We start from the raw sequence: 143203 nt of genomic DNA, 5'->3' as shown, positions 1-143203 counted from the left end.
TTTTTGTAGATGCTCATTATGTCCTTGGATTAAAAACTATATTCTTTCACTTTGTGGATTTGCAAATTCCTCCTTATAATTTGGTTAATTTTGGTTTGTGCTTGGAGATTATGTGATTAGGCTCGACATGCGTTTACAACTTCTGTACATGAGAAAATGTTCCTTGAGATCCTCTTACTCCAACATCACTTTCTGTCTTTTCATTTTCTCTCAGAATGAAATAGTGCTAGCATCTTCCTCTTGGTAACACCTGTTTGGTGAACTCTTCTTTTAGTCTCAGGCATTAGGTTTTCCTCTTGTTGCTGTCATCAAATACTCGACAAAGCATCTCTAGAGGGTGTCTTAGTTAGGGTTTCTACTGCTGTGAAGAGACGCCATGACCACGGCCACTCTTATAAAGGAAAACATTTAATTGGGGCTGGCTTACAGTTCAGAGGTTTAGTTCATTATCATCACGGCAGGGGGCATAGCAGTGTGCAGGCAGACATGGTACTGGAGAAGGAGCTGCTACATGTTGATATGCCGGCAACAGGAAGTAGACTGAGTGTCACACTGAATGAAGCTTGAGCATAAGAGACCTCAAATCCCGCCCCCCCACAGTGACACATGTCCTTCAACAAGGTCACACCTTCTCCAACAAGGCCACACCTCCTGCTAGTGTCTCTCCCTATGGGGGCCACTTTCTTTCAAACCACCACAGAGGGAAAGAGGTTATTTTGGCTTACTGTTTGAGTGGATACAGATCACCCTGTCAGGAGTGTCAGGCAGCCCAGCCACATCGCATCTGCAGTGAGGAAATAGAAGAGGTGAATGCTGGAGCTCTGCTTGCTTCTCCTGTTTATTTCTTCTGGGATCCCAGCCAGTGGAAAGATGATGTGCTGGTTTGAGTATGAATGTCCCCCATAGGTATTTGGGCACTAGATCCCCACTTGTTGGGATTTGGGGAGGTTTAAGATGTGTGGCCTTGCTGAATGAAGTATGACACTTGGGGTAGGCTCTGATAGTTTATAGCCTCATCCTACTTCTGGTGCATTCTCTCTGCTTATGGTTGAGTGTGCTCTCTCAGCAGAGCCTGCTACCATGCTTCCAACTGTCAGGCCTCCGTGTCATGATGGATTCTATTCCTCTGGGGCAATAAACCCACATAAGCTCTTCTTTAAAAAAATAAAGTAAAATTATGTGTATGTGTGTGCCTGAGTTGTATGCATGTGCACAACATATGGACTTTAGCTGAAGAGTGTTGGGTCCTCTGGGACTGGAATTACAGACAGTTTTGAGCCACCATATGGGTGCTGGGAATTGACCTCTGGTCTTCTGCAAGAGCAATAAAAACTCTTAAATGCTAAGCCATTTCTCCAGCTTCTAGAAGTTGCTTTTGTCCAGGGTGTTTTATCACAGAGACAGAAAAGTAACTAATACAGGCTGCCCTCATTAGAGTGGATCTTCTCACCTTAACCTAATCTAGAAATTTCTTTACAGATATGCCCAGAGGTTTGTCATGTTGACAAGATTAACCATCACAAGTATGTTTCTTTCTTTCTCTCTCTCTCTCTCTCTCTCTCTCTCTCTCTCTCTCTCTCTCTCTCTCGGTTTTTTGAGATAGGGTTTCTCTGTGTAGCTTTGCGCCTTTCCTGGAACTCACTCTGTAGACCAGGCTGACCTCGAACTCACAGAGATCCGCCTGGCTCTGCCTCCTGAGTGCTGGGATTAAAGGAGTGCACCACCACCCCCCCTGGCTCTTTTACTCTCTATGGATAAAATTTCCTTGCCCATGTCTAGTCAGTTTTTGCTACCAACCTCATCTGAAAAACACATTATGGGTCTATGAGCACACTTGACACATAAGAACAGAGCACAGTACACATTTCCTAGTTCAAGTATTGGCTTGTCCTGATCCCATTTTTTTAAAACCATACTTCCTTGCGCTTGATAGCCCTGGTGATCTATTAATCAAAACTTTCTATTCCTTGTAAACATGATTTAAATATTGTTTAGTATCTTTACATGAAGTAACCCTTGATTTAAAAAAATGGGCACTGGAGACACTGGCATCCTTAGACATCTCACCTGCTCACTGGGTCTGTGGTGGCAGCTTAAGTATGTTTGCAGTATTCTGTGGTTGTAGATGTTGTACACTACATGGAAGAAAAGGGACCTGGCATCCTCTAATCTCTTCGACAGCTTTGCTTCCATGCTCCCAGCTGCGTCACAGTGGCGGTAAGGTAGAGTCTACCTGGAGTGCAGCAGATCCTTCAGGACATCTCTGTGTTCCATGTCCCATGATTAAAGTCAATGAGAAACTACAACAACCCAACCTGAGCAGGATAATAAATGGTCCAGATCCTGCAGGAATGAAGATATGGGCCTCACTAACCCCGGGTAAAGAACCAAGACCCACTATTGTACTTGTTGAGGATGGAGGAAATATAGAATGGATAATAGAGAAAGGTAGTTATAAATATCAGCCAAAGCCAAATCACCTCAGTAACCACAGAAAAGAGGTTTGTAACTGACACGAACATTTTGTCCTGTTTTGTTGGGAACATGTTTGTGCATCTATTAAGCAGACATTATGTTTTCTTTCTTCCATTTTTTAAAAAAAATCATGAAATATAGTATCTATTGAGATAATATCCGTGGTTATGTCTCATAAATCTATATTATCATATTTAAGTTATGGGACATTAAGTGACTAATCATTCCTCTAGAGACTTTGCTACCTCAGCACTTGGGAGACTGGAAGCTTACATTCTAGGCTGTAGATGTGGGTCATTAGAACTACAATATTTTGTGTTTTGTCAGCTGGATTTTGATTTTTTTTTTTTTTTTGCTTTTGTGTGATTGTGTATCTGCTATGGCCCTGAGTATAGCACTTGGTTTTGATTTGATAGGATCTCACTTTTAAAGAGACTTTGGACTTACAAATTGGGTTTTGGAAAGACTCTGGGGGCTTTAAGAAATACTTATGTTATGTGTGTGTCTGAGCACATGTCTGTGCACCACATGTATGCAGTGCTCTGAAAAGCCAGACAAGTGTGTCAGAGCCCCTGAACTCAAGTCAATAGACTGTCGTGAGTCACGATGTGGGTGTTAGGAGTTAAACCTGGGTCCTCTGGAAGATCAGTCAGTGATCTGAACTACGGATCCATCTCTCTACTCCAATGTTATTATTTTAAAAACACTTTTTTTTTACGTATGGATATGTTTTTGTTTTTGTTTTGTCTGCATGTATGTCTATATCTCTACCACATATATGCCTGGTACCGTTGGAAGCCAGAAGCAGCTGTCAGATCCTGTAGTTGCTGTTTTTTCTTTACTCTTTTGGCTCTTTGCTCTTTGGGAGCCTGCCCCTCCGCTCCCAAATAAATACACATGGAGCCTATTATTTCATATGAATGCCCAGCCTTAGCTTGGCTTGTTTCTAGCCAGATTTTCTTAACTTACCCATCTACCTTTTGCCTCTGGGCTTTCTCCTTTTCTTACTTCTGTAATCTTGCTTTCACTCTTACTCCATGGCTGGCTGTGTGGCTGTGTGGCTGTGTGGCTGTGTGGCTGGCTGGCTGGCTGGCTGGCTGGCCGGCCCCTTCTATTCACGCTCCTTGATCTCTCTTGCTCCTCCTCCCTGGTTTCTCCTTCTATTTATTCTGTCTGCCAGTCCTGCCTATCTGTTCTCCTGCCTCGCTATTGGCTGTTCAGCTCTTTATTAGACCATCAGGTGTTTTAGGCAGGCAAAGTAACACAGCTTCACAGAGTTAAACAAATGCAACATAACAGAATGCAACACATCTTTGCATCATTACACAAATGTTCCACTGCATAAATGAATTTAACACATCTTAAACTAATATTCTACAAGATCCCATGGAACTGGAGTTACAGATGGTTGTAAGTGGCCACGTGGGTGCTGGGAACTGAACCTGGGTTTTCTGAAAGAGTAACCAATGCTTTCAATCATTGAGCGTCATTCTAGTTCAACTTTGGGGACTTTAAAAAAGCTGAACTACTTTATGAAATAAGCACAAGACTTCAGAGACTAAAGGTGAAAGTTATGGTTAAAGTGGTGTGTTTGTGAACTTGACACAACCTAGGATCCCCTGAAGAGAAAACTTCAATGAAGGCTTGTCTGCATCTCGTGCATCTGTTAGCACATCTGTTGGGGGTTGTCTTGATTGTCTTAATTGATGTGGGAAGACCTGCTCTAAATAAGGGAGGGACATGGAAGAATGAAAGCTTTGCTCTTTTGCCTGCTTGGTTTTCACTCTTGCAGCCAAGCTCATCTACTCTGCTGCTGCTGATTCTTTCATTGGTTTTAGGACCAGCTTCTTCAGGCTTCCAGTGTGGATGGATGGCCAGCAGCTCTCCAAGACCTTCAGCACCAAAGCAGGACTGCTAAGGTAGGTATCTATACTTTCAGACTGAGCAGCTGCCAGGTTCTGGGCTTCTGCAGTGTGAGACAGCTGTTGTTGGACTACTCAGACTAGGTGGTGTAAGGCATCCCAACAAGTCTCAGTTCTTTGTCTAGAGCAGAGGTTCTCAACCTTCCTAATGCTGTGACCCTTTAATATAGTTCCTCATGTTGTTATGACCCAACCATAAAATTATTTTTTGCTACTTAATAACTGTAATTTTGCTACTGTTATGAATTGTAATGTAAATATCTGTTTTCCGATGGTCTTAGCTGACCCCTGTGAAAGGGTTGGTCAATACAGAGGGGTCATGACCCACAGATTGAGAACCTCTTGTCTAGAGAGCCCTAAGATGCACACCTGTCCAAGGGTCAGCTCCTACACCCTTCGTTTTTTGTAGTGCTTGGCTCTGGGGCACACACTCAGGTCCTAACGAGTAGACAAACCTAACAAAGGAGTCTTCCCCTACTTGCCTAGACTGAGTCTCCTATTTATATAATTCCCTCCTTAAATGGAGAGAATTAACATCCCCAGCCCATGGAGGTACTATGAACTTCTGAGTCATGTCTTTTGTCCCAGAATACATGAGTTTGGGGTGTGAACTTTGTAGATGACAGTGTGTCACAATGTCAGAAGATTGGACACTCCTGAAAGGAGAGGTTGGACATGAAAGCGAGACACCAAAGGTCAGTGCTTTAGGCAGGAAGGATTGAAAACCAAGGCCCGTGCTGAGGCAGAGGCATTCCCATAGGAGAGAGGGTGGGAGAAGCTCAGGTGCCCCAGGAACAAAAGTGCCACCACATTTCTTTCCTTAATAACACTGTGCGTCCTCTGCTCATTTCAACTTGGCTCATGCTAGTTCTTCCTCGGGCCAGACAACTGCTACGAGACTTGAGAATGAGTCTTGAGACGCTCACGAAGTTGGAGGGGAATGACGGAGCCAGCCATGACCAGAGATGGCGTATGCAGGGTGGACCCCGGGCTAAACCATAGCATTCAGTTCTCACAGATCAGGAAGCAGGGGGCAGCGGGATTCTGTTTTCACAGAGGAGGGAACAGAGATGCAGAGGAGTAGAGTGACTCACCCCACTTTAAATGAGACAGTGGGGCAGCGGTGGTGGCGCTCACCTTTAATCCCAGCACTCAGGAGTCAGAGGCAGGTGGATTTCTGTGATTTCCAGGCCTGCGTGGTCTACAGAGCAAGTTCCAGGACAGCTAAGACTGTTACACAGAAAAACCCTGTCTCAGAAAAAAAGGAAAAAAAAAAAATAGAAAAAGGACTCTGGAGGCTGTTCATGGTGGCATCATAGGCTTGTTCCTGTTCATAAACCAGACCGAAAACAGCTGGCCAATGTAGTTGATATATTGTGCACCCCAATAAACTTATCTGGGGGTCAGAGAACAGAACAGCCATAACATTAAACAGAGCATTCTAGAGCCAGAGATCTGTCTGGATCTCTGTGAGTTCAAAGCCACACTGGAAACAGCCAGGCATGGTGACTCATGCCTTTAATCCCAGGAAGTGACGGCAGGAAGCAGAAAGGTATATAAGGAGTGAGGACCAGGAACTAGAGCTGGTTAAGCTTTCAGGCTTTGGAGCAGCAGTTCAGCTGAGATCCATTTGGATGAGAACACAGAGGCTTCCAGTCTGAGGAAACAGGATCAGCTGAGGAATGGGCGAGACCATTTAAGATTCATGCTACAGGCCAAAGTAGCACATGTGTGGGTCCCACCAGTGTTCCAGACAGCCTGACTCAGCGCCGTTTTCATCTTACCATTCTAAACCGCTCAGCTTTCCTGAGCAGTGTCCTTCATCACCCAGCGTGTGCGCACCTACCGCCTCGGGTGCAGAGTTTGTCTCCCTCCACGTTAATCTACCTCAGCGTCTCATGGCTATTTTGGTACATCCCAAAGTGGGGTGTGGGGCGTTTACCCACCAACCCCACAGCTCCCCAGAGTTTTCTTGAGTGTGAGCAGCAGGAAATATTAGATAGAAGGTTTTAGAATGTGGAGATAAACAGACAGAAAATACAGGATAGCCTCGAGAGAGCCTGGAACCTTTTCCAATGGGCCCGACTGTCTCTGCCCCAGGGTGTTTATAGAGACGCCAAGGGGTGGAGCAAAAGACCTCCCCCCCCAGCAGAGCCAAGTGCAGACCATCTCAGACACCTTCACTCAGGCCCGTGGCCTAATCATCCTCTATGCGGACCTGCTGGGTAAAGCCACGAGGAACCCAAAAACGGGCTCCCACAGTAGGGCAGGAAGGATTTACCCTAACTTAGGAATTAGTGAGATTCTTACCAAAGACCCACAGAAAAGATAGACCTTCCTCTACAGCTTGAGCCTGCCTCCCACCCAACCCCTCAGCTCCAGACTGGTACCCGGATTCTTATATGGGGTCTTATGGTTGGAATTTTAAGAGGCTCAAAATTGAAAGCCTTTGTCCTCATCCCCACCTGTGACTGCTGCCACAGGCTTCCCATCTTGAGTAAAGACATCTCCAAACTTCCTGATGCTTGGGGACAAAACTATCCTCTCAGATCCCTACGCATAAACCGTGTCAATGCATCCATTCACTCTTCCTCCAAGGTATACATGTCCACAATCCAGCCACATGCCAATTAATGTTATGCATTAACTCGGCTAATGATACCTAGGCAGTTTTGCTAAAATATTAGTCTAGATATTGCTGTGGTGGTGTTTCTTAAGTGATATCTAACATCTAAACCAATAGACTCAGAAAAACTGACAAGTGTCATCCAATCAGTTGAAGCCCCCCAACCCCCCAAACAACAATAAACACCTGACCTCCAAAGTAGGAATTCTGCCAGCTGACCACCTCCATACCCCGTCTACAATGTCAGCTCCTCCCTGTCTCCAGCCTGCTCTCCGACCCTGTAGACTTGACTTCCAGTTTCCCAACCTCATGAGTCAGTGCCTTGAAATAATCTCGCTAAAGGAAAGCAATGCTCCCAACAGCTACCGTCTTTGGTTCTAGAATGATGTACAGCCAACACTACTTGTTACACCTGCCTTCTCCCGCTGCCTGTCCCAGCTTGGGTGTGGGTCTTTGCCTGATGGGGTGACCTGGACCTTCAACTCCTAAAGGGTCTAGGCCTCATTGTTCTGCCTCAGGCGGATTGTTTTTGGTTCACCACCAAAGCTAGTCACAAGACATGGTGATCCTGGGGAGTGGGTGCCTGTATCCAGACGCTCCTCCTCACCTCCACTTTCCCTTTGGTAAAGGGCATCTGGCTGGTGCCCAGAAGCACATGAATTCCCTTCTACACCTTTCATTTGGCATGTGGGGCCTACAGTGGCTGAGCACTCTTAGCTGCTGCTTCGGTGGAATTGTTGTGTGCCTTAGTAGAAGCATCTAAGTGTCTCCCTTTGGAACAAAGACCCCTAGGCCAGTAGTAACAGGAAGCAAAAAGTCACCAGTGTTAACAGATAATAGTGCCACCCTCATTTCCACCCCTCGATTTCTGGACCCCTGCCTACTAGACCACACACGGCTGCTAGCACCCATGTTCCCATGTTGGTTCTGTCTCCATCACCCCTGGCTAACACAATAGCGGTGCTTTCTCATCACGTCAGCTGTCACGCTCCCCCCATGCCATATTCTCTGTCTAAATCATTGCCAAGCCTGCCTAAGCGATGAATAAATCAGTGAGTGAATATGTAGGATGAACTTTGAGGCCTTTGTGAGTTTGTTTGGTTGGAACATGGGGGCCAGAATGGCGTTTTAGGCTAAGGAAATAACAAAACTCAGTGCAGAGAGTTCTAGCAGGGTAGGTTGTAGGCATCACCATAGGTCAGCTTGCTGGATGCGGGGAGTGGGGAGAAAGAGCAGCTTGGGGTATAGCGTGAGGTCTCCTGTAAGTTTTCTTAATATGCTTTATTACTAGTTCAGAAAGCTCTGTCTGGATACTCAGAAATGACATTAATTTTATTTAGATAAAAGCATCTTACACTGCTAGGTAGCTTTCATAGTAGCAGAAGGTGCTACCCAGGCTTTGGTGGATAGGTTGGGGGGGTAGAAAAAGCATCAGTCGCTTTACTCAGAGGTGAGCCCTAGAAACCACAGTACCAAGTCCAGGCAAGATGTCCCACTGGTGCCATAGTGGGTGACTGTTATGGAGGTAACGCCACTCTTAATTTTGAGGCCCACTCCTCAAGAAGGAATTCATGCCTCATGTTGCCAAACCCCATAGCCGAGGAGGTCTTAGGCCCCAGGGGCGGGCAGGGGGGGGGGGGGGAAGCATGTAACCGTTGTCTAGCTAAACTGCCATGTGTCAAGCTGCCTTCTAGATGCTTATGGTTATACCACAGACAAACGCTATTCGCAGGCTAAGAGAAGCTTCTTTTTGCAATGGACGATGGTGATTGCAGAGACACATGATGACTGCTCAAGCTGCTGAGGAGTAACGGTTGAGTGCTCAGCCTTAAACAGGACATTTATACCCCCCCTCTAAGACTCAAGGGTCGCCAGGCGGCGGCGGTGGCGCACGCCTTTAATCCCAGCACTCGGGAGGCAGAGGCAGGCAGATCACTGTGAGTTCGAGGACAGTCTGGTCTACAGAGCGAGATCCAGGACAGGCACCAAAACTACACAGAGAAACCCTGTCTCGAAAAACAAAACAAAAACAAAAACAAGACTCAAGGGTCGTTGTGGGAGAGGAAAGGGAAAGAATGTAAAAGCTGGAGAATAAGAAGAGGGCAGTGAAATGCTGTCTGCTGAGCATCACTGCACAGGAGCTGTGGCTGCCTACAGTGGGCTTGCGCAGGACCGAGCCTGTCAACAGTCAGTTATGGATTGGGGTGGGACTCATGGGTCTCCCTGATGAACTATTGGCTGCTGATAGATTCTGGGGGTGGGGCAGTTCTTGTCTTTAGCTGTGTACTCACTGAGGTGCCCACCCAGCTGTAAGTACATAGTGTCCGGGTTAAGTAGATCATAAAAGACATGCCTATGGGTAGGATTATGATGGGAAAGAGTGAACGATTGGGGTGCACTTTATACCCACACGACATGGTTAAAGAGCAAATCCAGGAAAAGAGTTCTTGGGAGTATCTAAGCAGGCCAGGGAGATAGCTCAGTCAGTAGAGTGCTTGCCCCACAAGCGTGAGGACCTGAGTTCTAATTCCCATCCCTCACATAAAAGCTGGGCATGTCTGTAACCCTAGTGCTAGTGAAAGGCAGGTGGGTTCCTGCAGCTTGCTGATCAGCCCTGTCTAGGCAAGCAAGCCCCAGGTTCAATGAGCGGCCCTGTCTCAAGAACTGACTGTGTAGGGATGGGACAGTGAGATGGCCCACTTGCTGCCAAGGCTGATGGCTTGAGTTCAATCTCATACGGTAGGAGGATAGAACTGACTCCAGTGGCTTGTCTTTTGACCTCCATAGGTTCATGGCAGCACATGTGCACACATACAGAGGGTGGGGGGTTCATTTTAAAAATTATAAAAGAGCAAGCAATTGGAGTAGGGTATGAGTGAGGGAGGCAGTGGCAACTGCACGCTGTTAGCCTCATGTCTGCTTACTCTCAGGAACAGTTTCCTTGCCTTGGTCTGTACAAGAAGGGATGCTGTTGGTGTGGAAGGTGACCCAGGAGCTGCTGGCATCCACCTGCATCTTTCTGTTGGAAAAGGCAGGAAACGTTCACCTAGCACCTTCCTTCTGCATCAAGGGCACTCACTTGAATGAGGAAAGGTTTATTTAATTTAATTTAATTTATTTATTTATTTGGAGCTGAGGATCGAACCCAGGGCCTTGGGCTTGCTAGGCAAGCGCTCTTCCACTGAGCTAAATCCCCAACCCTATTTATTTATTTTTTTTAATGTGTGGTGTGCAGAACACAGTGAAGATGAAGGAATCCAGGGGTCCCACAAACAATGGGGCACAGGATCATGGAGGGAAGGAAGAGATGAGGTCAGTGTCTCCAGGTGCTTTCACACCATCCTCATTAAGGTATGAACGACAGCTGAGGAGTTGCAAAGCTGGGCTGGGGCTGTAGCTCAGTTGGTAGAGAGCTTGTTGCCAGGCACAAAGTCCCGAGTTCGTAACCTCCAGTATCACGTAAAGCAGACTGGTGGTACATGCCTGTAATAAAACCACCACTTAGGAAGTAGGAGCAGGAGGAGGAGAAATCCAAGGTCATCTTTTGAGCCACATAGTGAGTCTGTGGCCAGTCTGGGATACATAAAACCTTTTCTCAAAAAGAAAGAAAAAGTTCAAAGCCAAAGTGCAAAATACTACCACAAGCAAAATAAAGGAGTGTGGTTCCATAGCCCTTTCATTTGGGGGGTCATTTGCTGCTGCACATCACCTTTGCAGGACCCAAGATTTTAAGAAAGAGGTATGCACCGGGCGGTGGTGGTGCAAGCCTTTAAGTACTCAGGAGGCAGAGGCAGGTGGATCTTTGTGAGTTCAAGGCCAGCCTGGTCTACAGAGTGAGTTCCAGGGCAGGCTCCAAGCTACACAGAGAAACCCTATTTAAAAAAAAAAAAAGAAAAAGAAAAGAAAAGAAAAAAAAAGGATCCTTGATTGCCAAGTGTGCCAGGATATTTAAAAACAGGTTCTTATACACTGTCTCTTATGGGTCCCTGGAATTATGATGCCGTCCTATCTTTTTGTTCCAGTCCAGGACCGTGAAGACCTTCATACACAGAGCAGTTTCCACATCAGCAGAACCAGTGGTATGGGTCAAATTGGCAAGGCTATTCTCTTCTGCAGATCCAATGATGGTCTTCTCTAAAGCTGCTTCTTGGCTGTGCTTCCAATCCCCAGCTGTCAGTCTGTCTGCCCGCTCTGGTGTCTGCATGTTGAAGTCACCAGATGCATAGCATTCAAGCTAATTAATATGCCCTCTGGCTCCCAGCAAGCGCCATGGCCTATGGCAGGTGGCAACAGTGACACAGAGCGGAGTCCAATTTTAAGCAATTAAATGTTAGGAGGGCAGAAGACACCCCACGTCTGGACTTTACCTTTGAAGGTAGGTCCCATGGCTAGGCTTCCTTGACCTCTCCTGTTCTTCATGCCTATTAATAGAAAGCATCTCCTGGCTTGAAGAAGCCTCTGCACATCACTGCATTTTTCTATTCCTCCCTTTCTCAGGGGAGCAATGAAGGCTGTGTGGGTGGCATGGCCCAAGCAGTTCTTTCTGTATTGAGAAAACCATACAGGGATATCATTTGACGTAGACATATTAAAAAAAAAAAAAATCTTAGGTGTCGGGGAGGGTATTTTCAGAGGCACCTTGTATCAGACCCACCTTCTTAGAACAGTCACAAAAGTTGATGGGACAGAAAAAAAACACCTGTTTGGAGGCACTGCAGGCTGAGCAGGCATCCAAAGTGTTGCCTGTGTTCCCTGTTCAGGTAGGAACTGATCTGCACTGGGCCTGGAGGCAGAGGAAGGAGCTGTCCAGAGCCTACACAGTCTCAAGATACTAGAGGACCTTGGAGTGTACTGCCACACAAAGCCATCCCAGCGTGATGAAAGAGTGAGTGAGAATATGTTTGTGAATGCATTATTCGTTAACAGTGAACAAGAAACAGACTGTTCGGTGAACTGTTGGTTCACAGCGCCTGGCTTCTCTCCCCTGGACATCAGTGACTCTTCAAGAGGAAGCAAGTTCTAATCAGCAAGAGGACTGATGAGCAGGGACTTCAACTGTACCGATAGGGTTCGTTTCTTATGCAGCCACCACAGTGCATGGGCTTTGACTCTGAGAGGTACAGCCTGTGTCCCCAGGTAGGGGCACCCTCTCCCTGGACAGTTACCCAGACAGGCACTGCCAGTTCAGCCCTTTCCTCTTCCCTCTTCTGTTTTCTGTGGCCGCCATTCCTTTAGTCTGCTCAGCAGTCCTTCCCCTAGGACAAAAGGTGATTAATTTGATTTAAGCTTGTATGATTACAAGTCACCCCTAGTTCCAATCCCCCTAAGACTAGAGTGTGCTCTCACGAGAAAACTGGCTGTGCCCCTCTCTCTTCTGCTCCTCACCTAATGGCATCAAGTGGTTTGAACTGGTAATCCTGGGAGTGCTTACACCACAGTCATTGGCAAACCTGGTGAACTGAGACTTCATTGAGAGAGTCACTTGTTAAACAGTTACCGGCACAGCGCTGCTGGATGTCTCGACTGGATTTTGCAGTGTGGTGGATTGAATGAGATATCCCTCAGAGACTCGGGCACACTTAAGTCTCCTGTTAGTGGAACTGTTTGGACAGACTTAGGAGGCGTGTGGCCTTGCTAGAAGAAGCGTGTCACTGGCTTTGGGGTTTTAAAAGCGACAGGCCATTTCCAGTTGTTTCTGCCTCCCGCTCACAGTTTAAGATGTGAGCTCTTAGCTGGACACTCCAGTTTGCCCTCCTTCCCTACCATGATGCTGATGGACTCTAACCCTCTGGAACTGTAAGTCCAAATAAACTCTTCCTTCTATAAGTTGCCTTGGTCGCCATGTTTTGCCACAGCAATAGAAAAATGCCTAACACAGAATGACACCAAAATTTTGGATCTCACATTTATAGAAATCCCTTGATTTTTCCCTGCAAGCCGTAAATATATCATTATTGCAGATTTCTAGAGTACATCTTGAGTAGCTTAGTGTCCTTTATCTTGAAGGTCAGGGGGCAGCTTAGCTTTGTCCCATGGACCAGGCATAGGACAGACCTCAAGAAGTCAAAACCAGCGATGAGGGAAGCAGAGCTAGGAGGCCATCTTGTCATCGACCTAAAAGGTGACACATGCTGAATCTGGGACGTGCGTCTGCCATCTGCGCCATTACCTCTTCTGAGAGCAGTACTCCATTGTGCCACAAGGAAACATCTCCACAGAGAAATGAAGCGCTTCTGCCCCTGAATGTCACACATATCAGGATAGGATCTTTCAGTTCATCGACATTTCTAGGGTTCTTCCAGGAGGTGGGTATGTTCAGAATTTATACCAAGACTAAATTGTGTCAATCGTTATGAGGTCAGGGAGGTCAGCTGTTAGAGAGAGTTCATGGCTTTGTTAAACCCATTTATACACAAGCATTTCATGACTATTCTCATTAGCGTATGTTGAAAACCTAATAATGTGGGACTGAGAGATGGCTTAGAGGTTAAGAGAGCTGGCTGCTCTTCCTGAGGACCTGGCTTCAGTTCTCAGCATCCACAGGAGGGCTCAAAACCAGTTGTAACCTCAGTTCCTGGGGGATCCAATGTCCTTTTCTGGCCTCATCAGGCATTGCATGTGTGTGGTGAGCGTGCATATTTACAGACATACACATAAATAAAAACAAGTCTTTTTTTAAGTACTTACCATGAATATGACCTGAGATTTTAACCTGTGAAAGCCCTGTAATGGTGGTGTTCTAAGCAAGGAAGTTTATCGTTCTGTGGCCCAAAGGTAGAGGAGTTCCATCAGAACTTAGAATGTTCCTGAAGTAATCCCCAGTGGGCTGTGGTTTATCAGAAAATATCTCCTGTGAGAGATGAGTCCCACTGAGTCCCACCTGAAAGCCAGTCCAGGTGAAGCTAATGCTTATTCACTGTCCCACGGAGACTGGATACAGGAGAGGGAGTTTGAGAAAACAAACATCCTGGAGCACAGACCTTTGTGATTCATCTGATGAGTGCTTATTTGTGTATCCAAAGCAGTACAGAAGTGCCCAAATGAGCATCCTCCTAGAAGTCCAGATTTCCCAAGGGTTTAATGAAGAAGGGCAGAGACAGCATTTCATGCACTTGTCTTAAGGTGACACCTACCTGTGCTGTGGTCTTGCGTCCCCCATCCTTTATAGGTGCAGTACAGTCAATTCTGATTTCAAAACATATTTCCTATCCATGGCTGGTGGACTCTGGAAATGAAGATGTATCAGGCTTTTTCTTTTAGGCTACCAACCAGCTCCCAAATCGTGACAGGGAGACTTATTATTATGAATGCTTGACCTAGCTTAGGCTTGTTTCTGGATAGCTCTTTTCTTAATAATGTATTTATTTTTATTTTATGTGCATTGGTGTTTTGCCTGCATATGTTTGTGTGAGGGTGTTGGGTCCCTAGGAACTGGAATTATAGTTGTGAGCTGCCACGTGGGTGCTGGGAATTGAATCATGGGGCCTCTGGAAGAATACTCTGTGGTTGATATATTGTGCACCTCAATAAACTTATCTGGAGGTCAGAGGACAGAACAGCCATAATACTAAACATAGAGGTTAGGCAGTGGTAGCACACGCCTTTAAATCCTAGCATTCCAGAGGCAGAGATTTGTCTGGATCTCTGTGAGTTCAAGGCCACACTGGAGACAGCCAAGCGAGGTAAAAAGAGCCTTTAATCCCAGGAAGTAATGACAGGAGGCAGAAAGGTATATAAGGTGTGAAGACCAGGAGCTAGGCCTGGTTAAGCTTTCAGGCTTTCAAGAAGCAGTTCAGCTGAGATCCATTTGGATGAGGACTCAGAGGCTTCCAGTCTGAGAAAACAGGACCAGCTGAGGAACTGGCAAGGTGAGGTGTCTGTGGCTTGTTCTGCTTCTCTGATCTTCCAGCATTCACCCCAGCACCTGGCTCCAGGTTTGTTTTTCATTAATAAGACTTTTCTTTTCTTTTCTTTTTTTTTATTTGAGCTGAGGATTGAACCCAGGGCCTTGCGCTTGCTAGGCGAGCACTCTACCACTGAGCTAAATCCCCAACCCAATAAGACTCTTTAAGATTCATGCTACAATACTCAGTGCTCTTAACTGCTGAGACATCTCGCCAGCCCCTCTGGCTAGCTCTTTTAACCTGTTTCTCTTTATCTGCCTTTTGCCTCGGGGCTTTTCACTTTTCTTACTTTCACTGTTTCTCTCGTCTGCTGGCTGCCTGGCTTTTTGCCCCAGGCAGCTCCCTTGGTCTCACCTTTCTTCTTCTGCTTCTGCTTCTTCTTCTTCTTCTTCTTCTTCTTCTTCTTCTTCTTCTTCTTCTTCTTCTTCCCCAAGCCTAGATTTCTCCTCCTATTTATTCTCTCTGCCCACCAGCCTCACCTATCCTTTCTCCTGCCTAGCTATTGGCCGTTCAGCTCTTTACTAGACCAATCAGGTGCCTTAGGCAGGTATGGTGAAACAAATGTAACACAACTTTACATAATTAAACACACATCCTTACATCATTAAACAAATGTAACACACCTTTACTCGGTTAAAGTCATATTCCACAGCATAGACAAATGTAACCCATCTTTACATAGTTAAAATATTATTCCACAACATGAAGGCTAATAAAATAGAAGGCCGACTAAGGGGGCCATCCAAGGAGTTTAGTTCCCCACGGGGACCAAGGGACACCTGTATTACTGTCTTCTCTTGTGGCCCAGTGACAGAGCCAATACAAGTACCCAAGGTTGATGATGCCTGACCTGGGAGCTGGGGAGATGGTGCATCACTTGGGAATGCTTGCCGTTCTTCCAGAGGACCCATGTTTGGTTTCCAGCACCCACATGAAACAGCTCACCACAAACATGTAACTGATGGTATTAAACACCCTCTTCTGGCTTCTGAGGGTGGCTGAACCCACGGGGTATTCCCCCAGACATGTACACATACTCATAAATAAAAGTTTTTAAAAGCTACCTGACCGGGCACTTCTTGTGCCAAGCAAGAGGTTCTTAAAACTTTTTTAAACATTTATTTGTGTGTATGTATATACATGGGTGTGCCATGAAAAGCCAGTGATGTCAGAGGACAACCAGAAAGATCCACTCTTTCCTCCCACCATTTGGGTCCTGGGGATTGAATTCATGTTGGGGTGTGTGTGTGTGTGTGTGTGTGTGTGTGTGTGTGTGTGTGTGATGCATGCACATATGTAAGCTTTACATGTACTTAGAAGGCCAAAGCAAGATGCCGTGTGTCTTTCTCTATATCTCCACCTTATTGTTTTGAGACAGAGTTCCTGACTGAGCCAGAAGCTTGCCATTTTTTTGACAAGGCCAGTTGTCCAGCAAGCTCTTGGAATCTTCCTGTCTCTACTCTATATACATAATACACACACACATATCAATAAAATGATACCTAATGACATTCTGCTATATTCCAGGATCAGTGCCTTGCTCAGCTATCAATGGAAAAGCTTCCTCCTGTAGCACATGGGAACAAATATAGAGACCCGGTGTTCAGCAAGCTCTTGGAATCTGTCTCCAATCTCCATTGCTGGCGCTATATGATTACACAGGGAATGAGAGACCTTGGAACACTCGGCCCTAATTGGAATGTCTTCATCAAATCCCTCCCTCAGGGCCCAGAGAACCCCACAGAAGAGGAGGCAGGAAGAACAGACGAGCCAGAGAGCATGATGAATATCAATAAGACAAGGAAGGTCTTCTAAGTCAACATGATCAAAGTTCATATGAACCCACAGAGACGGAGGCAGCATGCACAGGGCTCACACGGGTCTGCACCGGGTTTTGTGTATATATTATGGCTTCCAGTTGAATGTTTTTATGGGATTCCTAAGTGTGTAAATGACAGGTCTCTGATTCTTGTGCCTTCTCTTGGGCTCTTTTCCTTCTCTTTGTCTTGTCTAGCTCCCATGTGATAGTTTTTATTTCTTTTTTTTTTTTTAATGTGGGGAAAGGTTTATGATAGACACAAATATTTGCTTTTAAAAAGCATGACATAGGGCCGGGCAGTGGTGGTACACATCTTTAATTCTAGCACTTGGGAGGTAGAGGCAGGCGGATCTCTGTGAGTTCAAGGCCAGCCTGGGCTACAGAGCAAGATCCAGGACATGCTCCAAAACTACACAGAAAATCCCTGTCTCAGAAAACCAAAAAAAAAAAAAAAAAAACCAAACCAAACCAAAAAACCAAAAGAGCATGAAAATATTTGCATATATGACTTCAATTAGATAAAAATAAATAGAAAAGGGAAATCAGGAGATTCATGAATGAGCCCAAGGCCAGCCTGAACCACAAAGCAAGAGAGCCTGCCTAAAAATAATTAGTATAAGGGTTGGAGATTTAGCTCAGTGGTAGAGCGCTTGCCTAGCAAGCGCAAGGCCCTGGGTTTGATCCTCAGCTCCACACACAGACAAAAAAAATTAGTATAAAAAATGTACCACATTAAAATAGTTGTCTCTCTGTGAGGGACAATGGGAAACTGTTTTTAATACATTGTCCCCACTGTATATAATTATATAGTATGCACTATATAATCAGAAAAAAATATTTTAAAACAGATAGCCAGATTAGTATTTTACACATAAAGATTGTAGTTTATGAAACATTAAGTATACTACATATAAAATTAATCAGATAATTCTGTTAGTGCTGTCATGGATCTTTAGATAGGGCACAGTACCTTTATTACAGAGCTGACCTATATATTCTGTGACCAGATAAACAAGCCTCATAGGTTCTTAAGACAGCTCCATTCACTTTAAAGTTCAGCAAGGCGACAGCAGTAGCAGCCTGCCTCGCAGACTCACAGGAGAAGCCAACCACTCCAGTTCTCTTCCACTCCGTGCCGACTGACCACTGTTTCCTTACGGCCTCTCTGGAGCTTGAAGAGAGAAAGACCCTGTGAACCCAGCTGGAGCCGAACCAAGTCAAGTCTGAGACAGACAGGAAGATGCCAAGAAGGATGAGGAGATGGACCAGCTGAAGGGAAACCACATTAGAGTTGTGGAGACACATGAGCATGCTGGACACGGAGACCAGGAGCAGAAATGATGTTCTGAGAGTCAGGAAGAAGATGGAGGGAGATCTGGATCGTGTGTGTGTGTGTGTGTGTGTGTGTGTGTGTGTGTGTGTGTGTGTGTATTTGGTTTTTCGAGACAGGGTTTCTCTGTGTAGTTTTGGTGCCTGTCCTAGATCTCTCTTTTGTAGACCAGGCTGGCCTGGAACTCACAGAGATCTGCCTGGCTCTGCCTCCTGAGTGCTGGGATTAAAGGCGTGTCCACTGCCTAGCTGGATCTTATATTTTATTATTCCTTAGAAATCTGTTTTTCTTCCTTCCTCCTTTCCTCCCCCACCCCCTCTTTCTCTCTCTTTTGCTTTGTGTTTGTTTGTTTTTTGAGACAGGGTTTCTTTGGGTAGCCCTGACTGTCCTGGAACTAGCTCTGTAGACCAGGCTGGCCTTAAATTTACACAGATCCACCTGCCTCTGCCTCCCAAGTGCTGGGATTAAAGGCATGTGCTGCCACCACCAGCTGAAACCTGTTTGTTTTCTAATGAGAGACAGATAGTGAGTGGATCCACATGGGAGGGAGCTGGGAGGAGTAGAGGGAGGGGAAACCATACCAGGATATATTAGGTGAGAAAAATTATTTTCAATAAGAGGGGGACAGAGAAGATAGACTCTTGCTGTTGTACACCCTCATGTTCCTCTTGCCTTATCCTCCAAAGTAGCTGGGGTTACACACAAGTACTTGTATGTGCAGTTGACTATTTTGTGGGGGAGATGTGTTTGACTGTGTGTGTGTGTGTGTGTGTGTGTGTGTGTGTGTGTGTGTGTGTGTGTACATATATGTTTCTGTGCTTTGGAGAAACCCTGCCCTGCCCTGCAAGAGGTCTAGCTACCCTGACAGAGAGACCATGTGGCTAGAGTCTATTATTCCGTCATAAAGGGGAGAGTGGGGGTCGGGGGAGGGAGAAGAACAGACGAGAGGAGTGTGAACACACACTCATCAATCCCAACAGTCCTGACCCAGGCGTCGGGCACATGAGTAAAGCCACTGTGGGAGAGAGCTCTCCAGTGGGGACAAGAAGGGGGACCATTCAGTGGAACTCTAGACACCCTAAATCGCGGGTAATAATGCAGCAGCCATTCACTAATCATCTGCCCCACTCCCAGCAACCCTCTGTTCCTGCTGCTGCCACCTTCTGTTATTCCTGCCCTGACAGCTTTGTCTCTGGCCTGGGGCTCTCTTTCCCCAGCAGACCCACTGTTGATCTTGGTGGCTTCAGAATCCACACGGATGATGTTAGGACTTGGTGGCTCCTCTCGTTCCGCCCTTCCTTTGTTGTCTGCCCTAGACCCTCTCTGATCTGGGGACATCGACTTGCTGTACCATGCCCCCTTCTTCAGCACCCTTCCCTCTTCTTATTTTGCTCTCCGACTCTGACCCTTGCACTCCAGCAACTCTGCACATTATGGAGTTTCCCATTGTCTTGACCCTGCATCCACCTCGTTCTGATTTTTAAATTTGTCATTCTGAAGCCGGGTGTGGTGGCGCACGCCTTTAATCCCAGTACTTGGGAGGCAGAGGCAGGTGGATCTCTGTGAGTTCGAGGCCAGCCTGGTCTACAGAGTGAGTTTCAGGACAGTCAGGGCTATACAGAGAGACCTTGTCTCAATGAATGAATGAATGAATAAATCAGCCAGCCAATCAATCAAACAATCATTGTCCTTTTGTGGAGAGGAATGTATATACACAAACGAGTCTGTATGGTTGTGTACATGTGTGTGTGTAGAGGACAGAAGTTGACATCAAGTTGACATTTTCCACAATCATTCTCTACCTTAGTTTTTAAGGTAGAGTCTTTCACTGAACCTGGGGCTCACTCACTAATTAAATAGGCAAGCCTGTGAGCCCCAGAGTTCCACCATTGTACCTTCTCAGCATTGGGTGTACCACCACTCCTGGCTTTCTGGGTGGGTGTTAGGGATCCACACTCAGGCCCTCCTGCTTTTCAGGCAGCACCTTATAGACTGAGCCATCTCCTCAGTCCCATTCATTTTTGTTGTCTTTGAATATCCAGTCCCAATATCAACTGTTAGAACGACTCTTCCCACCTTGTGTACTTAGCAAAATCACCGGCCATGAATGTGAAGCTGCAGTTCTTGGCAATCAATTCTGTTCTGTTGATGTTTATTCTTAGATGAGTACCACACCGTCTTGGTCACTATAGTTTGTAGTACAATTTGGAATCAGGAAGTTAGGTCTTCCAAGTCTGTTCTTTTTCATGTTTTCTTGCAAATTTTAGGATCAACTTGTTAATTTCAACAAAAAGACCAGAAAAAAGTGACTAGGGGTTTGGGATTTAGCTCAGTGGTAGAGACCGCTTGCCTAGCAAGTGCAAGGCCCTGGGTTTAATCCTCAGCTCCAAGAGAGAGAGAGAGAGAGACAGACAGACAGACAGACAGACAGACTAGGAATTATTGTCATCCAAGCAATAAAATTTCCATCATGGATGTGTTTGGGTTTTTTTGTTTGTTTGTTTTTTGTTCTTCTCTTTTTCCTTTCCTTTCCTTTCCTTTCCTTTCCTTTCCTTTCCTTTCCTTTCCTTTCCTTTCCTTTCCTTTCCTTTCCTTTCCTTCTTCCTTCCTTCCTCCCTCCCTCCCTCCCTCCCTCCCTCCCTCTCTCTCTCTCTCTCTCTCTCTCTCTCTCTCTCTCTCCTTTCTCTCTTTCTTCAGGTCTTTAATTTTTATGAAAAACTTGGGTAGTTTTCAGTGTACAGTTCCTTACTTCTGTTGACTGCCATCCTAAACATCGCATCCTTACTGAAGCTGTCTTCACCAGAATCCTTCCCTTTAAACCAGTCTCACAGCCTCACTGGAGAAATGCCATTGAACTTGACCCTGACCTCAAAGCCCAGAACTCTACTGAATCTGCTCACTGCTTCCCGTATCTGTCAGTCTCTTACCATGTTCTGTATGTGGTCCCAGGTCCTCTGTGTCATCCAGGTGCCCTGTGTCTCTTATCACTGTCTCATCCCTGTGGCTGGATCCTCCAGTGACATGCTTCGTGTAAGTGGTACAGGCAGACACTTGTGTCTTGTTCCTGACCTGAGAGGGAGGGGTTCAGGTCCTGTTCTCAAGTGCGGTGTAACCAGCTTTTCACGGATCACTTCTCTCCAGTTGAAGACATTCCCTTCCATTTCCGGTTTGCCTGAGTGTTTTTGTGAAAGGCTTTTAGTTGCCAAGTGCCTTTTCTTGCTGTGATGATCTTGTGGGGTTTGTCCTTTATCCTATTACTGTGGTGTATCATAATTGATTTGTGGATGCTAAGCCAAATTTCCATTCCTGGGATAAGAATCCTTGTGGATTCCAGGACAAATCCACTTGGTCACGGTGTGAATGCCTCCCTATGGGTTTCTGGGCAGTCTGCTAGCATTTTGCTGAGGCATTCAGAAGAGATGTGGAGTGGTAGTTTTCTTGCATTGCCTTTGTCTGGTTTTGGTTTCAGAGTGACTCCGGTCTTGTGGAATGAGCTGGTAGCCCTGTCCTGACACATATTTAAGTGCTCGAGGCTAAGCGACAACCCAGGGGCGTTAAATACATTCGTGGTGTCATGCTACCTGCACCACTGTCCATTCACAGAACTTTCTAGCAGAAATCATTACCTATTAGACAATAGCTCACAGCTCCTCTTTTCCTGGGGCCTTGGAAACCTCCAGTTTCTGGCTTTTTTAAAAAAAATTATTTATTTTTACTTTATGTGCATTGGTGTTTTGCCATGGGTGTCAGGTCCCCTGGAGCTGGAATTACAGACAGTTGTGAGCTGCCATGTGGTTGCTAAGAATTAAACCCGGGTCCTCTGGAAGAGCAGTCAGTGCTCCTAACCACTGAGCCGTCTCTCCAGCCCTCTAGTTTCTGACTTTTATGAATTTTTGCACTGCCTTTCTATGTGTAGCCACACAGTTTTTGTCCTCATGTGTGTGCAACTTGCATGTATGTGTGTAGCAGAAATCTTAACAGGTTTTATTAATAAAATCAAACCTAGGCCAGTTATTGGGGGTGAACGCTGGAAGATCAGAGAGACAGAACAAGCCACAGCTTCCTCGCCTCTCCAGTTGCTCAGCTGATCCTGTTTCCTCAGACTGGATGCCTCTCAGCTGAACTGCTGCTCCAAAGTCTAAAAGCTTAACCAGCCAAATGCTTCTAGTTTCTGGTCTTCGAACCTTATATATCTTTCTCTTTCTGCCATCACTCCCTGGGATTAAAGACTTGCTGCCTGGGATTAAAGGCAAGAGTCACCATGCTTGGCTATTTCCAATGTGGCCTTGAACTCACAGAGATACAGAGGGATTTCTGCCTCTGGAATGCTAGGATTAAAGGCGTGAATGCGTGAATTTTCTAGCCTCTGTATCTAGTGGCTTTTCTGTTCTCTGACCCCAGATGAGTTTATTAGGGTACACAATATTTTGGGGAACACAATACCACCACAGTATGTGTTTGTATGTGTTATGTGCATGTGTGTACATGTGGTCAGAAGTCAACATTAAGTGTCTCATTCTGTCACTCTTCACCTTATTTTAAAACAAAGCATCCCCAGGTGACCGGAAGCTTGCCTTTTTGGCTAGACTGACTGGCCAGCGAGCATCCGGACTCCACCTGCCTCTGCCTTTCTTCCCCTAGTTCCTCATTGTACTGTAATTACTTGTTAGCTAAAGCTCTTGCCATCCTACCCCAAGCTTCAGTCAGCAAGGTCTGACCTCTATTCTTCTGACTGTCTAGGCTGCTTTCCACCCTTCAGCCCCACCCCCACCCCACCCCGTACGCACACACCAGACACACACACACACACACACACACACACACACACACACACAGGCGCTGGCTCCATGTCTTGTACACGGTAGAGGCTCAGTGCATACTGAAGACTGGCATCTCTCCCCAAACTGACCCCATGTGATCCCTGGCTCAAACTGATTGTGAAGAACTTGCTGAGCACCAGGAGGCCAAACAGTAAGTTTCAGGAGAGTCCAAGTAGATCAACGTAGAACCAGACACCCAAGACAGTTCCATCACCTCCATCACACTCGCAGAGCCACTGAGGGGTTCCAGAGCCCCAGCGTCTTGAGGTTGTCTCCAAGGCAGACTGTCCATCCTCTGGTTCCCCTTTATCCTACAGTCTCCTTCTGATCTCAAACTCACCACACACCGTTCCCCACTCACTGGACAGGAAGTGTATGTCTCTCAAAACACGAAAGATGCTTCAGTAAGTATTGAAATAAGAGTTCAGAGCCTGGTAGTGGGGGTGCATGCTTTTAATCCCAGCACTTGAGAGGCAGAGGCAGGTGGATCTCTGAGTTGGAAGCCAGCCTGGTCTACAGAGGGGGTTCTAGGACAGCCAGGGCTACACAGAGAAACCCCGACTCCAAAAAAAAAAAAAAAAAAAAAAAAAAAAAAAAAAAAAAAAAAGGAAAAGAAAAGACAGGGAAAAAAGAAGAGAAAAAAATCAGTTTTGGCCTTGGTTGGGGTGGCTGTGGCTTTCACCCTAAAGTTTATATTCTGACCAAGAATATTGCTTAGGTCTGGAGAAATGGCTTTGGTCGATAAAGGTGCTTGCAGCCAAGCCTGATGTCTCTCTCTCTGTTTCTGTCTGTCTGTCTCTCTCAACAAATACAATACATTTTTCAAGAGAAGTTGAAATGACAAGTTAAATCTCTGTATGCATTTAACAATGATAGAAAGAAGCAGTCCGAGATTGGACCTGGACAGGACAGGGTGTCCCCCTGAATAACAACAGCTCTCACATCTTGTAGCCAAACTGGCAACTCTGTAACTCGGGAGGCTGATCCTTCACTATCCTGCGACCAGAATGTCTTACTGTCACCGGGCCTGAGAGGAGAGCAGACTGACTTCCCCTCAAGTACAGTACAGCCACCAGACCCATCACCCTGGGGTGGGAGGCGACTTGGAATAATCTGTATCTTTCACTCCCAAATCAATTTCTTCCTGTTCCTTATTGCTTGATGAATCTGCATACTAATTAATAGCTGTTACTTCTCTCTCGGCAGCTTAACCTGCCGAGGAAAATTATGACAGAGTTAAAAAGGAGCGATTGCCAAGATAGACTAATTACATCTCCAGGGACGAGCCTGGGATACATCAGTCTGTCTTTTCCCTCCTCATCACCTTCCCCCAGAGAGTAAGTTCGCTCTAATCACTTCTGAGGTAAGCAAGGTGTGTTTCCAGTTCAGTTCCTTGGGGCTGGTAGGGGGTAAAAGCCAGAAGGAAGGGGGTTGTCAGTGGAGAGCCTGATGGCCTTTGAAGGGAAGGGGGCCAAAGCTTCATTGTTCTCTCCTTCCATGACACACCAACCCAGCACCTGCCTGAGGGTACCAAGGCCGGAGCAGACCATGCTGTCAAAGCTTGGCTGCACTATCTTGGGTTCATGGTTGGCCAGCCCCCACTATTCTGGGATCTGTGGACTGCCAGTGGGTACATTTTAACACCCGTTCACAGTGAAGGAGTCCTAAGTGACTGTCTCCATGAGAGACTGATAAAAGGGCTGCAGGGAGACTGGCTGGGGGCAGCCTCCTCGGTTTGTACCTTTAGAGATTCTCTGCAAGTCAGTGCCCTCCCCAGGGCAGCTGGCTCTGTAGTAGGACGTGAAGAACTGTAGATCAGAGTGGTGGGAAAACTTAGCCATTGAATGATGCAGTCATCGAATTTTAGAGATCTTTATGGGGGGAAAAAGCTTTAAAAATTTATTAAAATCCATGCCAGGTGGTGGCGGTGCACACCTTTAATCCTAGCACTCAGAGGCAGAGCCAGGCAGATCTCTGAGTTTGAGGCCAGCCTGGTCTACAGAGAGAGTTTCAGGATAGCCAGGGCTGTGCAGAGACACTCTCTTTTTGTTGTTGTTGTTGTTTAAAACCCATAGCTCAGATTCATAAGAGGCCTTCAGATAAAACTAAGAAGGGTAGGTATATGTGTGTGTATATTTGTATGTATAAATGTGTCTTGTATGTATATGTATGCATGTACATGTGTATATGTTTGTGTGTATGTAGGCATGTGTATATGTGTGTCTGGGTACATGTGCCTGGGTGTATATATACATCTGTGCATGTTTGTGTCTCTGTGTGTATGTGTGTAGGAACATGTATGTGTCTGTGAATGTGAATGTGTGTGTGCCTATGAATGTGTGTGTGTGTGTGTGTGTGTGTGTGTGTGTGTGTGTGTATATATACATGAGTGTTATGGTGTGTGTTGCTATGGTGTGTGTGTGTGTGTGTGTGTGTGTGTGTGTGTGTGTGTGTGTGTTGTTATGGTGTGGATGTGCCCCCAAATTCGTGTACTGCAGCTTGAGCCCCAGTGCAATGGTGTTGGGAGGTATAACTCAGTGAAGAGGAGATTGGTGAGGAGAGCATATCCCCTACGAAGGCAAGGATGTAATTCTTGTCTGCAGAGCATGGCCTCTAAAGCAGAAGCTGCTCTCACGTCTTCATCTTAGCACAGGGCTGCAAACCTCTTCTCCGTAAACTACACAGTGTTACAGAAGCTGGCCTGAGACGTCAAGTTGAATGCCAGCCAACAGTCACAGGTGTCAGCACACCTAGCCTCAGTGGGGAGAGAAATGGGGAGTTAGGGGGACCGTTTCCTTACAGGTCCCTGACTGAACTAGATTGTCTGTATTGTTCCCATGGGAACTGTTTTCGATGAAACCCAGATTTTAAAGTATTGACTCAAATATTCAGTCCCATGTGGAGCCTGGGATTGCAAGCCAAAGGCCTTTGCTTATGGCTCCCCATGTTTCAGGCAGAAAAGGCGGTCTGAAAGGCTTGCCAAGGGTCAGCCAGGATGAGCCCAGGGCTCAGGCTCTGGTGACAGCCACAGGATGGCCTCCTCTCCATCTCTCTGCTCAGTTTTCACCTGCTGGCTTCATCCTCAGACAAGCTCTCCCTAGGTAGCCACAAAAATAGCAGCCCCCGTATCCCATAATCCTTAGGGCTACCCCTTCTAGGCCTTTTGTGCCTGCTTTAGCTTAGCTGCTCCTGAACCCACCTAGACCTGGGAGACATAAGGACATTCATACAGAATTGCACAGAGTGGGAGATGGGGCAAGAGGCAGTGACCAATGGAAAGAGAAGAGGCCCAGGCAGGGAGGAAATGGAAGGTGTGGATTTCGGAGGCTGGGCCAGCCGTTGCTTGCAGGTAAGGATTTATGAGATTCAGGGTCAGCAAGTGGCTTTAGCCCCCAACTCATGGGGCAGGAACCCAAAGACTCTCTGATCCTCAACTGTGCCCTTTCTCCCATACATTTTTGTGTGTGCATGTTTGTGCGTGGGGTGCAAGTATGTGTGAGGGTTCACGTGCGTGTATGCACATCCATGTGGAGGTCAGAGAGCATCCCCGTGTGGACTTTTGCTAACAGTGGACGGTGTCTTGCTGACATAGAATTCACCAAGTAGGTGAGGTTGGCTGGCCACAGAGTCCCAGGGATTTATCTGACTCTACCTCCTGACACTGGGATAAAAAAACCACTACACCCGACTCTTTTTTAAAGGTCGTTTTCTTCTGCTTCTTCTACATTGGGGTGTTCAGGTCTTGCTGTTGTAGAACCACTAGTTTCTGGTAGTGTCATACTGCTCTTTATCTTGTTCAATGTATTCTTACACTGTGTGGTCTACCCATCTCTTCCTCCAATCAGTGCTGGTGGGGTCTGTGCCTTAGGTGATCGCTGATGTGTCAGGGAATGTTTGGGGGTGTGAGGAGGGTGCTGCCAGGTCTCTGGGGCTTTGGTGGGAGAAGGAAAGGCTCAAGATGTGTCCCTGGGGGTTAGGGCCTAGTGAGCAGGGCTCTCCAGTTGGGAGCCCAGACGCTCACCTCCTCCTGCAGGTGTGGGCAGTTCCTGTGGTAGCTCACATGGCAGGGGATGGTTGAGGGGTGAGGAGAGGCTGCTGCATGGGATGTGCCACTGGAGGCTAGGACCTAGAGAGCAGGGCTGTTCAGCCTGGTTGTTGTTTCTTCTTCTTCTTCTTCTTCTTCTTCTTCTTCTTCTTCTTCTTCTTCTTCTTCTTCTTCTTCTCCTCCTCCTCCTCCTCCTCCTCCTCCTCCTCCTCTTCCTCCTCCTCTTCCTCCTCCTTCTCCTCCTCCTCCCACCCTCCTCCTCCCCCTCCTCCTTCCCCTCCTCCTACCCCTCCTCCTCCCCCTCCTCCTTCCCCTCCTCCTACCCCTCCTCCTCCCCCTCCTCCTCCCCCTCCTCCTCCCCCTCCTCCTTCCCCTCCTCCTCCCCCTCCTCCTCCCCCTCCTCCTCCCCCTCCTCCTCCCCCTCCTCCTCCCCCTCCTCCTTCCCCTCCTCCTACCCCTCCGCCCCCCACTCCTTCTCTTTCTTTTTTAACGAATTCCTAGGATAAAACTCACGTTTGTAAGGCAAGCATTGTACTGATTGGACTCTTCCCCTCCCTCCTCCCGCTGATACTCTGATCCCTGCACTTTTTAATAAAATGCCTGGGGTTTGGTGCTTGTAGTCAATGACCTGAGTTTGATTCTTGGGACAAACATGGTGGAAAGAGAGAACCAACTACTAGAAATTATCACTAAATAATTTTTTTTTTAAAAAGATAAAACCCCTGGACTCTGTTATGTCCCCATGTAGCCCCAGCTGTCCTGGAACTCGCTCTGTAAACCAGGCTGGCCTCAAACTCAGAGACCTGCCTGCTTCTGCCTCTGAAGTACTGGGATTAAAGGTGTGCACCACCATGCTCATCATATGTCTCCATCTTTGATATGAGTAGCTTACAACATGCCTGGACCTGAGTCTTCTTACTGGAATAGGAAGTTGGTGCAGCCTCAGAATTTGCTTCTTAAGACTGGTAGGGTTTTTTGTTTGTTTGTTTGTTTATTCACGTGCATGTGTGTATTTTGTTTGTTTTTTGGTTTTGCATGCTCATTGCAGAAAACCTGAGAAATGCACACACACAAACAAAAAAATTAGGAGAGTCTCTGCTGATGCTCTTTAGCAGGGTACACCCTGCCTCTCACCAGCCACACCAGCCCTGGTGTCTTTCATCCTTCATACCTGCCTTGGCTCACACCGTCTGCATAGCTTTATAACTGCCTGGGCCGATGTCCCAGTGATCATGATTGGGAAACTGGTGCGGGGCCCCACTAAAGTGCCTGAATCAAGGCAGACCTCTGGAGCTGGGGGCAGCTCTGTGCTGATGGATCTGGGGACTCCCACACAGGGGATAGGGAGATGACAGGGCAAGGAGCCAGGTGGACCCTAAAATACTGTCAGACAGTCTGCCCACTGTAACCCCAAGCACTGTTCTAGAAGACCATAACCCTATGGCTGTACAAACAGCATTGAGGGCCAAGATTGGCTTCTCTAATGCCAGGCTTTATTGGCCACATCTGTGCGTATGATCCAGGAGGAGGGGCAGAGTGCACACCTCCTGGTCTGGCTACCCTTTTGTGTCTCCTTTTCTGAGTTGTCACAGAATGAGGGAGGATGGTGTCTGAGTCCCACATCTCCCAGACAGAAATTGGTGTCTGCTCCGCTATGTATTCAGCCTAGTTTGAAAAGCGCTCAGGATTTACTTCACGGAGCAGAGTGGTCCATCTGCAATCATGTAAATCCATGCTTAGAGAAGTTAAACACACACGGTGACCGAAATGATTCTTGCCGATACCACCTTCGGTAGTGAAAATCACACACACACACACACACACACACACACACACACACACACACACACACCACTTTGTAAGGAAAATCATCTTCTTCACCCGGTAGCTCGTAATAGCTCTTCAGAATCATTAAGACCTCTACAGTCTGTCCAGGGCTTGGGAAGGGAGGGGGTGGAAGTGAGAAGAGGGCTCAGCCTTGCACAAAACCCAGCAGGATGAAAATTGGCAGGCAGTTTACTGGAACTCCAGCCCTTAACCACTTCTGCACTTAATGGGCTTGTAAATATCACCGAGTCTTCTTCCACATCTCCACCTATAGCCTTCTGTGTGGCTGGCATCCAGACCCTGCTCTCAGCAAATGCCCCGAGGAACAGCAGGCCGGGTCAGTGTGCACTGCACTGTGAATGCCATCCAGCACACAGGCAGAGGTTAACTCCACTGTGCTGCTTGGTGAACGATAACTCTCTGTCCCTCTTCCTTACCGGTGACAGGGGCAACTGTTGTCATCACTGACAACTTTGTTGTCAATAGTGATGACCGCCAACGTGTGCTACAGGCTGTGGGTCTTGGACCACCTGCCACAAAACCCCTTCTAAATCCTTTGTGTCGACCAGTGGAGTTCAAGAGCATGCCAAGGGAAGCCAGCTAATGTCAGCTCCATTCTGCAAATGAGCAAACAGAGGCAGGCGATGTTTAATGATCCACCCTGTCTATGTGCCTAGGCAGAAGCAGAACAAGGGTCTAGGCCCAGATCACAGGCCTTGAGAGTCCAGCCACTTACCCAGCAGGCCAGGGGGCTGACTCTTCAAGGATCATAGCAACTGGCTTTGAACTTGTATCCCCACTGGGAATCTCAGCTCCCAATTCTACTGGTAACTTTCCCATGTCTCGAAGCTAAGAGTCATCCCTTATCCCCCACACATTTAGAATAAGTACTCTAAATTCACACTGGACACCTGGCACTGACCCCACCAAGCAGGTTGTGAAATGGTTTTATTTCGCAGTGACAAGCCCTTCCTTGGTTCTCATCTGCTTTATGGGAACATTGTGGCCTCATCCAAGACTCTGGTGGAAATATATGCCAGAAATATAGAGCTACCTGGTCAGAAGGAATATCTGCAAGGCAGGAGGATGTCTAGATGGGTGTGTTGAAGGTCAGACTGGGAGCTTTGGATTGGGAAGTTGCAAGGGCTGGTCCCTCTCCCCGCCTACCCCTACCCCAGAGCCTGGAGTGGGAGCTGAGGGGCCAGCAGGACTAAGGCAGAGCCTGGTCTTGGGTGGCCTGGCTGGGGCTATTTGCCAGACTTCTTGAAGGATATCAGAAACTTGGTTCAGGTAGACTGGCTTGGACCAGGGTCCGGGCTACCCCAGTTGGTGGTGCTGTTTGGCTAAGTTTAATAGGTGTGGTTTAGCCGGAGGAAGGCTGTCACTGAGGGTGGGCTTTGAGGTTTCAAAAGCTACATGCTGTTCCCAATTCTCTCTCTCTCTCTCTCTCTCTCTCTCTCTCTCTCTCTCTCTCTCTCTCTCTGCTTCCTGCTTGCAGTTTACCATGTGAGCCCTCGGCATCAGCCGCCGCGTTTGCTGTTGCCGCCATGCTTTGCCACCATGATGGACTGGAACCCTCTGGACTCAGAAGCCAAAGGAACCCTTCCGTAAGTGGCCTTGGTCATGGTGTTTGATCACAGTGATGGAACATTACCTGATACAGAACACAGGACATCCAACAGGATATAGCGTGCTCTGAAGTGTCTGACCAGGAGCAGGACCCTGGTCACTAATTCTGCATGCCACAGGCCTCAGGAAGGGAGAGGTGAGGCCTTGACCTCTGTCTTCTGTTGGGCTGCAGGGGACAGTTCATGTACACACAGAGCCTGGCACACAGTGGGTTCTTGAACCTTGGTGAGAGGCTCGTACTGCTCTGGCATCCCCATCCTAGTACAGGGACAGGCAAGAGTTTCCTAAGCGAGTAACAGATCTCTTGACCTCAGCACACTGGGCAATTGCCTACAACAGACCAGGGAGTCTAGATGGGCCCATGAACCACCTGTGTCTGAACTGTCCAAGGCTAGATGAACCCTGAGCATACTTCCTGGTTTATCTTGATTATCAACTTGATTAGCTTGAGAGATGTCTGGGACATTAGACACACCCTGGTGTGTTGGGGTGGGGGTTCAAGAGACAGTTGAATCGTGGGAGCTCTGGCCTACTGCATGGCTTAACATACGGATAGAATCAAATGTTGAATAGACTGGAGCAATGGCTCAGCAGTTAATAGTGCATACTGATCTTGCAAAGGACCTGAGTTCAGTTCCCAGCACCCGTGGCAGGTGGCTTATAGCTACCTGAAACTCCAGCTCCAGGGGAATCCAATGCCATCTTCTGACCTCTGTAGGTATGTATCCACACTCACATGCACATACTCACACACAGGCATCCACATAGACACACAATGAAAAATAAAATTAAGGCCAGGTGGGGTGAGGCATTTCTGTAATCCTAATGACTCAAGAGGCTGGGGGCAGGATTGTTGTGTGTGAGTTCAAGGCCAACCTCTTAGGGTTTCAGGCAACCCTGTGTGAGTGTGGTCACTGTGAGACTCAGATTTTGCTTCAGTAAAAAAAGAAATAGAAATTCTAAACATTTTTGAATAGACCATTGGAAGGTAGTGGGACTGGTTAAAGAAGGTGGATCATGGGGCTGTGTGTGTATGGGTACTGTATCTGGCTCTGGCCCCTTCCTATTGCTTCTCTGTTCTACTTCCTGTCTGCCATGAGGTAAACAGTCTTCTCTACGTGTTCCTCCCACCAGCATACTCTGCCCAAGTGCATGGGACCAAGGGACCAGGGACCAGGGACCAAACCCTTTGAATATGTGAGACAAGAGAGGTCTTCTTTCCCTTCCCGTGTTCTCTCAGGTGTTGGGGTCACAGTTGCATAGAAGTAACCAGTGAGGCCCATTTATTTCAAAAAGGGTGGAAAGTAGACTTGAACTTTTTAAATCATCTTATCACCATGACAAGCAAGGACATACAGTTAACGCTTGCCGAGATAGAAAGGACATTTTAATCTACAAGTTTCCTTTCTATTTTTCTGGGGGCTGGGGCCACTAGCCTATCTGGGACTTGTAGCTGTATCTCTCAAGAGCTCTTTTGTACATCCTATCTGCTGTTCCCTGGGAGTCTTCACCACTGCTCCGAGTTCCTTCCGGCACCTCTGACAGGACTCTTGGCACGAAACCATTTTGCATTTTTTTTTGAAAGATGGAACCCTTTAAAAATGTATTACATTTTATTTTATTAATTTGTGTGTATGTCGGGGAAGGTGTGTCACACAGGACATGTGTGGAGGTCAGAAGACAACTCGTGGAAGTTGGTTCTCTCCTTCCACCATGTGGGTCCTGGGGTTTGAACTCAGGTCACCAGGGTTGGTAGCAAGTGCCTTAACCAGCTGAGTCATCTCACTTGCTTATGAGATAGAAGCTTTCTGTGTAGCCCAGGTATTCCTGGGACACGTGATTTCCTTGCCTCAATTGTTCCAGTGCTGGGATTACAAGAGTTAGCCACCACACTTACTATTGTTGGAGAGGTCATGCTGTGTTTCCATTGGAGGGTTCATAAAGTCTGGGTCTCTTTTCGTGATAGTGGCAGGTACTGGCCAAGATCTGTGAGTCACTGGGCGTTACAATATGGCCATATTTGATCATTCTTTTGGTGAGTACCATCCTTCTATTAAGAGATGGAGCCCTTGGAGCTGGGGACATGGCTCAGTGGCTAAGAGCGTATACCACTCTTGCAGAGGGACAGAATTCAGTTCCCAGCATACACACCACATAGTTTCCAACCACCTGTAACTCCCAGCTCCAGGGGATTCAATACCCTCTTCTAGCACCTACACTCGTGTGCCCATAACATAATTCAACACAAAAATTAAACTATTTAAACAAAGAGATTCCTCCCTTCATCCTGTTTAGCTACCTGGTAGGAGAGTCTGTGTAGGAAATGCTCCATTCTTTTCCTCAGTTACGTTTTCTCAAGGTAGCAAATGAGTCCCCGTTCATGTGTCCCAGAGGTGCTCTCACACTTTAATTATCACTGTGAGCTCATGGGCTTAAGCATATTCCGTAGTCTCAATCCACTGCTACAATTACCTTTTGTTAAAGTCCAAATCAGACACTCCTAGGCAGAGAGGAAACTGTTATCTCCCGAGTTCTTTTGGTATGATCTTAGCAGCCGTTCAGCAGATTCTGGCTGTCTCCTATGACAAAACATTTCACACTTCTCTTGCACAGGATATTTTTTTTTCTTCATCAGCTATTTACCCAAGAATCCTTTTTTTTTTTTTTAAAGTGGAAAATGAACTTCTTTAAAGACTTTTTTTTTTTTTTTTGAGCTGAGGATCGAACCCAGGGCCTTGCGCTTGCTAGGTGAGTGCTCTACCACTGAACTAAATCCCCAACCTGGAAAATGAACTTCAAGACCACAGTTCAGACACTCTGTTTGGTGCTGTCTGGGTCAGTTTGTCAGGGCTTATAACCTTCTCAGTAGGCGGGCTGGGCTCCTTGTATTTCCATCCAGAGGAGACTCATGGCTTCGTGACTGTTCTTGGCCTCTGGATTACATGTGGGGTCAGTCAGTTAACGAAACACCTGAGGCAGGCTCACTTACGACGAAGAGGGATTTGTTTATCCTATGGTTACCGGGACTGTGAGTGGAAAATGTGTGTGGCGGGGCTCTGGTGAGGCCTGCCCTCAGGCTACATCGTCTTTTGGTGGGGTGCAGTGGGAAGGCTGTGCTCTAGATGCAGGGCTCAGCTTGGGGGTTCTCAGCAGCCTCTGTGAGAGCTGACTAGGGTCCCTGATGCTCAGGGTCTCATGCCAGACGTCACTCTGCCAGAAAGTCCCTCTCCTTATTTAAATAATAGCCCTTGCCCCTGGCTCCACCTCTTCTTCCTCTTGCTGGAATCACCATTTCCTGTTTCTTTCTTCCTGGCAAACTTCAGTGCTACTTTATGCGATTATCAGTTTAAACAACAACAACAACAACAACAACCTTTTTATTTTTTTATTTATTTTTATTTTTATTTTTATTTATTTATTTTTTTTTTAGTGCTAGGGATGGAACCTAGGGCCTCACCATACTAGGCAAATGTTCTATGACCAAGCCATGTCCCCAGATCTGCGTATTTTATACAAGTGAAATTACTGTATGTGTTAGAATTCCTAGCCACTCCCTTGGGTACATGACCTGTCCAGTAGCCAGGCAAGATGCTTATTCATCCCAGAGCCTTACGTCCTAGGTAATCTGCACGCAGTGTGATCATGCAATCTATGCACATTGAGTGCCGTAGCCACATAAGCCCATGTGCGCGTGTGCGCAGGTGGGGGTGGGTGGTGGGTGGTGGGACCTATAAAAGCAGGCTCCACCTATCCCTTCCCTCTCTTCTCGCACAGTCGTTTTATAGGCCTATGCACACCCCTTCTGTTCCCTTCCCTTAATAAACTCTTTTTTTTTCTTTTTTGGAGCTGAGGATCGAACCCAGGGCCTTGTGCTTGCTAGGCAAGTGCTCTACTAGTGAGCTAAATCCCCAACCCCCCCCCCCCTTAATAAACTCTTACAGTGGGTTTTGTTGTGCCTCGTGGTTTCCCTCAGATGGTAAACATTGCACTGCTTAATAAATAACAGTGTGACTGAACTCAAGGTCAGGATGTGTCAGAATCCCCTTGTATTGACCGCCACAGATGTTCAACCAGGGTTTGTCTAAGCGAGATTCTACCTTTTGGCTGTTGGGACTGCTGCTGCTATGCACACAGGCTTACTTTTTCCTTTCTCAGTGAGACACTCAATATTCATGTAAATTCCTGCTGTTCCCAAGCCCCATCTCCATGGGGACAACCCTACAGCCAGTCCCTGTCTGTGGAGACTCTTGTTTGAGGACTTTCTCCCTGCTACCTCCAGACCATTGCCAAGCCCAAAGCCCCGAACTGCATGCCTCCAGGTCACTAGATGGCGCTGGAGAGCAGTTTGGATTTGGCCTCCTAGAGGAAGCTCTCCTCTCTTCTGGGCTAGGGAAGGATGCTCAGGCCAGGTGGGGTGGGGTGCCTTCTCAGTGTCCCTGTCTTGGGTCATGTGACCTTCCAACTTGGCAATGGTTTTGGATTTCAAATGCCTTTATTAGGCAAACCTCTTCAGTCTGGGTAAGAGCAGAAATGGTTCTGGGCATGTCAACATTGGGGAGGTTGCAGCAAAACCCTGCGTTTAAATCCCAGGTCCATCAACAAGCCATTTGGGTCCTCTCCACTTCCATTTCCCTCCTTGTAAAATCAAAGGTCACGTGTCACAGGGTCGGCTCCTGGGAGGAGACTGCAACCTTCTGTCCTCACAAGTACTCCAGATTTCTTTCAAGGACACTAATCCTACTTTACGAGTGTTCTATCCTTATGATCTCATTCAATCGCGAATGTCCCTGGAAGGACCCTACCTCCAAGTGTGGTTACATTGGGGATTGTAGTCTCAACAAGAATTTTAGGGGGGACACATTCAGTCGCTAACTTCTCACAGTACAGGGGTGCAAGATACAGATCTTCCAAGAGGCAGCCCCCCACCCTTCTAACAGAGCAAGCCACCCTCATGTAAAACACTGAGTCTCCTACAGACTCTCCTATCCCCCACTTTTGAAAAGACCCCTTGCCTGCCATCTGTCAGGCCCATCCCCAGGGAATTCTTTCTTCGTAAAAACATCCAATTAGAGATACTAAATATGCAGTTTTAAAATATATTATTTGCACCTCAATTAAGTTGTTGTTGCTGCTGTTGTTGTTTTAAAACCATTGCTTTGGACTGAGCAGATGGCCCGGTGGGTAGAAATACCTGCCAGGCAAGCATGAGAACGCAAGTTCACGTCCCCAGAACTCACACAAATGCTGGGCAGGTGGGCTGGGCCACCTGGAATCCCAGCACTGGGGAGGTGGAGACAGCATGCCTGGCTAGACTAGCTGCATCAGCAAGCTCTTGCTTCACAAGAGAGGCCCCAACTCAATACATAGGCTGGAGAGTGATCGGGCAAGACACCTAGCATGTAACTCCGGCCTCTATGTACAGGAACATGTGCACATGTACCCGTTTGAACACACACACACACACACACACACACACACACACACACACACACACACACTCTCTCTCTCTCTCTCTCTCTCTCTCTCTCTCTCTCTCTCACACACACACACCCACACACACAGACACACACCCACACACACACACACCACCTGAAAAAATCCTATTCTTTTCCTTCCTTTTCTCCTTCCATTTTACATTTCTATCTGTGTGCCTGAGACGGCATCTTGCAGAGGCTCTCCTCAAGCTCCGGGCCTCTCTGCCTTAACTCCATGCTGGAATTAGAAGTGTGTGCCGCTGCCTCTGGCTCACGTGGTTTTAGGATTCCTTTACTGAGGTGTGACAGGCGTAGCACATGGCACCCGCTCACGTTATCCAACCTGGTGAGCTTTGACAGGTGCCTCAGCTTGTGAACCTACCCCATACTGCAACAGAACACCTCAACTTCCTGGCTTCCGAAGTCCCTTTGTGGTCCCCCCCTTTCCCCTCCTCTCAGCCCCTCATCTCCTGGCTGCTTTCTGCCAGCCCCCATTTGCTGGTGTTTTCTAGAGCTGCAGATGCACTAACTCACACCAGCTGGGCTCTGAGTGTGGCTTATTTCCCTCAGCATCGTGACCTTGTGTGTCAGTCATTCCATCCATTCATCTCTTAGTCCAGTGGACAGACGCCATCCCTTCCTTACTCATTTGCCTGTTGATGGACTCTGGAGTCATTTTCAGTCTGGGACTGGTAGGAATAACACTGTAGTAACATGTGTGTCAGTATTTGCGGGGGAGAGGGGCGTCCTTACCTCACACACAGGTATCTAGATGTGAACCAGTCCCCTGTGTTAGAGAGAGTGGTACATGTAACTCTCAGCCAGACTTCTTGTTGTGACAAATGCCTGAGAAAAGCAATTTAAAAGGAGAAAGGGCTTATTGTGGCCCCCGCTTCTAAGCTTTCAGTTACTGGCCCCTTGGCCCTGTTGCTCTGTCTGTGAGGTGAGGCAGAATCTGTGGAGGTGGGAATGTGTGGAGGAGCAGCAGGACAAGGCTAGAGTTGAGGTATGCTCTTCACAGGCACCCCTCACACTCTCCAGAGACCCACTTCCTCCACTTTCCACAGTTCCATCACCTCCCCACCGTCCATTCAGATTTTGAACCCGCTGATAGATGAAACCAGACACAGCCAGAGCTCCGCTTTACTAATCTAGATGTCTTTCAATCTGGTCAAGTTGAGAATCAAGATTAACCATCACAGGGCAGTGTCTAAAGTAGAGAATACTGTCACCAGTGACTGTGAGTCATCCATTCTGGCCTCACCTTCAATAGTTGTGGAATTCACTTTTACATTTTTTCTTATACTTTAAATTTCTTAGAAAAACATTTATGTGTGTGTGTGTGTGTGTGTGTGTGTGTGTGTGTGTGTGTGTGTGTGTGTTATGTTCTCTTGTGGACACCTGACTTCCTCATAGCTGGGTGCATCTCCCTCCTTACTGTCTCCATGATGGGCAAACAAGGCATCCTTCCAAGTTGAAGTCTTTACCCCTGAGCTGTCTCCATCACCAGACTTGGGGTTTCTGAGAGGCAGGGACAGATTCTCTTTCTCTGTGTCCACCCAGCATGGCCTGGTGAGAGCCCAGTGGAGGGCGCTGTTTTAGCTCTGCATGAGTTTCCTCATGCATGTACCTTTACCTGGTACAGTGGGGCTGCCTTAGCCAAATGTCTGGGAGAAGCATGCCCACCACTCTAGACGACAAATAGAAAAATTAGAAGTCTGTCTTTCCACGGAGGCATGCAGGTAGACCTCGCAGGATGGTAAAGTACTTGGAAGAAAGTGTGTGGAAGATCTAACGGGAAAATCTCAGGCTATTTGTTCCTCTTAGTGTTACAGAATCTAATAGGCACTGATTATATTAACATATGAGAATTCCATACCCATGAGACTGCAGTGCCCTGGGTACAAATAGATTTCTATGATTAATTTTTTAAAACACTTTTAATGGAGCTAATCCAGTTACAGGGAGAGGAGATAATGTTGGCTGTCGTCCAGCAGCGAGCAAACATGCTGCGTTCGTCACAGTGGGCTGATGGTGCCTTCCCAGGCAAGCCCATTTCTCAATGAAACTTCCTAGATGAGGACTTAAGAAAGCAGACAATGTGCTTTCCGTGGGTTTTGTTTGTCTTTATTTTTACTTTATGTGCCTGGGTGTTTTGCCTGCATAATATGTATACACCGCATGTCTGCCCGGTGCCTGTGGAGACAAGAAGAAGGTGTCTAATCCCCTGGAACCGAAGCTGGAGATGGTTGTGAGCCAGTGTAAGTTCTGGGACCCCAACCTTGGTCCTTCGGAAGAGCAGCAAGCACTCTTAACCACCGAGCCGTCACTCCAGCCCCACTGTCTGTTTCTGAGATAGGATTTTGCTTTGCAGCCCTGGCTGGGCTGGAACTCAATATATAACTCCAATAGACCTTGAACTCAAGGCAATTTTCCTGCTCCAGTCTCCCAAGTGAAGGGATTATAGGTACAAGCCACCACGCCCAGCTACTTTCTTTCATTTTTTTTTTAAATTATAGCAACATATATATTACACAAAGTATTACCATTTTTACATGTTTTTGATGGAGTTGTGTCCCTCCAAAATGCATGTTGACAGGGCTGGAGAGATGGCCCAGCAGTTACGAGCACTGGTTGCTCTTGCAGAAGAAGGAACCAAGGTCTGTTCCCAGCACCCACATCAAGTGACTCACCGACTCCTGTAACTCCACCTCCAGGGGTTCTGAAGTTGATGCCCTTTTCTGACCATCTTGGGTACCTGCATACGCATGCACGTACACACAAAGATGTATGCACAGACAAAAAATAAAATAAACCTTTTTAAAAATGCACATGAAGCTCTGACCTCCAGTGTGACTGTATCTAGAGATGGGAGCGCTCAGGAGGCCATGTCAGGTGCTATTCATTATGGCTGGTGTACTCTTTAGGAAGGACCCAGGGAGGACTGGGAAGAGGGCCCAGTTGGTAAAGTGCTTGCCTTACAAGCATGAGGGTGTGAGTTCAGTCTTCACAACCCATGTGGAAAAGCCAGGTGTGGTGGCTCAGCACCAGGGAGGCAGAGACAGGAGGAGCCTCGGGGCTTGCTGCTCTAGCTACATCAGTGAGCTCCAGGCTAGGGAGAAGCCTAGTTTCAAAGGCCAAGATGGATGCCATCATGAGGAATGGACACCTGACGTTGTCCTCTGGCATCTAAATGCACATATGCAGATGTATGTGTATTGCACACACATGTACCCCTGACTACACACACACACACACACACACACACACACACACACACACACACACACACACAGAGAGAGAGAGAGAGAGAGAGAGAGAGAGAGAGAGAGAGAGAGACTTAGGATATTTAGTTACATTTACATTTCTTACACACAGTGATTTTTTTTTTTTTTTTTTTTTTGCAATAGTGTATCCCATGGGCTACTTGAGCCATACACAGACCAACCCAATTGTTGTTTCCCTGTGATTGGAGTTTGCTGAACATTCTGTACAATGCCTGTGGTCCCATGCATGAGCACGGAGACTTTAGACCCTCCATACACTTAGCTTCAGTTTCACAGATGTGGACACCGGGGCTCTGGGAATGAGCCTCACTGTCCTGAGGTCTCTCCAGCCTTTGCCTCAGCTCTGTCTCACTCTGTAACTCCCTACCCAATGCTCTCTCTCCAGCCATCCCTGCTGCCTCCATAGCGGCAGGCCTAGAGCATCAGGCTGTCTGTCTATCTTTCAGTGCCTCCCCTCTCTGGAAGAGAGCTTTGCTGCTGCAGAAGGACCCTGTGGACAGTCTTCTGTGAGGTGCACTGTCTGACTCTGTGGCCAGCTCTTGATTCAGCTCTGCAAACAGCCGTCTCTCCCTAGGAGGACCACACCACACAAGGGTTAGGGGTACAGCCAGTTCCGTTAGGTGAAGAGTCCACAGCAGCCACCAGCAGCCTCAAGCGGCCTGCCTGCTGCTCCTCTGAGGTCTGTGGACAGTCCAGCATCTCAGAACCCTCAGTCCCAGGAAGCTCGTATGACATCCGGAGCCCTGGAAGATTTCTCTACAGTGGCCTTTCTCCCAGATGCCTTTAATCCCAGCACTCAGGAGGCAGAGGCCAGCAGATCTTTGAGTTCAAAGCCACCTTGGTCTACACATCGAGTTCCAGGACAGCCAGGGCTGTCCAGAGAAACCCTGTGTAGCAAGCAAACAACAACAACAAAAGAAAGAAAATATGGGGGGCTGGAGAGATGGTGGCTCAGTGGTGAAGAGCGCAGACTATTCTAGAAAGCCCGGGTTCAATTCTCAGCACCCACATAGCAGCTCACAGCCATCTGTAACTCCAGTTCCAGGGGGACTGTCGCCCTCACCTGGCCTCCATAGGTACTGCATGCACAGGATGCACAGACATACATACAGACACTCATACACATAAAACAATTCCTTAAAAAAAAAGAAAGTGTAGGAGTATTTTTTAAGTAGACAATATACTGGTCCACAAAATGAATCTCAGTGAGTTTCTCATTTATTTCTAAAACAAAGCTCTATAGAATGTGATATCATATTGAATGTATTTTTTGACTCCAGAAACCAGAAGTCTAAAACAGAAACTGGTAGTATAAAGAGAATGAGGGTGTCCCACTCAGACCCCATGTGCAAACGTCAAAGAAGAAATCGGTGAAGGGCAAGATGGCTATGCAGGTAACTTTAAATTGTGTGGTAGCAGCATTAACAAAGGAAAATAATCTTAAGGTTAGGCTTATTTAATTCTTTATGTACAAAATATTATCTACTCAACATGCCACCCAGACTGGAATCAATGGGGTCTGCAGAGATAGCTCAGTACACTTGCTTGCTACATGGGGGAGGGGGCTGGGATTGACCCCAGGTACCTTTGCTTCATGTATGTTCCTAAGGAGAATGGGTTTACTTGACTCACAGTTCCAGGTTACAGTCCATCATTGTACAGCCCACCCACAATGCTTTGGGTCTTCTCATATTAATTAACATAATCAAGACAACCCCCCACAGATATGACCACAGGCCAACCTGATCTAAATAGTCCTTCATAGAGACTCTCTCCCCAGGCAATTCTATATTGTGTCAAGTTGACAAAGTTAACCATCATATCAGGATGGTGGTGTGAACTTTTAATCCTGGCGCTTGGGAAGTAGAGACAGGCAGATCTTGGCTCACTGGCCAGTTAATCTAGCTTATTTGGTGATTTCCAGGTTCATTGAGAGACCCTGTCTTTAAGGAAAAAAAAAAAAAAGAGGATTGGGGATTTATCTCAGTGGTAGAGCACTTGCCTAGCAAGCACAAGGCCCTGGGTTCGATCCTCAGCTCAAAAACAAACAAACAAACAAACAAAAATCCCTAAGGTGAATGGTTTGAGGACAACATCCAAGGTTGACCCTCAGTCTTTATATCCACATGCACACATGAAGAAATTATTAACAAGACTCACATTTCAACTCTGGGGCAATCAAACCCAGAACTTCATAAAGTTTCACACATGCTATGCCTCTGAGTCACACCCCAGGCCAGGGAAATCTTAAATATGTTTTTTATCCATGTTGTTAGATAACAATGATGTCTAGACAGTTGTTGGAGAGGAACAAATAATGCAGGAGGGAAAGACTTTGGAACATTCACCTTGCACCCTGTGGCTGAGCCACTCACGGGTCCTCAGTTTGGTCCTGGCTCAGACTGCGGCTTCTCTGTCCCTGTGGACTGAGTGTAAGGAGGCTTGTGGGGACTCATTCCAGACGGGAGAACATCCTAGAATTCTTGTCCTGTTTGCTCATTCACAGTGTAACATTTGACCACTCCTGATGGGGGACTCATAGACTACGTCACTGGTGGCATAGGAGCCGCCTTCATCTGTGTAAGTACTGTCTGTGACACCAATTGCCTGACCCTGAGTTTCTCTGAAAGGGTCCCCTCTGTTAAGGAACACATGACTGTATTTACCAAGAACGGATCCTCCTACTCATGTCTGGCTTTGTTGTGACTCCAAAGCCTCTCAGCCATCTCATTCTCTCTTGGCACTAAGAGAATCCAAGCACTTTGAAGTTGACTGCTTCTAACGCTAGAGATGGAAGCCTCAGGCTGGCCCCTCTTACCTTGGCAGGGGTCCTTCTTTGTCATCAACTGTCCAAACCAACGTCATCAGGGAGGGACTCCTCAAAAGTGGTTGCACAGTCTTGGGAAAGTTCCCATCCACCTCTGCAAAACCTATCATCCTGAGTGTAATCTTGTTCAAACAGTGAGGTCTGGCAAATGGGGAATGCTGTCTTCTAAACTGAGCTTGGCTGGTCCCTGTGCCTGACTTCCATTCTATTTTGTTTGTTTGTTTGTTGTTTGTTTGTGTGGTACTGGGGTTGGTCCAGAGCCTTGTGTACACTGCACACGAACTCAAGCATCAAGCTACATCTCTAGCTTCCCCTTTTCCATTCCATTTCCTAGAACTCACTCCTGCAAATCTTTTTATGGCAAAAGAACACTGATGGAGCTGGGTGGTGGTGGCACACGCCTTTACTTCCAGCACTCGGGAGGCAGAGCCAGGAGGATCTCTGTGAGTTTGAGGCCAGCCTGGTTGACAGAGCGAGTTCCAGGACAGGCTCCAAAGCTATACAGAGAAACCCTATCTCAAAAAACAAAACAAAATAAAATCAAACAGCAAATGAAAGAATGTGATCAAGGAGGATAGGCTCCATTCCAATAGGCAGCCAACTGAGCAGGACTGTTGACGTGATTCTGACTTTAGAGTCATGAAGGATACATAAGCAAAGGAGTCATCGAATCTCCCTCCCAGGTTCAGGAGAGCTCCTGAGACCAGGTGTGTGGCAGGGGAGTCCTGGCCTGGAGACCCTGAGAGGCCACTGTGTGAAGATGTGGAAACGAAGCTGGGATTGCAGTGGAGACCCCAAGATGTGCCAAAGCTGTGAAGTACCTGCCCAGGAGAGTTGCATGCAGGGAGCGGAACTAGCAGAAGAGAGAGCAGTGTGCTGCAGTCAGCGGGGCCGGAAGGGTGGAGCCATCTAAGGCCTTTGATGTGGAGCTACTGCAGGTTTTCTGTCTTGCTTTGGTCCAATATTTCCTCACTACACCCCAGTTCCTCCCTTTGAGAATGGTACTGTGTATCCTGTGCCGTTGGATGTTGGAGGTATGTAATTGCTCTTCAACTTGTACAGGGGGTTACTTACAATTAAGAGACTGCTTTGCATCTCAAAAGAAAATTTGAACAGTGAACTTATGAACAGCGTTGGGAATATGAAAGACCGTGGGGACCAAGTTGGACTAAATGCATTTTGCTTTATGATGTGGCTGATAGCCAATGGTATTCAGGGAGTGGCATGTGGTGGTTTAAATGAGTATGATCCCTATGTACTCATGCAGTTGAATACTTGGTCCCCAGTTGGTGAAACTGCTTGGGAAGGACTAGGAGGCGCGGCCTTGTGGAAGAAGTGGCTCAATTCGGGTGGGCTTTGAGGTATCCAAAGCTGACGCCATTCCCAGTGTGCCCTCTCTGCCTGGTGCTAATGATCAAGATGTGAGCTTTCAGCAGTTCCTGCCACCACCAAGCATCTGCTCCACCATCAAGGACTCCAACCCTGAATCATAAGCCCACATGCTTTCCTTTATAAGTTACCTTGATGGTGGTGCTTTTTATCACAGCAATAAAAATTAACTAAGATGGCTCCTGAAATGGAAATAGTGTTTTGTGGAGATGTTTGGTTTGCTCAGGGCCAAGTGAATTTGGAAACCACCATGGAAATTCTTGATTGATGGCCAGCTAGCCAGGCTGAAGATTCTGGAGGCCTGGGACCTCTGGGTTCATCAGCAACTCTCCATGAAATTCTTTAGTAGCTTCTACAGCAGGCATGCCAATGGAAATGTTAGGGGTTTGTTGCTTTAAATATTTAGTTTTATTACTTTTATTTCTGCATCAATATATGGACATCTATGTGTGGACATGTATCAATGCAGTTGCCCTCAGAGTCCAGGAATGGCCATCAGATCCCTCAGTGTTATAATTAAAGGTGGTTGTGAATTACCCAACGTCGGTGCTGGGAACTGAACCCAGGTCCCCTGGAAAAGCAGGAAACTCTTAACCACTGAGCCATCTCTCCAGCCTGGGAATTTATTTGCTTTTGATCTACCATCTGTGAGAAGTTCGGGGTTATGAAATCATGTCCAGATGAATAGATTAGGGCCTGAGGGTCCCTTATTAGTTAATGCACACAGACCTGAGGACATGGTCTCTGAGCATATATTTTGAACAAGACCCCATACTTGTTAGTCTTAAGAATGTTCTAGATGATTCAGAGAGATAGAGTCTATATCAGATCTTCAAAAAGGCCAGGTGTTACTCTGGATTCAGCTCCCTCACAAAGCCTATGTTTATCTGTCTTTCATCTGGAAGACGTCATGGCTCAGTCTTGGCAGGGGCTCTGCACTGGGACTGGTCCCCTTCTCCTGAAGATAGGAGAGTGGGGAGGAGCCAACCCAGGATGATGGGAGGGCTTTCTGCTGGCTTCCAGCTGCCCCCAGTGACTAAGAATGATGCGTGAAAATAGCAGCTGAAAATGTCACCGCCCACCTACCAAACTTTCCAAGAAAGAGAAACATTGGCCCAGGTGATGCAGCCTGTCAGCAATATGAAGCAGCAGCTGTTTGTGGCGAGAGACAAGGGTTCCCTTGGAAGTGATGTGGCTTGGGCCGGGGCTTGCTTGCCCACTGTTATGTGACACTATTCCTTGGAGACACGACCAAGTGTCTACTCAACACCAAAGTCCAACTTGGTGATTCAATGAGTTTTTTAGAAGTTACAGAAACAGAAATGACTCAACTGTGCCAAAGCCCACCTCACTTTGGTGAGCATGGGCGACAGCTCACCAGAGACGGAAGCCTGGAGCCTACTGCCCAACCAGCAGGAGGCGCAACAGGTTGGGGAGAGTCTGTAATCGATCTGAGCCTCTTCTGGGCAGCTCAGTTGTCTGAACCCTCTCAGCAGACTTTATTGCTTGTGTAAGCCTGCGGAAGGCGGGACCTAGTGAATCCAATCAGTTTCAGGGAATTCCTGAAGCTTTTGAGTTATTTCTGGAGTGTAATGAGCCTCCTTGCAGGATGGAGTGTTTCACCTTCTCTTAGAACACCCTGTGTCTTCAGGAGCTTCCCTCCAAGACAGACAGTGTTATCTAGGAAGAGACTGCTATAGAACACCTGCCAACAAGTGTGTCCCAGTGTGGGTTTCCATGGCAGAAGCCTAACCAGTTCCCCTAGGCTAGGATGACAGACCCTGATGTCACCCCAATGACATGCCAGCAAGTAGGTAAACTCATCTGATTTGAGCATCCATCTGCTGGGAGAAGATTACCCTTCCGCTGTCCCTCTTGGTTGGAACAGTTCCTCCTGAGGGGAGAGGAAGACTCCCGAAACTCACAAGAAATGTACATGACTGAGGAGGCTCACGAAGCTTGCCAGGCCCCTTCCCGAAACAGTAAAGAACTGTAGCAAGGACTGTCTCCAGTGGTGTAGATGCCCGCATGCTGGGCAGGGAGCTCCAGGGATGTAGCTTTACGAGTCCCACACTGAGATGAATCTTGGGGGACAGCAGCTACACACGTCACCCAGGCTCCTGTAAATATCTCCTCACTTAGGCTTGTGTAAGAAAATGTCTAAATATAATTATGATAAAGATGTATGTCCCAGGAATCACATTGCCTGAAAGCCAGATGGTTCCATGATCTGTTGACATGGAACTCCTGGGGTAGACAAATCCAGCCTATGAGGATATAAGCCAGGTAGGAACACGGGCAGAATGGCTAGCCTGTATTAGAGCAGGCACACCTGGAGGTTTGTGTGTTCATGCATGTGCAGGCCGGAAGTCATCTTCGGGCATCTTCCTCTAGTGTTCTCCATGTTTTTTATTCTATTTATTTATTATTTCTTTAAGGCAGGGTCTCTCACTGAACCTGGACCTCATAGTGTGCATCCTGGTGTCAGCTATGATGCTTGTGGTTCCTTTGTGAACACTGCCCATCCAAGTCCTTGGGGACAGGAGTCCAGGTATGCCAAGTAGCTGAGGGAGCAGCACAGAAGGCAACAGGTGGCGGAGCCAGGATCTGGCAGTGAGACTGGAGTGTAGGACTGGTCTGTTAACAGCAGGGTGCTATTTATAGAACTCCACCATGATTCATGGCTTCTGCTTAAATACGTCACTGTCTTTAGAGCACAAAGCATGGTATTTAAAAATGCTTTTACAAGTGGGGTGGGAAGGTGGGCCGAGGAGCCTGCTGTTATACCTGGGCCCCAGGCCAGAAGCAGACCCCTGGAATTCCTGAACTGGAGGACTGTGTCACAGAGCCCTCACCACACACATGCACACATCTCGTACATATCTCATACCATATACACATATACACTCCCCACACACATGCCACACATACCACACAGCACACACTCCACACACACACCATGTACAACACACACACACACACACACACACACACACATATATCACATACCACACACTTCACATACCACACAAACACACACCATACCACACACACAGTGCATACCACACACATTACATACATACTACACACACACCACACCACACACACTACACACATACTATACACACACCACACACACTATACACATACCACACACACAATACACACATACACCGTTTACAGATGTGTATCAACATGCCTAGCTGTTGGGTCTGCTTTGTGTGACTGTGTACACATTTGAGTGGAGGTACATGCCCAAGCTCGTTCAATGAGCTGTCAAAATTCAGCTCTTTGCCATCCCGGATCCTGCACTCAAATGTGTACACAGTCACACAAGGCAGACCCAACAGCTGGGCATGTTGATACACATCTGTAAACGGTGCTCAGAAGGCTAAGACAAAAGGATCACTTGTTCAAAGCCAGCCTGGGCTATATAATAAGGCTCTATTAAAAAACCTCAAGCCGGGCGGTGGTGGCGCACACCTTTAATCCCAGCATTTGGGAGGCAGAGGCAGGCGGATCTCTGTGAGTTCGAGGCCAGCCTAGGCTACCAAATGAGTTCCAGGAAAGGCGCAAAACTACACAGGGAAACCCTGTCTCAAACAAAAACAAAAACAAAAACAAAAACAAAAAAAACAAAAAAACAAAAACAAAACCTCAGATGAAACAACAATAGCAAAAAATGCAAGGGGAACCCCAATACTCAGATTTTTCTGGGCACAATAAAAATTTAAGGAGAACATTATCCTGTTTGGGAACTGGGCTGGGGAGGAAGACCGCTTGGCTCTGCTGTTCTTTTCTCCTTGTACATGTTGAAATCCACCCTAAAGGTGGATGAACGGGGCGCGGGGGGAGGGGTAGTGGTGGTAGCAAAGGTGGCCTGGTTCTTCTTTGAGGATGGACACCACTTCAGGCAGAGAAGAAGCCGACAGTTCGCTGACCTTCCTGCAGCTCTGCCACACGGCCACTGTTGTCACCGTCTCTGTCATCTGCCTCACAAGGACAGTGCAGCCCACCCAGGCACAGAACATGCTTGGGCTGTCAGGACACCTTAGAACTTAGATTTGGGTCCCGGGCTCAGGTCTGCGTCCTTCAGTCCCACCTCCTGGGCCGTGTTCCTGGGTTGCTCTCACAGGGAAGAAAGCCCTGGTGGAGTTCAGAGCCCAGCTGCTGCTGAAGCAAGAATGGAGCTGCTCCTCCCAGAGGGCAGAGGGCGGAGGGCAGAGGGCAGAGGGCGGAGGGCAGAGGGTGGAGGGCAGAGGATGAAGAGAGCAGAGGTTCACCTGGGGGCCAGAGGGTAGGCCACTGAAGATTCCACATAGCTGCTGCACATCTCACCACCCAGACTGTATGGAGGCCCCTTCAGCTCTCCATCTGCCACCTGTCTGTTCACTGTTTCAGCCATCTTTATCCCTTCCCTGTCCACCACTGTCCCCTCCCTTACCCCTAAGTTCCCTTCACTAAGTATTCCAATAGAATACCCCTCCCAAAGCCAGGTCTGGTGGCACAAGTCTGAAATCCCAGCTACTCAGGAGGTTGAGCCAGGAGGATCATGGGTTCAAGACCAGCCTGGGCTACAGAGTGAATTCATGATGAGTCTAGGTGACTTGGCAAAGACACTGTCACCAAATGAGTAATAAAGAGGCTAAGGATACAGTTCAGTGGTAGAGTTTGTCTAGCATGCACAAGGTTCTGAGTTCAGCAACAAAACCCAAATAGTCAAGAAACAAGAAAAAAGCATCTTAGATTTTTAAAAAGCATGACTTCTTTGTTTACTCATTAAGATAGGGTCTTTCTATGTGTAGTCCTGGCTGACCTGAAACCTGCTGTGTAGACCAGGCTGGCCTCAAACTCACAGAGATTCACCTGCCTCTGCCTCCTGGCACTAAAGGTGTGCGCCACCACAGTTAGGAAGTATGGCTTCCTTAAAATGACCTTACCGATGCCCAGATCTTATCTGTGTGAAGAAAGAGGACCACCGCCCTGCTGCCTTGTGCGGGTAAGCCAGTTTTCTTCTGAGGAGATTTGGGTCTCTTTGCTTCCTGGTGTTATTTTTGGAGCACCATAAGCAGGCCTGCTTAGGAGGTACTCATTCTGATCTGTGTGGGTTTTTTTCCCCCTCTGGTATAAAAACCAGTTTATCGCTATAAATACCATTTTCCCTCAGCTTCCGGGATGGCATGTGATGAATCCAACAGACCCATGTCTTCCTCAGTGTTTGCCTTTTCTTGTCTGAGTTTCCCTGGGGACAGCCCTCCAGGTGATTTCTTCAGGACATCAGGAGGCCCAGCTTCTGCCGGCTGGATTTTGGCATCTGGATGCATGGGCACCTCTCAGGGTACCTTTCTCTTCCAAAGTGGGGTGTGGTGGAGGCTTTCAAAGAGTTCCCTATGAACCTAGGGACCAGCTTTGCCCTGTCTTCACCCTGAGACCCCATTAACCACTATAGAAGAGGCTGCACTCCAGCCCAGGGTCCTTGTCCAGGGCCATCACTGATGTCTGGGCACATTCCATGTGTGTAAAAATCATCTTCAACCACCTGACAATTGCCTACCGCCCTTTCCTCTCTCCTTCACACAGAACAGCGAGCCTTTTCCTGAGGTCTCATACTTCCTCCCCGAGCCTCCAGGGGGAGGGCTGAACTTCCCTCTGGGGCACACACTGCACACCAAGGCCCTAATGTTCCTGCAGCAAAGCAGCCAAGGAAGTTGCCTCAGCTTGCTCCCCCTGTGTCTCTGCAGGAGCATCCCTCTGCTCCTTTCTTCACCGGCAGAGTGGGTCCCCTGCATGTGTCCCCTTCTTTCTGGAAGCCCAGAGCATTAACCTGTTGTCTCAGTCACTGTCCTATTGTTCTGAAGAAAAACCACAACCAGGGTAACTCAGAAAAGAGAGCATTCAGTTGGGGGCTTGCTTGACGTTTCAGATTTCAGTCCATTGTTATCATGGCAGGGAGCATGGTGGCATGCAGGCAGACATGGTGCTAGAGAAGTTGAGAGTTCTACATCAGTGCCTGCAGGCAGCAGGAAGAGAGAGCCACTGGGCCTGGCATGGGCTTCTGAAACCTCAAAGCCCACCCCCAGTGACACACTTCCTCCAGCAAGGCCACGCCTCCTAATCCTTCTAAGTAATGGCATTCCCTGATGACTCAGCTTTCAAATGTATGGTAGGGGGCATTTTTTTTTTTAAGCTGAGGATCGAACCCAGGTCCTTGGGCTTGCTAGGCAAGCACTCTCCCACTGAGCTAAATCCCCAGCCCTACAGGGGGCCATTCTTATTCAAACCACCACACTTGTGCTTTGCACCCCTGCCTTCAGCTCTCATCAAACTCACCGGCTGAGTTATTTAAATACCAGTTTCAAGCTAGATGTGATGGTGCATACCTTTGATCTCAGTACTCAGGAGGCAGAGGCAGGTGGATCTCTGTGAGTTTGGGGCTGGCCTGGTCTACGTAGTGAGTTCCAAGACAGCCAGTCACATGGTGAGACCCTGTCTTGAAAACGACAACAAACCAGTTTTGTTTCTGTTTAGTATGGAGCATCACTGGGCCTCAGTCAGGGATCCAGCACATGGGCTTCCCTGCATTGAGAGGGTAGCAAGAGAACAGGAAGAATCAACTGTGAGTGGACAAGAGGAAAGTCAGGGTGAGACATGATAGGGGGTGTTTTGGGGTCTGTTTTAGGATAAAGAAACATTTCTTATTTTTGCCAGAGCCTCTAGGCAGAGCGACACGGGGCCAGACTGTCAGCTAGATGCTGGTGTCCTGGAACCAGCCTTCCCACTCAGCAACCAAGCTCGGGGGCTCATCTACCACTCCTTACACTGAGGTGCCTAGCAAGGAGTCTGGGGTCCTGCTGACTGGTTTCCAAAGGGTTGGATCTGAGATTCGGGGTGCAGAAATGGGCAGGCATACCTGCTGTCTGTTTAGAGACCAGCTCCTCTGTGGGATATGTGGGGAGGTGTGACCATCCAGAGACAAGTCCAGAAAGACTTGAGAGATGTTCTCCGTAGCGAGAATAGGGGGCATGTTTCTGGAACAGTGGAGACCCAGATGAAGGGACCAGGGCCTCACCCCACTTCAGGTGTGAATCAGGGGGCCTTGGAGGCGGAGCAGGTGTTCAGGACCCTGGAGTCAGAGAGACCTCAGAGCCAAGAAATGTCATCAAGAAAGCAGCAGGATGAAGGTCTTCAGCGGAGATGACAGTCTGGTACTTGGAGACAAAACTTAGTGGGTTATCCCTGGAAGGAGACCGAATGCTTGGAGACAGCAAGGCCATCCCACCCCTTGCCTGGGGTAGAGGGACTTCATGGAAGAACAGTGGGGTCTCGCACTCAGGAAACAGCTTCAGAGCAAACTTTAGTTTGGAACTGAAGAGCAGATACACAGGACAAGTTCACCAAGCTACACAGCTCCCAACTTGGGGAGCCCATACTGGCTTAACTGGCAATTTCAATAGTTTGCTGCCGTCACTGCCTAGAAATGGCAGCTTCTAAGCAAGATGAAGTTGGTTGTGGAAAATGCAGGCACTACAAGCTTGAGTGCATATTCCATCTACAGGGTCCACATATCTGCCTGCCCCCACCCCCGAGAGCTTCTGACACGCCCATCAATTCTCCTCCTTTATCGTGACATTGCTATTCCTTGTACGAGAACTATGGAGCTGCACTGTGTGTTTAATAGGCACCACCACTGTTCTAGGATTCCCATATTATTTTACTCTCAAAAAAAAAAAAAAAGAAAGAAAGAAAGAAAGAAAGAAAGAAAGAAAAGAAAAAGAAAAACCCTATGTGGAGAGCACCAGTACTTAGTGTCTTGGGATTTCTATTGCTATGAAGAGACAGCATGACCATGACAACTCTTATAAAGGAAAGCATTTAATTAGGACTGGCTTAGGACTGGCTTATAATTTCTGAAACTTGGTCCATTATCATGGTGGCATACAGGCAGACATGGTGCTGGAGAAGGAGCTGAGAGTTCTACATCTTGATCCACAGGCAACAGAAGCAACTGTAACGCTGGACGTGACTTAAGCACATATGAGACCCCAAAGTCCCCCTCCACAGTGACACACTTCCTCCAACAAGGCCACACCTCCTAATAGTGCCACTCCCTATGACCATGCATTCAAACACCTGATTCTGTGGGGGGGGGGTGTCATACTTATCAAACCATCGTAGTTAGTATACAAGAGATTGCAGCCCAGTGAGAACAAGTCACTTGTAACCAAGCGCTGTAGAATTTGAACATGGGCACCACCTCTCCCTGGAGGGTGGAGAGTTTATCATTACAATGTACTGGATGAGTAGACTGCTTGGATGCTTGTGCCCCATCATGTCAGTCTGGAGACAGGCTGGGAAGGTCTCTATCCTCACTCACTCCCATGTCTATATCCTCTAAGGTGACTTTGATGAAGGTGTAGGGCTCTCCCCTGACAATCTGCCCATAGTGGCTCATCAGACCCAGGTACAGAGACAGGTCGTGGCTCTCAAGGCTGCTTTTTGCCCCTAGCACTGCACCCAACCTTCTCTACCGGGCACACATCCACTCTCTGTGTAAACCTCTGCACAGACTGTATCAGGAGATGCTGTGGATGGCACAGCCTGATGCTCAGACACTCCCTTCTATAGGGGCTGTGGGAGCTGAAGGCAGGGGGTGAGGATGCTGTGCTTCTAGTCATTTCTAAGCAGGGCTGTGTGTCCCAGCCCCCCTCACAAGACTACCAGATAACGTGCCATGACAATGTGGGTTGAGGCATGAGCAGAGTCCCTTTCCAGTCAGCAGGCATCAACCTCTCAGCTGACTTCACAGAGACTCTTATCAGCCTTAAGAGCCATTTCTGGCCTGGCTGTTCCCCAGTCTTTTTCCAGGGGAGAGGCTGGTGACAGTCACTTTCCTGTGCATCAGAGAAGTGGACACCCCTGATGCACTCAGATGGTTGCTGGCAGGACCAGCCCTCTTAGCCTCCTTTCTGCAGTTCCACCTTGTTCCTTGCTCAGTTGTTGCCACTCAAGCCCTTCCTGGAACCTCTGTGAAAGTGGAAGGTAAGAACGGACCACACAAGGCTGTCCTTTGATCTCCACACATGCACCACAGTGTGTGTACTCACATAAACATCACATACTGTTTCAGAATGTTTGTTTAACTATGCAAAGATGTGTTGCATTTGTTTAGCTGTGTAAAGATGTGTTGCTGTTTTTCTTTGCTTGCCTAAGGAACCTGATTGATCTAATAAAAAGCTAAATGGCCAAAAGTGAGGGAGGAACTATAAGCGGACTTCCAGGCTGGAAGAGTAAGGAGGAGGAATTTAGGCTCCAGGAAGAAAAAAAGAGAGATGTCAAGGAGACGCCAGGGCCAGCCAGACACAGAGGAAGCAGAGAAGTAGGACATACAGAATGAAAGATAAAAAGCCCTGGGGCAAAATGTAGATGAGTAGAAACAAGTTAAATTAAGTTAAAAGAGCTAGTGGGACAAGCCTAAGCTAAGATCAAACATTCATAATTAATAATAAATCTCTATGTCTTTATTTGGGAGCTGATTGATGGCCCCCCAAAAATGCCAACTATAATAAACATGTGTGTGCACATGCACACACACAAACAGGGTTAGAGAGATGGTTCATTGGGGACCAGAGTTTGGGTCCCAGGATATGCACACACACACACACACACACACACACACACACACACACACACGATGCTATGTTTCCATAGCCTCATAGCCTCAGTGCTGGAGAGCCAGCATGGGTGGAGGATGCCCACCGTCTAGCCAATGGTTGAGCTCAGAGTTCAGTGAGGGACCCTGTCAAGATATAAGGGGGAAAATGATTGAGGATGACACCAAATTGATCCCTAACATACACATATGCGTGTACATGCACCTGCAAAATTCTCAACATGAACACACACAGACACATACATACACAGTCCAACATGAACACACAAACACATCCGTATACACCCCAACATGAACACACACAAACACATCCATATACACCCCAACATGAACACACACAAACACACACACACATATATATATCCAACATGAACATACACAAATACATACATACACACCCCAACATGAACACACACAAACACATCCATATACACCCCAACATGAACACATACAAACACACACACACACATACACACACACACATATATATATATCCAACATGAACATACACAAATACATACATACACACCCCAACATGAACACACACAAACACACACACATAATATACATACACCCAACACAAACACACATTAACACATACACATACATACACACCCCAACATGAATACACACAAACACACATATATATACACCCAACACGAACACACACAGACACATACATACACACTCCCGCACACATAAACAACAACAAACAAACAAACAAAAATCTCACATCTCAGCCAAACAAGCTTCTCAGGGATGAAGAAGCAATTGGAAGCCGTGCCCTGCCTGTGGACTTCAGAGCCCCACTGAGGCGGGACCAAGCATCTTGTTCTCATTTTTTACCCCCTGCCACCAAAGCAGAGAGATATTTGCCCCTCTGTCTTGAGTAAGAGGAGTAAGAAAAAAAGAGAAAACATTCAACTTGCCATATGATTATCTTTCTAGAATATGCTACCTTGCACTTCACCCCTATGTCTTATAGTATGAAGACAAATTCAAACAGTTGGTGTCCTCTTTGCTGGTAGGAATGAGTCTAGCTGTTTATTTTCATCTATTCATTTATTTTCAGTGTTGGGGATGTGACCCTGGGCCTCAACCTCTCCGTACCCTTAAACCTGGCTCTCTTGTATGGTTTTAGCAGCAGTTGCCTGCATGGGAAAATCAAGGATCCTAAGACTGTCCCCTCCCCCATGCGCTCCTTGCTTTCTGGGTCTCAGTGACACATGGTGTGGGAGGGAGGGGGCAAATGCTTCCTGTCCTGCCTGGACACACTCTAGATCTTGACCTTGAGCAAACAGATCTTTGTGTCTGTCAGGCAGACCTGCTCAGCTTAGTTGGCAGTGTCAACAGAGACACCATGTGTGTCAACACCTGACATGTGACAGGAGTCAAGGAAATACGGTCTTACTTCAGTGCCTGAGTTCCAGTAGAGTGCTGGAATCCACAAGAAACCGAGTTCTTCCTTGAGGTGTGTGTTAGTCCGAAGCATGTGCTATAAGCAGCCATCTCCAAAGCAAGGACTTAAAACAAAACTGTGCTTTGTCATCATTCCAGCAGTCACAGATTCGTGATCAGGGTGTGACCAGGCTTTGCTTGTTCCGAAGGGCTCCGCCCTTATGTTCAGTGTCTTGGTTAGTTTTTGATTGTCAACTTGCCACAACTTAGGGTCACCTGGGAAGAGGGAACCTCAGTTCAAGTGCTGTCTAAATCAGATTGGCCTGTGGCGCTGTCTGTGAAAGATTGTCTTCACTGATGGATGATTGACATGGGAGGGCCCAGTCCACCTTAGGCAGCACCATCCCTAGGCAGATGGGCATGGATGGTCTAAGAGTACTAGCCGAGCATGAGTCAGTGAGTGAACCACTAAGCAGTGCTCCTCCATGGCTTCTGAGTGAGTTCCTGCCCCAACTTCCCCCAGTGATGGACTGTGACCCGGAAATGTAAGCCAAATAAGCCCTTTCCTCCCCAAGCTGCTTTTGGTCAGAGTGTTAATCTCAGAAACAGAAAGAGAACTAGAACACTCAGCAGGTACACCCCTTCCAGATGTACCACTCCCAGCCATTCCCTCATTCCCTAATAAATCAGAACTAATTATTGCAATTAGCATTCATTGATGGCACCTCTTATAATTACAATGATCTTCATTTTATTATTATAACTTATATTAATAACGCATAACTCCTTGACTGCTATTCTCATCAGTGACTAACACATACTGGCTGGAAGACTTTTACATATGTCCTCTCTAGAGGGAGATAAGGCAAGCCCACTTCCAGCCGTTCAGCCCAGCATATTGCCCCAAGCCTCAGCAGGCAGCCTTTGGCCAGTGCCAAAGTTTTGTCATGGGGAATAGGACACCAGGTTTGCACTCAGGAAGGGGAACCACTCTTTATTGGCTGAGGTCTCCTAAATATATAAGCCAGCATCTATTGTTCTCTTGTAAATGAGGGGTTAATAATACCTATTGTGCTGACTAGCTTTATGTCAACTTAACACAAGCTGTAGTCTACTGAGAGGAGGGAGCCTCAATTTGAACAATGCCTCCATAAGACTGAACGGTAGGCAAGCCTGTTGAACATTTTATAAATGAGTGATTGATGTGAGAGGGCCCAGCCCATTGTGGTTGGTACCATCCTGGGCTGGTTGTCCTGGGTTCTCCATGAAAGCAGGTTGAACAACCTATTGTGAGCAAGCTAGTAAGCAGCTCCCCTCCATGGCTTCTGCATCAGCTCCTGCCTCCAGGTTCCTGCCCTGTTTGAGTTCCTGTCCTGACTTCCTATGATGATTAACAATGATGTGGAAATGTAAGCCAAATAAACCTCTCTCTTGCCTCTGAGTTACTTTTGGTCATGGTGTTTTATTGAGGCAGTAGAAACCCTAACTAAGGAACCTATTGTAGTGGGTTTTATGAAAAACAAAAACAAGACAATGTGGTGCATGGTTATTGGGAGGCCCTGCTGGTCAGAGGTTGCAGTTTACCAATGGAAGCTCTCTCTGAGCTTGGCAACATGGAGGACTCCCTCCCACTGGTAGAGAGCTTCCTGTTCTCTACCTGATCTTATTTGGAGAATATCTCTAGGCCTGGATGCCCTATTTATCTCTAGTGTAACTCTTAACACAATTCCCTGCAAACGCTCTTCCCAGACTGCCCATATGATAATTAGGTGACATGCTCTATTTTGATAGGGCCATACTGCTACTAGTCCAGATGTGTGACAGGAGAATGCCACTTAATGCAAATTAGGTGATTCCCCATCTCCCATCCCTAATCCTATATATCGCCTATACTCTGGAATAACATTGAGCTGCCTCACTGAAGCTGTCCCCTAGAAGGCTATTTCCACCATGTTCACAGACTGTACAAAGCTCTCTGTCTGGGAAGAGTTGGTCTTACGTTGTTCATCTGAGTGACTCCATTTCCGAATCAAGTGATAATGCTCTGAGGCTCGCTGAGGGTGTGTGACTTTTGTTTCTGCTTTTTGTTCTGAGACAGGATCTCGAGATGTAGCCCAGGCTGGCTTTGAACTTGCAGGAATCCTCCTGCTTCAGTCTCTGAAGCTGGATCTACAGCTACACACCAGCCTGCTTGACGGAATGTCACTTTTGAGTGGATTTGCCACCTCAGTACAGGGAAGGAGGCATAAGAGCACATAGAAAGGCTGGTCACAAACTCCCCTCCCCTCCCTGTCTGCCCTGCGTGGGGACCTGGCCCTTTACAGTCTACAAAGCACCGAAGTAACTTTCTGTCTTCTCCACATGCTTCCCACACTCTTTGGGCATTTTCTGGGGTCGCCTCTAAGCTGGAGTTACCTCTTATTTTGGGGTTACTTCCTAGCTGGCATCACCTCCTTCCTAAACTCTTTTCCCCCACTGTAGCTCAGTCCTAACATCCGGCTCAAATGCAGGCTAAGCCACCATGCTTCCCCATGTCTAAGCATACTGTGTCACAGACTATCTGCACACTTCTGCCACCCCACTGTCTTAGTTAGGGTTTCTTTTTCTTTTTATAATTTGTTTAACTTTATGTGCATTAGTGTGAGGGTGTCAGATGCCCTAGAACGGGAGTTACAGACAGTTGTGAGCCACCATGTGGTTGCTGGGAATTGAACCCAGGTCCTCGGGAAGAGCAGCCAGTGCTCTTAACTGCTGAGCCATCTCTCCAGTCCTTAGTCAGGGTTTCTCTTGCTTCGATGAAACACCATGATCAAAAGGCAAGCTGGGGAGGAAAAGATTTATCTGGCTTACACTTTCACATTGCTGTTCATCACAAGGAAGTCAGGACAGGAACTCAAACAGGGCAGAATCTCAGAGACAGGAGCAGGATGCAGAGGCCACGGAGGGGAGCTGCTTACTGGCTTGCTCATTATGGCTTTTCAAAGAACCCAGGACCAACAGCCCAAGGATGGCACTACCCACCATGGGCTGGGCTCTCCCCCATTGATCACTAGTTGAGAAAATGTCATACAGCTGGATCTCTTGGAGGCATTTCCTCAACTGAGGCTCCTTCCTCTCTGATGGCTCTAGCTTGTGTCAAGTTGACATAAAACCATCCACCAAGCTTGCTGTGGCCCGCTTCTTCAGTGTGTTCAGTGTTTCTGGTTTCGCATCATCAATTGAAAAGCAGTGTCTCAGTTCAAGCCAACATCACTGAGGCTAAGTCCTTGCTGACACTCACCAGCCAAGTGACAATCAGGTGACCCATCTACTCCAAGTCTCAGTTTCTGTAGATGCAGATGGTTCAGTGTTCTCTCTCCTCCCTCTAGGTGGGTGTAATGCCCATTAAATGATGGGGGGGGGGGCAGCTGATGTTTCTCGGTTCCTCTTTATCCCTGGACAGTGTCCTATGAGGTGGTGGTTGACAACTGTCTGTCCTCATCAGACTTGAGGGTACTCTAGAAGATGCAGGGAGACCCAGGGGATGCTGGAACAAAAGCCAGGACACCTCCTGGATTTCCCAGGGACTTCTCCAAGCCCACTGTGGATGACTCCATGAAGGACGGACTGCCAGCAGCTCAGGACTGGACCATAGAAAAAGATCCTCACTGTTTCTTTGCAAAAGGGGCCCAGGGTTAGGTTTACTATTGGCCAGAAGTTAAAATGTCACCACAGGGCTGTCGAAATGGCTTGGTGGGTGGGAAAGGTCAAGCCTGAAGACCTGAGTTCTATCCCTGGGACCCACTAAGTAGAAGTAGAGGACGGAGTCCCAAAAGTTATTTTTTCTGATATCCATGAACATGCTGTGTATGCATGTGAACACACACACACACACACACACACACACACACACACACACACATACACACACACTTTTTTTAAAGTGGAAAAAAAAAACATTGGCAAATGTGGGAAGGAAAACCCAAATCAGCTCCACTGTTCCTACTCTGCCGGCTTCAAGGTGCAAAGATGAGAGGGTGAGGACTCAGCATGTTCCCACAAACATCCCTTTCCTTTTAAAGGGCGGCCCACGTCTACACGCCACACGTTGACTCATTCGAAAAAGCGAGTTGAGCAGCTGATCTGGAATCTCTGGTGACGTAGGTGTGAAAGTCCTAATTAAGATGGTCCTGCTAATAATAGAACCCCAGGGACGGAGCATCCTCAGGTGGCACAGGGTGGAGCTTTTCTGTTTCGTGGCTTTTACTGAGGGACTGCTGGCCAGGTCTCCAATCCCAGCAGTTGTCTCTGAGGGTGGTCACTTATTCAGAGGTATGGAGGCCTTTCCCCCACAGGTCTTTTTCTGATCCAAAGAAGCTGAGAGGCTGGCAATCTTTGAGAGAAGGACACTTGTGTGAGGTGGTGGTAGCTGCATCTCACATCAGAAAGCCCCCAAATTCCTACACCAGCCAGGCTCCCCTAGCCTCTGACCTGTTGCCACTTCCCCTATGCTGGGTCTGGCAAAGCACCCCCACCTCTCCCCAGGGAGGGTACTTTTCTTTGCTCATGGACCAATTGAATTCAGAGAACATGTTCTTGGGTATCTAACCTGGATTCAGGTAGATACAGCCTGACATACGGCTGGGTGGCCTTAGTTTTTCAGTCTGTAAGTGGGGCATGGCATTATCAACTCCAGGCCTGTGCCAAGCCTTCCATCATGTAACATACTCTACCAAGTCCTTGCCAGTACTTTCCTTAAATACCCTCTCCAAATCTTAGTCCCATACTTGGCCACCAGCTCCCTGGTTCTGGTCTTCATCTCTCTGCCTGTGTTCCCTCATGCCGTCACCCTTAAGGAGCAGAAAGTGTTGGTAGCAGGCTCTGGTGGGTTGCTTGGAACCAACTCTTGCGTTCATTCCTGTGGCAGCATGGTGTGGTGGAGGCAGCAGCCTCAGCTTGAATATCCATTCTTCCTCCAACCTGCTATTGCTGGGCAAGGCCCTCATTATGATCTCTGGGCCTCAGTTCCCTCATCCTTATCCTGCCACAGGAAACGAGGCTTAAACAATGTGGTACACAGGTCAAGCGCCATCTCTGGGGTCACTTCTACAGCGACAGGACAACACGTCAAACCCACTTTGCTCAGGTGCCTTTCAAAGGATGGAGCTCTGCCGTGTACAGATACGACTGTGAGGTCTCAGTTTGCCCATCTGACAAGGGGCAAGATAATGAGGACTAAGCATGTTCATGGGCAGGTGAATCTTGCTCATAGTCAGCTGTGCATAAAAGTTGGCTTTTATTGAAACATATGAAATTGCACTTCGAACCTGCCCATCCGGAACTGTGAGTCTTAGATGGTAGAATGGGTGCATGAGAAGACACTGCAGGGTTAGGAGACAGCTCAGGTGGTGGAGGTCTTGTCTAGCACAAAGCCCTGGGTTCAAACCTGGGGTACCACATGAACCAGGCAAGGTGATTCTCAACCTGTGGATCTCAACCCTTTGGCAGGTGTGTGTGTGTGTGTGTGTGTGTGTGTGTGTGTGTGTGTGTGTAATGACCCTTTTTCAGGAGTCACCAAGACCATGGCAAAACACATTTGCATTACAATTCATAACAGTAGCAAAATTACAGTTATGAAGTAGTAACAAAAATAATTTTATGGTTGGGGGGTCACAACATAAGGAGCTTTATTAAAGGGTCGAAGCATTAGGAAGGTTGACAGCCACTGGTCTAATACCATCATTCAGAAGGAGTTCGAGGTGACCCTGTGCTCCATAGCAAGTTCCATGCCAGCAGGAACTGTCCCCCCGAAGGAGACAAAGAAGAAAATGAAGAAGAGGAGAGGGAAGGGCAGGTATTTCATGACATCACAGAAGATCCTCTCTCAGCCATGTGGCTGGGTCACCATCAGGGTCCCCGTCAGCCATGGGTGCTCACCCTGCACAGGGCAGGCCTTGCATCATCGTCTTTGCCACAGACCCACTCTGCTGGAGAGTTCCCAAACATCCTTGGGGTTGTGGAGCCGGAGTCTCTGGTTTCTTTCTTTCTGTCTTTCTGTCTTCCTTCCTTTCTTCCTTCCTTCCTTCCTTTTTTAAAAAAAGATTTATTTATTTATTATGTATACAACGTTCTAGCACCATGTAACTTTGCACCCCAGAAGAGGGTACCAGATCTCATTATAGTTGGTTGTGAGCCACCATGTGGTTTCTGGGAATTGAACTCAGGACCTCAGGAAGAGCAACCAGTGCTCTTAACATCTGAGCCATCTCTCCAGCCCCAAGTCTCTAGTTTCTAAATCCTACCTCTTAACATCATGTCATTTTTCTATGGAAACCAGCATGGAGGTTCTTCAAGAACATAGAGCAAGACAACCCAGAGGTAGCATTCCCAAGTATTTACTGGAAGGTATTCAAGTCAGCCAGTCTAGAGATACCTGCCCACCCAAGTCTTAAAATTAGCCTAGGTGTCCTTTGATGGATGAAAGGGCGAAGAAACGTGGTACTTACTCATGATGGAGTTTTATTCTGTCATAAATATGAAGGGGATTTTATCCTTTGCAGTATTATGGCTGGGCCTAGAGATCATGATGTCAGCAGAAGCATGACAAGTTACTGAGTGTGGTGTGCTGAGAAGGCCTGGCCAGCCTGGGCTAGCACAGTGTGGTAGGTACACTCCTTGTCTCCGTCTCATGTTCTCACTTCGCCTTGGTCCAGCCCTCAGGATCTCCACAGCACCTTCCTCACGTGCTAAGCAGCCACTGTGAGCCAGCCTCCAGAGCTTGGCTGGACAGCAGGACCTCTGCTTTGGTTCCTGGCTTGCTCCGAGCCTATCTACCGTCACTGCTGGCCACACCCTCAGTACAGGCTCAGTTGAGACCAAGGAAGATCCTAATGAATGACAGAGGTCATTCATTCTTATCAGGAAAGGTCAAGAATCTTAGAAGCTCTGGGCCAGGGACTAAGGATGACAGCCAGATGCATCCCCTTCTATACACAGGAGGACTAGGAGTGTGTGATTGGGGGCACTTAAGAATGTGCCAGGGAGGGGAGCAGAGGCTGGAACCGCTGTTAAGGGTTCTGTGCTCAGCTCAGGGCAGGTTTGGTGGAGATGCTAGAAGTCTGAAAGGCTGTATGCTGAAGCTGTGCTAGCCAAGCCCTTGGATGACCACTGGAAGCCAGAGTTGCATGCTAGGGTGTAGCACCTCATCTACAAACAGCTGTCCACAGCCATAGAGGGGACCTTGTTTCTGGATCCTCCACAGTCCTGTGGTGGTTTGAGTGAGTGCGCCCCCTGTAGGCTCAGATGTTTGAATACGTGACCCCAAGTTGGTGGGGCTTATTTGGGTAGGTTTAGGAAGTGTGGCCCTCCTGGAGGAAGAATATCACTGCGGACAGGCAGTGTAGACTGGACATTCCCAGGTCATTCTCTCTGCTTCCTGCTTGTGGTTCGAGATGTAAGCTCTCAGTTTCTGCTTCTGCTGCCTCTCCTCTGTCACGATGGACTCTTATCCCTCCGGAAAAGGAAGCCCAGCTATGTTCATAGTTCTATAAGTTGCCTTTGTAATCGTGTTTTATCACAGTGGCAGAAAAGTAGCTAATATGGCTCCTTTCTGGCAGGCTTGCTGCCAAGGCCAGGCTGGAGACAAATAGAGCTAGCAATGGACAGTAATCTCTACTGAGCAAGTCAAGGTGGTGAGGAGTGGGCAAGGAGCTGAGGGCGTCTGGAGTACCTGTGTCTGGTGTGATGCATCTCCATCTTGCATAGAAGTGGGGTTGGGAGGTATAGAGAAACTTGTCTGTCGCTGTTCAGGGTAGACTCGGGCCTCAGCCCCCAGTACTCCCCATGAGTAAGCACTGCTTGGTAGACCTCCAGAGCGGGTGATAAGGAGTTTTCTTGTGGAAATTAGTGGAGGGTGTCCCAGAAAGGACATTTGAAGTGAATCTTGGAGAAAAGAATTTGGGAAAGGTACAATGATAAGAGTGTTCTAGAGGGGAACATGTTTCAGGCAAAGAGAGGGAGACCTGGTGTGCAGAAGCCTGCAGGGGCTCAGGACACCCTCCATGTTTGCTTCTGAGAACATCTGCTCCCAGCTGCTCAGGAGGCTGAGGCAGGCAGATCACGAGTTCCGAGTCTCCAAAAGCAGGTGGCTGGGGATGTGACTCAGTGGTAAGGTACTTGTTCAGCATAGGCCAGGCCTTGCATTTGGTCCTTGGTTGTTCACTTTGCCTTTCCTGCACAGTCAGAGAGCTCCCACGCCATGGCCTGTGCTGCTGACACAGGAAGTAGGTGACGTGTTGATCATTATTGAAACCTGAGTCAATGGACAGTGGGCAAAACTACAAACCATCCTGGACCACCACCATCCAAGCTGCACTTCTTCAGAGGGCAACTGCCAGAGTCTGTGCTAGCTAGAGGACCAGAATGTCTGCTGTTGATGTAAGGACCACATGGCCAATAAGATAACCCTAGGCTTTCATTGAAAGCTAATGACATCTACAGACATCATAGGAGGGAGCCTCTTGGCCAGCATATGCCCTCCCTGGCCCTCCAAACACCAGTTTTTGACCAGGCTGTTGTCCTGCCCAGCAAAAGTCATGAGCAGAGCTGGGAGTGTGGCTTAGTGACAGAGGCTTGCCTAATATGCTTGAGTATGTGAGCTAGATCCCCAGTACCAACAACTGCAAAAGAAAAACATGAAGGAGTGGGAAACATTGTCTTGAACTGTGTCTAACCCAGAAGTGGGAGGAACTAGTCTAGCTCATCTTGGCCATCTGTGACCGATAATGCATATGGCCTTAACAACATCGGTGTTCTGGTCTGTGTGTGTGTAAGAGAGAGGGAGGGGGGAGGGAAAGAGGGAGGGGGAGGGAGGGAGGGAGGAGAGAGAGAGAGAGAGAGAGAGAGAGAGAGGCTGTTTCTGCTTGAGGGGTAAAGGAAATGTGTAGAGTGTTGGCATCCGTTGAAGGGACATTTCTCACTGGGTGAGCTTGTGAGCTTGTTTTTTTCCCCCTCCCTCCCTCCCTCCCTCCCTCCCTCCCTCCCTCCCTCCCTCCCTCCCTTCTTTCCTTCCTTCCTCGTGACCTATGGAAAGAGTCAGTTATGCATGGCTATCAATTCACATTTACTCTGACACGGAGGCCCCCTTTCTCCCTGCCTCTTTGCAACACACTAGTGTGCTAGCGCCCATCAGGGCACAAAGCTCGCGACAATAATTGATGAGGACAGGAAACTCCGCCGCCGTAATCTCCACTCCGAGACGTAGACCCCGGCTCCGGGACTGGGAGTTCTGAAACGCCATCTCCGCGGCTGTAGTTATGACTGTTTTATGTCACACTGACCCAGCGTGTTTACGATTTTTAACAACTGTCTGGGAAAAATAAAAGTCTAGTGACATCTGTTGAGAGTTTAATTGTGAGTGGTAAAAAAAAAAAAATCATTAAAGGAATAGTCAAGAGATCAGTTTTCATAGTGTTTAAACACCACGGCGGCCATCAGGCGCTGGGACTCCGGCGACAGGACTGATTTAGTATTCCGTGTTGCAGCGCTGGGCGCGCAGGCGGGAGAGGACCGGGGTGATTTCAATGAAACCGGAGAGCGAGGCGAGGAGGGAAAGCGGAGGAGGCAGGAGGTGCAAGAAGCAGGAGGGTGACATCTCAGCTTGAGGCGGGAAGTGTCGCCCTCGGAGTGGGACCGCGAGAGCATGCCCGGTTCTCCGAGCTCTTGGCTGCGCACCGAGTAGATCGCGCGGGCGCCCCGCTTTGAGAGCCGCGACTTCGCGCTTCGCTCAGCCGCCACTTTTGTTCCCGGAGCTCCGTCGCCGGGCCGCAAGCAGTGCGCAGGCGCGGGCGGGGCGGGGCCGGCCGGGCGGCGGGTTCCCGGCACCGCCCCCTGCCGCCCCGGCCCGCTCCATCCGGGCACTGCCGAATTAGCATCGTGCCGAGGCACAACTTTGCCGCGGCCCCAGCGAGATCCAGGCGCGCGCGCCGGAGGAAATATAGTCCCTGCCAGCGGTCAGCTGGAGCGGGTGGCGGCAGGGCGCGCGCTGGGGGGCTGCGCGGGGCTCCCGGCGCCGGGGGGCCATGCGCCGGGCGGCGCAGGCAGCCCGGGCACCCGGCGCAACTTAGCGGCAGCCGGAAGAGTTGGACGCCAGCTCGCCTTTCTTTCCCCTCGTCAGTCCCCTTTCCTGTCGGCGCTGCAGGAGGGGACTAGTGTCCCCTAGTGCCGGGACGTCGGACCCGAGCTCTCCCGGTCTGGTCCCCGCAGAGCAGCACAACTTCCCGCGAGCTCGGGCCAAAGTGAGCTCAAAGTGCTGCCCAAGTTGCGGCGATGGAGCTGCAAAGCCGGTCCGAGGCGCTCGCGGTGGAACTCGCGCGCCACCAGGTAGGTGGTCCGGGGAACCTGGACTGGAGAGGAGTAGTGCCTGGGGAATAGAGGCTGGAGGGACCAGAGTTCTGTATCGAACTCTTCTTGGTCACAGGGGTGGCTGGGAGCAGGCCCCTTCTGGAGCATGTCCCGGGTCCATGTCCCTTAGCTTTCCCAGTCCCCCTCGCTTCTGGGCGATCCTGCACTATTTGCAGGTCCAGGACGCGTGGGACCCCAGCCCGGCGTCTTCTCTGTCGCCTCCGGGTTTGCACAACTCGGGTACCGGGAAAGGGGACTCTCCTAGAGCTGTCCTGGGAACGGGGCGCAAGAACAGGCCCGCTCCCTGTCTCTTGCGCCGGGCCCAACCCGGCACCGACCCGCACTGTTAGCAAAAGTAGTTTTGGCGATTGTGACTCAGGCAAGCGGTGCCGTGGCGGCCGGTGCCCGAGCGGTATTGCGGCGTTCGCGTGTGTGTGTGTGTGTGTGTGTGTGTGTGTGTGTGTGTGTGTGTGTGTTGGGGAGATTAGGACGCGACTTGAATATTTATGAGCTTTGCTCGACACGGACTCGCCGTGTTTACTTGGCTCTTTGTTCGTCCCCCCTCCCCCGGCACACACTCTCACACTCACTCGCACCCGCACCCCGGCCTGCAAACTTGCACGGCTCGGGGCGCGCCGCCGGGTGGCCTCGGCCCCCGCCCCGCCCCGGGAGCTGCCCCAATGAGGCGGCAGCCACAGGTAAGCGGCTCTGCACGACATTGCACGGTCGTCCGTGTGCTGGACGCGGCCCCGGAAACTTGGGGCGCGCTGCGGCTGGCCTGGCCCGCCTGGCATTGGGTGGTGGGGATGCAGGGATCGTGGCTCATCTACCACCCCCCAACCCCGGGCGACCAGACTGAGCCCGCTCCTCTGTGTCTCTGTAGAACGGCGACCTCAAGAAGCAGCTCCACGAAAGGCAGCCACGGATCGCAGCGCTCAGCGACAAACAAGTAAGGAGGGGGCCTGACCTCCACCGAGGACCGGGGCCCTGGGAGGGTCGCCAGGCACTTTGGCAGCACCCTAAAAAGTGCCCATGCAGGCGCCACACGCGCCGACTCCCGCGGGGGTCTGGCTGCATTCCTCAAAGTTGCTGTCCTCCCTTTCTTGATAGAAAGAGCTGGTTAGTGGCGGCAGAGGGGAGCGCGAGGCTCCGGCGGCCGCCCAAAGATCCGCGCCGTACCTCCGAGGCGCCGGCTGCCCGGCGTCCATCTTGAGCGGTGGACATGTTTTGGGAACGTGGACATTCCCCAGCCTCGGCATCCCCCCGATCCCTGCTGCGGAGGGAGGGAGGCGCAAGGGGGCGGCAATTTTGGGCCTGCACCCCAAACTCCTTGGAAGCCATTTCCGCGTGGCACGGCCGACCTGGTTCGGTGATCTTTCTCCTAGCCGGCCCCCTCCCTGCCATGCCATCCCGCCAGCCTCACTTTTTATTCTCAGAACCTGAGGCCAGCTCCCGGGGAACAAAAGAAAGGCGCCCCCAGGACCCCCCGGTTCTGCCCCAACTTGGGTGTCTATGCCTGAAAGGGGATATGGAGACCCGCCAGGAGCTCCAGCCATGGGGGTGTGAGCCCGCCGCCCCCTCGGCGAGGAAAAGTTGTCCATTGTGAGTTAGTTGCGCTGAGCTCAGCGCTCCAGGTTTCAGCACCACGAACAGATGCCGCCGCCGGAGCCCGGCCGGCCGCGCGCCCCCGCGCCCCTCCCCCTCCGCGCGCGCCCCCGCCCCCTGCGCGCCGCCGGCCGAGAACTTTGAGCGGTACAGCCAATCGTGCACCCGGGTCTCCGAGGCGGCAGGCGGGGGCGCGCCCCTCCCTCCCCCCTCGCGCCGCCCGCGCCCTGGCATTGCTCTCGCTTCCTTCGGAATGCCGCTGCCCGACCCGGACTAGGGCAGCCTGGGGACTCTCGCCCGGCCGGTTCCCCTCCCCCAGCCCATGGGGTTCCCCCCCTCCCCAGCGGCTGGGCTTTCGCAGTCCCCCGGGAAGACGCATTGGCTCGCAGGCCTGTGCTCCAAGCCGAGTCTTTAAAGTTACAAAGTGGTGGGAGGGGGCGCCCGGCTGGACCAGTAGGCTGGGCAGTCAGGCATTTGCCCCTTTCTGTCGGAGCCGGGCCCCAGCACCCCTCGGCTGCGCGCCCCCGTCCGCGAGTGGAAGCTTCCATTCCCGCCGGAGGGGGGCCTGTGCGCGGCCCCGGCGAAGTCGGGGAGTTCGCGGGGGGAGGGGACCCAGGCCCGGCATTACCATTTTGATTGCTTCGATGCCATTTTTGGAGGGGGAGGGGTTGGAAGACCCTTCCTCGCAGAGCACAAAGATGTTTAATCACTGTGTAGAATCAAACCACATACTTACAAAAAAAAAAGATCTTAACAACAAACCCAGAACAGAGTGATCGCCTGGGTAAAACGTGAAGTTGTGGAGTCTTGGACTCGGAGTGGAAGATTTAAAAGCGAAAGCCAGTGCTGGGAGCCTCTCTTCGCAACAATGTCTCTTTATGTGGGCGCTTCGAGGCAGTAGTTTGACTGTCTGGAGTGGGTCTCTCCGAGATTCCCCGCGATCGTTTCTTCTGTATTGTGGCAACTCTTTCAGGCGCTGTTTAAATTTTTATGACAGTAAATGAGTAGCTATTTATTATCCTACATGCTGGAATTTAGATAAGGCTACAAAGGAAACCTTTGAAAATCCTGTTTGAAGGTAGAGGTTGCCGTTGGGAGAAGGAACCTTCCTACCCCTAGGACGTCTTTGCCTTTAGATTTGAATTCTTCGGAAGTATTGCCTGCAAAGGAACAGTGCCTCCATCTTTTTTGTGTGAGTGCTTTAAAAGAAAGAAAGGAAGCCAGAAAACTTTTGTTCTCTGGCCTTTTAAAAACGTTTCTCGTTTAGATGCCTAAAAATAACATCTGGTAGGCAGCCAGGGTTTGGCCTGGCCATCGGAACTTGTGTTTGTGACCGCAAGTCTGCTTTCCTGTTTCTCTTTGTGGCCTTTATATAACAAGGGCTCATAAAAAGAGGGAGAGGAGCCCCCCTCCCCAGCCTGGTTCAGCATTGCTAATAGAGTTGCTTGTCTCTCCCACACTGGATGCAGCGGGCTCTCAGAGTTCACCTATGCGATGAGCTGCTGGTTTTAACCGTCCTCTACCGTCCTCTCTCGGGGATTTGGGTGGTGATTGACAGTTTGGCTGGGGGCAGCTGGATTTACAAGGTCAGAGGGGACTCCAAAACCTAGTCAGAGTTGTGAACGGTTGGCTTGGACACCACAAAACTTGCCCAGGAGGAGCTGCGGTGCAGGAGTGAGGATGAACATTTTGTGTAAGTCAGGTGTAGTATAATGTGTAATTTAATTCAAGGAAGTATTAAAAGCACAATCTCTCTTTAGAGTTACTTGAGGAGAAAATGTTTAGCCTTTCCAACCCCCCCCCCCGATGTTTTCCTGTTGCCGGCCCCTTGGGATATGAAATAAAAAAGGTTTAGTTTGAATTAAAAGATCACAGGCAGGTGATAAACTACATTGTAAGAGGAAGAGACCGGCGGATTACCTTCCTGCATTGGACACACAGTAGCTGTAGGGTAATGTTCAACAGTGCCTCACCTGCAATTACCCACTAGTGCCCTTGGTACTGGGATATGTTGTTCTGCTTTTCATTTTCTTTGAGAAATAGAGACATATTGAAAGAACTTCTAGAAGTAGCTTGGTCAGAGGAAGGGAGAGAAATTCTTTGTACAGTTTCCCATCACTGGGGGCCTTGGGCTAAGTATAAGCACCTACTATGCACCTTGTGTTTTGCAAGGGGAGGACATATTTCCTCCCCCCCACCCCCAGAAGAAGTGAAGGGACATGGTGAACCCAAAGAACAGACAGTCTGCCATGAGGATCTTGGAACTGGGGGAGAATGGACTTAAGACGTGCTGTGTGAAGCGCCTCTATCAGCCTCCACGGTGGTTTTACTCTGAGAATTTGCAGCACGTCCTGAGATACAGTAACATTTTAATCTTCATTGTCAAGCAGAAGAAGCAGTTTGTCTAAATAACGGGCATGTCATAAATATCAGAGCCTCTTCCCCCTCCTTTGGAGTTCTCTGCTCACGGTGGCCTCACCTGACCTGACTTCCTCCAATCTGGTGGGAGCAGAGTTAGGAGGGGCTCTGTCTGAATTGCAGTTGGAGCTGGTGTGGCCTGGCCAGAGAGATCCTGGAGGTGAACTTGGAGTCTGGGGCATCACCTGGTCTGTCGATTTTATGGACTTGGATTCCAAGGGGCTGTCCTCAAGCTTGGCAATAAAAAAAAAAAAATCTGTCTTCTTGAAAGGGATTATGTATCAGGTGCTCACGGGCCCTGAATCATGTCTTCAGTACGATTCACTCTCTAGGTCACACACCAGAGAACGCGACACCGGAATCTGTGTGCTGGTTTATTCTGAGAGCACCCACCTCAAGACCAGTGTGCAAGGCTGTCTTCTGAGCTTTTTGCTCTGGGAAGGTAAACATCAGTCTTCTTCCCAAGCAACAATGCCAGTCTATTTTGAAACAGGATGGTTATGCGTTAAAGAGAAGACACCAATGAGAACGGCTTCGTGTTTTATACTGAGGGAAGTGCTTGGGACTGGACAGCAGGCCCTGCAAGTGTTTGGACACATGCTTCCACGTGAGTCCTCCACGTGAGTCCTCCACGGGGGGCTGCTTTCTCCTGCTCTCTACCACCCTGGACCTGCTCAGTGCTGTCCTCTCCTGGAAGACTTCAGAAGCCCTTTCTGCTTCTGAGTTATGGAGACACAATGCCAGCATCCTAGTCACCCACAGGGAGTTTGATGTTTTTCCTACGTCTCAGGCCATTGCTAGCAACCATTTGAGAACATTTTCATCACCCGGAGGCTAGGCACTGGCTTCCTCTTGGCCTTGCACCTGCTTTCTGTCTGAGAGTTGCCTGTTTGGGACTTTCATATGAATGCAGTTCTAACTATGCCGGCTTTGTGTGTTCTTGTGCTTGGTTGCTTTCTCTTGCCTCCGTGTTGGATGTGTTATTGGTTCCTCATTCCCCTGACATTTGAGTAACCTGTGAGTGGATACAGCACCTTTGCTTAACTGTTCAGCTGTTGGGGGGTATGCGAGTGTGTCCTACCCTTTAGCAGGAATCTCTCTGGTCCCTCCATCGTGTTCTTCATCGTGGCGACATACATAACTGGGGCTGTGATCTGGGCCTCACAACCTTCAGTGGGTTGCTTTGGCTCCTGAAGGGAACCCTAGGGTGCCCCCTGCTGTTCATTCTCTGCTGGGGTTGTCTACTTCCTCCAGCTCTCCCAACTTGGCACAGGACATTTTGGATGCTCTTTAGCAACTTCCCTGTACCCCAAGCCTTTGGGGAGGACTGAACGTCCATTGTCTTCATCCTGCATTGTTTTCTTTGTTGAACTGTAAGCTCCACGGGGAAGGATCACTCCCCTATGTTTGTTCTCAGGGTAGGGAGGACGTGGGGATTAGCAGTGATGATCTGATGGTTCCAGGGGTGAACACACACTGAATAGTAGATTTTAAAAGTATGTCTTAGAAGTGAGTGGTCCTAAAAAAGAGGGAGACTCACGCCCTGGAGGCCTGATGGTGTGGGTGTGGATGGCTGAGTTTCAAGGAACTTTCTGGAAGGTGCTGTAAGGTCATGTGGTGAGTTGGAAGACAAGTGACCTGGAGGAGGGAGGGTGCCTGTGTCCTCAGAACTCAGATGTGGCAAGGCCTGAGTAAAACTTGCAAGTAGGAGGTAGGGATGCTGGTAGGCATCCTGGCAGTTAAACCCGTGTGTGTGTGTGTGTGTGTGTGTGTGTGTGTGTGTGTGTGTGTGTGTTGGCGGGGGGGGGGGGGGGGGGGTGGAGGTGAGTTACAGGTGGTTGTTGTGAGCTTGAGCTGCCCAAGAAGGCTGCTGAAATCTGAGCCCAGGTTCTTTGGAAGAGCAGCAAGTGCTCTTAACCGCTGAGCCAGCTCTTGAGCCTCTTTCTCTCTGTGTCCTCCCCATCTGTGTGTTGTGTGTGTCCCGTCCCCCCCCCCCCCCCCCCCGTGTGTGTATGTGTGTATGTGTGTGTGTGAGAGAGAGGGGGGGGAGGGAGAGGGAGAGGAAGAGGGGGAGATGTGTGTAGGTGCCTGTTGAGGCCAGAAGAGGACATTGGATCCCCTGCAGCTGGAGTTGCAGGGAACTTGGGTTGAACCCAGGTCCTCAGGAAGAGAAGCAAGCATTCCTGATTGCTGAGCCAGCTCTCTAGCCCCACGAGTCTTTGTGATCAGGGAAACAATTGCCGTTCTCATGCTCTGAAGTAGCATTTCAGGGATAAAGGAGAATTTCCACTTGCTTTTTATGTTTCTAAAAGATCTAACTATATAGCCCTGGCTGGCCTCAAACGCTTAGCCCCCCCCCTCCTCCCCCCACCCCGCACTGTATCCCCGGGTGCCGGGACCACAGGGGCACAATGCCACACTCACGAAGAACTCTAAAAGAAGTTTTTTGCTATGAGAGCAGCTGGTGCTCGTTGGGAAAATAGAAGAACAGATCTAAATACTTTAAAAGTCATCTTCTAACTCTAAGTTGCCCATCCTACCTTAGGGGCCCTATCAATGTGAGTCCTGGGGCATGCTCAGCTGTGGTGTTCTGTATGGGTCTAAGTGTACACACACACACACACACACACACACACACACACACACACACAATGTAGATAAATGCCTTTCTCTGACACAATGAACACACTAGTCTCCTTGTTCCTGAACTTGGGTCTCATTGTTGGCAAGAGCCTCAAGAACCTCTGCTGCAAACATTAATTAGTCCCACAGGTGTGTGAAGGGCTCCTGCCCAGTGCTGGGGATGTGGAGGACTTCTATGTGGTCTGTGCTGATGAACATTCTCATACAGCTGGAAAGGGAAGATGTGTCTATCTGTTCCTGGAGGCCCCGTGAGGTTCACAGCACTTAGTTCTCAGCGGCTGAGGAAGCGGTGAGCGCTCTCGGGTTGAGGGATGGCTGAATTGGCCTTGGCAGAGAAGCTGGAGACACTACAAGTACGACATGGCCTTGCGGAACTGCCTGTGCCTAAAGAGGCCATCACACGAGCTCCCAGTGAATGCCTCCCTACCTGATTCTCACTCAGGGTGTTGTTCTTAGATCTTGGGTCAGGTGGGGGCTAGCCAACCACCTCTGCTGAACAGCTAAAAGAAGTGACACTTTCTAAGGTCAGATAACACGCTGTCATGGAGAATGGAGTTGCCCATCCTGTTTGCCTGTGGCATCTTTGTCCTCCTGGGCATGTTCAGCATCATTGGGTCGGACATGATGCTCAGAAACTTGCCTTACTCCCCAAATCCTCGGGTCCCAGGGCCTGTACCGTGGGTGAGCTGTTCTGCCTCTTTGTGTGTGTTTGCCTTCTGTAATGAGGGCAAGAATGAGACCCTTCCCCCACCAGGCCATCTGGAGGAAGTGAAACAGTAGCTTGGAAAAGTTTCACGAAAGCCCCAAAGTCAAGGAAAACTTCCAGTGACATTGTGGCTCTGAGATTCGTGGCTGGACCGGGGTTTCCGGCCTCCTGAACGAAACCCAAATCACCAGTAGGTCTTCTACAGACTGCTCAGAAAGTGTGCTGTGGTCTTTTCTGTGGGAGGTGTCATCACTCACCACCCCTGGGAGCAGGTGACTGCTGATGGTGGCATCCTTTTCACTTCGTCCAGAGAGTTGGCTTTGATATTTTCGCCTCTCAAAGCACCTGCCGTCAGAACTGTGTGGTTGATTTCAATTAGGCCCGGATTTCTTTTTTTTCAGTGAGATGACGCTGATAATAACTTTGGTAATCCCTCGATGCCTCATTAGAGCTCCTGGCTACGAGGTTCACCCTGTGATGGAGCAGGTTCTCTGTCTGATGCCTTTGTCTCTCCGGGAAACAGAATCGTGGGTTCAGTCTTTTTATTTCATCATACGTGGGAGCTCCTGTAGCTCTTCTTGGTAGTGTGTCACTCACTGGGCCTGAGGTCCTTCCTTGGCAGAGGAGCCTTTTAATGTGGAGCAGGGTCTCTGGTCATCTGTGGGGAGGGCCCCAGAGGCCCATCTGGCTCTGTCCTACAGAAAGACCTCTGAAGGTTCTCACGTATCTTCCATAGGCTGGTAACAAAGGTCAATGTCACAGTTTTCAAAGTGAGCAGACTCGAGCTATACAATCAGCTCCAGCCTTGGGATCCTCTTCTGTGCTGGACAGTGTTTCTCACGTTGGAAGTTTGCACTCTTCAATAAGAAAGTGGAAAACCGGGGGTTGGGGATTTAGCTCAGTGGTAGAGCGCTTGCCTACCTAGCAAGCGCAAGGCCCTGGGTTCGGTCCTCAGCTCAGGAAAAAAAAATAAGAAAAAGAAAAGAAAGAAAGTGGAAAACCAGTTGCTCACTGCCAGTCAGACCTTAGAGTACAGGAAGTGGTTCAGAAAGTGATTTTTCGAAGGCACGGGCGATTAAGTGAGATGGTGCAGTGAGCTCTGGGCTTCCATATCCTTTTTTAAACAGTGTCGCCAGGATCCACACCTTGCCTGTTGGACACCAGTGGCAAGGCCCCTTGTGTCTCCCATTCCTCCTCACTCAGCCCTTACCTGGCTCTCTGAGGAAGGGCTGCTGGTATTTTTAGTTTTGTTCAGGAGTAAGCTGAAGCCCAGTGGGGCTGAGTGGCTTATGGAGGTCACTTAGCTACTAAGTAGAGACGTTCTGGGTGTTGGCTCCTGGCTGCCTGTTCTTAACCCCTTGTGCTGACTACATAGAGTAGTAGATGATGCTTGTGTGTGTGTGTGTGTGTGTGTGTGTGTGTGTGTGTGTGTGTTGAGCCTGGAGAGAAATTCAGGTCAGAGCAAACGGAGATGATGCATTGGGCAAAATCTCCCACCAGTCAGAGACGGTTCTGGTGGTCACTATAGGACTTTTCCATGGACATAGAAAGTCCTAGAACTTTCAAGGGGTCAGAGCAGATTCTCTCCCTGTTCTACCTAGCCTAAGGTTGGGAACATGGGGCAGGGTCGGGTCAAGAGGCCTAGTCAGCTGGACTAGAGTAGGCAGACCCTGGACCAATTGATGAGCCCCTTCATCTGCCTGCCACCAACACCAGACTTTGTATTTGTGCAGCCCTGGCTTGAGCCCCTCTCTGCAGGGCTTAGGTGTTTCTTTTTGATGACAGCTGACGTACTGTTCTGCTTTAAGGTGGACTAGGTCTTCTAACTTTGAAATCGCCTCTATTCTGTAAAGGAACACATGTACTTCCTTAAGAATGTTTTCATTGTGGGGTAGGGTCTCCAGTTTGGGAGAAACTGCTAATGCAGCTCCCTTCTGGTTCCTTCTGATGGCCAACAACAGGTGGCCCTGGCTCTCAGCTGGGCTGTACTTTTGGGGGGCAGACCCTCAGTCTGAAGAAGTAGCTCTGGTCTCACACTGAAGGCAGTGGTCTCACAGTGGGGCCAATGGCCTGCGTGCTGGGCCGGATTCCCAGGCTGCAGCAGGGCAGTTGAGCGGAGGAGCTGTTCTCAGTATTGCTTTATTAACATAGTGCAAATGACAGAAAGCCAACCAGCCCAGAGAACGCAGATGCAGATGTGGTTTTCTTGGGGCTCAGGAGCCTCAGGGTTGCTTCCCCCCTTTTTTCTTATGAAACAGAATCTTACTATGTAGCCCTGACTGGCCTGGAACTCAGAGATTTGCCTGCCTTTCTCTCCTGAGCACTGGGAATAAAGGCGTGCGCTACCACGCACCAGCTGCCTAGCAACTTAGAGACGTTCTAAGTCTCTGTTCTCCTGTGTGTTCACAGCTGGAGATGGGTGCTAGACTTAAGATTTGATAGGTGAGGATGTCTCCCAGCATCTCCTAGAATTGGCCAGTGGGTTATGACTGAATGTATCAGATGCGAATACCAAAGGGAGATCCTTTTACAAAGGAGAAACTGAGGTCATGGGCGAGAATGGTCTTGGAGATGGTGTCTGGGAACCGGAACTAGCTGGAAGGCTCAGTCTTCACCCACACGTTTGTGACCCAAAGGAAGAGAGTTCTGTATTTCTGCCGGAAGCTGCCTATCCCAGGGGCTACCACTTTGAGACCTTGGGTCCTGCATAGGATGTCCCTGTGTGCTGACCACAGGTCCACTATGAAAGGGCCCCAGGAGGTGCTCTCATGGCTCTAAAGTGATTCTTAGATGCTGCACAAGTAAGATATGTGCAGCATGTTCACACACACAGTTGTGTGTGAAGCCTGTTGGCTTGGATTCATTGCAGAACTGTAGCTGAAGGTTGGTTGCCTTAGCCCATGTCCCTGCTTGCTGCCCCGACCATGCACACTCCTTGCTCCTTTTGGAGTCTGCAGTTGGGGCATAGAGTAGGCCTGTGAGGGGGTAAGCCCCCTGAATAGAGGTGCTAGAAGCAGGTAACAAGCAAGACCTATTCCGTGGGGGACATAATGCCTGCTCTCTGATCTCTTTAACAGGTGTAGCAGAGTCTTAGATGGCGGGGGTGGGGTGGGGTGGGGTGATGGGTGTAGGGCGGCTAGGGGGTTGGGGGCACTGAGGTGGCTTTGCCTGGGGGTCCCAGCAAACTGTCACTGAGATAAGCTGCAGGGGGCCTTCTGCTCCCAGGAAAGGGAAGGGGCAGGGCCGGAATAGGGGAGGAAGGAGGGAGGGGGTGATCTCATGTCATTCAGGCAGACAGGCAATCTGCACATGTAAACAAACTTCAGAATGTAAAATAGATATCAGAGGCCCTGGTCTAGAACCGGGAGCTATAGCTCACCTAGTGACAGGCAGCATCCTTGCAATCAGGGGCCCATTGCACACCTGGATTTAGTGATGCCGTTTGGAGGTGACACGTGTGCCCGGGCAGGCTGCTAGGTGAGAGTTCCCTCTGTCATACTGCAGACACCACACCAGCCCTCCCCCCCCCTTCCTGCCCCCCCCCCCACCTCTACCCGGGTCCCAAAGAGTCTGTTCTGGCGAAGAAACAAAAGCAACATGCTAGCCACTGGTGTGATGATGGTGTGGGATTGTTGTAGCCGCAGGAGTGATGGCAGATGTGGGGACTTGGAAAGGTGTGTAGAAGGCCACCCGTAGCTGGTTTCTTAAAGGTGAGGCTGGGACCTCACCTGTATGTGACTCAGAGCATTGAGCACAGGGGACTGGAAGGACACCGGGGGGGGGGGGGGACAGGGCTCTCCATGTCTTAAGCCCTTTTTGCATATTCTCTGGGGGTACCCCTAACCTTTGTGAGTGTGGGTGGTGTCCAGGGGCACACACTCACGGGAGAAGGCTGCAGTAGCCGTGGCTCCTGAACACGCTGTGACATTTAGCTTGTCTAGGACAGTCCTGGGTCAGCATGGTGACAGGACAAGGTACTGCCAGTCCCAAGCAGGTGATAGTCAAACACAATAAGTGAAATGTTGTAATTAGCAGGTGGCAGGCAGTCTGGCCAAGTGAGGAATGTGGGGTACATGATGTGGGTGGGCACTTTAAGCAGGGTGTCCAGAGGTTCTCACCAAGAAGATGACATTGAGCCAAGGCCTGCTGCAGTCGGGTGGGTAGGCAACTGTCCTCTCTCTGGGTAGAGAACGCGCCTGGTGTTTCCATGAGGGGCTAGTGTGGCCAGAAGACAAGCGAGTGTAGACGGGAGAGATGAGGTAGGGTTGGGTGTCTCTCTGCTGTACTAGTTCCCCCCCTTTATAAATCAGCCCCTGGCCCTCAATGCTGGGCTCAGTTCTGTTGGGGTCAGGGTTGACCACCATCTGAGAATCACACAAAGGTTGGAAGAGCTCATGGTGGGGACTTGTGCTGCCATTCTAAAGGAGAAAAGGCTGGAACTCAGGCCAGGGCCAAAGGCTGGAACTCAGCCGCTTCTCCCTAACGTGGAGATTCTGGCTTCAGAGATGCTTAGGCCTGCAGGGTTCTCGGATGGCTCAGTGGCAGCCCGGGTCCCCAGACTTCAGATGGAGAGGATAGACCTCAGCATGAGAGGAAGCAGGTTTCCACACAAACACTCCTGGCCTGAAGGGACACACCTGAGTGATGACTGCCATAGTCCCTCCTCATCCAGAGCCTCACTGGGGTAGGCAGCCGCTTTCTCAGACAAGGTCTGGCTTCTTCCCCTGGGTCAACCCTTTGATAGCTCCGTTGGGCTGGGCCACAGCCTAGAAGTGGCTTCCCTCCTTCACCTCTTGTCTCCTGGCAGCATCTTATGGGGGGCTCCTGGGGCTTCCCAGGTATAACTATTCTGCCGTCCCAGTAGGAGATTCCATGAGGCCAACGCAGTTGAACGCGGCATAACCAGAGAGATTGCATAATCAGAGAGCCGTTGAGGTTCCTCAAGGGTGTTTGCCATTTAGATCAGTGAGTGGGGCTCTTTAAGTGAAACAGACTTACAGCTCTACCCCAACACCGAGGCCCAGGTCAGCATATCGGAGTTATTTTATTAATGCATTCTGCTGAGTGGACGTGAATGGGCAGCGTGGCCTCACGTACTGTGGATCTAATTATAAACACAGCACCAAATAAGCCGCCTTGGAAGGAGGAAGAGGCTGGCAGCCAGGGTTAAAGCGGCCTTTAATGAACTTCCTTGGTACTTGTATCTTAGCAACACATTTTATTACATCCCAGTGCGGCTGGACTTGTGTAGTAATTTATCCCCCCCTCGTGCCCCAGCCCTGGTGACTCAAGAGAAGAATGTGTGTGTGCCCCTCCCGTGCTTCCCCAAGGCTAGGTTTGCCTCATTTTGGTTTTGTTTACTCCATTAAAAAAAAGTTAAATTTGCTGCTGGGGGGCCAGGACTCTCTGGCCTGGGGTTGCCATGCAGAGGGGTGGTGGCCCGTGTCTGCAAGGTGTGCAGTCCATGCCCAGCCAGGGTCCCACAAGTGGCATACACTGCCTTGTAGATTTTCTTATGCTCAATGAACGTGCCTTGGGCTGGAGTATTGTTATCTGTGCTTCATTCTTGCGATCGCACTAATTTGGAGATGGCCATGGAAGTGGGGATGTGTGCGACTTCTGTTCGAACAGCAGCAGCAGCAGCAGCAGTCTGTAAGTGGGGGGTGGGTGTCGTGGCAGAGAGGTTCCTGCTGGATGGAGCCTGTAGAGAGGCCTCCAGGATAGGAAGAAGGGCTGGTTAGGGTGGCGGACTGTAGCTGCCCAGATCTCAGAGACCTCATCCCATTACTGTCCTCTGAGCTTCAACTGTCCCTCAGATGTATGTTTCCTGGAGCCACTGTAGCATATTAGCACAGTTTGGGGCTTAAAGCAATAGTGAGCTAGCTGATGGCTCTGGACACCAGAAGTCTGAAATAACTGTATCTGCAGAACCAAGTTTTCTCAAAGGTCCCAGGGAAGGATCCTCCTGACCTGTCCCAGCTTTGGTTCCTGGTTTACCTTGTCTCCTGGATGCTTCGCTCTAGGCTCTGCCTACATCTTCACAGGCTCTGTTCCCTCTTTGGGAACATTTCTCTCCTTCTTTTGGCTTGTGTTTTTGTTGTTGAGACAGGGTCTCATGTAGCCCAGGCTGGCCTCAAACTCTGTTGGGGATTGAGTGATCAGGGGCCCTGTGCATGGCAGGCAAGCTAAAATGTACACATGGAGCTGCAGCCCCAGCCTGTCGTTCCTCTGCCTGTCCATAGTCAGATTTGTTCATTACCTTCCTCTTCTTATGGGGACACCAGTCTTTTGCGTTTGGGAACCACTCTGTCCCAGAATAGCCTCAACAGAGCTAAAGGCCCTGTTTCTGGGTAAGGTCACAGTCTAAGGTTCCAGGTCGACATGAACCATAGGTATCACTTCAACCGGTACATCTGCGGGTTATAGGTGAGGCATGCCCTCCTCTGTCAGGAGACGGGGTGCCAGGCTTGTGCTGACCACACCTTGGCTTCCTGTCACTGTATGTTCTCCACAGGGAGAGCTGAGGTGAAAAGGCTGCTGAGCTTCCTCACCTGTGGCCGTTGTGATGGCCCGATTTTCCAAACCTATTATTTGGTAGTGAGTCTGAATATTTGCATCAGGAGCTGGGGAGCTGGCGCCTGGGGAAGCTGGCATATGAGCCAGATTGCTGTTTGTACCAGGGTCGGTGTGGAATGGTCAGCCTGGTTGTTGGTCCTCCTGCTTGACCAAGAGGCTGAGATTTTTTTTAAGTCCATTTCTGAATCTGTAATGTCAGGGTGAGCCCTACCGCCTCCTCCTTAGCAGATGAACATAGAGTTGCACAGGCATGGAGAACTGTGATGAGGCAGAGGGGTCTGGCAGGGCTGAGAGGCCCCACAGAGCCATCTTGATCCTCCACTTTGCTGCCAGTTGTCACTCCCCTTGGCTTTCCTGTGAGAAGTATCTGCCACATTGGAGCAACAGAGGTCCCAGCTGATGGGAGCAGGGGAGGGCGGAGAGCACTGAGCTGGGTGTGGACAGAGCTGGCTGGACCCACTTACCCATCATGGTCACGCTGAGAGTTCAGGTCATGCTGTGTAGACATGCCTCTCAGTAGGCCTGTCCCTGAAAGTGTCCAGGCTCCTGGGATGAAGCTATTGTCAGTCTCAACAGTGGTGACACAGGAATTGGGGACAGGTCTGGCTGGAGGGTTGTGAGGGGTTGTGTCTTTTCTGTCCCTGAGCCTGGGGCTGGAAGCTTGGGTATCTGTGGTTTGAACAGGTATGGCCCCCACAGACTCATGTGTTTGAATGTTTGGCCATAGGGATGGCACTCTGAGGAGGTGTGGTCTTGTTGGAGAAAGTATGTCACTGTGGGGGCAGGCTTTGAGGTCTCATATATGCTCAAGCCATGCCCAGTGGGACAGTTCACTTCCTGTTGCCTGCAGATCAAGATATAGAACTCTCAGCTCCTTCTCCAGCACCACGTCTGCCTGCACACTCCCTCATTTCCTGCCATGATGATAATGGACTGGACCTCAGAAACTGTTAGCCAGCCCCAGTTAAATGTTTTCCTTTGTAAGAGTTGCCATGGTCATGATGTCTCTTCACAGCAATGGAAACCCTAACTAAGACAGGTGCCTAACACCATTCCAAGTGGTTTTCTGATGTCATCCCTGCCTGGGCTCAGACAGCCCCGGTCCTGGGTGAGAATGTTTGTTTTGACTCCAGTTCTGTTACTTGAAAGCTCAAAACCACTGAGGCCGTTCCCATACCGCATTACTTTCTAGACTTTTTGCCACTTAACCCCTTGCTCATCACTGTGTTTGTGGTGGAGGCGTCCTGTAGGCAGCATGTGGAGGTTGCCAGGTGGAGACGCCGAGTCGGGGTTTTCTCTTCTCATGAGACCTCATGGTCTTTGCACATTTTCCTCCACGTCCTAGGAGCTCTTAGGCACTATGCTGAAGAGGGCTGCGGAGACCGTGGAGTTGTGTTCGATACTTCTGCTGTGCTAACAAATGAGCAGGGACAGTGAGTGGGGCCGAGCTGGCGGTGGGTCTTTTTGGCTCCCTCTTGGACTTTCAGATTCCACATCCGAAACACTGCCCAAACCTTGCCTGGGAAAGAAACACTCAGTGGGTACCCTCACAGTGTCTTTCCCCAGTTCCTCCATGGGTGTCCCCTCCCAGATCCAGCCTCAGACTGAGCTTCCCTCCCACTCGCCATCCCAAGATGCTTCGTTTTGTGCCCCACCTCACTCCCTAGGCCTGGCCTGTGCGTGACATCAACAGATTTCCTGCTTATTGTTCGATCTGGGGCCACACAGGGTAAAGTTCCTCTGCTGACACAGCCCTTGTTCTGTGGTCTGTTGGTCGGAGGTGTTCTGACTTCAGGAACCATTTGTTCCTCTGGGGCTATAATTTGAGTACCTTGAATTGGACTCAGGATGGACATTGTTTTGGACAGTCAGTCATTCACCAGTATGCTTTGAGTGACCACTGGGTGTTGGGTACAGATGACATATCATCCGTGGGGTCTCATGTCTCAAGCACTGTACAACCCTGTAAGAGACTCATGATGGGCCAGAGGCTGCAGAGGAGACAGTGGTTGGGCTTTAACCCCACCCCCTACCCCCTCACACACACACACACCCCACCCCCGCTGCTGTCACTGTCAGGCATCAGCAGTAGAAGTGTTCTGCACCCCACTTGGGGCTTTGTGTCTCTTACGCAGCCAGCACCCACTGTCCGAATTCACCAGGCCCTGCCAGAGAGCAGATGTCAGAATTTGAAAGTCACAGTGCAGTGGGATCAGACAGGCACACTGGCTCAGGTCTCTTGTGGTTTTGGCAACAGCTTTGAGTTGCGGGTGCCCTGCTCCTTTGGTTTAGGTCTGTGATACCATTCTCTCCATTTTACACATGGAGGTTCCAAGTGGAGGGAGCCTGCCCAAGCCCCGCCATGTTGAGGGTTGGGGGGACCAGCAGATTCCAGAAAGTTTCTGCCTCACTCCAGCAAGTATTACCCACTTTGCGGAGAAGGAAGCCAAGACTTGAAGCTGTTCATGGTGATACAATGTAAGCCATACAAAACCAACCCTCCTGTTGTGGGTCCAGCAACCCAAGCCCATTCACACTGCTGTGTGACTCATCTCCAGAGCTGCAACATCCCCTAGAGCTGAAACTCTGTCCCCACAGGAAACAACTTTCCACCCCCTCCTCCCAGCACCCTACAGCTCCCTCCCATTCTACCTTCTACATCTTAGTTTGACTCCTGGGAACCTTCACAGAGAGAACCACACATTGGCTGATTTCATTCAGCAAAGTGCTGTCCAGGCCTGTCCGTGTACAAACAGGAATGGGCATGCCCTTATTTATTTATTTCTTTATTCATTCATTCATTCATTCATTTGTGTATTTATTTATTGTTTTTTCGATGCAGAGTTCCTCTGTGTGACCCTGGCTGTCCTGGAACTCACTCTGTAGAATAGGCTGGCCTCGAACTCACAGAGATCCACCTGCCTCTGCCTCCTGAGCCCTGGGATTAAAGGCCTGCACCACCACCGTCCAGCAATTTCCTTCTTTTTAAAGGCAGAGCAATAGTTTCCCGTGTACAGACGCCCTTTGTGTCATCTGTGGCATCGGGTTCCTTCCACCTATGATGATTGGCTGCTGCCGAGAATGTGGTGTGCAGGTACCTCCTTTCTGTCTTTGGGGGTGCAAAGATAGACTTTCTCCTAGCAGTGGGGTGCCAGGATATACATTGTTTCTCCTCCCAGATGAACTCAGCCAGGCAGAAGTCCTGAGAGAAGCCCACTAGCTTGGGTATTCTCCAGAGACAGAGGGCAGCAGTGGCCATGGCCCATCGGACTCAGTGTTGTGATCAATGACTTTGATATCATTGTCTGACAGGGAGTGGGTGTCTAGTAAGTCCTCTTTTCCTTGGGGACATGTAGACATGGACATACTGCCTCCTTGTGCACTAAGGGCTGATGACAGTCCAATGACATCCCACTGGATGCCACACTGACATCAAGTACGTGGGTGTCCCAGGTGTAGACCAGCTGTGGTGTTGTCGAGGTCTTCTATTATGTGATTTGTTCCATCCTCTCCCGCGTGGATGGCCATCACAGATGTGGGCGATTAGTTCCCCTGAACCTTCTCACTCTTAAAACAGTAACATTTGTGTAGCAGTATCTTGAGGTGGCAGGCAGCGTCCTGTGGTGTTAAGCCATCGGAACATTCCATTTCCTGAGTAAAATGCCAAGGTTGAGGGCTGGTGAGTCTCCCCACTCCCTCCCCTTCCCTCTCTCCACCAGCAGTCAGTCCATAGCTCAGAAAAGGGGGGGGGGGGAAGGGGAAGAATAGAACCTACCAACCTCAAGAAAAGGTGGGTCCTCTCAGGTCAGACTCGTCCTGGACGGGAGCAGCCTTGCTTTGGAGGTGTGAGTTCCCTGTCACAGAAGCCAGGTGTTGGGAACGGCCAGGCAGGAGGTCCTGGAGGACTCGGCCAGTGTTTGTAAAACCTGAGGCGAAGAGCCCCCCCCCCCCCCCCCACACACACACCACTGGGAACCACTTGGAGGCTCTGCGGACACACTGTGGCTACATCTGCAGCTATTTCCTTCCTTCTGTAACTGGGAAAAGACAGGGTGATGATAGAGGCGGTGTTCCTGTGTGCTTGGGGATCAGAGGACCTGGAGATTCCTTGCCAGACCCAGAGCCTTGACAGCTCTCCATGACACCAGCTCTTAGATTCCATCCCTGGACCTTGTTAGTTTGGGGACCTTGAGCTAGGCCTCTGTGAACTCAATCTGAGATGGATCATCAAGTGCCTTGTAGGACTGGAGGTAGGACACAGGATGGGTGTTAGAGCCTGGCTCGTGTTGCTCTGGAGCGACATGGTCTCTGCTCCCATCTGGCTGTTACCTCTGCTGTTGGCTGCACAGACATCCGTCACCTTGGGTTCCCACTGGCCCCTCTTCTCACATCAGCGCCATATTTTCGTCTTGCTCACTTTACCCCCTCAATATTTATTTTTCCTGCTTCTGCAGCTGCTCTTCTTCACCTCTCCACAGCTCTCACGTGGAAAAGTCCAACAGCTTAAGTGGCTTCTCTTCCCAGCCGTCTGTCCTTTGCACTGTCACCACGGTGACCATGATGGTGATGTTGATGCTGGTGACCATACTGATGCTGGTGACTATGATGATGATGGTGACCATGATGGTGATATTTTGGTGGCGATGATAGTGACTATGATGGTGATTATGATGGTGATATTAAGAATGGTGAGGGAAGTGTGCTGTGCTTCCAGAAGGAAATCCCTCAGAAGCCCCGTAGAGCTAGTAACAAACCACAATCTTTCTAAGTCTTAGAACAAACATGGTGCCTTTGTCGTCATCTAACATCTACAACACAGCCCAGCTCAGTGTCTAGGGTGCTGAGGGTCTGTCTGTCCTTCTGCCTAGGCCTGTAGCTCTGTTGGTGGCTATGAGCAATATTGAGGTTCTAAGTAGAAGTGCCAGCAATCGGGTGTATCTTAATGTGATTTGTCTGAAAAATTAAAGTACTCAGTGAAGAGACAGTGGGATAAACAGTTCTTCTACTCTGCAGATTAGGTTGATAAATCATGGAGCAAAATGTAGGTACTCATTGTTCTGCCCAGACTGAAACCCCCAAAGAGACCACTGCAGACTGTGGATGTCCAGAATGCAACAGCAAAGTTTGCTTCTTATACAAGCTAGCAGGGAGCCCTCGTCCGCAGCACCCGGCTAATCGAGGCACGGAGGAGAGTTCCTCTTTCTTGGGGAGGTTAGCTTTTGAAGGCAAAACGCACAAAATTCTTCAGAGAGGCGGAGGTTAGTGTGGGTCCATCCTTGATTGGTTCAGTTTTCCCGAGCCTGGACTTTATCTTATTTTAGTTTGTCGGTTTTCTCTGTCAGGAGTTTTACGGCCCATCTCCGAAGTCTGGTCATGTTACCTCGGAGGAGGGGGCGTCTCGTGGTTAGTTACCACCAGACATCCTGCCTTTGTACTTTTAAAACTTCTGACTTCACCCTGTCTGGGAATGGGGAACTGACTCAATTCTGGTTATTTTTAAGATGTCCCTTCCCTCAGCTCTCCGGGCCTTAGGGGGGACTGCAGTGGGGGGTCTCTCACTCATAAGCAAATACGAGGTGATCTGGGAACTTCTGCCATCACTCCTAAGAACAAATGGTCATAGATTTTTAACTGAGATATGCTCTCCGTGACCACGATGAAGGCTTCACACAGGTCCCTCAGCATCGCCAGCAGCATCTTCATCACAACAGGCCCCTGACTCCCTGCATCTGTCTACCTACAAGTGCCTGGTGCCTCCCCACCTTCACTATTAGGGCTCTGTGTGTCACATGCTACCTATGAGATTTGGCACCTCTGAGGTTTGAGAACTCTGGCTGTGGTTAGGGTAGACCCTTGGCCTGGACACCTGGAAAAGTGGAAAGGAGATGGTCCTGCTTCTTGAAACTTTGTTGGTTCTTTTCTCTTGGGAGGTTGGTAGCTAATGATTATTGTGATGGAAGAGATGATAGTGATGTTGAAGTGATAGATTCTGATCAAGTGGTGACTGATGAGGGCGGTAGTGATGGAGATGATTGATGGGAGGTAATGATGGTGATGATTGATGGGAGGTGGTGATAATGGAGATGATTGATGGGAGGTGATGATGATGGTTGGTAGAGATGATAATGATATGATGATGGTGATAGTGATGATGATTGATGGAGATGGTGATTATGGTGATAATGGTGATGGCTGGTAGAGATGATGTTGGTGATTGATGGGGATAGTGATGATGCTAATGATGGTTATGGTGATGATGCTGATGGAGATGGTGGTGATAACAATGGTGATGATGATGACTGATGGAGAGGATAGTGTGGTGGTGATGAGTGATAGGAGATGATGGAGGTAATGATAGCGATGATGGTAATACTGATGATGATGATGAGGAGGAGGAGGAGGAGGATCATGGAGAGATGATTAGCATAATGCTGATGGCAGTCATTCGTTACTAGTGTCTGGAAGGATTGAGGAGATTCACAGATAAGAGCCCTGTGTTAGTCAGGGTTCTCTAGAGGAACAGAACTGATAGAATGAACTCTCTCTCTATATATAGAAAGGGGGATTTATTAGAATGGCTTACGGGCTGTGGTCCAGCTAGTTCAACAATGACTGTCTACCAAGGGAAGTTCCAAGAATCTAGTATGTGGTGATATTGTGTTCCCCAAAACATTGTGCACCCTAATAAATTTATCTGGGGTCAGAGAACAGAACAGCCAGCCACTAGACAGACATAGAGGCCAGAAAATGGTGGCACTCACACCTTTAATCCTAGCATTCCTGAGGCAGAAATCCCTCTGGATCTCTGTGAGTTCAAGGCCACATTGGAAACAGCCAGGCATGGTGACACACGCCTTTAATCCCAGGGAGTGACGGTAGAAAGTAGAAAGGTATATAAGGTGTGAAGACCAGGAACTAGCAGCATTTGGCTGGTTAAGATTTTAGGCTTTGGAGCAGCAAAGTTAAGCTGAGATGGATTTGAATGAGGACTCAGAAGCTTGCAGTCTGAGGAAACAAGACCAGTCGAGGAACTGGCAAGGTGAAGAAACTATGGCTTGTTCTGCTTCTCTGATCTTCCAGTATTCACCCCAATAACTGGCCTCAGGCTTGATTTTATTAATAAGACTCTGTAAGATTCATGCTACACCAGTAGTTGATCAGGCCCTGAGGCTGGATGCCTCTTCCGGTCTTCAGCACATGCCGCAATCCTGATGAAGTAGGCTCTGATTGCCAGAGAAGGAATGGGCTTGTCAGTGAAAGCAAGCAGGCAAAGAGAGCAAGCTTCCTTCTTCCATGTCCTTGATACATGCTGCCAGCAGAAAGTGTGACTCAGATTAAAGGTGGATCTTCCCACCTCAAAAGATCCGGACTAAAAGTGGGGCTTCCCATAGGTATGCCCATCTGTTTAGTTTTTAGTTAATTCCAGATGTAGTCAATTTGACTACCAAGAATAACCATCTCAGGCTCAGTTCTAGAACTGGGAATTCCTTCCCCACTTGCCCAAGGCACAGAACCCTCTTGAACCTCAGTTTCCCTGTCTGTAGACTAGAAACAGTCATAGTTTAACAAGCTGTAAGACCCATGCAGCTGGTAATGTCTTATCATAACTCAGGGCTTCACTAGATTTTTTTTTTTTTTTTTTTTTTTTTACAAATTAAAAATAATCTTTGGGGCTGGAGAGATGGCTCAGAGGTTAAGAGCACCAACTGTTCTTCCAGAGGTCCTGAGTTCAATTCCCAGCAACCAGGTGGTGGCTCACAACCATCTGTAATGAGATCTGGCGCCCTCTTCTGCGTACATAATAAATAATAAATCTTAACAACAACAACAACAAAAGCCGGGCAGTGGTGGTGCACACCTAAAAAAATAAAAATAGTCTTTTTATTGTAAACTGATGCTAGGTACAGAATACCATACAAACCCAGCGTGTGGCTTAATGAATCATCTTACAAACACCACCTATGCCAAGACCAGGAACTTTGTCAGCAACACTCAAAGCCTCCCACAAAATGACCCCCAGCCACTGCTGAAGAAATTGTCCTCTCTTTTTAATGTTAACTGCTTTTCTTGAAATTTTCTAGGTGTTTTCTCACCCCAAAGTATATTTCTAGACACAGTTGTTCAGTCTGATCCTATTAAACAACTGAATGCTTTTAGAACTCTCTTAACCAAGGTCCCTCATCTATTCTGTTTCTTTTTCATTTTGTGCGTACATGTACGCGATGTGTGTAATATATGTACATGTGTGTGATATATATGCAAGCATGTACTTGTGTGGAATGGGTGTGCATCCATTAGTGTGATCTCGGAGGTCAAAGGGCGTCAGTATCTCACTCTGAATGTGGAGCTCATTTTTCAGCTAGGCTTTCTGGCCAGTGAGCTCTCCCAATCCTCCAGTTTCTACCAGACTGCAGCACTGGGGTAACAGGTGTGTGAATGTGTGTGGGGCCATGCCTGACTTTTTCCGTGGGTGCTGGGGATCTGAACTCAGGTCCTCCGCTTGTACATTGAGCACTGTTACTGTTGTCTGAACCGCTCCCATGCCTGTTTTCTTTTCTTTGTAATTTATTCGTTAAAACAGCCTGGGACGTTTGAATGACAGACTTCCGAAAACTTCAGTTTTGATCAACTTTATTCTGTTGGTGCAATTCAGTGTGTTCTTTTACCCACTGCATTTCCTATCCCTAGACTCTGGCAAAGCCACAGGTGCTAGACACATAATAATGAGAACTATACTCGATTACATCCTTGAAAAAATTATCGATTGTGTGTATGGGTGTGCCACGGCTTGCATATGGAGGTCATAGGACCATTTGTGGGAATTGGCTCTCTCTTTCCATCATGTGGGGATTAAACTGAAGCTGTCTAGTGTGGCAGCAAATACTTTCCTGGCCCTAACTGTACTTTGATTTTATTCCGTCGCTCCATCGCAGGAGGGAAACATGGTTCCAGTTTGGTTGTAAGAGGTTGTCGTTTGAATGTTTCTGTTTGTCAGTGTTGGGTGTGTTTAGGCTAGATCTTACAGCGATTCTTAAAACAAAACAAAACAAAACAAACAAACAAAAAAACAGTTTAAAGATTTACACACAAAAGGTCTAAGGATATAACTTAGTGATGATAGAGACTTGTCTAGCATGAATGAGGCTCACTAGGTTCAATCCGCAGTGGCACACACAGACACAAACACAGACACAGACACACACAGCACACACACACACACACACACACACACACACACACACACACAGAGAGAGAGAGAGAGAGAGAGAGAGAGAGAGAGAGAGAGAGAGAGAGAGAGAGAACAAGATTATCCATCAAGTCTCTCTTCCTACCCTGTGGTCTGTAGGTCTGTTGTTTGGGATGGACCCCTGTGTGAGCTCTTCCAGACTTCCCCGCTGGCTCTGAAGAGGGGGCTCCTCCTCTGTCTTTGCTCAGTTTCCACGAAGGAGCCTTTACAGTGTGTGGATGTTCCCACTGCAGTCCCCTGCCCGCACCAGTGAGTGCCCTGAGCCCAGGGCCTAGAGATGGGGCCGGATTTCCCTGAGAGCCACCAGTGCTGGCTAGCTTTACAGCCCACTGCTGGGCAGTGGGAAGGCCAATCCCTTTCTCATTGTAGGTTATTAAGACCCGTTCTCACCCCCGGTTGCCTGTGCACACATCTCCATCCGAACCCAGACTCACGTTTTCCTCTGGAGTGTTGTCTTGTGTTGTTCCTGGAAACAATCCGTCACAATGTGGTTGCTGTTTCATTCTTGGATTCTCCTCTCAGTCCCAGGTGCCGCCATCCTCACTAACCCTGCTACTCTGTAACTTACCTCTAATGAGCCACTTAAAAAGCAAACAGTGCTCTACACGAAAATCCCAGTTTCCAGTGCCTTCTAGAAGCCTTGTTAGCTATAATTCCCAGAAACAAAGTCTGAAATGAATGACAATCAATAGCCTTGACTGATGTGAGATGCCTTTCCCGTTCTAGGTTTGTATATGGACCCTGTGGCCGATGCTGGATGGGGGAGCCTGGCCGGACAAGCCAAGTGGTGTGGTCTGTGGAGGAGTTAGGAAGACATGGTCTTGGAAAGGTCCAGACTTGGCTGGCAGCCCTGCACACTCTTAGTGTAATTGAACTTCCCAGCCTCGGCTTCCTCATCTGTGAAATGGGTTTAGCAGTACCGGTGTTGGGGGCTTGTGGAGGAAGGTGATGGTGACCTGCACTTACAGTTGGTGCTCCGAGCTTGCTCTCACCCTTTTTTTTTTTTTTTCTTTCTCCCTCCGAGACAGGGTTTCTCTGTGTAGCTTTGCGCCTTTCCTGGAACTCGATTTGTAGCCCAGGCTGGCCTCGAACTCACAGAGATCCGCCTGGCTCTGCCTCCCGAGTGCTGGGATTAAAGGCGTGCGCCACCACCACCGCCCAGCTGCTCTCACCTTCTTTCCGCTGTCCTATTGTCAAACTCATTTACTCCCTTTTGCCATGAGGTGGACGATGGCCAGACCCTGCTGGGGGTGGGGGTGGTCTCTGGGCAGAACCACAGGCACAGAGTGAAGAGTGTTATGGTCACACCTGGCAGAACCGGGTGAGAGCCAGGTGAAGACCACACTCTTGTTCCCTCTAGAATGGTGATTAGGGGGTTGGCATTTGCCAAGATACAGATCAGCCGGGTGCCGTGTGGGAGTCCTGAAGTCCCCAGGGGAGCACAGTCTGTCCTGGGCAGTGGGGTAGTGTGTGAGGCCAGTCGTTTCCACAGCACGATTGCCATAGTAACAGGTGCATTTACACTAAATCTCATTCATGGCCACCCTTTTGTCGATGTCTGGTCCAGAATTCTCAGAATCTCTCCCTTCTGTCCTTGAGCAGTGTGCCCTAGGTCCTGCAGAGGACTGTCGCATGTGGCCATGGGGATGACGGTGGTCCTCCCTCCCTCCAGAAAGAGCACAGATGTGGGCCAGGCCTAGCAGAGACTTGTCCTGAGCCAGTCCCACTCTGTGCCATCAGAAGCGCCAGGTGCGGTCACCTGGTGTCTCTGACTCTTGGTCCCCTCCTTTGCGGCACTTGCCCAGTCCATAGGCTGTGTGTTCACAGATGCAGGGATTCTGTAGGTACACTTGCTGAATGCCAGGCGCTGGGTGAGGTGCTGGGCAAATCCAGATCTGGAGGCCTGGGGCCTGCCCTCAGCGGGTTCAAAGCCAAAGCGGAGGCAGATCTGTGTCGACCACCTTGGGGAGAGAAGGGGAATTTGAAGGTGCTACCAGCCTCACCAGTGGCTGCTGAAGAAGTGTTTCCCAGGATGCTGGAGGTGACACAGGAAAGGTGTTTGTTAAAGGGCCAGGCCAAGCCAGCTCCTCACCTCTCCCTTCTTCCCTCTCTCCCTCCTCTCTCCCTCCCTGCCTCCTTCCTCTCTCTTCCAGGTTCCAGGTCTCTCTTACCCTACTTCCCTTCTCTTTCTCAGCCTGGTTGGACAACCAAGCCTGGTCTTTCTCACATTTCTTTTTTTGCCTTTGGTCCCAGAGACAAACAGCCCCCCCCCCCACCCATGTCTGTAGACAGCAGCTCCAGAGAAGCCAACAAAGCTTGGGAGTTATTTATTTCTCGTTCTGCAGAAATGTTTATTCGAAGGCAGGAGGCAAGGTGGAATGGTGTGATTTGATTAGCAAGTCTAAATGTATTAGCCACAAGACAGAAACGATATTACAATTAGTGCTAATTAGCCATGCTGATGACTCGGAGCTCAGCGCGGGGTGGCAGATGTTGGTTCCTGGTCCTGGGTTAACCTGAGAGGGCACAGTCCCCTTGTGAAGTGTCCCAGTTCCCTGGGGTGACCGACCCTGGACCAATTATGGTCAAGACTGAGTAAAAGCTAATTAGTCACATTGGAGAGACTCAGGTGCAGGACTTTATAGTTGTGTGTAAAGTGACTTCATGGTGCTTAAGGAGGCAGAGGGGCCAGTGGAAACCCCAGATTCTAAGCCACCCTAAATTAGCACCATCAGTGACAGGGCTTCCTTTGTACCCTCTTTAACCTTTGTGTGTGTGTGTGTGTGTGTGTGTGTGTGTGTGTGTGTGTGTGCTGTAAGCATTGGTTCTTGTCTTCCACCTTGTCTGAGATGGGATCTCTTATTGTTTGTTAATTTGTACACTAGGCTGGCCTGTGAACTGGTGGGGGAGGGGGATGGTGGTGGTGGTGGTGGGTGGGATCTTCCCTATCCGCCTCCTGTCCTGCCATAGGTGAAGGAGGAGTCGTGTTCATGTTGCCGTGTCCAGCTTTCTGTGTATGCTGAGGATTTGAACACAGGTCTTCAGGCTTGTACCACAAGCATTGTACTCACTGCCTTTCCCCAGCTTTGCTCCCAAGTCTTCACAAATCTTTATCGTACGTAGCACAGTCCCCTCTAAACCTTATTGCTCATGTGCACTGAAGGCTGTCTCCAAAGACGGTCTGTGCTGTGCCTTTCAGCACAGGCCTGGCCTGAGGTTACATTGTTACATTTGTTAGATGTGTGATGTCAACCTAAGAGCTACACAATCACATCTTCACACACGTTAATTTACTTCAGCGAGGTGCGCCCATGACCCCAAAAGAGGGTGAAGAGGACCCCATATTTCCCCACGAGGATTCCTAGTTCACACCAGAGTCAGATGTGCAAATATCTTGCAGAGAGGAGGCATCAAGTCCCCCTTTCTGGGGCTAGGGAGAGAAAATGGTTGTACAACATTGTATGTGTGTGCTAAATGCCACTTCATGATGTGTTTGTAAAAGGCACATGAAATGTACCTTTCATCTGAATTTAAAGGGTTATATTTAGATGCTATGATGGTAATCTGGATTGTCAACTTTAGGAGACTGAGAGTCACCTAAGAGGGGGGAGTAAAGCATACCTCTGGGTGTGTTTGTGGCTGTGCTGGTTTGAACAGGTATGGCCCCCATAGACTCCTGTGTTTGAATGGTTGGCCATAGGGAGTGGCACTATTAGGAGGTGTGGCCTTGTTGGAGAAAGTATGTCACTGTGGAGGTGGACTTTAAGGTCTCATATATGCTCAAGCCATGCCCAGTGGGGCAGTTCACTTCCTGTTGCCTGCAGATCAAGATGTAGAACTCTCAGCTCCTTCTCCAGCACCATGTCTGCCTGCCTGCTGCTCTGCATCTCACCATGATGGTAATGGACTAAACCTTAGAAACTGTAAGCCAGTCCCAGTGAAGTGTTTTCCTCTATAAAAGTTGTCATGGTCATGATGTCTCTTCTGAGCAATAGAAACCCTAACTAAGATAGGGATGCTGTGGCTGTGTCCAGAGTGGGTTGACATGTGGGGCAACAAGTCAGGAAGAACTTTCCACGTGGGCAATGCCATGCAATAGACTGAGGCCTGGATGGAATGAAAGTAGGGAACTGATACAGTCAGTGTGGGCCGGTGTGGGCATGTTCCACTCTTCCTGAGTGAGTTGTTTGCTGTGGCTTGTGACATCAGACTCCAGCTTCTTCAGCTTTTCTGTGAACTCACATCTATGACTCCAGAGAGCTTCCAGGCCTTGCAGGCCAAGGCTGCATCATCGGGCTCTCATTTGGAGACTCCCAGCTTCCTTTAATTGGGGTATTGTGACTTTTCAGATGTTAGGCATTTTATCATTTTGATCTGCAGTATAAAGTAGAATGTGTCTACATTTATAGAGCTTGCAGGTGTGGGCATCTGTGCCCAGGGTGAGAGTCGGGTGTGTGGCCTCTAGACTCTGGCCCCTCCGGCTTCCTGGGGGAAGGCTGTGCAAGTTTCAGAGACAAGGTGGGAGACCAGTGTGTGAAGTCAACTGTGTCAACTGCAATATAAGCTGTAATTTGCCTTTTCTCCTTGGAATGTCATAAACAAGATACTTTTAAGTTTTGTCTTTAATCAAGCTAAAAATTTGGAAGCGAAGGAAAATGGATGTGCGCCCTCTCCTGGGTAAGCTAGGAACGGAGCCTGGCAGCCATAGGTGGAAGTGCCCCAAGTTGTGGGTGGGGGTGGGGGTGGGGCTGATCTCTAAGCACCACGGACAGCTCCAGAACCGCCTTGGTCTGAGTTGGCTTAGTACCACGGACAGTTCTGGGACCGAGAACTCTGCTTCCTCTAGGAGGCTCTGCCTCAGAGCCCAGCTTGTGCTCGGAGTGGGTAGATAGTCATAAACCTCTTCTGCTGTCAGAGGGAAGGAATGAAGAGAGGTGGAGCGTGGGATGAATACAAGCAGGACAGAGAGGCACCTGGTCAGTCCTGAGTATTGACCTCTAGTGAGTGATGACCAGTGTCGCACACTTTCCAGGCTGGCTGTGGATAGACAGGAGCAGAGCTGCTGGTGGTGAGCCAGTGCCTGCTCCAGAGGTGGCAGCCATGGCCAGGCAGATGCTGGTGTCCTTTGGGCTGGACTCCCTCAAAGGGGCTGGGCTGCTGGAGAGAGCTGAAGTGTCCTAGTATAGGACTGTGACCTCCATCTCTAGAAAAGATGGACGTGGTATACAAGGTGGGCTTCTGGAAGATTCTCTGCACTCTTAAAGGCCCTAAGCTGAGGATGTGGGGAGCCAGGGGGAGGAGGTGTGAATAGAGTAGAAGGAGGTGGGGAATCAGCTTTCCCAGAGTTGGGCAGGCTGTGGCTTCACGCTGGGAGAGGGAGAGGATTCTCTCGGCTTTAAAGCCGACAACATTCATTTGTTAATTCATGTTTCATTTTGATTTACTTGTTCAATGATTGGGTGCTGAGCAGTGTTATATGATCGAAACTTTCAATAACCGGGGAATGCTCTGCTATTTGCTGATATGTCTACATCGCCACCCGCCACCCAGGGCTTATTAAATCTAAATCACGTTCCCACTCGGCAGCTCTGATTTGAACAGCAAACCTAGCATGGGCAGGAGATGGATGTCTGCACGCCTGTCTCCTCTCTCTGGTTCTCACTTGATTTGCACGCAGTACAGCATGGAGCCCCATCCCCTAGCACTGGTACCGGGCTTTCGCACCTGAGCTTGTCTTAACACATCGTGTTTGAATGTAGGGCCTTGCACCGTGTGGTGCCAGCACACGGGCACATCAGTAGCTTGTGTGAAGCTAAAATCTGGCTGTACAGACCATTTGTCCTGGCCTCTGTCCATTATTACAGTGTCTCATAGAACCCTCTGGGCAAAGGACAGCAGGCTTGTACTGCCGTCTGGCTCTTCAGCTCACAAGCTCTTCATGCTTCTGAGGCAATGGGGGGGGAGGGCTCAGCCCAAGCCAGCCAAGAAACAGTGTCCCCCTAAGCTCCTGGTGTGGGTGTATCAGTGTTAAAACATATGCACCCTGGGTTGGCTCTGCTCACTCTACCTAGGTCAGTCGTGGGGATGGCATAAGAACTGGTTTGATAGAACCTCAACCCAGACTTCACTGTGACAGGCTAGGTCTTCCTTGGCTCGTTACCCAGCTTCTGGGGGCAGGAGCTACACATTTTCCTCTCTTGTGTTCCCGCTGTACCTCCTGTGATGCTTTATCAAAGCTAGGAACACAGTAGGGACTCCATATGTGTTGGTGTGTGCAATAGGTGCTCCACGTGTGTTAACATATTTCAGAATGGCTGCTCCCCCTCCTTCTACTAAGGATGAGAGAATTTTTTTTCCCCTTTGATCGTCACTTAATTATTTTAACTTTTTTGATTTATCTGGGGGTATGCACATGTGGAGGACAACTTGAGGGAATTGGTTCTTTCCCTGTGTGGGTTCTCCTCTCCTGTGTGGGCTCTGGGGGTCAAATGTAAGCCCTGGCTGGGGCTTAGCAGTCAATGCTTTCAGTCACCGAGTTTTCTTGTTATATCTGGTCTTCACTTTGAGACTCTAGGCCAGTAGTTCTCAATCTTCCTACTCTGCGACCCTTTAATACAGTTCTTTATGTTGTGGTGACCCCCAGCCATAAAATTTCTTTCCTTGCTACTGTTACGAATCATAATGTAAATATCTGTGTTGTCTGATGGTCTTAGGTGGCCCCTATGAAAGGGTCCTTCTACATCCAAAGGGGTTGTGACCCACAGGTTGAGAATCACTGCTCTAGTCGAGTTCCTGGAGGTGAACTCAGGCTTTGCCCTGGGAGTCTTTATTTCAAACTAGTACACGAAGCTTCTAGCACTTCCTTGATAGGACTTTTCATGTTCAGCCCTTGGCTTGAGTGGCCTCTGTCTGCAGCGAGCTGAGTTTTTGACCAGTGGTCTCTCCAGTCTGGAGATTTGCATTGTGCTCTCTGTTCTCTGGATCTAAGAGAAGCCACTGGGCTTCAGTTTTCTCAGGGTTCTCCTCTTTTGGGGGGTAGTGACTTATAGACTCCTCTTTGCCTATTTGGAGGCCCTTGGTGCAGACAGGATGGCGGCCAGCAGGCCCTGGTCCCCAAATGAATGCAGCCTCCAGGGGCTGCCGTATTCAAGTCGGGTTTCCAGACTTCTCCTCTGGAAGACGGTAGTCACTATGATGATGGGAGCTGGTCAGGTTGGCACCAACCCTGGCAACAAGCTGAGAGAGTCCTCACCAGAGTGGAAGCCTGTGCCAGTCATCTGGTGTTGAGCTAGCTGAGGACAACCAGTCTGGTGAGGTGGATGTGTCCTGCCTCCCTCCTTCCTCTTTCTTCTTCACATCCTCCTCCTTGGTCTACCATGTACCAGGTCCGTGGTAGTGCTCATTGCTAGGACACACACACACACACACACACACACACACAGAGAGAGAGAGAGAGAGAGAGAGAGAGAGAGAGAGAGAGAGAGAGAGAGCGCTTGGGGAAGGACCAGGGTAGGATTGCTCTGTTGGGTTGGAGTGTGAAGGAGGTATTTGTTGACTGACAGAGAGAGCAAGGGGTTTTTGGTGCCTGGTGCATAGCTTCCTGTTGTACTTAGGAGAGGGTGTTTTATTTGTTTGTTTGTTTGTTTGTTTGTTTGTTTTTGGCATGTGGCTCTTCAAGGCTTTCTCTTCACCTGAAGGAAATGTTTAGAATGGAACTCATTATCTGGTTTTCCCAAAGTCAAGCTGATGAGTTCTTAATCCCCCTCTATATCCTCATTAGGACATCAAAGCTGTGGGTCTGGGGAAGACATGTTGGATCATGGTGCCTGTAAGAAGGGAGGGAGAGCAGAGGAATTTGAATTTCAAAGCCCAGCTTTTATCTCTCATTAGTGTTTTCTGCAAGGGTTCTCCCAAGACCAGCCATCCTTCTGTAGGGGAGCACCCGAGAGACTGACAGTCCAAACAGTGCTGCCTCTGCCTGATGAGGCATGCAGTGTGGACAGTGTGGGTGACCCACGGGGGTCCATGCCACTGGTGATCGAGTGGCTGGCCCAGGAAAGTCAAGGCCACACACTGGTTGGGGTGCAATGCATGCTATTTGTATTCCTCTGAGCAGGGGATAGCCTGCTCTCTCTGAGTGGACAGAGTAACCAGTACAAGCTCCCTGTGTAGTGAGCAGGCAGGCAGGCATGGCACTGGAGCAGTAACTGAGAGCTTACGTCTTGATCCCCAAGCATGGGGCAAAAAGAGAGGTAACTGGGAGTGGCTCAAGCTTTTGAAACCTCAAAGCCCACCCCCTATGACACGCCTCCTCCAACAAGGCCACACCTCCGAATCCTTCCCGAACAGTTCCACCAACCAGAGACTTAAAATGCAAACGTAGGAGCCTTGGTGGGGGAGGGATGTGAGGGCTCTTCTCATTCAAGCCACCCCAGTGTGGAAGTTGCGCTTCCCTCCCTGACAGCCAGGGCTGTACCACAGAAGGTCCACGAGGCAAGGGCTGCGGGAAGCAGAGGAACAGTTCCAAAATCTGATCCTCTAAGAAATCAGGCAGAGAGCATCATCCAGGGTCAGGAGCTGGGGCGAGGGAGATGTGTGGTGGAGAAACAGCAGCAACAGGAGTATCTGAGGTCTCTACTGTTAGCTAAGGGGATTGATTGGCAGTGGAAGTCGGGGAAATGGGAAGTGTCTGTCCAGAGCCCAGGTGAAACTGCAGAATGTGAAGAAGAATGGCCGTCTCTAGCAAAGGGCACAGCAAAACCGTGAGAATGCAGGATTTCCTACGAGCCTCAGAACCTGGGGAGAGTGAATGCATGGTCAGTTAGGAAAGACGGTGGAGTATGCGCTCCCCGCCCCCCAGCAGCTCCCAAAGCGGAAGCCCTGGGCACTGCACCAGAGGATGGAGGGTGCAACTTGCAACCTAGTTCTGCTTGTGATCTTGTAAAAACTCCTCTGGAGCGTTTGCTTCACTTGGCCTTTCTCAGTGAAGATGCTCAGGCCAGATGCTCGCCTAAAATAAGGGAGGGAAAAAAATGGGAATCTGGGTGCAGGAAAGGGATTCCACCACTTTCGGGGAAGCCCGTGCGTGTATGAGGAGGCCTCTGTCTGGGTCTTGGGAGGGTCCCTGCATGTTGGCACAGGAGAGGTCACTGGACCAGGGAAGTTAGGGAGAGTGAGCACAAAGAGCAGAACATCAAGCTGGTGAAAAACTCAGGCACAGTTTTCCAGCAGTTGGTGAGGACAGGAGGCCGGCTCCTGAGGCAGTGCATGCATTATTTAAACTCAAGTCTAGAGTCCTTTTGAAAGTGCTCTTTGGATCCGGGAGCAGACAGGATGCACCAGCCCTTCCGCACCAATGCGCTTCTCCCTCAGCAGTGAATGTGGCACGGACTCCAGAGCTTCCTAAGGGTTGCAGGAGGTGAACCCAAACGAGGATGTTCCCAAGGAGCTGATCCCGGACTTCTGGGTTGCCACGAGCCTGGAAACTGGTCCTTCTACGGAGGTCAGGACTGACATAGAGTCGGCAGGAGATACCATGGCATTAGGGGTTGGGAGGGTGTTCAGAGGTGCAAGGGTAGAAGAATGTACAGGGGGCTGTGCATATAGTTCTTGAGGAGGGTGGGCATCTGGCTCTGGGACTCTCGTGTGAGTGGTGGTCACCAGCTACAGCTCCCAAGACCAGAAAGCAGGCTGAGACAAAGATGGTCATGGACCGCTGCCCCAGCAGCCGCATCCTCTCTCTTCCCTGAGTGTGGGCGAATGATTCACTTGTGAGCGCTCCCAAGTCCTCCATGAGTATCTGGGAGTCATCAGAGAACTCTACCCTAGTTCATGTACCCTGATGACAGTGGTCGGAGGTCCAGAAGAGGAAGTCCCCACCAGATAGTACCTTCCCTCCTCAGTTCTTTCTGGAAAAAAAAAAAAGTGGGCTTCAAAAATGAAACTCCTGTCTTGGGTGCTCCTGAGTGGTAGGTGGTCCCCAGGGAACACCTGTGACTTCAATCCGGCTCAAGCTGGACTCCTGCCTGAGTCTGCATGGGGCAAGTATGGGATGGTCCTGCAAGATGGCCACCTTCCACAAGCCTGACATAACCAACTCCTGAAGGCAGGCAGCCACCTCTCAGACGCTTGGCTGACCGGTAAACCCCAATATTTCTGCCAATTAAGCTAAGCAGATTGCCACCCACAATGAATGAATTAAATATTGATGATTTCATTGACTATTAGATTTAATTTACAGTCTCTCTCTAGGACTCTGGTAGGGCTGAGGTGGCTCACTGATGAATCCTGGCTGTTGTCCTGTTAAGAGTTGAGTAGCAGGGGAAAGACATTTGTCATCATAAGGTCACGGACACCCTCAGGGACCCTGATCTTAGTTGTTCACTTGACGCAAACTAGAGACACTGGGAAGAGGGAACCTCATCTGAGATGTTGCCTCCGTTGGCCTGTGGCCATGTCTGGGGAATTCTCTTGATGGCTGATTGATGTAGGAGGGCTCAGCCCACTGTCAGGGGTGCTATCCCCTGGGTGGGTGGTCCTTGGCGGTGGAAGAGATACCTGAACGTGAGGAGCTAGAGCTGTATTCCTTCATGGTCTCTGCTTCATTTCACACTTCCAAGTCTCTCCTTGGCCTTCCTTGATGGTGACCTGTATATACTCTGTAAGCTAAAAACAACCACACACCCCCCAAGTTGCTTTGGGGTCATGGTGTTTACCACAGCAACAGAAAGCAAACCAGAACACTTGGCTTCCCCTGCAGAACCTGGCTGCTTCCTCAAGTCCAGCCTATTGAAACCTTGCTCACCTGGATATACCCAGATCATCTGTCTGCTCCATGTTCTCTCTGCTCTGTGCCACCACTGCCCGGCAGCAGTCATCTTGCTTTTAATACCTTTGTAGCTTTGACAACACAAGAATGTATAGATTAAAAACAAACCAACAAACCAACAAAAAACTAGAGACAAAGTTAAATGCTTTAAGGCTGTGATATTGCACTTAGGAGATGCAGTAGTACAAACTATACAACCTCGGTTAACATTTCAGTGTCCTGCTGGCTTTAGACATGTCTGTGTTACTCCATTAAGCTATAAGGAGTCTAAATAAAAACGGGATAAAATTAAAAATAATTTATTTGTAGCATGACATTATGAGAATGTTAGTTCAGCTTTCAGAATCTCTTGGACACTCAGATGTGAGTAATTCATCTAGCCTTAACAAATCAAAGAGGGAGTCGGGCTGATTGAGGGCTTTTCCTGGGGCCCCGATGTATGGTGAGGGAATGTTGTTCTTAGTCTAAACCCAGGAATGTGCTTGGCAAGGCCAGGAACCTTCCTAGGGTCTTGGGAAAGCTGCAACTTCAGATCCTGGGACCCCAACTCTTGTCCCCTAAAGGGCTGTGGTTATCAGTCCCAAGGCTGCTGTGTGCTCTGTCTGTGACACACTTGAGATACTGTGTTCCCTTAGTACGACATTGCTTGATTAGCTTCCTGCTGACTTTGGACCATTGGATAACATTCTGCTGACTCTGTCGAATTTTCCCCTTGCCAACTGTAAGTAAGATGCTGTACTTCTTAATAAACTCGTTTGGCCTAAGACACAGCTTGTGCAAGACCTCCTGACCCCAGCTCTCCTATCTTTATTTTCTAATCCCTTGGTTCTCCCTCTCAGGAACCTGTCCCTGAAGAACAGCTTGCCAGTCCAGGTCAGTGCCTGCTGTGTGCTGGAGAAGAAAAAGAACTCTTGGTGTTGTCCTAGATAACAGCTGGGTGTGTGGCTTTCCTCCTGCAGGGCATGAATGTGAACATCTGTGGCTGCTCCTGCCTTGGCTTGACCTCAGCTCCCCCATCTATAGGACGGGGACTAGAGTGAGTAGCTGATGCCCACTCTTAGTGTAAAGGATCTGAGTCGATGGAGAGGGGGGGTCTCAGTGCCCTAGGATACAAGCAAGAAGCAGGGACCCCAAGATGGGATCCCTCAGACTCAGAAGAGGCCAGGCAGTCAAAACATCATCTGGCCATAGGGATTGGATGTAGCATGAATCTTAAAGAGTCTTATTAATAAAGTCAAATCCGAGCCAGGTATTGGGGTGAATGCTGGAAGATCAGAGAAGGAGAACAAGCCACATTTACCTCACCTCACCAGTTCCTCAGCTGGTCTTGTTTCCTCAGACAGGATGCTTCTGAGTCCTCATCCAAATGAATCTCAGCTGAACTGTGCTGCTCCAAAGCCTGAATGCTTAACCAGTCAAATTGCTTAACCAGCCAAATGCTGCTAGTTTCTGGTCTTCTCGCCTTATATATCTTTTTCTTTCTGCTGTCACTCCCTGGGATTAAAGGCTCACTTTCTGGGATTAAAGGCGAGTGTCTCCATGCTGGCCATATCCTTGAATACACAGAGATCCACCTAGCTCTGCCTCCCAAGTGCTGGGATTAAAGGCGTGCACCACCACCGCCCAGCTTCTCCTATGGCTTGCTCTGACCCATTTTCTAGCCACCAGTTTTGGCTCTGTATCTAGTGGCTGTCTGTTCTCTGACCCCAGATAAATTTATTAGGGTACACAATATTTTGGGGAACACAATTCCACCACATTTCCCCCTTTTTGTCTAAAATTAAAAAGGTTATACTAATACAAGAAAAACTATCCAATAAGTATATACAATATATACAGTCAAAAATTACATTAACAATGTCTAGTCCATTAACATTTGACAGCTCCAGATGAAAAACTCTATTACATATATTAACAATGTCCAGTCCAGTAACATTTGATAAACTCAGACAAAAATTTTTCATTACTTATCCTATCTTTTTTCTTTTCATAATAGATTCAGTAGTCCACCTTTTGTCATTTTTATATCTTCCCCTTTTTCTTTTTACAGTAGATTAAGTGATCTACCCATTTATCCTATTATTCTTTATCTTTTTTCTCACAGTAGATTCATATCTACCTCATATCTATATTCTTTTTTCTTTTTCTTTTTCAACCTCAACTCTATTTTTGGGGTAATTGTCAAGTCCTGTATCATTTGTCCAGCCGCTGCATAATGAGCAAAGTCCTGCTTAGTGTAGCCTTGTATGCCCCTCCCCCCATGTGTGTGCACCACTTCCCTGACCCCCTGGCCAGCCTATGCACCTCCCACATCTTCCCCTATGACTAGTTGTGGTTTGTAGTATGGCCTAGCCAGCCCTGCTTCCTGTGTGCCTCTCCAACTGTCTGCTGGCACTTTGCCTCAGCTCAGAGGCCAGGTGGTATCACACTGCAGGTACCCAGCTCCATGTGGTGCCCTGAGTGTGTCCTGAGCCTCTTTAGAGGGTTACAGGGTGAGCAACAGTTCTATGTTGAGTACAACATGAGGTAGGCCAGTGTGGTAGGGGTCCTGTGGCCCTTCTCTCCTCGGCTGTGTGTTCCAGGTATCAGGGTCAAAGATTTTGGCATGGTCTACCTTCTGCTCTTTGCAGAGTACCTAGGCCACCATGTCCAGTGGTCCAGAGCATACACAGGGCTCAAGATGTTCTAACCCCAGTGGTCTGCCTTTCTCAGGCCCCAGGGTTATGGCCTATCCTTCAAGTTGTCGCCAATAACTCAAGGCTTCGAATCTGAGCTTGGAACACCGTTTGTTGTACCGGGCCCATTCTTGAGCACACATTCTGTATCCTGGCTTATTGCTGAAAGGGCACACTACTGGCAAGGTGTGATGATGCAGCTCATAGAGGGCGGGAAGCAGATGAGAGATGTGAGTGGTGGTCGTGGGAGGGACCACAGTTTGTGTCTGGAAGATCAGAGTGATTCAGGCGGCTGAAGGGTCACGCCAGTCCTAATGGGCCAACTACAGTCTGGCCCAGAGGAGGCATACGTGGGGTCATTACCTAGTGATGGCAGTGCCCATACCTGGCAGAGGTTGCTGATGATTTAAGGATCACTTCTGCATCTACCTACTGCTGACTTTGCTGGTGGAGAGATTGAGGCTCAGAGTGTCAAGGGCTCACCTGGGTCCCCAGCCTCCTGACGCTGGGTTGTGAGCACTTTGGAAGACAGGACCTTATCTGTATCTTGGTAACTTTGTCTTCATCTCTTGACTTCACTATCTCTTTGGAGCCTGTGGAGTTCCTGCTAAATCCCTTCCTGGCGCAGCAGTATCCACAGATGTTCCATCACCTATGTCCAAAGTGTATACTGCTCGCAGAGGGGAAGGGAGAGGACGCTGGCCTTGGCTAAGTGCGTGAAGGCCTTTCACCTTACCTGAGTCCTACAACAGCCTTGCTTGGTGACTGATAAAGACTCTGGTCATGCAGCTCTTGGTTGTGGGGACCTGGGGTGTCTGTCCCTGATTCCTTATCCTTTCTTCCTACTACATCTTAGATTAAGGGGCTCTTCTTGTAGAGAACGTAGCTCCCAGAGCACCCACTGGCCCCTGGCCCATCACATATTTTTCCTCAGGAATATCCCTGACCCGCCCTGCCTGAGTTATCTTAGGTTTCCTGCTGGGACTTCTGTGGTGTTCCTGGCAGGGGACGGGACAGATCTGTGCTGTGCTTGGCACTATGCTGTTCACTGTCCCCTCTACAGCTGCCTGGTATGCCAGACTGGGAGCCAGAGTGGGTTTTTAAAGTCTCTTGTGTTTCCTGTTCTGGACCGGGCTCCCCTTCTCTACGGTTTCTGGTGCAAATCAGAAAACCCCATCCTTCAGGCTGCATTGGTGATCAGTGAAGTTGGGGTGTGTCCACCTGCATCACCTCTGTGGACCCCAACACTTACCCTATGCTATCAAGAAATCCTCATCCTATTTCTGCTCCATGTCTTCATCCTGGGTCCTCTCCCAGTCCCTGATAGACATGGTCAGGGCTGTCTGGTCCATTCGAATGTTAGAGCCTTCTGAAGGAGACAGTATTGGGGTTGGCCCCATAGGGTAGAGCTCACCCCATAGGTGCTCCTCCAGTTGCTCCCGGGGCTCTGCTTTTCTAAAGGGGAGCTGTAACTAGCGCTTGCCTTTTAAATGTGTGATTTCTTCTTTGATATATAATTTACATACATTGAAATTCACAGATCTTAATTGTACTGTCTGATGAGTTTTGACAGTTGCAGATGTGCAGGTAACTCACACCCCCGTGGAGATGAGATGGGGAATATTCCCATCACCTCAGAAAACCCCTTGTGTGCTACCTCATCAGCCCAAGAGAGGCAAAAGGAACCGGGACGACTGACTGTAATAATATACTCTGTGTAACCAGCATGTCCCAAATACTATCATTTCCAACATATAATTAATGTTTTAAAATAGTAATGAGATTTTTGCTTTTTCCCTCACTGCCTTTGAAATGGCGTGTGTCTTATACCTGGTGCACAGACCAAGTGCTAGCAGGTGCCAGGTGCTGGGAGGTGAGGACATCCAGGTGGGGTGTCACATTGGGAGGAGACAATCAGAGCCTCGTAAGGGTCATAGATGGGGAAATGACAGAGCATCCCTAGCCAGGCCTCTGCAGAAAAATGCCATCCAAACAGGACAAGCTGCTGCAGCTTCCCAGTGCTGTCCCCTCCAGGCCCTGTAGGCGGGAGGCTGGCAGGAGTCCCCAGGGGCAGCATGAGGGGTCAGCAACCTCTCCCTCAGAGAAAGTCCTACTTCGATAGAGAAGATAGTCCTGTCCTGGACTCTCCCGAAGTGTCTCCTGCTGCCGGTACTGGGACAAGGTCTCTTTTCAGTCCAGATAACTCAGGACCTGAAGTTCATTTCCAAGACATTTCTAATTAGACATGCCAACCTCCTCACAAGGCTGCATAGAGACAATGGGTGCTGTGTCCCCTGAGGGCAACCATGCCAGCTGGAGGTGCAGCGTCACCACGCATACCTGACTGCTCAGTCCAGCGTTGGGCGTGCATGAGGCCTGGGCTTCCTGTCCCAAAAGGATAGAGCTGAGCAGGGCCACTTTGTCCTCACCTGACACCTGTCCCATCCCATCTCATAAACTCCCCTTATAAAGCCAGCAACGCTGCCCCGAGGCCCCCACCCCACCCCGTTTTATAAATGTGGAAACAGAGTTCTTTGGGGGTTAAATGGTTTCATCAAAGGCTGCCTGAGCCAGGGTGTCCTACAGCCTCACTTGGGTGATAGCTCAGGTTTTTGGGACCTTCTGGTACTAGGTGTGTGTCAGACACTGCAGGCAGATACCCTGAGGACATGGTGTTGCCTGGGGAGTCTGAGTGATTGGTGCAAGCTATCACAGCTGTAGGTGGCCTCTGAGCCCCATGCCTATGACTATTGACGGGCCTGGGGTGGCATGCCGGGACAGGTGACTGGACCATCTCCATGATAATGTTCCCCTCCCGAAGAAGGAGTGTTTATTTATATGTAGTGCCAGTGTGAGTGTAAACAAATTACCTCTTGAGCTGAGCAGGTGCTGCTGCCAACCACACACCCCTCCCATGCCCCTGGCAGACCTCACTGAAGGCAGGGACTACCCCCATTCCCAGGGAGGCCTACTGAGGCACTGAGCCTGAAATGCTCTGACATCCTGTGGTCTGAGTGGAAGTGAGTGGAGCTGGGAGGTGTGGGGACCCTGGTGGCTTTGTAGATGAGATACTGAGGAGGCTGAAGGTTAGGCAGAGGGGCCTTGGCCATCTAGCCCTGACTCTGAGGGCCTCCTGTCCTGCTGTGCCTGTACCCTGGTGATATGACCATGAGTGTCCTGTGATTTAGCTACTCTCAAAAACGTCAGTCTTCCTGACCCCAACACCCAGAACCTCTGGACTATCCCTCTGCCTGGGAGGTTCCTTTGTGGTCTACATTTATCTCCAGATGATACAAGCAACCCCCACCTCCTTCTCTCCTCCAACCCCACCTTTCCAACCCCCTCTCCCCATTTTTTTTTTGAATCAGAATCTCATTTATAAGCTGGGCTGGCCTTGAATTCTACTTGAATTCCTTCACACTCAAACCTCAGCCTCCCAAATAACTGGGATTGTAGGCATGTGCCATCCTGCTGGGCTTCGAGTCTCTCTGTTGTCTGTGAAGGTCTCTCAGGAGCCCTCCCAGATAGCTTAACTGATTGTGACTGTAACGTGTCCTTCCAGAGTATGGACCAGATCCTCATCCCTGCACTGGGCTCACTGGGTGCCAGCTGTGCCCACAGTTCTCTAGCCTCACTGCTTCCCTGAGGGCCCAACTGGCTGCCCAGCACTCCATACCAAAGGGGCAGGTAGCCCATGGTCAGGGAAGAGCCAGCACTTAGAGGGAACTAGCCACAGATGGAGGGCGGGGTCATCTCTGCCGTAGGTCACCTGCCACACAGGGCCACTGGGACCATCAAGAGGAAGTGTGGGCCTCCTGGACACCCTATACTACCTTCCTGCTACCTTTATCAGGAATTCCCTCATGTTCCAGGCTGCAAACAAACAGGCACTGTGCCAGCCCGTGGTATGTCTTGCTGGTGCCCCTAGGGACGGACCTCAGCTTCACAGTTAATGTGCCCCTGAAAGCCCTCCTGTGGACAGGCAGTGAAAGGTCACCTTTGGAGCATGCTGCCTGAGGCTCCATGGCTCTGAACACAGTGGAATGAGTTGACTCCTGTAAGGACATTCCCGGTGGAAACCAAGGATTAGCTTAAAGCAGAAGTTCTCAAACAGTGGGTCGCGACCCCTCCATAGGGGGGTCAAATGGCCCTTTCACAGAGGTCACCTAAGATCGTCGGAAAACACAGATTATTTACATCACGATACATAACAATAGCAAAATTACTGTTATGAAGTAGCAACGAAAGTAACTTTATAGTTGGGCATCACCACGACATGAAGAACTTTATCGCAGCATTAGGAAGGTTGAGAACCACTGGCCTAGAGCATCCCAGCCTTCTGGAATGTTCAGGCTCAGCCAGAGCAGAGGGGTGAGTCTCTCAAGCACTGGAGCATGGAATGCCACAAGGTGAACCTTACCCCCTATCCAAAGATAGGGCCAGTGTTTTAAAAGTGAGGCAATACAGGTCACATACATTGAGAGGCACAAGGCTGGGCATGCAGCCCAGTACGCTTTCATGGATGTCTCCATCCATGTAGTCACCACCCAACCAAGGACCTGTGACCATGGAGGTACCACAAGCCCCTTAAAGGTAGGCCCTGCTTCTCATTACTCCCGGATCCTCTGAAGACATAGGTTCACATAACTGGCTCTCTTTGGGCTTCCCATGCTACTAGGGCCTTATGCAAATTAGGTTCAGGAGGCGTGGAGGTGAAGAGGCTAGTGAGGGTTGCAGGTGGACACTGGATCTTCTTAAAGATTGCTTATTGTGTGTGCGGTCTGGCACACGTCCTCATTCTGCAACATGTTGTAAGGACACACACTTGGCTATGCCTAGGACCTCTGTTGAGGAGCTGATGCAAACACCCCAGAGGACCAGGCATGGATGCTGGGGGACATGTGTAACGCTGGCCTCAGGAACACAGGAAGGAGCTGCCCCCACCATCCACATCACTTCTTCTTTCCCAAGGCTCCAGGGCCATCACTCAGTCCTCCTCATCAATATCACATGTTGCTCTTTGTTTGGGAACAGTGGGAAACTAGCCTCAAGATCCCTCCATAGAGGTTCCAGGCCCCGCCCTTTCCTCTGGGTCATTCCTGCCCAAGCCCCAAGCTTTTGTGAGACTGGACAGCTTCTCTTAGCGATGTCCCTTCAGCCTGGGCATTCCATCAGGAAGGCTGAGGTAGGTCCCACAGCAGGTGGGCAGCCTGTGGGGATGGCACACTATGGCCCATGGGCTCATCTGGACCTCTACATTCTTCTCTCCTGCTCCCAAGCCCCCTAAACCCAATTCTCTTCCCAAGATGGTTTTCATTTCTCAGGGGAGCTGATGGAGGCAAAACCCTTTCAGCTGGTCTTGGTTACCTTCTGAGGCAGAGCTGTGTGGCTTCAGAGGCTTCCATTTATATGCAGAAGTTTCCAGAATGCTTCCCACCCCTATGTTGGCCAGGATCCTGTGGCCGTGCCCCACCCCCACGATCTCAGCCCCTGATCTTTAGGCTGTGGTGCCATTTAGAGTGTGCATTTGTACTAAATAGCATAAAATTACATCCTTTCAAGTTAATTAAGCTACTCCACTACCCCAGTGCTGCAAAAAGGGTGTTTCTGATGTCAACGGAGTATAGTCACTGATGTTTCTCATACTGATTGGCAGCTGCTCCCTGAAAGGCCCCTGCAATTGTCTGAGTGGCCTGGGGCGCCTTGCCCGCACTGACCAAGTCTCAGTCAGGGTCACCAGCCCCACAGGCCACCTGCATGGGCAGCTCAGCCGTGGTGGCCAGGTGTCACTGTCCTCAGACACCTTGCTTCCCATAGCTATATAGCCAGTGACCTCTTTCCCCAGATATGAAGGACCTGGATTTCAAAGAAAACTCTTGCTTTGAAGGTGTAGTTTAACAGTCTAACAGTCCCCGAGAGTCCTGGAGGCAGCTGGTACTTCACACCTGCCCTGTGCTGGGGTTTATCCTTAGCATTCTGGGAGAGAGCAGGCTGCTGGGCAGGGAAAGACCTCATGGGAAAGCTAGCCCCAGCAGGAGAGAAGAATGCAGAGGTCCAGATGGGCCCATGGGCCATACATAGTGTGCCATCCCCACAGGCTGCCCTCCTCTGCCTGCCTCGTTGTGCTCTTTCAGCAAGTCAGGGAGGCACCTAGCTGGTGTCTAATGTGTTGGAAGGGATGAGAACCCTTATGTGCACAGGGTCTCTGGTCTAGCAGTGATACACCTGCCCCGCTAGCTACATTGGCCAAGACCCTGCTCTAGCTCGGTCACTTCCAGAGTGACCAAATTCAGTGGCATGACGTTCACGGCCACCACTGATGGAGTCTCTGCATATGCCTCTCCTCCTCCACCACCTTCCTTCACGGCTTGTGGCACCCAGAACTCCTGTTCCTCCTTCCACAGGTTCCCATGTGACCCTGTCCACGGCCTCTCTATTCTCCCTACTGATTCTTTTTTCTTTCTTTCTTTCTTTCTTTCTTTCTTTCTTTCTTTCTTTCTTTCTTTCTTTCTTTCTTTCTTTTTTTGGTTTTTCGAGACAGGCTTTCTCTGTGTAGTTTTGGAACTCACTTGGTAGCTCAGGCTGGCCTCGAACTCACAGAGATCTGCCTGGCTCTGCCTCCCGAGTGCTGGGATTAAAGGCGGGTGCCACCACCACCACCCAGCTTCTGATTCTTATATACTTCATCTACTGCCCACTTGGAATATTCTGGTCCGTATTTAAAGGTCCAGCCCAGACACTGCCTTCTCCAGGAAGCCCTCCTGCTCCCTGCCTCCCTTTGCTTGTGTTCAGTTGTCCAGTGCAGAAGACACTGAAAAAGGCCTCCCCACAATCTGCATGTGATGAGCAAACACGGTCATGCCATGGTCCTCCTCTGCTCAGTGCTCTGAGGGGCAGCAGATGTAGGAGTGCCCCCTACCCCCTGCCTTCCTCACCCATCCCCAGCCATCCTGGTTGCATGTCACCAAACTACATGTGTTCCCATGGAGCAGTGGGCAGGATGGAATGTGTGCTTCCGATTCTCTGGGGAACATGGCCGTGTTTGGCTAATTCCTCTGGCTGCTGGGAGCTTTTGAACATTCTTGGTGATGTTTTCTCCTCACCTAGGGACAGTGGTGTTTGTCCCAGCCTTCTTAGATGCAGGTGTTGCTGCACAGTGTATACACCAGGGGAGTACAGGCCCAGGTTTGCTGACTTCACCTGGGGAGTCAGCTTCATGGCCTACCTGCCAGTGTGGGCGAACCCCTCACATCTGCACCCTTTCCTCCCTCCCCCCCTCCCTCTCTCATATTTGTGACTACATGGTGGCCCTGCTGTATGGCATACATTTGTCCTGTGGGGGATCAGGACCCAGGACAGCAGAGATGTTGGAATGGCCGGTTGCCAAGCATGCAGATGCCTCCCGCCCTCCTCTCTGGTCCTGGTGGTAACAGGAAGGGGGTGCTTGCTCCTTCAACTTGGGGACAAGGCTGTAGCGTGACTGTGCTGTCAATGGATGGAAATTCACATGCAGATTGGTGTACCTAGCACTGGTTCTAACTGTCCCTGTGTCCTACGTGACTGTGAGTTGTGGGCTGGAGGAGGCGGGACAACTAGCTGATTTCCCTCAGTATTTGTGAAGAGTCCGGGTGGTACCCACCCAGCTGAAGCTAGTGGAGGTTCTGTGTCTAGGAAATAGGGGTGTGGACAGTAAGTTGGAGTGCAGGAGCCAGGCCCAGAAACTTGCTCCAGCAGCATCGTTCGGGACAAGCTCTTTCCTGCCCACAGTGATAAAGGCAACCGTCGAGTTTCATCTGTGAATAACAAGCTGGTTCCCATGGCAGTCAAAGCGGTGCTTATGGTATATTAATATTTATTAGCAGCTCCTGATGTTGGGGCTCACTTGTTAGCTGAACCGCACATCACAGCAGTTGTGTAAGAATGCAAGAAAATCACAACCCAGATGCAATTAAACTGCTGCGCTCTGCGGCTGTGGCTGCTGAGGCTGGGCCACACGGAGCGGAGGTAAGAAAGCAGCCATGCTCCGCTCACCTCCCCCTCTTCCCTGACCCAGTCAGAAGGAGGAATGTGCCTCACCTGGGGCATGGGACGCTGGAACCCCAGCCCCAGAAGCAGGCATCATCCTAAACAGCAAGGAACCAGCTGGAAAAACAGAGATTTGGAGATTCTGTCCCTGACATCCTGGGGCCCAGACCCCAGTGTCCTGGGCCGGGCACCTCCCCCTCAACGAATTGACTGAGGTTATAGGGAACATGCTGGAACATCAAGTGTTCGGGATCCAGTCCCAAGACCTTCCTGCAGGAGAGCTGGGATCCAGGCAAATGTCTGACCAGGTGACACCATTGATATGCTAGGCCCAGCCCTAAGGGACAAGCAGCAGTCTCTGCCTGTGGCACCCGTGTCCTCATTTGGAGCACAGTGGTCAAAGCCATGTGACACAACCCAGGGGGTTCAGATGGCCCAAGGGGCAGACTGTGTGCCTGGCGTGGCAATGTCCCATGGGCCCACTGCACATGTATGAATCTGAGCTCTGAAGGGCCAGTCATATGACCTGACCTCACCCCAGGTGCCTTGGCACACATCCCAGCCTCTGCTTCAGATGCCAGCCAAGCTATGGGTACTGCCTAATTAGCTGTATTAGGTTCTTTTCTGTTGCTGTGATAAATCACCAGGCCCAAGGCGACTTATAGAAGGAAGCGTTTCTTTAGGTTTATTGCTGGATTCCCTTGATGGCGGAGTGAAGAAGGCACAGTGGCGTAGGAGGAAGCAGTGGGCTCACATCTTGACCATCAAGCAGGAAACAGAGAGAGAGAGAGCTCATGGCATAAAAAATAAATTAATTAATTTAAAAAAAAAAAGCTCTCGCTGGGTGGTGGTGGCGCACACCTTTAATCCCAGCACTCGGGAGGCAGAGGCAGGAGGATCTCTGTGAGTTCGAGGCCAGCCTGGGCTACAGAGCAAGATCTAGGACAGGCACCAAAACTACACAGAGAAACCCTGTTTCGAAAAACAAAAACAAAAAAGAAAGAAAGAAAGAAAAGAAAAGAAATCTCTCAAAACCTGCCTCCAGTGACATCCCTCTTCCAACCGAGGCCACACTGCCTAATTTCCAAACAGTACCACCAACTGGGGCCAAGTATTCAAATGGCAGAGCCTGTAAGAGACATTCTTATTCAAACCCTTACACTGGCCCCACCTCCCCTCCCTCCCCACCCTCAGTATGGATGCTGAAGGGGCTACTTGTCTCCATCTCCACCACAACCCACCTTGTACCACCTCCTCAGGAAGCCTTTAGGGATCTGGCCTAGACAGAGACCAGCATCCAGATATTTACATTACAGTTACATTATATTACACAGATATTTACATTATGATTCATAACTATAGCAAAATTCCAGTTAGGAAGTAGCAACGAAAATAATTTTATGGTTGGGGGTCACCACAACATGAGGAACTGTATTAAAGGGTCAAAAGGAAGGTTGAGAACCTCTGTTCTAGAACTGTAGAGGGGAGAATCCTTTTTTGTAAGTTAACCAAGCCTCTGTGTTAGAACTGATTCTCCTGTGCTCTGAGATCCTTAGCATATAAAATTTTTCAAGGAACTTGGGTCCTATGGCCTCTAAGCTGTAGTCTGTGGCGCTGACCCTTGGGCCTCCCGACTAGGTTGTGACTTAGGGATGGGAATTCAATGGTAGTGTGTGTTTCTCTGGTGACTAGTAGAACAGGGACATCATTGCTCTTGGGGCCTCAGGGAATCATGGAACTCAGTGTTCTGAAGTCATGAGCAGGAATCATGCCACATGTCCCTGGAAGGCAGCTCAAGGCCACTCACGCAGCAGACATCTCCAGCCCCAGCATTTCCAGTCCTGTCTGGATGCTGTGGTGGATGTTGCTATGGTGACCCCTCCTGGCTACAATCATCAGAAAGCTTCTTGCATAGTGGCCTTGCCGGTGTGGCTTCTGATGTCCTGTGTGCCACCTGAGGCCAGGCTAGCCACTACCTAGTTGGAGTTTGGTGGGGAAAGTAAAGAGAAGACCTTTGGGAGTCTGGAGAAAGTAAAGGGAAGACCTTTGGGAGTCTGGGGGAGGGCTCCTACACACAGCACATTTAGTCAATTTCCACCCTCTCAGGGACCCTCTCCCTCACCAGAATCAAGTAGAGAGTTCTCTGTATTGCCGTTAAGATTTGCATTGGCTTGGGGCTTGGAAAGGGGCTGCACAGAAGCCATCAGAAGTAGGAAGGTGCAGGAGTGTGTGGAGAGAGACAAGAGGATCCAATACTGATGGTCTCGGAGATGAGAGCCAAGCCGGCCGTATCAGCCACCACAGTGGGACAGAGGTGAGGTGGGAGCCATTTCCCCCAGAGGGTTCCCCACTGACTTCCAGCCGAGCAGACTGGCTTCCACTCTATGCCCAGCCTGGATTGAGGAGGACGTGCCTAGGAGGTACTCAAGAGCTTCATGCCGGAAGCCCTCTGACCCACCCATTGGCTGCAATGGGGCCTTAATATGTTTTATTTGTGCTGGGGCAGATGAGTAGACCCTACTCCTTAGTGATGAGGAGCCACCTGCTAAAGACAGCTTTGGCTTTCCAACCAGAAGGGTCTGTTCCTCAGCTTTGTGTCACTGTCCTGAGGTACCCAAGATAGTGTGTAAGAGAATGGGTTTATCTAGCCCATGGTTCTGGACATTCAGGTCCAAGATGGCTTTGGGCCTCTTGGGAGCATGTTGGGTACATGATAGAGCAAAGCGGAAGCGCAAATGGAGGAGGGAAAGAAAGGGTCCCATAGCCCCATCAGGTTATGTCCCCAAAGACCTACGGGCCTCCTGCTGAGCCCCGCCCTCTACAGGTTCACAGCACTTCCCCAGGACAATAGCACCCTAGGACCAAACCTTTCACACATAGTCCTTTACAAAGGAGGTCCCCAGGGTGGGCTGACCCCAGGTTGCCTTCTGTCCTACTCAGGCCTGGGGTGATGTTCCTCTCTCTCTCACACACTTCCTATTGTCCCCTAATCCCGTGGCTGTGTAGTGCCCACCCCACAGGGCCATTCCCTTTAGTCTTTGTGGTCCAAGCATCCTTCTGTGGCCACAGGGGACACCAGCAAGAAACACTGAGTGGCCCATGTAACTGGTGTTCCAGCAGATCTGTGCTCTCTCCTTCATCCCTGCCAATGCTCATGAGTCAAGTCTCCTTGACACTAGGAAACATTCACCGAAGACAAGGTTCTCCAAAGCCATGCCAGCTTCTGCCCCTGATGATGCCAGGGCCTGCCCTAACCTGCCTCCTGGCCACGTGCTGGTTTCTCCACCCTCTCCCAGAGACTGCCTGTAAGACTGAACTAATACAGGAAAGTTATCTTTGACTTTTATGGCCCCTTTTCCCCCTATTAAAATGCTCAGCGCTATAAATGTCGTCATCAGCAGCTCATTTATCTTGACAGAAATGCGGCTGTAAGTGAGCCAGCCTCGAAACGACTGCTTCTGTTTTTGCGTCGATAAATTGAAGCAGGAAGCAACGCAGAGAGGTCAGGCCTCGCAGACAAAATGCCTTCCCACTTGTTAATGAGCGCTTTATGAGGCTGGGGAAGGATGGACGCCTGTGTAAGTTCCCATGCCGAGGAGAGTGCACCCAGAGTCCGTGCGGCATTGGCAGGGGATGGACCATCTGTGAGAGGTGACAGGAACGTTCTGAGAGGACTCCCGTCATGCCCAGAAGCAACAAGATACTGGTACCTTCCTTGCTCAGCCGAACGTTTGCTACTGACTCTTTCCAGCATCCTAGAGATTGGGCACAGTCTGAGAACTGTCAGGTCTCTGGTGCTCCAGGCAATGGGTCCTACAGTACAGTACAGAACCTATCCCCACAAGAGCCTGACTCATGGGACACTGAACTTAAAGGCACCTTGTGTTTAGTACCCTCTGAAGGACAGCCTGGCACCCCAATCCAGGCAGTGTTCACACAGCTGTGGGGTTGGGTGGAGTTGGCCAGGATCTTGGTCGAAGCATCCAGGGGGTTCTGTTACACAGACCTCCCTCGGCCTGCAGGACAACCACTCCCTCTCCCCCATGCACAACTGGCTGTGTCTTTTGGTAACTTAGGATCAAGCAGAGTGCGAGCAAAGCTGTCGCCGTCAATGCCCCTCTGGAAGCTCTGGGTCTCTGGCGGACCTGGGCCATTCCTAATTCTCCTGGCTTCCCATCCCTTCCCCTTCACTGAGTGTAAATCACTAAGGTGACAGACAGGAGCTGGCTCTGTCACAAGTCAGGAAAGAGGGCTGAACCTGAAGCAGAAATGAAGGCTTAGGACCATAGGCATTGGTGCTTAAGGACAGACAGCCAAAGAAGCACCCAGAGATGACGGGGTCTGCATGGCAATAGTGCACTGGGGTGTTTTAGACAGGGTCTCTGACTGACCTGGAGCGCCATAGACCATGCTGGCCTTGAACTCACAGACATCCTCCTGCTTCCGCCTCCCCAGTGCTGGGATTAACGGTGAGCACCACTATGCCTGGCAGTTCCAGCACTTGGGAGGTGGAGGCAGGAAGATTCAAAGTTCAAAGTCATCCTCATATGGCAAATGCAAGGCCAGTCAGAGATACATCTGGTACTCATGCACACGTAGATACACGAATGTACATTTTGTCTCACCGTATAGGAACTTCACTTTAAAAGGGAAGCCAACAGTAAGGTTGACTGTTTTCTGGGCAACGTTTTCCTTTTTCCTTGTCTAGTTTCCAATTGTTCTTAAATGATGATATACCACTTAAGCGAAACAAAAAAACCCCACTATCATGTGGCGAACAAGAGTAGCATCTGCCGTTTCTGAGCCCATGGTCCCAGGCTGCCAGGCTCTGACCGCGACATTCTCTGTCTTTCAGGCTTTGGGAACCGCCACTGCAGTGCCTGTCACGGGTCCTCAGGTCAGCTCCCTGCAGAGGTTGGCCGGGCAAGGAGCAACAGTGCTACCTCAGGTAAACGTCTGTCCGTCCTGCATCTGTCCCCAGCCCCTCAGCACTGCCTCTGGGTCCTTCCTTTAGACTGTGTCCCCTCTTCTCCATCCCCTCTGTCCGTTCCTGTGGGGAAGCCTTTGCTTCAGAGTTTTCACAGTGAGGAATCTGGCTTTTCAAACAGTGAGAAATTGTGAAATCCTGGAGTGGGCCATGACCAGAAACTTTTGTAAAGGAGTTAAGTTTGGCCAGCATCAACCAGAGTGGCTACTGCCAGGCATACTGGTTCTCAAAGCTGGGTCACACATAGTGTACATTTGATGATGAGTCTGTCAGAGGGTCTGAGGAGCTCTACAGTAACACCTTTTCTGGTAAGTGGTGCAGGGTGTAGGCCCTGGGTACCAGCCTAGATCCCTCGATGGACTCCATGCCCTGGACAAGTTACCCAGCCCCTTCACCCTCTTAGATGGAAGGCTTCTCCCTCAGAGGGCTAGATGGCTCTCTACTGTGTCTGTTGGCCTTGGCGGTCACAGGGAGAACTTATACCTGCACCCAGTATATAGCAGATACCTAGACCCTGGGAATTATTGCCAGTGCTTTTACTACCAATGGCTCAGCTTTGGTGAGTGCCTGCTATGTGTGCCATAACTGCATAGGGACCACTGGCTGCGGAGATGAAGACAGAGGCTGTCTGTCTTGAAGCTATGGGGCTGAACGGATGCCCCTTGGCTCAAGGATAAAAGGAAGTAGCTGTCCTGAGCCTTTGTCCATGAGGTAAAGCAACACCCGCACCCCCTGCCAAGTTTTACCTTTTCCAAAGTCCAAAGGGCCTTGCCCCTAGGGGGTCGAAGTGTCAAGAATCTCTCAAGGGGTATGAAAGGCCAGTGGGAGCTCTGAGATGGCCTGTCCCATGCCGAGGTCCACAAAAGTCTCCTGGGGGTGTGGATATTGTAGACCAAAGGAGGAAGGTGCAGAGTGAGAAACCAAGGCAGAAGTCCTGGGAAGACCAGAGCTTTCCCCTGACGGGGAGCTGAGAGCAGGTAGAGATGGAGATCCTGGCTTCAGATATCAGGCCACGGTGTTGTCCTTGTCTGTTGGCAGTGGACTGCTCCACAAGGTTTTTCAGCAAGGGAGGGGCTTGAGGGGCTCTGCCAAGGTCCGTCAGGTCAGTCCGTGCTGTTTCCTCTGGGGCTTTTGCTCCCCAGGAAGCCCTCCCTTAGTTCTCTACCTCCCAGCATTCCACACTGCTCCCACCTCACAGAAGCACACACAGACAGGCAACTGACAGGCACCTGGTCCCATGTGTTCACCCCCCCCCCATTCCCTCTGCGCTGCCCGCTCAGCCTCTTCTTCTTGCCTGCAGCTCCTGGGTTTCTTGTCTTTCATTCAACCCTTACCATCCCCTCCCCAAATCCTCTGCCCCTGCCCTGGGTTGGCTGGCTGAGAGGTGCCTAGCACACACCTGGGCTCATCCTCCTGGCCTAGGAAGCTTGTAGGGGTAGAAGCAGACCCTGAGGAAGGAAAGCAGCAGGCTGAGGCTGTTCCCTGGGTCTGGTCCTGGGTCTCCATGTGGAGAACATTGTAGGACTTGATGTGATGAGGATGCACTCCAGTTGGGCTCCCTCATTGGCTCCCATCTCCTCTGTCCCTCACAGTCTGCTCTCATTTGAGCCAGGAGGGAGTGTAGCCTGGAGCAGCTTCATCTGAGCCTGGGGGTGGATGGGTGGGTGGAGATCAGAAGTTCAGTGTACAGCCAAGCAAGGGAGATGGTGGATGGAGTAGCTTGAGCCTTGGAGTCAAGGTCATGACCACCAAGAGACTCTGAGTAGAGTCCTAGAGGGTCCCTTCCCCTCTAATGTAGGACTCAGCCTGTCTGTCTGAGGCTTGTCCCCCTGCCATGCCTTCATTACAAGCTGTGTCTGTCTGTCTGACCACACACTGGTCCCTTCCTCCCAGGTTAGGCCAAAGACTCTGATTCCAGACAGCCTCCCTGTCACCCCGGGCAGGGACCGGCCACCCAAGCAGCCCCCAACATTCCAAAAGGCCACTGTGGTCAGCATCAAGAACCCCAGCCCAGCCCTCCCCACTGCCAACAACACCGTCAACCATGTGCCAACACCCAGCAGCCAGGCCCAGGCCCTCACCGAGCCCACCGCCATCACCTCACCCCTGAACAGTGCTGGGGTGGCCTATGCCATCATCTCCACCTCCCCCAGCAATGCTGCCACCATCACCCCCAGCACCACCGTGCCCGTGGCCAGCGACAGCATCAAAGTGCAGCCCCTCCTCATCAGTGCTGACAAAAAGGTGAGTGTCCACCAGAAGCCCCAAGAGGATGTGTCGCATGTGGAGCCTCATGTGGGGGCTGACGCTTAGGCAGGGGAGTGGCTGGGTGGTGGGATAGTCAACATGGCCAAAGAATGAAGGGGAAAGACTCAGGTGAGTGTGTGGAGGGAGTGTGAACCAACAACTAATAGGACGAATTGGTGTGGATGGACAGGAGGTGTGAGCAGATGAGTGTGTGAATGGAGCATGTGCACATGGCCAAGGGTGCAGATCTGTGGGAATGAAGAGAGGTGCATGAATGGATGTTAGCATGAGTGAGTGGTGCTATGAATAAGTGATCACCTGAATGAATCTGTGTTAATAAGGGGATAGGTGAATGGGTGTGGGATCAAACAAATCTGGCTGAGAGAATTGCTATTCATTAATATAGGAATAGTGAAGTAATAACGTGTGGCTGAATGGGTAGCTGCAAGAGAGTCTGGTACTGATGGTCCATCTCTGCTGGTAGAGTAAGGTGGTCAAGAGCTGTTTTATGCCCCCAGTTACCTGGATGTGTTTGTGTGGGGGAACTCCTTGATTTCTTGTGAGGAATTTAGTTTTAATACTAAAACTATAATCTTCTCCCCATGTCCTCTAGAGCTCTCTGAAGATTGCCCTGTTTGAGGCCTTTGGGGAAACATGGTCGCCCCCGTTTTCCCTTTAAGAATCTTTCCCTTGATTCCCTCTGCCCACTCTCTTGTCTGTAGCTGATGTCTTTCCATTTCCCCAGGCAACCCCAAATCATCCTAGTCCCTCTGCGTCCCAACTTTATGTCTCAGGAAGGGGAGGCTACTGAATGTTCCCCAGCTCAGTATGCCTGCATTTGAGCTGAGAGTAAAGAGTTAGCGCCCCCTGGAGTCTGGGATTGCCAGTGTGTTGGCTGAGGCTCAGAGAAGCACAGAGTAATCTCTCTCTGAGGCCAGGGAGAGGTAAGATTTGCTTTGTAAACCTGGCTACCTCACAAAAATGCTCTCATGGAAATGGGTGGTAGGAAGATATTTGGAAGTAAGGCTCTGAACACAGGGCAGCCACTGGGTTCCTCTGTGATACACCTCTCAGGCCCTACCTGATTCCTAGCCGCTCCCTGCCACTCCCTACCTGGACCCCTGCCCCTCTCATCCTTCCTGTGTCTTCCAGGTCATTATCATTCAGCCTCAAGTGCAGACACAGCCCGAGAGTTCAGCAGAGCCCCGGCCACCCACGGAGGAGCCACCTCAGGGAGCTCAGGCCACCAAGGAAGATCAACCCCCCAGCCAGGAGAATCCTGAGGTTAGTGTGGCCTGCTGGAGGGCCCAACCCCTTCTTGGCTTTAAGACAAGGCTCTTTGCAGAGTTGGGATGGCTTCCTTAGGAAGATCTTGACTGGATGTAGCCCAGCACAGTGGAAGCTGCCAGAGCAGGGCTCACCCAGTGAGCTGAGTCTGTACCCTCTGTTCTACAGGCTGTGTGGGCAGGGTAGGGCCATGGATTCTGGCCATGATCAGCATGGATTCTAGCGCCTTGCTGCCTAGCTGAGTGTCAGCCATGTTGTGTCCTGTGTAGTGATTTATCTGAAGACAGGAGTGGTAAGGCCTGGGCTACTGGAGGATTCCGAGTTGAACCACTGGATCAGGGACATTATCTACCTTCCAGGGATCCCTGGTTGGGAGCCTTGTTCTTCTTAGGACTAATCCCAGAAAGGGAGGTTTCCCCACCTTGGATAGCATGTGGCCCTACCTCTCCTTCCTGTTTGTATTCAATCCTAGAAGCTTGTGGGGTATAGAGTAAGATCAATAGCACCTGTAGAGCTCAGATGCTCTAAGAATTTTCTAGAAGTTGCACATGACCCCTCCTCCCACTCCCTAGAGGAGGAGGAGGGATAAATGGAGCCGTTCTAACAGTTGAGTTGCAGTCACAGAGCGGGCCAGCAGGTGACCAAGGCTTGTCTCCAAGGACAGCCCCACCTCACGGAGAACTTCCCTGCTCTGCTGTGGTCTTCTCCATATGGCTCTTCTCACTCAGACTCTAATTTGAACAGGGAACCCTCGGTCATCCTACAAGAGTCCAGACAGCACAGTCCCTACCAGCAGGTGTCCTGCCACAGCTGATCCCACACCAGCAACGTCTTCCCTAGGCTCCCAGGCTCCCGAGCTTCTAGTGATTGCAAAGACCTGTGGTCTCAAAGATGTCACTTGCTTTCTGTGCCCGTCCTGCCTCCGTGTTCACCCTTGGATCTGCTCTCCACCATGCTCTTGCTGTGAGCAGGGGACTCAGGATGGGCAGATGCGGTCTTTGTCCTGGGAAGCCCCCTTTAAGGGCACCAACTGAGGGCATTTCTAAGACAAACGTGGCTACAAAGGCTGCACCCCTTTAAACCCAGCACTCTGGAGGCAGAGGCAGGTGAATCTCTGTGAGTTCCAGGCCAGCCTGGTCTACAGAGCGAGTTCCAGGACAGGCTCCAAAGCTACACAGAGAAACCCTATCTCCAAAAAAAAACCACAAAAAACAAAAAACAAAAACAAAAAAACAAAAAACAAAAAACACCAATAAACAAATAAATAAATAAATAAATGCCACCGCTGGGTTGGAGTCTAGCCTGGGCTACATGAGACCCAATGTTCACGCACGCACACACGCATGCATGCATGCATGCACGCACGCACCCACACAAACAAACAAACAAATAAATAAATGCCACCTCTGGGTTTCCTGGAACATGAAGCTGCTGTATGAGCCACATCTTGATAAACCCCAGCCCTTAGGTCCCATTGGGTCTAGCCTGTGACAGTGTATGAGCTCCACATAGCTGTAGGGTAAGGCCCTGGCTGTCTCGCTGCCTCTAGTACTCTCCTGCACCTGTCTCTCCTGCCTTGAGGTTTTCAGCGTTCTCCACATTCAGGAAGTTTCTCCAGATGACATTTCCTTGTTCTCTCAAGTGCATCTTAGTCAATTATTGCGCGTTTTTACAATTAGTATAATTATATCTAACTGCATAATTAGCGTAAATACTCGTAATGGCTTAAACAGAACAGTCAAAACACGCCCTGGTGTAGAAGCCCTTGTTAAAGTTTGGGAGTTGGGCAGCACAGGCCTGCTGCAAGAGGCTGGGTGCCAATCAAGACATTGAGCAGCAGCCCCCAGGCATCTCACTGGCCCAAGCGGGACCCCAGGCCATTGCAGGACATGGGCTCTGGTTTTCGTGTGGTCCTCGGGACCCAGCGACACTCCAATCCCTGGGCTGTCATACAGCCAGGCTTCTTCAGCTTCCTCTATTGAAACTGGATCTCACTAAATTGCCAAAGATGGACTTGAACTCTCTCTCTCTCTGTGTAGCCCAGGCAACCCAGCCTGGACACTTTGAGAGGGGTGTTTTGGTGGTAGTTTCAAGGAGTGTGGGCACAAGATGATGGTGGGGTGTGTTCTCGACGCAAGCAGCCTGTATGCCCAGTGAGCCTGCTGCATGTGCACAGGTTGGGAGTAGTTTCCAGCATAGCCAGGGCATGCCCAGGCTACCCAGCCCTGCAGCTGGGATGCCACCTCCACTGTGGGCAGCTGAGTCAGAGTGGAGAGGTCTGCAGCCACGCTTCTTAGGACAGTACTACAGAGGCCAGCCACTCTGCCAGGGGTCACCTCTGACCTCCTCACTCACAGGTCCTAAACTTTCTGCAAAGAAGGTGACAGGTGTGAGTGAGAAGCCCCTATTATTTAACTTCTGAGACTATAAGCCTGGTTCATCTCCCTCATCAAATTCCGTGCATTTCCCAGACATTCCAAAAGGTCACTAGGGCTGGATTGGACCTATGCTACTGGCCCCATTCCCCTCTGGCTTCTAGGGAGCTCCCAGCCCAGTCTGTATCCTTGTGTTCACAGAGTCAAAAATATTAAAAGAGAGACGGAGGGGGGAAAGATTCTGGGAAGTTTGAAAGGCAGTGCTTGGATTTGCTGCATGCCAAGCCCAGCACAGAATCCTGTCATTGAAGTGTGGGCGTGTCCTGCTGGAATGCTGTTTCACAGATCCTCAGTCTCCCTCACTTCCCGTGTCTCCTCCGCCATGATTACATACAGACTGAGTGCACACAGGCGTTTCTCCTGACATGATTCCCTAGACGACACATAAAACAGTGATTTATATGTGGTTTCTGTCACATTGGGCAGTACAAGACATATAAAAGTGGCTTAAAATATCCAAGAGGGTATGCGTAGGGTTTGTGTAGACGCTGTGTGCTGTTTTATATAAGGGACTCAGCCCAGAGGGTTCTGGCTTCACTAGGGCCAAGATAGTGTGCACCTTGTGGGGCTCCGTCTTCCATGTTGCTGACTATGCACACGGGCCACTCCGAGGTCAAAATGGTTCGTGAAGTGGCACCCATCTGTCTGTCTGCTCTTCTGCTCAAGGCCAGAGCCTCCTGAAGGCTGAGATCACCCTCCTCATTACTCACATGCACCCGCCATCTTGCCAGCCCCACGCTATTGGTTTTTAAAGTGTATTTGAGGGATATGTTATCCAGCCCCACTACTCCCAGGAGCCCCCTACATTGATGTTGGACCATTTCTGGGCATCTAAGTTCCCCACATTTCCTGGGAACAATGTTAGCATGTGGAACAGTGGCTGCATGACCAGGCACCCCCAGGGTAGAGCCCTGAGGCTCACAGACTAGTTCCTGGCTGTGTTAATGCCTCTCTCTCCCCTTTCTTCTCAGAAAATCGCCTTCATGGTAGCTCTAGGCCTGGTCACAACAGAACACCTGGAAGGTAATGATGGGGACATTGGGTGGAATTTGGTGGGTGGGGCTTGGTGGGGCCCTAGGTAGATGCAGCAGCCTTCAGGGTGCCCCAGGTCATGGTTGTGCCCTATCCAGGCTCCTAGGAACCCAGCCCCGGGTAATGGGGGCACAGTCACAAGACAAGCCAAAGAAACATTTGGTTTGGGGTATCCCATGACTGAACATGCCTCATGTGGCACTGTCACGTTTTTGTGGAGGGGCCTGTGTCCCCACACTAGAGGCCGCACAGTGAAGTAACGGAGATCATGGTCCAATCCTGTAATTCACTAACCCATGAGAGCTGACGTTTCTTTACTTCTTTGGTATTTGGTCCACTCTGGACCTATTTCCTCATCTCCAACATAAGGGAAACCAAAACCTTAAGCTTGTTGGGTTGTGGGGAGTGAGGGAATAGTGCTTTCCCTAATATGCAATTTGTCCTCACTTTGAAAACCTCTCTTTAAGATCTGGGATCCCACAGTACTTATTTGGATCCTGGTCTCTTCCACAGAGGCCTGTGGTACCTCATGGGGAGCACACAGAGTAACACTGATGAGGGTCAGGAGGAAGCTGACAGAGATGAGGAATGGGCACCCCAGGGAGCTACATGGGGAGGTAGAGCAAGTTGCAACCTGCAAGAGAGACATGAGGGAAAGCCGACGGCCAGTATGCATAGGCCAGTGATGGGCAGCACCAAGCTGTGCCTAGCTGAGCACAGCCAGAGACTCACTCTGCTGCTGCCCTCCAAGGGTCCCAAGAGACAGAGAGGGGCCTGTCTTAATCCCACTGCTGTGAAGAGATATTGTGACCAAGACAACTCTTAGAAAAGAAAGCATTTAATTGGGGTTGGCTCACAGTTTCAGAGGCTCAGTCCATTATTATCACAGCAGGGAGCATGGCAGCAGGTAGGTGTGGTGCTGGAGAAGTAGCTGAGAGGTACATCCTAATCCACAAGGAGAGAGAGAGAGAGAGAGAGAGAGAGAGAGAGAGAGAGAGAGAGAGAGAGAGAACCTGGGCCTGGCATAAGCTTTTGAAACCTCAAACCCACCTCCAGTGACACACTTCCTCCCACAAGGTCACACCTACTCTGAGGCCACACCTCCACCTACTCCGAGGCCACACCTCCACCTACTCTGAGGCCACACCTCCACCTACTCCGAGGCCACACCTTCTAATCCTCCTAACCCTTTCAAACAGTTCCACTCCCTAGTGACTAAGCATTCAAGTAGAGGAGCCTATGGAGTACAATCTTATTCAAACCGCCCCAGGGCCTTATGCTGAGGAGCATGTCCCTGTCCCCTGATCCCCCTACCTGACACTCATCCTAAGGCCACCCTGCCCTGCTGAGGGAGGGACCTGTGACCGGTGTGTCTGCCTTTCCAGAAATCCAGAGCAAGCGTCAGGAGCGGAAGAGGAGGAGCACAGCTAACCCCGCTTACAGCGGCTTCTTGGAGACCGAGGTGGGACTCTGGGGCACCACTGGGGCCCGGGGAGAAATAGTGTAGAGCCTCGTGAGCCCCTCCCCCTTCGATGATAAAAATTTGATGGATGGGCCCAGAGGAGTCCTTGGGACCTCTGCCAGCTTTCTCACTGACTTCTTGCCCATCCTTCCTAGCCAGAAGCATGCATTTGAAACAAAGTGTACTCTCACTGAATGTACACACCTGTAACATAGAAGTCAGGAGGGCTGAAACAGGGAGGATTTTGAGTTCCAGGCCAGCCTGGGTTACACAGTAAGACCCTGTCATAAAAAAATAAAAATAAAAGTAAAAAATAAAAAGCTATCTTTGGAGTCCTAGCGCTAATGTTGGGTCCCTTATGAGATTGCTATGAAAGACTCGTGTACAAACCCCGAGGGACCGGGACCCAGGCCACCGACTGATCATAGAGCCCACTGTGGCTTGCCCTCCACCTGGGAGGCTTTCTGCTCTGATGGACTGTAACGTCTCAGGCCTGTGCTCTCTCAACCCCTGGGGGCAGCTGGTGGGCAGCAAGCGGGAACCCAATCTCAGGTCCTCTGGAAAAACAGCAAGTGCTCCTAACGTCTGAGCTAGTTCTCCAGGCCCCATTTCCCTTCTCTAGGATGTGGGTCCGAAATCCATCTCTCATTAAGTTGGATTTAGTTGGGAAGAGGAGCCCTTGCAGAGAGTTCTGCCGTGCCCTGTCCAGGGGAGAAAAGTGGCCCCCCAAGCTCTGTCCACCGTCTGTCCCTTGCCTACCTTGCCCTCCCTGCTTCTGTCTTAGAAGGTGCTCACTCTTGAACACATCCTGTTCTCTTCTGGGTCCAGTGAGCAAGCCCTGACCCCAGACATGGGGACCTTTCACACAAACATCAGTGGCTAAGGGTGTAGCTCAGTTGATGGATTGCTTGCCTGGTATCAATTAAGTTCTGAGTTCAGCCCCCTCCATTCCCTAGCACTGCTTAAACCTAGCTCTTGAGGTGGGTGGCGGTATCAGGAGTTCAAAGTCATCCTTGGTTACATAGAGAGCTCAAGGCTAGCCTGGGCTACATGAAACTCTGATTTAAAAATAAATGAAGGAAGGAAGAACTTCAAGCTGTCTTTAGCCTCCAACCAAGAACACATATTCTGCCCCCAGGGCCTCAGCCCTGTGGTTAGTAAGAAACTGCCCTCTGTGCTCTGGACAGAACCTACTCAGTGAGCCCTATATCTGCAGCCAGAGCTGCGGGGCCTCCTTAGCCACTCAGCTCAAATCCCTGCGATCCTTGAGCCTTAGACAAGCATGCAAGCCAAGAGCAGCCCTTTGCAGGTCCCTTCCTTGCCCCTGAGTGCAGCTTGCCTACATAGAGACAGAAGACTTCCAAACTGATTCTGGAATTATCTTTCTGCTACAGCCAGATCCACTTGGAACTACCAAGGTCTGGGGGTTGTGGCCTGTGAGGTCACTAAAACTAAGGCTTCTGCCGCTCTCTCTTGGGTCTCTGCAACTGCCAGGTTTGGGCCACATGCAAGGAGATGAAATTTGAGGGGGGCAGCCCATACACCTCCTGACTGTAGAACCAGAGAGAGGTCAGAGGGTAGGTGGAAGGGCAGTGCTGACTTTGTCCCTAACCTATCATGCCAGGAGACTTTCCGGCCCAAGACAACTTGGGATGGAGATTCCTAGACCTCAGCAGAACCAGCCTCAGCCTAGACTCCCCCTCTACCCCTGGCTCCTTGGTATCTGTTTTTATTCCCCATGTCTTCTGCATAGGGTGTCTGCCCAGTCTCCAGAGCCCAAGATCCGGGTTATCCCGGAGGGTCCTGGACAGAGTGTTGTGCACACGAGTGATTCTTTGGTTCTGCTTTCTGTCCCTACAGAGGAAGCGGCTAGCCTCCAGTTATCTCCACAACCCCCTGTTCCTCACAGCACGAGGTAAGTGCCAGCCAGAGCCATGGGTTCTACAGACCCACACCCCTTCCTAATTCTGGCTTCTCCACTGTTCTCCAGAGCTTCATATGACCTCTGCTCTCAGGGTTCCTGGGGAAGGGAGGGGGCCACTGGGATCAGCTCCATCCCTTTGGTCCCCAGACACTGCTGCCCACCAGAGTTACACCTGTGCTGGGTGTCCAGCCCAAGAGAACCAGGCTGAAGGTTCACCGTGGTAGGGCCATTCACCAAAGGGCTGAGCAGGCAGGCCACAAGGGCGTGTGTAGAAGATGCCTCTACTTCCCTGCCCTTCCATCTGCAGCCTGAGCATGAGACGCATGCCTCCTGTTCAGCATGCTGCCTGCTGTTGAACGGCTCTGGAGGGAGCAGGCCCTCGTCTCCCAACCGGGCTGCGGCTCATTCCAACCCTGCCCTCCCTCCTGGGCAGGCTCTGGGCAGTTGGACAGCCTCAGCTAATCTAGGAGTGCTGGGTGCTGCGTCCAGTTCTGATGGGCAGGGACATACATCCAGCTTTCAGTGGGGCCTTTTCTCCTGTGCCAACTCTCCTCCATGGCCAGGAGCCACCTGTCCCTGTCGTCATAGTACTCAGGATGCTGAGGCAGGAGGGTTGCTGTCAGTGTCAGGCCAGCCTGACCTACAGAAAGGCTTTGTCTCAGAAGGAGAAGTAAATGGCTGCTTGTGTCTTGGGATTATGTACAGCTCCCTAGCCCTTGGACTGTTGACCTACACAATGGGCCTCTGATGTCTGCTCTGAGTCAGTGGGGTCCTCTGAATTCTGTTTTTGTCTCTGAGGCACCTCACTGTGCCAGCCGTGATCCTCATGAGTTCAGATCTAATGAAGCTGTCTCCAGGTAGGTCCTGACCAGGACCAAGGCAGAGACTTCCCTCATCACATGGTGGTTCTGAGAACTCAGGTGTCACTGGGCCTCATGATACTCCCATCATGCTCTAGGGCAAAGACTCGGCTACACCAAGCCTGGGGGAACCCCAGCCATGACCTATGCTCCTCCCACCCCCACTAACATCTTCTCCACCCTTCCTCCCTGTGCCAGCCAATGAGGACCCCTGCTGGAAGGTACGTGACCCCCATCTTCACATGAAGAGGTGGGGAACATCTGTCATTGTTTTCAACTTCCCTTGGTACCCAGAGCTTGCCCAAGACCAAACCTGCTTTCTTCATGCCCTCAAGCCAGGCTGACCCCTATATTACTGCAGAGAACCCCCCATGCCTGAGGATGCTCACACTGTACCACCTACCTTTACGTTGGCTCCTCCTGGCTTCTCTGTGTGACCCTGGATAGAGCAGGCATCTTTAGTTCTCTGTTGCCCACCCCATGGGATAATTCCCAGGGTGTCACCCTATGTACCCATTGTGATCCTATGACACCACCCACCCACAAAGCTCACATCCCTGTTCTTGGAGGCATTAGCTGGTCAGGACCTGGATCCTATGCGTGGCCTCTCACTGACTTATTCCTTTTCATTTATTTTATTTATGGAGTGTGTGTGTGTGTGTGTGTGTGTGTGTGTGTGTGTGTGTGTGTGCACTGTTGTGCAAGTGTAGAGGTCAGAGGACAGCTTGTGGGGCTCAGTTCTCTCCTTCCATCATATGAGTCATAAGGATGGATCCCAGCCTCGGCATCAGGTGCCTTTGCGCTCTGAACTATCTCCAGAGCCCTTCCCCAGTTTCTAATCTAATTCCAATGAACCTCATCCCACGTGCTCCCATGCACAGGGCACTGCTTACAGTCTGCTCTGGGTGGCCACAGGGCTTTCCAAGGTCACCCTGCAGGAGTAAACACAGGTGCCCTTGGGCCTGGCAATATATTGAAACTACCAGTGTCCAGACCACACGGACAAGGGGACACACGAGGTGGTGGGAGACTTTCTTTTCCATAAGTCCATAGGCCTGGAGGGGCCTTCGAGGCAGGAGGCACAGATTGTGGGTCCTGGCTCCGCTCCCACGCCCTGTGTGACCAACCCCCTAAGCGACTGCTACACCCTTTCCGAGTCTTTGCACTGGGTGAGAGCCATAGATGGGAGACTTAGAGGCCTCCTTTGGGGACATCTCTGGTGTCAAGTCCCTTGTGATAAGGGCCATCCCTTCCCACCACTTCCATGCTAGAGTCGTTAGCTCTGATGACAGACAGTCTTACAGGGACAAGGGCCCTTGTGGGTGGGCTGCATAGGTGTTATAGGTCATCATTGGTGCTCTCCTTGGTGCAGGCTGCTGGTGGGCTGGAGGCACAGTCCCTAGAGCTTGTACTGAAGCCCCCTGGGAGGGACAGAAGGGCTCTATCGCATACCTCACTGTGGGGCATCTGGCATGAGTGGGGGCATTTCGTGTGCTCTGTCCTGTTCTGTCCAGCACCCAAGGGACAGCTGTTCTTATCCCCATCATGGGTGTGGAAACAGCTGTGTGACTCACCTAAGTGTCACGGGTCCTCCCTAGATGCGCACACAGGTGAGGGGACTGAAGGTGTAATTCCTGTCAGGACACAGCCCCCTCCCTGAGGCAGTGTATCCGTGAGGGTGAGTCATCACTGCTAGGCCCACTGTGTGACTCTCCAGTGCTCAGTGCCCCGGTCAGGGTGTGCATGAGTGCCCTAGAACCCCGCCCATGGGGCACCTACCTGCCGGAGTCTTCTATTAGCGTGTCGTGACACTATCACCCCGAGGGGAAGTCTCTCCCTCCCAGTCCCTCAAGCTGCCTGGGCCTGGCTGAGACACTTCCTCCCTTCCCTCCTCTTGCAGAGTGAAATCACTCATGATGAATTCTGTGCTGCCTGCAAGCGAGGAGCCAGCCTACAGCCCTGTGGCACCTGCTCAGGGGCCTACCACCTCAGCTGCCTGGACCCGCCCCTCAAGACGGCACCCAAGGGCATGTGGGTCTGCCCCAAGTGCCAGCGGAAGGTATGGGCAGATGGGCTCACACCCTGCCCCTGCACATTTGAGACAGTGTTCTGGGTGATCCCCAGCATGGGTGTAGCTGGTGCGCAAGAGAGTAACAGGGGTCTTGAGCACCCATCCCTGGCTTCTACAAGGGAGAGAAACCTAGAAGGAAAGTTACCATTGAGTAGCCCCAGTGAACCAGGCTGATATGGCTAGTATCCCCTGGGAATCTGTGGCTCAGAGAGCATGCCTCCCTGATGGGTACATAGCCAGTAGTATCTGGTCTCAGAAAGTTCTAGGACCTGTATTCTTTCTCATCACCCTATCTGCCCCACAGGCCTTAAAGAAAGACGAGGGTGTGCCCTGGACAGGGATGCTGGCCATTGTACACTCCTACGTCACCCACAAGACAGGTAAGGTGGGCCAAGTGGTAGTGGTGCATGCCTTTAATCCCAGCACTTGGGAGGCAGACACAAGTGGATTTCAGTGAGTTCGAGGCCAGCCTGGTCTACAAAGCGAGTTCTAGGATGGCCAGGGCTGTTCCATAGAGAAACCTTATCTCAGAGACCCCCCCAAAAAAAAAAGACAGGTAAGGTGTCCCTAGGAGTAGGAAAGGGCCCCTGGGTTCATATGGAACCTTGGGGGTGCTGGGTGGGTCCAGGTTCTTGTGGGCTGGAGCTCTGAGAAAGGAGTGGCTGGGGCTGGTCCCGTTTCCGGTCCAGCCGCTCATCCGCCTCTCCGTGGGTCTTACCTCTCTCCCCCCAGTGAAGGAAGAAGAGAAGCAGAAGCTCCTGCAGCGTGGCAGCGAGCTGCAGACTGAGCACCAGCAGCTGGAGGAGCGAGACCGGCAGCTGGCCTCGGCTGTGAAGGTGAGCACCGGGGCTGGGTGCCTCGTCACCCACTCTCCAAACCCAGGGCTATCGCAGGCTGACCAGCGCTGCTCAGTGGGCCTGTAGGTTCAGCTCTGATGTGGACCGTGAATACTTACCCAGCTGTTGTCGACATTCTGAACCTGCCTCCTCTCAGCCATGTGACCTTGGCAGGGCCCCGGCTTTCTGAACCTCCACTTCCTCTTCTATAAAGAGAGCATAGCCCTCTGTAGATTGATGATGGACAAAATGATGAAGATGATGATGATGATGGTGATGATGGTGATGGTGATGATGGTGATGATGATGATGATGATGATGATGATGATGGTGATGGTGATGATGATGGTGATGATGGTGATGGTGATGATGATGATGATGGTGATGATGATGGTGATGATGGTGATGATGATGATGATGGTGATGATGATGATGGTGTGATGGTGATGATGATGATGATGATGATGGTGATAATGATGGTGATGATGATGATGATGGTGATGATGATGATGGTGTGATGGTGATGATGATGATGATGATGATGGTGATAATGATGGTGATGATGATGATGATGGTGATGGTGATGATGATGATGATGATGATGAAGATGATGATGATGGTGATGATGGTGATGATGATAGTGATGATGGTGATGATGATGATGGTGATGGTGATGATGATAGAGATGATGGTAATGGTGCTGATGGGGTTGGGGGTGATAGTAGTGATGATGGTGATGGTGATGGTGGTGGTATGGCAGTGATGGTGGTGATGGTGATGATGGGGTTGGTGGGTGGTAGTGGTGATGATGGTTGTGGTGATAATGGTGATTATTATGGTGATGAGGCTGATGGTGGATGGTCTGACAGCGGTAGTGATGGTAGACCTAATAGCGGTTCTGGGCTGGAGGAGCTCAGCTTTTCTGTCTTATTTTATTTTGTTTTATTTTTATGGTGCTGGAGATTGAGCCTAGAGTCTCATGCATGTTACACAAACACTTTATATCCCAGGTGTGGAGGGCAGGAGGGAGGGGGGGGGCTAGAGGTGTGAATACATGTGCAGGTACACATACATGTGAGCACACATGTTGAGGCCAGAGAAGGCTGTCAGGTGTTTTCCTCTGTTACCCTCCACCTCTTCCCTACACAGAGGCTTTATCACTAAACGTTACACCTGCCACGTTGGCTTGGCTGTTGTGCTTCTGAGTTCCCAGGATCCACCTGTCTCTGATTCCCAGCACTGAGGTTATAGCCACATCCAGGCATGCCGGGCTTTTGTGTCGGTGCTGGGGATTCCCGCTCAGGGGCTCATATTGCAGAGCAAACACTCTTACCCACTGAGCCATTGATCTAGGGGGACAGGGTCTCACCAAGTTGCCCAGGTAGGCCTTGAACTCACTGTCATCCATCCTCATCTGCCCCAGGTTTGGGGATCTCAGGCTTGGAGAAGCTCTCTAAATGTGGTGCCTTCTTTAGCCTTGTTAGTCAGGATTCTAGAGGAACTGAGAGAATGAATCTATGAATACATAAAGGGGATTTAATAGAATGGCTTACAGGCTGTGGTCTAGCCAGCGCAACAGTGGCTGTCCCCATGGAAGGTCCAAGAACCCAGTAACTGTTCAGTCTGTGAGGCTGGATGTCTCAGCTGGTCTGTGGTAGATGCCAAAATCCCAAAGTAGTCTCTAATTGCCAGTGAGGGAATGGACTTGTCAGTGAGAGCAAGCAGACAGAGCTCCCTTCCTCCCTTCTTCCCCGTCCTTTATAAAGGCTGTCAGCAAAAGGTGTGGCCCAGATTAAAGGTGGATCTTCCCACCTCAGAGATCAGAATTAGAGAGAAACCCTGTCTCAAAACAAAAACAAAATATCAGAACTTGAAGTGAGTCTTCCCGCTTCAATTAATTTAATAAAGAAAAAAAATCCTGCCGGGCAGTGGTGGAACATACCTTTAATCCCAGCACTCAGGAGGCAGAGGCAGGCAGATCTCTGTGAGTTCAAGGCCAGCCTGGTCTACAGAGCGAGTTTCAGGACAGGCAACAAAACTACACAGAGAAACCCTGTCTCGAAAAAAACCAAAAAAACAAAAAAGAAAAAGAAAAAGTCCCTCACAGGTATACATACACCCAGCTGTTTGGGTTATAGTTAATTCCAGATGTAGTCAAGTTGACAATCAAGAATAACCATCACAAGTCCACCCCTGAATCAGCTTGACACACAATCATGTCTCCTTATGTTATGCTTAATTTCCAAATGAAAACAAAAACTAAAACATAATTACATATAACATGATATTACTACCCCATGCTCAATTACAAATGCATTATATATTCAGCCAGGTCATAATTATGCCTAATATGACATGACTGTCCCTTGTACAACCACAAATGCATTATAAATTTAGAATAGGTGTCACTGTCCCTTGAGGGACACTCTTTTAGTATCTCAACTTACGTATGATAACCACTGATACTCTCTTACTTGATGTTACATGATAAAGAAATCAAAGAAAGAAAACACAAATATCTGTACAAACACATTCTTAACAAAATATGACAGAAACATTCATGTCAATTATAATCTTCATTTCTCCAACTGGTCATGTGACCTTAGATGGTATTTATAACCACCTTCCTCTACTACCCATTCCACATTTCCTCCACCATCAGCAAGAACCTCAGCAGGTCACGGCTCTTTTCCTGGAGGAGTGACCCACACCTTCATTCCTTCAGGGTCTGTGTCCTTTGTCATCCTGCCTGGGTTAGATTGCTGCAGTTTCCCATTGATGTTAATCACAGGATGGGGTAGCACCAAGAGCTGCCCTAAAGGATCTCCTGCACTCCAGACATAATCTTTCTTACCTCCATTGTGGAGAAGCAATTTGATTTCCCCATGGTAACCTGGATCAATCACCTCTCCTAACACTGTTATTCCTTTCTTAACCTGTTGGCTTAAGGGCATCAGAAGCCCAAAGTGGCTGGAGGTTGGGGGGAGTCTTGAGCTTCCAGTTGAATGGAATGTTTATTGTGGCTCCTGGCTCAAGTGATCCCCCTCACTCTGGAACCAAAACTTCTAGGCCATCAGAAGGCGTGGCCCAGATTAGAGGTGGGTCTTCCCACTGTAAATGATTTAATTAAGAAGAAAAATCCCTCACAAATATACCCATTCATTTGAGTTTTAGATAAATCCCTATGTGGTCAAGTTGACAACCAAGAATAGTTTTCCGGAGCCCTGTAGAAATCCTTGATTATCCATATAGTTGGAGGGGTGCCCCGGGAGGTCAATACTGTACTGGCACCATTTGACCTGGAGCCCCAGTCACGTGACTCTAGGCCTCCATCCCACTGCAGTGTCGTCTCTGTGTGCCACACAGAGAAGCTAGAGAGCGGGCAACAAAAGAGAGAGCATGCTGGCAAGTCTGTGAGCCTCACTGGCTGCCACAAGCTGGGATGGAACCTGTCAGCTTCAGGGACCGGCATCCCTGGCTCCAGCATGCCACTCCAGCCATTTACTTAATCCCATTTTGTGTGAGGCCCTTGGCCTGTTTCAGGTTCTGCTGGGGGGGGTGGGGGGGGAAGGCTTTGTGAAAAAAGGGTGGGTCCCTCAAGGTGGCTGGCCCAGGATGCTGCAGAACTCAATTCTGAGACCATCTCCACCACTTCTCCTCCTGACAGAAATGCCTGGAGCTGAAGACAAGCCTCCTGACCCGCCAAAGGGGCACACAGTCATCGCTGGACCGGATCCGGGCCCTGCTGAGACTGATCCAGGGTGAGCAGATGCTCCAGGTCTCTATGGCAACCACCAGCCCCAACCCACTTCTGGCCGGGCCCTGGACCAAGCCTTCCACTACCACCGTGCGCACTGCTCTCCAGCACCCCCAGAGCCACAACTGACCCCAGGGAGCCGTATAACACTCACGGAAAGTTACTGGGACCTTGCTCTCGAGACCTGGGGGGATCTGTCAGCCTTAATTCATAAACTCTATGAATTTTAGACAAAAATAAACTAGACAGAGTGACAGAGAGAGAAAGGAGTGAGCTAAGCATCCCAGAGCCAGAACTGGCGTTAGGTGGATCCCTGTATGAGTTGCAGGGGACCACCTGAGGGCCAGGTGAGGGTGTCTCAGACCAAGGCACAGGCAGCCCTCCCCTTGGACTGTCAGGCCTCCCTGGCTTTCGGCTTTCATGGCCAGCTCTCTTGTGGTGTTCCCCTCAGGAGAGGAAGCCTTCAGGCCGTGGAGAAGGAGGCAGACTAGATCGGGCACAGCCAGTGGGGAGGCAAGCGACAACAGATAGCTGCTTAGTGGGGTGGGCAGGTGAGCCTCTGGTACAAGAGAGGATAGCTAACTTAGGTAGTTCTCCAGCGGCCCTTGGGCTCCCTATGCCCTGTTGGCCCCTAACCCATCAGTATTACTGTGTTGAAATTCTGTCATTTAACTAGACAAATGACAGGCCAGCTTCTCCTGGGGTCACTGCTGAATGGGCTGCCCAGCCTGGCCTCTGCCTCATCCTCCCCTAGCTCATGCTCTTGCTGCAGCCCACCTCTTCCTGTTGCCAATCTCTGGAATTTTCCTCATGGAGTTCTGGGCTTGACAGAGCAGTCGCCCACCGTGGGAGGCCCCTGGCAGCTTTCAGCTCATGATGGAAGAAGCCTTTAGAGCACTCTCCTTTGCAGGAACCGCTAAGCATCCTGCCCACTTCTTGCCAGTTAAAGACACTATGCCAAAAAGAGCTTCACACATTTTGTATAGCGTTTTTTGTTGTTGTTGTTGTACGATCCGTAATGTGAACCGCGCCCCTGCCTGCCTGCCTTCCCCTACATCTGGAAGTCTCTGCTCCAGTACAGGAATGGGAGACCTCCCCCGACAGGGGCCAGATGGAGCACCCAGAAGGGCTCTAGAGATCCAGAGGGGAGGCGGAGAGGGTGGTGCACTTGGGGGCCTGGCCTTTGGAGACTCCAGAGCCCCCCTCCTCAATGCTGTCTCCTCATTTGCAGGGAGTGCAGGTCCCTAGGCACCCTGGGGGTTTCTGCACACTCTGGGAGCCATGCAGCCCACTTCATAAGCCCCACCCGCCACCCTGTCCTGAGGGACACAGCACAACCCTTATGCGATCAGGAGCCACAGGGCTCCCCCGAGCATATCACATGGTGCCGAATTGCAGCGAGCACTCGTGCATGCGCCAGGGCCCCAGCCGGCACGCCTGGGCCCGCAGACACAAGTGCAGAGTGGGAAGGCTGGCTGGGACCCCACCACCAGCCCCTATCCCTCTTGTCATTTTTTTCACGTCTCCGGGAGAAACTGTGCTGTAAGGATACAAATCTATTTTAATACACATTACACTGGGTTGAACAAGATTTTTATATTCTTTTATCGATGAACGGTGTGAGCTGTGTGAGGCTCACGTCTTTATATATTGGTTACGAGGTGCCGATTATGCATTACCGCACGGCTGGTGACGTAACCGTCTTCAGGTTCTTCTTTCGTTGGTTTTTTTTTTTTTTTTTTTTTTCTTCTTGGATGGATTGAGTTCGATATTGTAAGAAACGTGGGAGGATGTGGAAGGTTGGACCCGGGAGGGGAGCTGCTGACGTGTCTTGAGACTTAGTTATTTTTGGGGGGGGACCAAGGAGGACCGTCCAGTGGATAGTGGCTAGAGAAAGTGTTTGTCTTTAAATATTCCAGTGTAGTTTTTCCTTCTGTATGATGCATTAAACCCAATTTCAAAGCCTGGTGGACCTGTGTCCTTACTTTCAGTCTCTGGGGGACCCTGGGGCAACTGAGTGGGTTTCAAAATTGCTAGAAGTCAGCTGGGCGGTGGTGGCGCACGCCTTTAATCCCAGCACTCGGGAGGCAGAGGCAGGCAGATCTCTGTGAGTTCTAGGCCAGCCTGGGCTACAGAGTGAGTTTCAGGACAGGCTCCAAAGCTATACAGAGAAACCCTGTCTCGAAAAACAAACAAACAAAAAGGCAAAAAGTCAGGGTCACCTGTGTCCCCACCCACCCTACAGGAAATCGAGAGCTTTTGATGCTCACCCCAGCTCTAGGAGGTAGCAGATTCTCTGTTATGAAAAGTCCCAAAACTACCTTGGCTGGTCGCTGTGCAAAGCGCCTGCTGCCTCACTCACTTGGGCTCTTCCCCTTGGCCTCCTCACCCACTCATTCTGCCTCCTGGACACAGGAACCCACTGCCACCTCAGTGTTTGCTTTGAAAGCAGGCTTGTGGACAGACAGACCAACCCGCATGACCTCCAGACCCTCCAAAGGAGCTTGACTCAACCTGGAAATCAGGGTTCACCTGTGTGCCTGCAGCTATGGCGGGAAGAGGGCCTGTTGAATGCTGCCTGTGGAGCTAGGGATAGAAACATGCATGCATGCACGCATGCGTGGGCTTCTGCTCCCCCCCCCACTTCCCCATACATCAACACATATGTGCACTGAAAGGCTGGACAGCCCACCAAGTATGTTCACTGTAGCCATGGCCTAGTGCGATTGCTCTGGGGGCAGCATACCGTTTGAGGGGGCCGGAGTTCAGCTCTGCCTGCCCTGCCTACACACTCCCCACCCTTCTGCCTCCTGAATAGTCTTCACACCCTCCTTCCCTATTGGTGAAATGATTTAGGCCGCTCCACGTAGTTAAAAGGGAGGTTTATTTTGTGGGGTAACTTACAAATGAAGGGATAGGTTGCAGGGTCTGGCAAAGGGTATGGCGCAGTCCGGCGGTGTTCTCTGGAGAACTCTGCTCGGTCTACCTCCAGTGTCCAGGGTCCCAGAACCAAGCAAAGCCTCTCCTCTCAATCCTGGGTCTTCAGCTTCCTCCCTCAGCCCCGCCTTGTAGGCGTGACCATTACCGAAGCCTCAGTGGGGGTTGGAACTTCCAGGCCAAGGCTGGGATGGCTACCCACTACACTTCCCAGTCCCCAGATCTCTTCTGTTCTCTAGCCTACTCCGCGCCCACTTCATTGCTCCCCTAGGACAATCTGCATAGTCAGTAGTGACTTTTGCACAGATCTGGCAGCCCACGTGACTTACTATTGACACTCCACAATGAAGCACCTCACATGGCCCCTCTGGGATGACTGTCCCATGTCTACTCCAGGCTGTTCCCTCCTACCTAACCCCCATAGGCTGGAGACCTCCCGTCTACACCAGCCTCTGCTCTCTCCAGAGCTCCTTGGACAGCTGTTCCCTTCAATTCCTGTCTACAGTGGTAGCCACCCTTGATTGACATCACCAGAGGCCATCTCAGATTCAGCATAGGCTCCTTCCCCAGCGGTACCCCAAGAGTCCCCCTTGACCCCATGACCTCCACACCCATCTCTGGTAAATCAGTCACCTGTGTCGTTGAGACAATGGGACCTATCTCCCTTCTGCTCCGAGGTCTCTGTCCCTTGGCCCTCAACCCCCTGTCCTGTCATCTAGAGTTAGACCACCATCCACCTTTTCCTTTCTACTCTGTTGCAGTTGCTTTTCAGCTAGTAACAGGTGTGGGTGGGGCGACTGCTAACAGGTCTGTGCCCTGTATGCTCGGCTAAAGGTCAAGTCTTTGGTCATTCACCAGCCTTCCTTGTAGCATCCAGGGCCCCAGGGCTCTCCGTTCCTGCTCTCTGGGTCTCTTTCTGCTACTCTCCACCATCTCCACCTCCTGCTCCACCTCAGTTCACAAAGCATGCTCCCCCTGCAGGCCCCTTGCACACACACAGGACCTCAGCTCTTGCTCACTGCCTCCCTAGGTTGCCTCGAGACTTGACCTTGACCATTGACCTCCTCTCCCATGGCCTGCCCACCTCTGCCTATGCCTGTTCGTTCTCTAGACTTCACAACCCATTTTACACTTTCTCTGTTGGGAAGAGGAGAGGTTACCGGTATGTTAGGCAAAATGCTCGAGCCAAACCTGGCTCAGATTCTAAGGTTTCAGTCCATCATGGTGGGTAGTGGGAGGCCTGGCTGGGCAAAGCAGTTTACACCATAGTGGCCAGGAAGAAGAGACGTAGGGAAAAAGGGTATGTGGAGAGAGGGCCAGAGAGAAAGAGACTTATACTAACTATTCCTCTAGTCCCCCCTCCCTTTTTAAATTGTTTGGTTAATATTTATTCATGCACTCATTAATTTACTTATTTTAAATTTAGTTCTTTTAGTGTGTGTGTGTGTGTGTGTGTGTGTGTGTGTGTGTGTGTGTGTGTGTGTATGTATGTGCTTGAGGGTATATATGTGCACCACATGTGTGTAGGAGCCCTTGGAGGTCAGAAGAGGTATCAGATCCCCTGGAAATGGAGTCCCAGGGAGTTGTGAGCCACCTTGTAGGTGCTGGGAACTGAACCCAGGTCCTCTGCAAAAGCAGTAAGCATTCTTAACCTCTGAGCTATCTCTCCAGCACCCCAAACACGCAAACACGGCACTACTCACTTCCATAGTTAAATGGCTCTGCAGACGCCTTCACAGACACACCCAGGGCTGAGCTTCACTAAGCCCCAAGGCACTTCTCAGCCAGATCCAGTTAACACTCGAGATTCCCCAGCACAGTGTGCACAAATGGAACAAGAGGAAGGGGCCAGAGAGCTAAGTGGCTGGACTGGATTAACTAAAGAGGAAGGACCCACCTTTAATGTGGACGACACCATCACACTGAATGGACTGTGGAGCCTTGGGTGTTTTGTGGTAACAGTGTAGAGACAGATGGAACAGTCTTGGAGTCACCTGAACTTGTTCCTATGGTTTCTGCCCCCCCCTTTTTTTCATGAGACGGGGGTCTTCTATAGCCCAGGCTGGCCTCTAACTCCCTATGTAGTTAAAGATAACCTGTTCTGATCCTCCTGCCTCTACCTCCCGAGTACTGGCGCTGCAGGTACCACACTTGGTTTATGTAGTGCTGTGATCAAACCCGTGGCAGCGTCGTACATACTAGGTAAGCACTCTACCCATTGGGCCATATCCCCAGCAGTCGTGTGTTTTTTAAATATTTTTTGCTGGGCACTTTAATCCCAGTATTCGGGAGGCACAAGGGGGTGGGACAGCCTGGTCTACATAGTGTGTTCCAGGCTGACCAGCGCTGTACAATGTCACCCTGTCTCAAAAGTAAATGAATGTCATAGATAACTCAAATCCTGCCTGCCCACCCTCTCCTCCCCTGCCTTGGCTGTCCGTAACTGACAGAGTCTAGAGACCATCCCTGACCAGTATTACCTTTAGGGTCTACAGCCTTGCCTTCTCCTGTGGGATCAGAACCCCGACTGGGTGGAGGGGAGTCTCCTTCCATATTTCTCTGGCCTTGGAGACTCTCACAGAGCCTTTGGGCATCAATTAGAGATTGAATTCTACCTTGACAGTTTCCTGTCCTTGACTTTCCCTTTTCAGAGTTCTGTGTGGCATGCTTTCCTGACCAGCCCCTACCTGCTGCAGCTTGTACGCTGAGACCCACCAAATCCTCCTGCCCGTTGTAACAGGCATCTGTTTAACATCTTCCCCCTTCAGCACAAACACAAACAGCATCCACAAGCTGCCTCTACCGCCCTCCTTTTCCTTTTTTCTATTTGTTTTGGTTTGGGGGACAAGACTCTCACCATGTAGCTCTGGCAGGCCTGGAACTCACTATGGGGTCCACCGACTACTGCTCCCAAGTGCTGGGATTAAAGGTGTGTGCCACCACGCCTGCCTGTGGCCTCCCTCCTTATCTCTGTAGCTCTTGCCTCCTACAGCAGTGGGATGTCTAGTCCAGTATGGAAAGTAAGAGGTGAGACTCGACGTCTTTTATTCCTCATTTAAAGGGATACATTTCAATAACTTCAATGTAAGTGTTGTGATAGTCGAGGGTTCTCTAGAGGAATGGAATGCACAGAACAGATGCATATTTAAAGGGGGTTTATTACTTTGGCTTGCAAGATACAGGCTGGGTAGTCTCACACGGGGCAGGTTGAGAATTGCTGCAAGCTGCAAACATATACAGAGCAGGATTTCAGCTGCTTGTGACAAAGCTAATACCTGGAAGAAGCGAAGGGCCTCCCAGAGGTTAAGCTGAGGCTCAAGGAGCCTTGGTGATATTTGGCTTTTGATTATCAGCCGTTTCCTGCTATGAGATCCTTGTGTGCTGTTGCAGCTTCTCCATCATTTATGAGGCACCATTTTCCCTCTATTAAAGGAATATTTAGATGACCTTTGCGCTGACAGCTATGCACAGCCCAAACCCCAGTTCAAGCCTCCCTGTAATTATCATCGTTGGCAGCATCCGGCCAGGTCCATCCCAGGAGGGATGAAAGTACCTGATCAGAGATACCTCTGTACTCCCTAAGAACAGACTTAAGCATCCACAGCCAAATGAAACAACAGCTGTCTTCTAGGTCAGGAGAATAGCTTTATTTCTTGTGCAGTTTAGGGTGAGACCCTCCTTCCTTACAGTCTTACTAATAGACTCCTAATTTCTTATCTAACCACTTCTGGGAATGTAGATGGAGCACATAAATTCCCTTCTTGATATACTAACCGATCATTAGCTCTCTATTGACCTCCTCCTTTACCACTCCCCTTTTGGGCTATAAAAGAAAGCATGGTGGTCACTGCCTGAGGAAAATTATTATCCACCTTTATGACCCTGTAAGAATTCAAACCTGGGGGGGCTGGAGAGATGGCTCAGTGGTTAGGAGCACTGTCTGCTCTTCCAGAGGTCCTGCGTTGAACTCCCAGCAACCACATGGTGGCTCACAACCATCTCTAGTGCGATCTGATGCCCTCTTCTGGTATAAAGTTGTACATGCAGATAAAGCATTCACATACATAAATAAATAATAAAATCTTAAAAAAAAAAAAAGGATTCAAACCTGGTGACCTTGCTTGGCCAGAGGATTGCTATTGCTTGGTTTTATAACTGGATTCCTGAGAGACTTGGAGAGAACTGAGAGAATAAGGAGATGGAGAAGAGAAACGAGAATGGAAGACCTAGATGGGTAAGAACTGGAGAGGGACGAGCTGAGATGGGGAAGAACTAGATTGAAGGGCTAGAAGAGAGTACTAGAGGAACGAGATGGAAGATGAGGAAGAGCAAGATGAGGAAGAACAAGATGAGGAAGAAGGAGACCGGAGAGGAGCTAAGATGGGAAAGAACTAGATGGAGGAGAACCTAGAAGGGGCAGAACTAAGATGAGAGAATTAAGATAGAACCTCGAGGGGACAGCAGGTAAACGTAGAGAGAAATCAGGCAAGAAAGGAGCTAGGCACGAGAGCAGAATAGAAGCTGTGTAGACAGAGAACTGAGTCAGAAAAACAAAGTGAATGGAATAAAGAGTTTCGTGCACATAGATTCATTTCATAAAATCAAAGATTAATTATCAGCTGGTTGTAGATTCTTCCTGGACCCTGGCAGGGCACTATTGAGGGGCCCCTGTTCCCTGTTAGAGAACCCAATACCTCGGTCCTTGAGGCTGGGTGCTTCAGCAGTCTCAGTTCAGGGCCAAAGGCCTGGAGGATCCCCTGTTCAGTCTGGGTTGGAAGGCTGAAGAAGCAGGCTTCAGACATCAGTAGAAGATGACAGCAAGGTCCCGCCAAGGCAGACAGGCAAGAAACAAATGCTTTTCCCTTGGACGTCCTTGCATCTGAGTCCCAGCCACTGGATGGTGCCACCCATTCAGGGCAGAACTTTCCATCTCAATTCATCTAATTAAGAAATCCCTCACAGGCATGCCCAGTAGCTTCTCTCAAGGGGATTCTAGATCACATCAAGTTCATAATCAATAGTATGATAGGAAGTCTCTTCTAGTCTCAGTTTGCTTTGAGTTTTATTTTTATTTGTGTGTGTGTGTGTGTGTGTGTGTGTGTGTGTGTGTGTGTGTGTGTGCGCGCGCGCACATGAGTTCAAGATGCCTGTAGAGACCAGAAGAGGGTGTCAGATTCTATGGATGGGGTTATATGGAGTTATCAGCTGCCCAGTGTGGGTGCTGGGAACCATACTCTGGTCCTCTGCAAGGGCCTTAGTCGCTTTTAACTTCTGGGCCCTCTCACCAGCCCGAAGGTTGGTTAGTTGTTTTAAAATTGTGGTTGTTCTTAATTTTTTTTCAAATACATATACCATGATTTTATAACCATGTGAGTGTCCCCTGATTCAGTAAATGTGGTTGTTTATATTAATTATCAAACACTACGCCAAGTTTAAATTCTTGGAATAAACCCTACTTGCTCATGGCACAGCATCCCATCCATTTGACTTGCTGATATTAAGTGTTCTGTACCGATATTTCTGTGGGATGTTAAATTTCTGCTTGTCTTTTTGATGCCTCAGACACCTTTATACTATATGAGTCAGAAATGTGCCCCCTTGTTTCCCAAAAGCCTTTTCGTTCAAATGCACCAGCAAAGCCATCTGGAGCTAGAGTTTCATTGGCGAGAAGGTGTTACATTTCCATTTTAACAGTTGAGTATGTTTAATACATGGGGCTGTTGGGATATTCTAGTCTGTTGTCAGTTTCAATACGTTGAGTTATTCAAGGAATTATCACTTAGGCTGATTTTGGCATGAAATTGCTCTTGACATTTTGATGATTGTTTCGCTCTCTGAACACTCTAAAGCGATCAGCACGTTTTCCTTCTTAATTCGTGCTTCCTCTCAGCTTGATGTGGGATCTATCAAGGGGTTCGTGAATGCGTGTATTTATGTGAAGAACCGACGTTTGGGTTTGTTTCTATTCTCTATTGCCTGTTATTTATTTATTGGTTTTGTTTGCTTGGGGGTACTGATGACAGAACCCAAGGCAAGGCAAGGACTCTGGCGCTGAGCTGCACCCTAGCCCCGATTTCTTTTTCCCTTTTCCTTGTTTGTTTGAGACAAGATCTCATACATAGCCCATGCTGACCCAGAACTCAACAATCCTCCTGAGGGCTGAAATTGTAAGTGCGTGCCACCACACCCCGCTTGTGCCCGGTGCACGCTACTTCTTGTTGTTTTTGTTGGTGGTCAACTTGACACCAGCCAGAGTCATCTGGAAAAGGCAACCTCAGTTGAGAAAAAGCCTCCATCAGATGGCTTGTAGGCAAGTCTGTGGGGCGTTTCCTTGATTCGTGATTGATGTGGGAGGGCTCGGCTGCCTGTGGGAGGTGCCGCCCCTGGGCAGGTGGTTCTGGGTTCTCTAAGAGAGCAAGCTGAGGGAGCTCGTGAGGTGCCAGCCAGTAAGCCATGTTATTCTCTGATCTCTGCTTCAGTTCCTGCCTCCAGTTTGTGCCTTTTGACATCCCTCAATGAGCAACTGTGACTGGGATGTGTAAGCCAAATAAACACCTTTCTTCCACAAGTTGCTTTTAGCCATGGGGTTTATCAGGGCATTAGAAAGCAAACTAAGGGCCAGGTGTGGTGGCTTGCACCTTTAATCCTAACACTGGAAGGCAGGGGCAGGCAGATCTCGAGTTTGAGGCTAGTCTGGTCTACATGGTGAGTTCCAGGACAGCCAAGGAAGGTTGTGTAGTAAAAGAGAGGGGCTGGAGAGATGGCTCAGAGGTTAAAAGCACCAACTGCTCTTCCGGAGGTCCTGAGTTCAATTCCCAGCAACCACATGGTGGCTCACAACCATGAGATCCAGCACGCCCTCTTCTGTATACATAATAAATAAATAAATCTTAAAAGAGAGAGAGAGAGACATCTGTTTCACAATAAGATGTCTTTAAGCAAAATAGAAGAGAGAGAGAGAGAGAGAAAGAAAGAAAGAAAGAAAGAGGGAGGGAGGGAGGAAAAGAAAACTAAGAAATTCCTCTTAGCCCAAATTTCTGTTCGTTTTTATTTCCTTCCCTTGCATCTAACTGTGCGGCACTAACCACTGCTTTTAGATCATTTCTTTCTTTCTTTTCTTTTCTTTTTATCTTTTTTTTTTTCTACAAGTGTTTAGCTCTTCCTGGAGGTCCTGCTTTAATACTTCATGAATGTTGATATGTTGTGACATTAGCATGTCTTTAGATTATTGTCCCTGTGAATTCAAATTATTTTCTCGGGAGCTGGGGAGATGGCTCAGTCAGCAAAGCGTTTGCTGTGTGAGCCTGAAGACCTGAGCTTGAACCCCAGAACCCATGGGAACAAAAAAAAACCATAAAACAAAAACAAAACAAAAACCCCAAAACAGGCATTGCAGCACTTGCTTGTAACGCCATTACCGAGGAGGCAAACAGGCAAACAGTACTCTGGGGCTTGCTGGCCAACCAGCCCGAGGAGGCAAACAGGCAAACAGTACTCTGGGGCTTGCTGGCCAACCAGCCCGAGGAGGCAAACAGGCAAACAGTACTCTGGGGCTTGCTGGCCAACCAGCCCAGCCTAATTGGCCCGTGAGAAACTCTGTCTTTAATAAAAGGTGTGGCTGGAGAGATGGCTTAACAGTTAAGAGCTCACTGCTCTTGGAAAGGACACAGGTTCAGTTCCCAGGCCCCATGCCAGGTGGTTCACAAGCAAGTACCTAAAACTTCATCTCTAGATAATACAATACCTTTTCAGGCCTCTTCAGACACCTCGTGCACACAGCCTGACACAGAGGCGCATGCATACACACATAATTCACAACAAAA

General features: G+C 49.7%; 1 protein-coding gene across 2 annotated transcripts; it reads left to right on the top strand.

Moving 5' to 3' along the window:
- Window positions 1-64337: 64337 nt before the first annotated feature.
- On the top strand, window positions 64338-134410 carry Phf21b (PHD finger protein 21B). 2 transcript variants are annotated; one of them, XM_036208982.1, is made up of 13 exons: window positions 64338-64801; window positions 65706-65771; window positions 114401-114493; window positions 116426-116776; window positions 117932-118063; window positions 121473-121524; window positions 122919-122995; window positions 124856-124910; window positions 125978-126000; window positions 127680-127838; window positions 128155-128230; window positions 128583-128686; window positions 132354-134410. In XM_036208982.1, the coding sequence occupies exons 1-13, from the start codon at window positions 64748-64750 to the stop codon at window positions 132570-132572; spliced, it is 1461 nt and encodes a 486-aa protein (XP_036064875.1). In that variant the 5' UTR covers window positions 64338-64747; the 3' UTR covers window positions 132573-134410. The 2 variants fall into 2 exon arrangements, with proteins under 2 accessions (XP_036064875.1, XP_036064876.1); XM_036208983.1 differs by lacking the exon at window positions 64338-64801 and adding an exon at window positions 65417-65520.
- Window positions 134411-143203: the final 8793 nt, after the last annotated feature.

This window comes from Onychomys torridus, chromosome 16 (assembly GCF_903995425.1).
Source record: "Onychomys torridus chromosome 16, mOncTor1.1, whole genome shotgun sequence".
Taxonomy (NCBI): Eukaryota; Metazoa; Chordata; class Mammalia; order Rodentia; family Cricetidae; genus Onychomys; species Onychomys torridus.
Note: the sequence above shows the minus strand (reverse complement) of the source record. Positions and strands in the feature narration are given on the sequence as shown.

What these genes read in the sequence shown, in the direction of transcription:
- Phf21b (XM_036208982.1), top strand. Translation starts at nt 64,748, where the DNA reads ATGGAGCTGCAAAGCCGGTCCGAGGCGCTCGCGGTGGAACTCGCGCGC. An exon ending in GAGCAACAGTGCTACCTCAG is followed by an intron (nt 114,494 to 116,425) that starts GTAAACGTCTGT and finishes CCTTCCTCCCAG; the next exon opens with GTTAGGCCAAAGACTCTGAT. An exon ending in GCGGCTTCTTGGAGACCGAG is followed by an intron (nt 122,996 to 124,855) that starts GTGGGACTCTGG and finishes CTGTCCCTACAG; the next exon opens with AGGAAGCGGCTAGCCTCCAG.